We start from the raw sequence: 144,179 nt of genomic DNA on the forward strand, positions 1-144,179 counted from the left end.
AGCTCGTCATTCAAAAATTGTTGTACAAAACTATCTCCGAATGTCGAACTGAATGTCGAGCTGGAATGCCGAGCCATCTCGTCATTCAAAAATTATTGTACAACACTATATCCGAATGTCGAACTTAATGTCGAGCTGGAATGCCGAACCAGCTCGTCATTCAAAAAGAATTGTTCAACACTATCTCCGAATGTCGAAATAAATGTCGAGCTGGAATGCCGAGCCAGCTCGACATTCGAAAATAAGCATACAACACTGTATGCGAATGCCAAACTGAATGTCGAGCTGGAATGCCGAGCCAGCTCGACATTCGAAAATAAGCATACAACTCTATTTGCGAATGCCGAACTGAATGTCGAGCTGGAATGCCGAGCCAGCTCGACATTCAAAAATTATTGTACAACACTATATCCGAATGTCACACTGAATGTCGAGCTGGAATGCCGAACCAGCTCGACATTCAAAAATAAGCATACAACACTATTTGCGAATGCCGAACTGAATGTCGAGCTGAAATGCCGAGCCAGCTCGACATTCAAAAAAAAGTGTACAACACTTTCTCCGAATGTCGAACTGAATGTCGAGCTGGAATGCCGAGCCAGCGCCTCATTCAAAAATTATTGTACAACACTATATCCGAATGTCGAACTGAATGTCGAGCTGGAATGCCGAGCCAGCTCGTCATTCAAAAATTATTGTACAACACTATATCCGAATGTCGAGCTGAATGTCGAGCTGGAATGCCGAGCCAGCTCGTCATTCAAAAATTATTGTACAACACTTTCTCTGAATGTCGAACTGAATATCGAGCTGGAATGCCGAGTCAGCGCGTCATTCAAAAAGTATTGTACAACATTTTCTCCGAATGTCGAACTGAATGTCGAGCTGGAATGCCGAGCCAGCTCGACATTCGAAAATAAGCATACAACACTATTTGCGAATGCCGAACTGAATGTCGAGCTGGAATGCCGAGCCAGCTCGACATTCAAAAAATTTTGTACAACACTATATCCGAATGTCGAACTGAATGTCGAGCTGGAATGCCGAGCCAGCTCGACATTCGAAAATAAGCATACAACACTGTATGCGAATGCCGAACTGAATGTCGAGCTGGAATGCCGAGCCAGCTCGACATTCGAAAATAAGCATACAACACTATTTGCGAATGCCGAACTGAATGTCGAGCTGGAATGCCGAGCCAGCTCGACATTCGGTACTTTGAATGTTGAACTAATGTCGAACGTCGAACGGCGAGCCAACTTCAAGCTTGCTTCATAGTGTACGTGCGAAGATGTCAAACACATTTTAAAAGCCAGGCAGCTTCTACCGAAGTTTATAGAAACAGGAAACTATATCTTATATATCTTATTCTTTATAAAATGCAACCACAAATATAAGTGATTGTCAACAGCAAGATTGTACATGTTAAATTCCCCATTTGTCTAAATAATTTGGTTTATGATTTGTTCGCTTTTGCGTGTAAACAAGAATGCGTTATACAGTGCACGTATTTTTTATAAATCCAACGTTACCGCGCGCCTATTTATAGATTTTTTTGATAAATCCAAACCATCCGAGTCGTTTAGAACGTAAAGAAATAGTTTCACACAATTGCTTTACAACTTCATAGTCTGCATTAACGTTTCAAGCACTGTTGTGCATATTTATTAGTTATACACATAAAAAATACAAATGTTCAGTGTGTACTTGTGAAAAAACCAATAACAACAAGTTTATACCTGTCAGCATCATCACTGTTACTCGTGTCGCTTTATAAAGGCCGTATATAAAACATTCATTTCATTATATGAACTCGCATTACATTCTGATTATAGTATTAAATGAAGGCACATTGAGCAAACATATGTTCAGTTTCCTAGTGTAAGTTATTGCAAGTTGTACAGATTATTTATTTATTTTAAGCGCTTAATATGAACAATTTTGAATTTCCTACACTTATAAAAAATGCGCAATTTGATGCACGTTCAATATAGCCGCTGCAAAAATAATTGAAATAATGGTCAAATGTGAGCTCAGTCACCTGCACCGAAAAACACAAAAACGCATGTTCCTGCTTAAATTGCACGCATGCAAAAAGTGCGTTCATATTGTGCACAAGAAGACGAACATTCAAATGCGAATTCCAAATAAGGAATTTGACCTTTTTTCCTTGAAGAGATGTTTATTAGGTATTGTCGGTTTGTGCTATAGGTGTCGGAATCAGATTTATTGCGCTAATCATATTCTTCTTACCACTTCACTCTGTTCTTGGTATTAGAAAACAGGTTAAACTTCACTTTATCGGGATGTATACCCAGAATATAAGGTTCCCGGCTTTACGTGGAAAAGTTAAAACCCCTCCCCATCTTTTGTTAAAAGATATAATTCCTTTCATCTAAAATCACATGCATAACCATGTGCGCTTTAGACAAACAACAAACAATCACAAAAAGGACAAAAGCATTTTGTATACGCGTGTAGCATTTCTTAAAACGTGACATTCAATTGAGGTGGGTGAGAAATATTGCAGACTTATTTAAATGTGTTTACCATTCATAAAACGTCGCTGTTCTTCGAAAACCGTTTAAGTCAAATTTGGCGCAAAATGTTATTTGTTTTTATAAGAACGGCGGGTTCACGAGTCATTTTCTGCGAAAATACTGGATTTGATATCCAATTGGAAGGCATAGATATGAGCACGTGAGAAAATCCTGAACACTCATTGGTGCACTAATTGTTTCTGCAAAAACTGCGTAAGTCAATTTTTCCAACTTTTCAAAAAACATTTTTAAAATATTTTTTTAAGTTTTAAAAGATATTAATTTAGATAGTCTTAATTAAAATGGGCATCCTTTTTATTTATGAACATATAAAAGCCTGTAGTTGTCATTTTAACTCTAAAAATGGACTTACGCAGTTTTCTCTTTAATATTTGGTTCCTTTTTAGACTAACTAAATTATAGTATTTTAAAAATGTTTTTTTTTGCCTATTGAAAAGTTGTAAAAATTTACTTACGCGGTTTTCGAAGAACAGCGACGAAAAGCATCTATTTATGGTACCGGTATTATGCAATATGCGTTAAAAGGAGTTATTGATTTGACTGCGGTTGTGTTCATTCAGACGGTTACTCCGATATCAAACTATGTCGCCAAAGACAAACAGCAGAAACTTAAATGGAAATTAAAGGAAGACAAATTATTCATCGTGTTTCATCCTACTTTTATACGCTTCCTTGTGAAAGTCTTGAGAAAGATAGAATTTGCAAACACCGTGCACAGAGAGCAAACCGCATAGGCCTTTTAACACAGGACGGCCGTTGTGCTTGAATATAAAAATTCGGCTTTCTACTGTGCCTTTTTTCAAAATATTGGGTACCCGCATGATTGAATATCCGAACAATATCATTATTTGCTTGTTTTAGATCTGTCGTGTCGTAGACATTAGCATAAGACAAACTTAATAAAAAGAAACATAGAGTAACATAACGACTGCAAAAACCCAAAACAAATGAGTAGCGTTCTGAGAAAACGGGGCTAAATGCATGTGCGTAAAGTGTCGTCCCAGATTATCCTGTGCAGTCCGCACAGGCTAATCAGGGACGACACTTTCCGGCTAAATTGGATTTTTGCCAAGAAGAGAATTTATTCAAACGAAAAATGTCATAAAAACAGAAAGTGTCGTCCCTGATTAACCTGTGCGGACTGCACAGGCACATCTGGGACGAAACTTTAAGCACATGCATTATGCCCAGTTATCTCAGAACGCGACTCAAATGATACTTCACAGGTGTGATTTCAATAGTTTCTAATTAATTATTAAGCTTTTTTAAGCATTCATGACTTGTCAATGTATTTGTTAATTAACTTTGTTTTTGAAGATTTACTACGATAAACAGTCATGAAACGCAAAATAACTCTATTTCAAATTAATATGAAATATAAAAAAGTAGTCTCTCCGCAGGCTATTGAGAAAATCAAGATCTCTGTCTGACAGACACCGCTTCCGAGAATAAACTTGTCTCTACCAGACATCAGTGGCTAAAATGGTATTGTCAGTCGAATCGTCGTCGATCCGTCAGTAATTCTTCTTGGAACCAATAAAGGAACAAATACGGAATTTGTATACCAGCTTATTATCTCGCGTCTCATTGAATCCATTTGTTCGCATTGCAATTGATCGTTCGTTCCATGGACAATAGCACTCATGCGATTCATCTCGACAAATCAGCGACCAAAATTCTAGGAAACATGTTCGTTTTCTTTATCAGACATACACTAGCATGGAACTTACCGAGTTAACACTTAAACAAGAAATAAAATAGAAATACGGCGTTGATAGTTCAATGAATGAGATCAAGGAAAGCGAATGTCTTTTTCTGTGCAGTTCCTAGCTGCATCACACGCAATACGGGATGTTACGCGGAGTTTTCGCGGCATATTTCACATTATTACATATTGCTGGTCAAAAACCTATAGATACACAACAGAAAACCAAAAGAAGAATTGAAGTAAAATGAAAAGATGTGAGTCAAACGGCCACACGCGAAGTCTCCGTAGGCGCGTTTTTCGAACCAACCTGTTTTAGTGGTTTGTCGGGCATTGCTATTTGATTCGATTATTAACAGTATCGAGAATCATCGCGCTCATGCTTAATACATTAGTCAATATGGTGGAATAATTATTTTTAAATTAATCAAAAATAATATTTATAATTGTATTGTTGAAAACACATCAAGAATCTTTTATTGACATACCATAATTATATTGCTGAATATCTTCATTTAACATATTTCTGGTCTAAAGAAAATTCCAGGTCACCTTGTTCACGGATAGCGTCTTTATTATATAACGATTATTTTACTGGCCGCGAACTCCGGTGATTACTTGTATATAAACTCTGACATTCACACACTAACCGCGAATTGACACGATACCTCGCGGGGTGAAATGCAATGCATTAAAGTGAGGCCTCGCTTCCACTGCTCTTGATACTTTTACATGTTAACGTTGACAGGAATATGGAAGAAAGAACTAAATATGAGAACATAGCCTTAAAGTATGGTAATTCTCTGAAAATAAAAGGTGCACGCACAAACTGTATTGATGTCGAGAATTGAGTGTAAAACTGTTCTATCTATTAAGCCTTTTCATTAGAGATAAAATTGTTTCATGCAGTAAAACAGTGTTCCAAAGACGCGGATATGTTTCCAATTTTCTGTTTGTATACTCAAATCAGTCAGTGGAATAAATGAAGTGTATTCATTCGTACCTAGCCGCGGGAAATTTTATTTGAATTTTATTGGACACTTACAAAGTTCAGGTAAGGTGAAAAGCTGGATGATTCTCGATACTGTTGATAATCGAATCAAAAAGCAATGCCCGACAAACCATTAAAACAGGTTTGTTCGAAGAACGCGCGTATAAATATTTAAAATATGTACGGATACTTCGCGTGTGGCCGGTTGACTCATATGTTTTAATCTCACTTCCATTATTCTTTTGGTTTTCTGTTTTGTATATATAGGTTTATGACCAGCAATATGTAATAATGTAAAATAAGCCGCAAAAACTCCGCGTAACATCCCGTACTGCGTGTGATGCAGCTAAGAACTGCACAGAAATGCTAACCTTGATCTCATTCATTGAACTCTTTACCATTCATATACTCGAACCACAATCAACGCCGTATATCTTTTTAAAGGTATTTCTTGTTTATCATAATTATATGCTAGTAGATACCGTTTGTATTTGCATGCATAAATTGTGTACGTAATTCAAGAAAGGAATTCTTTGAAACTAGTTTTTTCCCTTTACGCTGTTTGCGATGTCTTGTTTACAGTCGACGCTGTATTGACCTTGGTTAAATGACCTTGATCGAACACCGTTTCTTGGTATCTGAATATCTTAATACGTCATAAAAGTATTTGTTTTCAAATCCCTGTATCTTGTTTAGCAGACAAGACACAAATAGTGAAAACGCACCAGGCATTTACTACTTGTATTGAAGCTTTAAAAAAATAAAGGGACTGATATTGCCTTATTGAATCGTTTTATTGTGATTCGATTCTTTAATCAGTTCAACTGGTTATGTACACCGTATACTTCATTAACGATTGACACTAAAATGCCTCACAGAATGTTTCTCTTATTGACGGATGTTATACCTTTTTTCCATCGATCTGTACTGCAATTTACCCAGGAAAATTATACTGAAATGCACCGTCAATACTCCGGGGTTCCTTTTAAGTAATTTGTCCGTACCCCGGGTACATTGTAGTATAAAAATAGTACCCGGTATATTTTTTAAGTAATACCCGAGCCAACAATGACGAATCGAGCTCAAGTTGGGGCATAAAAATATTTTATGTCGGATTAGTTGAATACAATAATTTTCAATTTTCCAATAAAAAAGCTTGAGCTTTTTTAAAACAGAATGTCAGAGTGTACTGAAGCGTCTTTAAATAACGAACTTGTTCGAGTATTAAGAAATAAAAATAAACGCACTTGAGCGTGTCGGCTTTGAATAATCCACACCTGTATGTGTTGATACATTCTTGTTGGGAAGTTGTCCTGGGTTACCATGGTGAAACATTAATGTATGTTCGTCAAATTTAGCGGGAAAAAACAATTTGGTAAGTTGCACATTTTGTTTCAAAATTAATGTTAATGAAAACGTAAACAGAATGAATGTTTACTCTATTTCACTGAAACGAATTCTGAAGCCGTCCACGAACGATGCCATTGTGTTCCGGTGCGGAAGCAACAAAAGTCCATTCAGGTGTCTAAGGGAAAAAGATGAAAACTGTATAGGTGTAAAGGATGATGTTTGCGTCATAACAATGCAGTGTTAATGAAAAACTATACAGGATTTCATCTGATTTTTTTTTTCTTTTCTAAAAATGCAATTGACGCCGAGCTAATGTGGCCATTAATTCAGACTGTCTTTAGATTGCATTTCGATAAAACATTAAACGGTGACGATTGCATCAATAGGGCCTTGTTAAGCGATACTATGAATAAATTGTGTTTTATTGTAAGTCCTTTCTCTGCACGACATGTTGATTATGCAGGTGTACCCGGATGTAACTCGACAGGTTCAGACGGGTGTCAAACAAACAGCTCATATGCGCCCATCGGGAGTGGGAATGCGGTGATCGTACCATACGGTCTCATCACACAACCCGAGGTGCATAAACATGTGCGTCGACCGCACAGGGAAATCCTCGGTGCGTCGTTTTGCATTTAATGTGTCGGAAATGCAATATAATTATGATTAAATCCGGGTGTGTCTACTAGCGCACTCTAAATTTACTGATAGAAAGATATACCGTTTACATGTTGGACAAAAACTGTCGCAAACGTGATTTCCGAGTAATCGCGGGGAGGATCACACAACTTTGGATCAGATTAGCTTTTGAAAAGCCAACGATGAAAAAGTGCTTGTCGACAGTGGTAAAAAGTATCAAATTATATATATATATATATATATATATATATATATATATATATATATATATATGCCTATATTCTAGGCACCTTAATTATATATATATATAATTAAGGTGCCTAGAATATAGGCATATATATATATATATATATATATATATATATATATATATATATATATATATATATATATATATATATATATATATATATATATATATATATATATATATATATATAACGTGATTTCCGAGTAATCGCGGGGAGGATCACACAACTTTGGATCAGATTAGCTTTCGAAAAGCCAACGATGAAAAAGTGCTTGTCGACAGTGGTAAAAAGTATCAAATTATATATATATATATATATATATATATATATATATATATATATATATATATATATATATAATTGAGGTGCCTAGAACGCGGGGTCTTAGGTATGATAACCATCAAAAATTTCTTCACAATGGCGACCTATGTAAAAGACCGAGCCAGTCCGATTGAGATACTGAGTAACTCGATTTTTGTAATCGAAATACCTCGACCTCGTTGATTTTCATTGATAACATTCTCCTAGCAGAGTTGTCGTTCGTGTTTGAACATTCAACAATTCTCAACTTTCCAATAGACCATAATGCCGTTGTAGACTGATGACTTCCGGTTTCAACGTAATTCGGATATTCCGTTACTGCCGTTGTAAAAGCAAATTGTCAATCCATCGTTTTAGGTAAGAAAATCAATTATCATTTAAAATAATATTGGAAATAATCGTTGGATGTGTTTGATAACTATTTTTTGTATATGTATAATATTGATTATGATGTGTTGTTAGCCGTATGAATAACTTATTTAAATACATAATAATCAATGTTTATGGTGGGTGGGGTAAAGTATATTAATGTTGATTTATTGAAAAAATAGAACTGTGTGGATAATTTAACCACTATAACCACAATAGCAATACGGCTGTAAAACAATACATTAATACGTATCTGATGATTATTTTATTATATTTAACATTCTTGGTTATAATATAGTGTATGGTAAACAACAGTTGACATAATAGCTACTGGAAATAAAATGTAATTGTCACTGTGCAGCTTAACATGTTATTTCTATTTACTTAAGGACACTTGTGTAGTAAAATTATAATTCCAAATATTAAAATTCATATGACTAAACTATAATACTCATTTTTATTTATATAATATATTGTCTATTTTAAAGGGATCTTTTCACGCTTTGGTAAATTGACAAAATTGAAAAAAGTTGTTTCAGATTCGCAAATTTTCGTTTTAGTTATGATATTTGTGAGGAAACAGTAATACTGAACATTTACCATGCTCTAATATAGCCATAATATGCATCTTTTGACGATTATAAAACCTAAAAATTATAAAGCGTTGCAACGCGAAACGATTGAATAATTTGGAGAGTTCTGTTTTTGTCGTTAAATTTTGTATAACTACGAAGATTGCTTATATAAGGTATAAAATACGTCAAACATGTGTACTCGGCGGAATAGCTCAGTAGGCTGAAGCGTTTTTACTTCAGGACTCTGGCAGGACTCCAGGGGTCACTGGTTCGAAACCTGATCCGGGCAATGTTCTTTTCCTTTTTTTAATTTCATTCTTGATTTTTTACTGGAGCTTTTACGATCCAATGTTTACATTTACCAATATAAAGCATTTAATGAATAAGTTAAAAAATGTCAAAATCTGTGAAAAGGCCCCTTTAAGATATCGAATGCCACATGGACCATGGATGTGTGCAAGCTACTATTACACCTAAGAAGATTCAACATATCAGACAGACATTCTCTTGCGCACCACAACATAGAACAGCGAATTTACATTTACTTCGAAGAGATGCGCAGCCTAGAAAACATCTTTTGCTGGACATACTTTTATATGATGTGATATGCAAGCTTAGAATGACTGTGCCTTTCCTTCCAAAGCTTAGTTCGCGAGGCTGCTCAGCATATTTTGTTTGAGGTACTTGCTCATATTCTCTCATAAACCATTTAAAACCAGACATAGTATTCAAGTCATTCAAATTCAAAATGAGTTTTTTTGCTCAATGTTTCATCAAATAATTTTATGGTTGTAACTATGTACATGAACTTTCAATTAAAAAGATGATTTACTTGGTTGTCAGTATTAATGTGGTGTGTGTTATGTGCATTTACTTATTAATATTATTTAAATGTTTTGCCTGCATATAATTTACTATCTATATTTTTTTCTTTTCAGGGAGGAGATGAAAGTGTCTGAAAGCAGACTTGCCCAATGCTTTGCATTGACCGTTCCAAGGCGGTGATCCCAGCTTTATTCATTTATGTGTTTTGTATGTTGTTTTGTATTGTGCTGTTTTGTACTGTTTTGGCAATAGGTCACTTGCCTTAAATAAAGGACCAACTAATTGTGTATAATGAGAAATCAATTCTGCTCCAGCAGCTGGAGTTTCACTTCTTTATATATTGAAGTGATATCTTGATATAAAATGAACAGTTTACAGAAATAGAAAATGTTAAAAAGTGTCAGAGTAATGTTCTTTTAACTCTTTTTAATGGACCAGCCTTGACAAACTACATAACTGTTCTGTGGAATTACATGATCTTTCAAGTATTGCAGTGAAAGAAAAAAAATCAAAGTAAAGATTGAATAAAAAATAAAAATATTATCAAACATTTTGACAATTCAACAAATCAAACAACATTTCATGTTTATTTCTTGGTGCAGTGATAATAAGATCTTGCTGCCCCCTTTTATGACTGAGGCTGTTGAGTATTTTCATTAAGCATCTTAAAGTATTTTCAGATATTCAGGTTTCATCTGAAATGTATTCATGTATTACCAGTAGTACAATTTAATATGTTTTTTGGTATAGTAAACCCCAAATTAAAGACATTTGTATGATAACTTGTTAAAGGGACGGTCAACCACGACGACGAAGAAAAGAAAAGTTGTAAAATACCGTATTTTTTACAAGTATATGTATTAATTTATATTGATTAAAATATCACGACTTGTATATTACATTAGTTGAAAAAAGTTGTTAAGTTATCATATTTTCAGTATATTCGGTAATAAATTTTACTGGGTATGTCTACCAGGTAACTACCAGTTAACTATAAATAACGCCAGTAGATTGATCATCATCGTCACGTGGTAAACCCAAGAATTCAAATTGTTCATGCGTAGTGAATTGTATTTATTTTAGATATAAAATGATCAATCTACTTTCGTTATTTAGAGTGTGTATATCGTTATGTCACCTATTTTCGCGATGCTTTTTCGATTTCATATCGCGAAATTTTATTACCGAATATACTGAAAATATTAACTTTTTTCAAGTAATGTAATATACCAGTCGTGATATTTTAATAAATTTAAACTAATAATTGTAAAAAATATGGTATTTTACAACTTTTCTTTTCTTCGTCGTCGTGGTTGACCGTCCCTTTAAGTGTTAATTGATGCTTTTATATTGTTTTGCAAGATTTGCAAATTCAAAAATTGACAAGTTAATTTTACTTTGTGAATACTGCTGTACTTCTTTATGAAGTTGATACTGAATTACTATTGTATTTAACATGTGAAATTTGTATGCTTAATATTACGTAATGAAATTATTTATTTAGTGTTTATTTTGATATATTAAAAAACCCAGGTGAGCATGTTATTGTAAACTAAAGAAACTTAAATTAAAAGACCACAAACAAGCATCATTGGGTTTATATTTCATCCTCCGCCATAGGAGGAGGGATATAGAATTGGCGTCGTCTGTCCATCCGTATGTCACAAACTTTTCAATGAGGAGAATTGTAGTGCACAAGAACCATAACCCTACACTTTCTTAAATCAGAGTTTTTGCCCGTTGTTGTTTGTTTATGATGTAACTTTTTAGGACTCTATCTCAGATACTTTAGAAGATTTCTACATGAGACTCCATGTTTTGTGAGGATTCTACCATACATCAAGGAATTTGCACCCATCCATATACAAAATTTTAATTGCTTAAATTCTTGTTTGTTATGAAACCACTGTTTTAATAACATGCATAATCAGATAGCATATGTATCTCGTCAATAACAGTAATAACAAAGAAGCAAAAAACATAAATACATGTTTACACTTATGTTAATAGATACACTTTGTTTTGATTATGCAAAAATATATATAAAACGGTTTGTTTATATAGTTATTTGAGATAAAAAGCTTTCCATTTACACCTGAGTCCCTGTCTGTCACTGCGGTTGTAATATTTGACTGGCTGCATAACGACACCTTCCGTGATGTTTGATGGTGTTCATGTACTTCTTACAAAGCTTCGAACCTTATAGCCAGTAACAAATCGTTCGACTTATCCTTGTCAAGTCTGAAAACAACAAAAGAATAGCACATTTTAACTGGAGTGCTTTTACTTTATTGTGGTTTATTACAAAAATTGTGTACAAATAACAAAGCAAAAATATGATTTATGATATTTAAAAATGTACAATACCGGGTAAGTGAATATGAAGTAAATATTATCTTTTAACATAAAATATATTTGTTAAAAAAGAAAATAGATAAAACTTCAACAGGTTGGTATATTTATACCTATGAACAGTCAGGGACATATACAACATAATTATGTCCCTGGTTCAGTTCAAAATAAATTATTTTGAACAGTGCACACTTAATTCAGTATTCCAACATGTCAGTACTGTAGTGCATGTATTTGGTTAATTTTATATATTATCAGTATAGAGGCATACATTCTAGAATCTTATAATAAGGTGTTCAGATTAATTGCTGGATTTAGTTTAAGTATATACATGTACTTGCCTTGGACATTTATAACTTTCAGGCACACACAAAGTCTTGGTTAACAGGACCATCATGCTATTCGTCCATGATAGTTAAGCATATTTGAATGATGCCAAAATGGAATCTGAAACAAAACATGTGTGCATCAATCGTTGTCCTGAAATTTTAAACGAATAATGAAAATGTGTTATTTCAACCCCACCCAGTACTGTACCACTAAAAAATCAAATTCGGCTGAAAACCCATCGAAAGACAATTACGTGAGTGCATATACACCAAATTCAATATAATTTAGGTAACATATCCTACATTATCTGACAAAAAAGACATTTTGATACATACTGTATTCACCGAAGTTGATTATTTTCGTTATTGCGCAAGAAGAATAAATCTTTACGTTTAACCGGAAGTCATCAGTTGGTTATGCCGAAATGAATTATGGGTTACCGGAATATAGCGAATGGCCGCCCCCATGAGAGTCTCGAGTCAAAACTTTCTTACTTCATAAATTGGCTTGTTTCGCTATTTAGAAGCTGTCATTTATGATATATGAATTATTTATTCACTAAATCTCCGCTAATGTAACAATGGATGGAATTCGAAGGATATATTCGATGTGAATGGATCACTGTCTATAACAATGGCTTCGCCCATGAGAGACTCAATAACATTCGTGTCAAAACTTTCTTACAGCTTAAATCGGCTTGTGTCGCTATTTAGTAATGCAACAATAAATGGAATTCGAAGGATATATTCAATGTGAATGAAGCACTTTCTGGATCTCGACAGCTTGACAAGGCAAAACTGGCATACTGATGGTACTGGTATTTTTAGTTATCAATTTAAGTCACTTTTTGCTTTATAAATTTTGTTCGAGCATTTTGCGACTTATTGAATGGCTATGATACCCGATATCAACATGTCATATAGGATTTGCATATCACCAAGCTGTCCTGAATTACAACATTGATTACAAACTCTTTACTCAAATTACTGGTTTGTATGAATTCTTTCTTCTTTCTATTCAAGTAGTTGATATCATTATAGTCCAAATAATTAGACGTAATTTACCGTTTAGTCTATGTATATCGACCTCATATTAATAGGAGTAGATATTATGTTTAAGGGGCCTTTTCACAGATTTTGACATGTTTTGAAGTTAGTCATTAAATGCTTTATATTGATCAATGTAAACATTGGATCTTAAAAGCTCCAGTTAAAATCCAGAATAAAATTCTTTAAAAAAAGTAGTCCGCAGCAGGGCTCGAACCAGTGACACCCTTAGTCCTGGAGTAAAAACACATTAGCCTGCTCGACTATTCTGCCAAGTATAAATGGTTGACGTATTTTATACCTAATATAAGCAATCTTCGTAGTTTCACAAAATTAAACAACAACAACATAACTCTCCAAATTATTCAATCGTTTCGCGTTGCAACGCTTTATAATTTTTAAATCGTTAAAAGATGCATATAATGGCTATATTAGACCATGGTAAATGTTCAGTAATACTGTTTCCTAAAAATAACATAACTAAAACGAAAATTTGCGAATCTGATACAACTTTTTTCATTTTTTTTTTTCAATTTACCAAAACGTTAAAAGATCCCTTTAAAGTTAAATGAACTGTATCCCAGTAAAAGAGACATTAAGGCGATTGTGGCCAGTTTAGATCCAGTTCAGCCTGCAGTTGCTTGAAAGCTGTTTGCTTAAGAGCGGTTTTCTGGCAATGACAAATAGTTTAATTGGATACTGATAAGACTGCCCTTTTCCTGTGACCTGGCTAATTAAATTCAGAAGCCTGGTAACAGTTTAACGTTAATGCTACCAATATGTCAGACCAGGGCCTGGATTTTGAAATCTAAGACATGCATGGTCAGAAGATGTCATTTAAGATTATACATTTTTTTCAAACACATACAAATGCATACAAATAAAAATAGTAAAATGCACTAAGTCAGAAGGCATTTGACTTCGGCTGGTGCCTTGGCACACCAGGTGTTTCGGTTGCAATAGTTTGATGGACTCACTACTTGGATGTGTAGTTACATTATTTACAGTATATCAAACAGTATAGTGTATTATTATGCCCCCCTTCGAAGAAGAGAGGGTATATTGTTTTGCACATGTCGGTCCGTATGTCCGTATGTCCGTCCACCAGATAGTTTCCGGATGATAACTCAAGAATGCTTATGCCTAGGATCATGATTTTGAGGTCACTAGGTCAAAGAGCAAGGTCACGGTGACCCGAAACAGTAAAATGGTTTCCTGATGATAACTCAAGACCGCTTATGCCTAGGATCATAAAACTTCATGTGTACATTGATCATGACTCGCAGATGACCACTATTGATTTTGAGGTCACTAGGTCAAAGGTCAAGGTAATGGTGACCCGAAATAGTAAAACGGTTTCCGGATTATACTCAAGAACGCTTATTCCTAGGATCATGAAACTTCATAAGTTCATTGATCATGACTCGCAGATGAACCCTATTGATTTCCAGGTCACTAGGTCAGAGGTCAAGGTCACAGTGACTCAACTTTGAAAACTGGTTTCCGGATGATAACTCAAGAATGCTTACGCCTATGATCATGAAACTTCTTAGGTACATTGATCATGACTCGCAGATGACCCCTATTGACTTTCAGGTCACTAGGTCAAAGGTCAAGGTCACGGTGACTTGACACAGTAAAATGGTTTCCGGATGATAACACAAGAAAGCTTACGCCTAGGATCATGAAACTTCATAGGTACATTGATCATAACTCGCAGATGACCCCTATTGATTTTCAGGTCACTAGGTCAAAGGTCAAGGTCTCAGTGCCAAAAAACGTATTCACACAATGGCTGCCACTACAACTGACAGCCCATATGGGGCGCATGCATGTTTTACAAACAGCCCTTGTTTCAAAAATGTTTTCATGTAGTATACTTATATTGATATTTACAAAATTGATGCATATGAATGATAGACTTTACTGAAATCATTTTAATGATACTGAAATCATGACAGTGAATTAATACTGATAATTATTTAATATATTTTGCTTGATACAATCATGTACATCTATATCAAATGAGATCATACTGTAACTTCAGTGATGAATTTCAGTGAATTAAATTAAATCCAAAACATAAGTAACTCCTATATCTCTCCCGCAGCGCGCACACCTAAACATCCTGCTGTGTACCTATCCAGATCCAGATAAAAAGATATGATACATAATTATGTATCATATTGTTCAGAGGGGATGATTTTACCTCTGTTGTATCATTGTATTGTTTTACTTCTTTAATCAGTGTGTTTAAAGATATATAAACATAGCTCAGGGGTTTTTGCTTCAGGCAATGAATATTTCATATCCTGATCTCTTTTTCTAATGGATATTTTAACTAGTTCCTACATTCAATACGGTCAAATATATGTTAAGTAGTATCTGTACACATTGGTAGATTAAATTTGCACATCAAATATTATTTTTTAATTGTTTTAAAAAGATATAGTTCAAATGTTCATACTAGATTAATTTAGAACCTTAGTCATGTCACGGAGATCTAGAGTCCGTGGTCATGTGGTAATTAAACATTTTTAAATATAACCACTTTTATATGGAGTCCTGACCAGATCTCAAATGCATATCCCTTTTCTCTGTCACCCTGGTCATCTCCTATGAAAATGGCAAATTATATATGCAGAACCGTTCTTTATACACACTGGTTGAATGAAAAAATTGACATCCTTTTCACATGGAAATTTCACTTTGACAGTCATGGAAAAAAAGCCTGCACAACACAGATCAAAAATACTTTTTATTTGTGGATAATCCCATATCTTGAAACTTGATGTGCATAAATATATCAAGTCTTCATGAAATCAGGACAACAAAAATGTTTTTTTAAGTCCTTAATTGACCTGGCAATAGTAATCAGATTATTGTAAGCTCAATTAGTCTAATTATGTCATATGCTTTGTGTATTGTAAACATACACACAATACTGCAGGAACATGATAGCAATAAATAATAACAAATCCATCCATACTATAAAGGTCAATGGCAAAGCCTGTGAGAAAAATTTGAACGCATTGAGCGTAATCACACAACATGCTCATGGTGAGCTTTTGTGATCGCTTTATGGCCGTCGTGAGCCGTCAACATTTGCAACATTAGATAAAAGGGTAAGGTCACAGTGACTAGAATGCTTAGGCCTAGGATCATGAAACTACATAGGTACATTGATCATGACTGGCATATGACCCCTATTGATGTTCAGGTCATTAGGTCAAAGGTCAAGGTCACAGTGAGTCAAAACAGTAAAATAGTATCCGGATGATAACTCAAAAATGCTTACGCCTAGGACCATTAAACTTCATAGGTACATTGATCACGACTGGTATATAACCCTTATTGATTTTCAGGTCACTTGGTCAAAGGTCAAGGTCACAGTGACTCATAACAGTAAAAGGTTTCCTGATGATAACTCAAGAATAGTAAGGCCTAGGATCATAAAACTTCATAGGTTAATTGATCATGACTGGCAGATGATCCCTATTGATTTTCAGGTCACTAGGTCAAAGGTCAAGGTCACAGTGACAAAAAAAATGTATTCACACAATGGCTACCACTACAACTGACAGCCCATATGGGGGGCATACATGTTTTACAAACAACCCTTGTTTGTCTTATGTTGGTACATGTTCATCTCGGTCAATTCTAGGTTAAGTTTGGAAGTAGGTCATATGTGGTCCAAACTAGGTCAACAAACCAAATCACAAAAAAGGTTAGTGAACACTCCAGAGGTCACATTTTCTTCCAGATCTTCATGGAAATTGGACAGAATGTTATCTCGATGAAATAATGTTTCAGTTTGAAAGTTGGTAATTTGTCAAAAACTAGGTCATTAGGTCAAAATATAGAAAACTTCCTTTACCTTTCTACAGGTCACATTATCTTCCTGATTTTCATGAAAATTGCTTACAATGACCATCTTTATCAAATCGAAAGCTGAATTTGCAAGTTGGTCATGTGCAGGCTAAAGCTAGGTTACAACTTAGTCAAATCATACACACGTTTTTGACACTATAGAAGGAGTTTTGGGTGAGCGATACAGGGCTATCTTGTTTTAGAACAGCCTGTAGTAAGAAAGGGAAGCCAAAGTATTGTATTTGTTTCAAAAGTAACATTTTATTGTTATTGGAAGTAACTGAGCAATTGTATGATGTCATAGTTTTGGTTATTTTGCTCACTTGTTTTGATGTGACAAGGTGAGCTTTTGTTATCACTCTTTGTCTGTTGTATGTTATCCAAAGTTTATTGTGAACACATAAGATATCATTTTACAATGTTTAAATTTGGGTGTCACCTCTTTGCCAGATTCTTATGAAACTAGTCACCTCAATGTTATTTTGGGTTTCATATTCTATCAAAAATTAGGGCACTAGGTCAAATATAAGAAAAGGTCTGTTAATACTTTAGTGGTCACATTCTGTCTCTGATCCACTTGTAAAATGGTAAGAACATTATTTTAAATGAGTTCAAAGTCAAGCTTGAAAGTAGCATATTCAACATTTAGGTCACAAGGTCTAGTCTCAGTGTTTAACAGGTCACGTTCCAAAGTGGGTCATGTGCTTCCAAGCATTTGATCAATAACTAAAATCATTAAAATCTATGTTAACACTTACATTTTTTACCTGATCTTCGTGGCAGTTGATCAGAATGTTCAAATAAATAAAAGTAGGAACTCGGTAACAAGGCTCAACTAGATCGGATAGACGCAAATAGTTTGTTCATACTCACAATGCCTTTTTTTCTAGATCTTCATGAAAAATTAGTTAACACCACTAGGAAACAATCAGTTTCAGATGAGCCACATTGTGCTGTTAAAGCTATCTATGTATAGTAAAGATTGTTACAAAACTTTGTTTATCAATAAAAATAAATGAAAAAAATGGCTTTCTAAAAGTTGTAGTCTTGGATGATATATTCCTCAACTTATAATCTACGACAATCTTTTGAGAAGAAAAACAAAATTTGACTATTATTATACCCCAACATACTGTGATTGGGGGCTAGCACAGGAATTCTCAATTATGTTCTTCGAAAAATAATGGGTTAGCATATTGTTGCTGTTTTATCCGGTTGTCTGGACCATTACTCCCAAAAGAATTGTAAGTTCAAATATGAGATATTTAGGTAAATAAATCTCATGGAAGGAAGTGCAGTGTCCAAGAACGAAAACGATTGCACCACCACCATTAACTATTGACCTGCGGATAAACGACAAGCAATACAAATTACACAATTGCGGTGATGTAGATTAACTTAAATGGATGCATATTTATTTTATGCTTTCCGGAGATTTATACAGAAATATCAGTGAAATAAACTGGTATTTCACTGTTTTAAACAGTGAAATATAACTATGAAAATATCGATATTTTTCGCTGTTTTTCTGGAAAAATCGATATTCCACCGAATCCAACAAATATCCTCTATATATCCATCCTCTTCAAAAGCATCGTCAAAACAGTACTTTCAGTACTTTGATTTATATTGACCTCGTAAGTATTGTCTGAAAACTACCGAGACCGTGTAACTGGCACTATGTATATATATATATGTGTGTGTGTGTGTGTGTGTGTGTGTGTGTGTGTGTGTGTGTGTGTGTGTGTGTGTGTGTGTGTGTGTAAAATATCGTGATGCGCATGGCGTTACAATGTAAGAGGTTGTGGTACGCTGTTGGCGTGATGTTTAAGTCCATCTTTTTTGGCCCGTTTGAAGCAGCGATGTCTCGTTTATGCGCCACGTTCATGCGATGTCATAAGTTCAACGCGACATTACAGTGCCTTTAGCAAATACGTTGAACGCGCTTAAAAAGGACCCTTTTGACGTTTTGGTAAAATGACAAAATTGAAAAAAAAAAATTTTTTCAGATTCGCACATTTTCGTTGAAGTTATGATATTTGCGAGGAAACAGTAATACTGAACATTAACCATGCTCTAAAATATCCATTATATGCATCTTGTTATGATTTAAAAACCTGAAAATTATAAAGCGTTGCAACGCGAAACGATTGATCAATTAAATGATTTCTGTTGCTGTTGTTGTTATAGTGTGTGACATTACGAGGATTGTTTATATAAAGTATAAAATCACTCACTGAATTAGCACGTATGACCGAGTGTTCTAAACATAAGACTTTTATTTAAGGGGTCATTGGTTCGAGCCCAGTTGAGGGTTACATTTTTATATTATATTCTTATTTTTTACTGGAGCTTTTTAGATCCAATGTTTATATGTTTCAATGTAAACCTTAAGTGACAAACTTCGACACATGCATAAATCTGTGTAAAGGTCCCTTTAAAAGACGATCATGTACTTTAAGCAAGTATTATATAAAATGCTGAGAATTAATGCACACAGAAACTAAAAGAAGTAAATAACATCAGAAGTATAGCAGCAGTTCAATTGTGAGCAGATGCAACACCAGCCGAAGAAACCACAATAGCAACATTTGAATAAAAAATGTACAAGATACGTGTACACATGTGATGTCTTTATGTACAAGATACGTGTACACATGTGATGTCTTTATGTACAAGATACGTGTACACATGTGATGTCCTTATGTACAAGATACGTGCACACATGTGATATTCTTCTGTACAAAATACGAGCACACATGTGATTTCTTCTGTACAAGATACGTGTACACATGTGATATTCTTGTGCACAAGATACGTGCCCGCATGGTTTATTCTTCTGTACAAGATGCGTGCACATATGTGATGTTCTTATGTACACGATGTGCACACATGTGATGCTTGTATGTACAGTACAATGCTCAAATGAAATTGCACCCAATGGGGCGTTTAAAAATCTTGCATTACTGCCGTGGCATCCGAATGAATTTACACAAGTGATCTTACATTGTTGTGCAACTTTAAAAAAGAACTATAATAGTTACTCTGCCATGTTTGGTCTGTGTATCTGTTCTGCTTTGTCAATTGTTTTTACAAATAAATTTCATATGTGTTGTTCCTATTCTCGCGGGAAATGTAAATTTACTTCCCGTTTTAAAAATGCCATTTTCCTCTTAAATGATAAACATCTCTATTTGGGTGGCATTGTTTTATTTCGGAGAATTTCTTACACTAGACACGTTAGTAAAACGGGAAAGAGTAGCGTCGTGCGAAAATGGGTTTTATGACATGCGGTAAGCATACAACCTGACTTGTCAGGAGCTACTCTGTCTTTTATAAAGTCACTGACAGTGTCCAGGTCTCATTGACAGACATCATGAGGTGCATGTCTGGAGCTACAATGTTCGGATATATTCTAAGGCCCATTTTTGCACGACACAGCTTTTAGCTTGAGCTGCACTATTCTGAATGTCTGAAGGCCCAATTTGTACTTCGCGTTTTATATCTGGGTCTGCACTGTTAGGATATGCCCTTATGCTAATTTTCCGCAAGACGCGGATCGATTATCAATAAATAAAAACAATGCATGCACACAACTAATTTTTGATACATGTTCCTATCAGAGCTCCAGATATTTTTTTCAGCCGATGGGTATTTCACTCATGAAATCTTTAATTGATGAGTAAAAATCAAAATCCGATAATTTTAAGGAGTATTTATGTTCAAAGGTTCAGAATTAATAATACATTGTACATGTACTGTTAACTTGCTATAACAAGCAGTCTTGTACACAATTAAGCAATCACTTTTGTTTTATTTAACAGTTTTTATGGGTTTTTTTGCCCCTGGCTTATAAGCAGCCATTAATATCTTTTTCCGTCTTGATTTAGCAAGCCACTGTTTAGCACACACTGGCTCAATTTTGAGCCACGGGAAACATTCTTTCCAGTTAGAAATAGTCTTGTCTGTGACTTTATTTCCGTCATGTTTCTTTCTCTGCACCGATTTTATAACATCTGTTAATATACTGTCAACATTAGGGCGTACTTTTTTTTCTGATGTTACTACTGACGATGTCGACTTGAAAGAATCTACCATTTTTAACTGGCTCGCCATTACTTTTTGTTTTATTTACATGACATTAAAACACGAACACATGCAGACGCTGCGGCATACGTCACAAAAAGTTAAGCGCTTTCGGGACAGAGACTGTCCGGTCAGGACAGCACAGATCGTGACGGTCATATGAAAAATAAGCAAGCAGCAAGTTTTCGCATTACATTATGATTCAAGTGGATTCATTGATTGCAAACCGGATTTCAATATATCTATCAGGTTAAACATGTGCTTAGTCTGAATGGTAAGCGGGTGGTATCCGTATAACTTGTTTATTATATGTGTATTTCGGCTGCCATTTTAAAATTGCTTGAAGGTAAAAGTTTTTCCATAGTACCACACAAGAGATGAACTGATAGCAAAAACTATATGTTTGAAGTTGGGTGATTCGGGTTTTATCGAATGTGATGTCAACAGTTTTCAACGTAAGCGTATATCGATTCTCAACAATGCAGCGGGTTTAGTCAACATCGGCCTTTATCGTGTGCCAAAATGAAATGATGCCGTTCTGACTGAGGAGTAAATTCAATCGGGAACCACATTCAATTCAAAGATGGTGATGTCACTAAGTTTTTACCGGTGTGGACACAATGACGGGAATTAGTCCAATCTCCACGCAGAGTTGTCGTTCCTTTCTCTCACATACATCTCTGCGAAAGGCTCAGCATGCCATGTTGCCCAGAAACTGGGCAAAACCGAACAAACGCATTCAAAGTATATTTGATTTGGATTTTTTAGGATCAGAGGCGTAAAATACTGAAAAAGGAATTTGAAATTTACGATACATAGTGCACACGCTTGCGAGTTTTTATTGAACTCTTTGGAACTATTTTATTGCCCAGTTACGCAGATGGAATCATTCCACGCACTTCACAAATGTACACAATTGAACATAATTTGTATTGGGTTACGTTAGGCATTGCTTCGACAAATGTATGTATATAGGTTTGTTAACATAAAAAAATCATATAAATTTTATAATAATGAATTAAGACTGATATAAGATATTATGCATGAGTTGGATTTCTTAAATGCCGTGAATTTAAAGTAACCGTCGTGCAAAAGATTGTTTAGAATACTGCAACCTCCTTGATGAACGATTGGAATGATCATGACTTTAATGAGACGCTTTCATAACAATAGTCCGCTCAATCTCCACGCAGAGCTGTCGTTCCTTTCTCTCACATACACCTCTGCAAAAGGCTCAGCATTGCCCAGAAACTGGGTAAAACCGAACAAACGCATTCAAAGTATCTTTGATTTGGATTTTTTAGGATCAGAGGCGCAAAATAATGAAATAGGAATTTTAAATTTACGATACATCGTGCAAAAACTTGCGAGTTTTAATGCAACTCTTTGGAACTATTTTATTGCCCTTTTACGCAGATGGAATCATTCCACGCACATTACAAATATAAACAATTTAACATAATTTTTATTGAGTGACGTTAGGCATTGCTTCGACGTATGTATGTATGTAGGTTTGTTTACATCAAGAAAACCGTATCAATTTTGTAATAATGAATTAAGACTGATATACGATATGGTATGAGATGGTTTTCTTCGATGCAGTGAATGTAATGTAACCGTCATGCAAGATATTGTTTAGTTTACTGTTACCTCAACGATGAACGCATGGAATGATGATAACATGAAAATAGTCTGTTTTAAGCCCATCACAGAGGTGAATGTAATGTAACCGTCGTGCAAGAGATTAGAATTAGTCATGTTTACATGAATTTATATTCATGTATACACGGCTAATACGCATTGAACTTGTACACGATGCGTTATCCAAATTTGGCCAGGAGTTTTCTCACTCCACAAAATTTTAAGTCGTGCGTATTTTCTTTCTGTGCATGCGTATTTTACGCAAATACGAATCTTATCTGGCCCTCTGGTTCCTATTACTACTGCTACCCCCACGTGTTAGAACTAAAACAACCTTTGATGAAAATACTACAAACTTTAAACTTCACTACTAAATAGATACCTTTAATAAAAGGTTCCATTCTCAATAGAAATTGATGGATTCGATTAATTTCAAAATTACCAAGAAGCTAATTATAAGAACAAAGGTTAATGAGTAGACATTTTAATATCAATATGACAGGCCCGTCTGACCCTGACTTGACTTGTTGACCTCAAATTAAACGGACTTGTCCTAACCTACCATGTGTACATCATATTAATATGAGCCGCCTTCTGGGAAAAAGGGGCTTAATGCAGGTGCTTAACGTCGTTTCAGATAAGCCTGTGTAGTACGCACCGGCTTATATTGGACACACTTTCCGCATAGAATGGATTTGCGCAATGGAGAGACTTCTTGTAAACGAAACATTCCATAACAAGCGATAAGTGTAAGCCAAAATAAGCCGGTGCGGACTGCACAGGCTAACCTGGCACGGCACTTTATGCACATGCAATACGAGCCGTTTTCTCAAAGCGGCTCACATTCATTATCGTCAGTCGATGTGTTCGCAAGATAGCGCATGAAAAAGAAATAGTTCACGGACTGACCATCCAACCGACGGTCAGGTGCATATATCCCAACTTCTTTAAAAAGGGTCATAACAAGTTATCGCTTATGTAAAGAATTAGTGACAAAGATGAAGACATTCACACTTTCCAATGAATATTTAATTGAAAAATCTTAAACGGTCGTGAATGGAAATCAGTTTTCCGTGCGCTTCGACTGTTACTGAATAAAGCTCGAGTCACAGGTACTCGCTCAAATAATAGTTTAAACATGAACACGTTTCCCTCTTGTGGCTTTTAAGGGCATTTAATATCCCCGTTGCCACTGACAAATGTGTCAATATCCCTTTCCGAGTAATGTCTCCTAAAGTTATGATCCCTTGCGACTTTTACTCTGTTTGAGCGAAAAATGTGTGCATGTATATTGTCTCATTTAGACTGACAGCCGTCTGTGTCAAATATCGGATTTATGGTACATATATTGTTACTTTGATCCTCGGAATATAAAGATATGCTGTGACAATCTTTACTTGTGAGTTGGTAAAATAGTAGCCGTGAGGAAAGATACTGCTAATAAAGGCGAACAACCCACCTTATCAAACAAATAAACTTGTCATTCAATATCCAAGGTTAGTTTTCAGACATAAAAAATAGATCATTACTCGTGTACAATCAAGATAATGCAATCTGATAACCTGGTGTAACAAGCGCGATTGTTATATATCGAATACCAAGAAACATAAAACAATCCGATATAAGCGATTACCTTAAATAGTTTAAGTACCGCAGTCAAACATAAAACTAAAACACGCGTTGTTTTTATTTATAGAAAAACCAAAGCCAACTTCTACTTGGAAACAAAGCTTGTGGTTTTAGATGCATTTCGTGGAAGCAATTGTTCGAAAAGAAACCACCTGGTCTTGTAACCCAAAAAGCACGTGCCTTCAAATTAAAGCCGCAAAATCACCGGTAATCTCACGGGACAAATATGCGTTTTGAGTGATACAATGTTCAAAATTACGCAATTCAATATTTCAACCAGATAATTCTGGTAATGAGCGTGTGTATCAATGACACTTGTTTATAGATGTGAATGTATGACTCACTTTGTTTTGATTGCGTACACGAATTCAATTAATAACCTATTTCTATTGGTATTGCTCGCCGAAAATTCATACTAATTTGTTTAAAAAAAGTTGTTTAAAAGGCCATCTTCGTTGATAAATAGGTAAACTGGGAAACTTGAGTTATTTATAACTCGCAATTGGTTCGTCTACCAAAATTGATCTCCCTCATATAAAGATGTAATCAATAGCGCAGTTGTTTGCTGACGTCAACTTTAAGAAATGAAATCCACTATACCACGCACAGTAATTTTTTACTTTGTAGTTTTTATGTTTTTCCCCATTTCTTACTTGTATTTATATTTAACTAAATAGACTGAATCATACTCTTATTTGTTTAACGATGACATAAAACAATGAGAACAACCACTCGAAAATTGCGACGCATCGATCTTACGACCATTTTTTAGTTGCGACTTAATCGTGTAGCTTGTAATATGTTATAATAATCATCGTATGATGTTGCTTAAATAATTTGTATGCATCGAAAGCCTAAGGCTTATTTAAACGCTTCAATGTAGGAAAAACTGAAATACTCCAGGACAATAATACAATTAAATTGCTGCGAGGCTCGTTAAACGCACATACCTTCAGTTATTGTCTGCAAAAACAAATCAAAAGGGCGCCGACGACGCAGTGTAACACTGACACTACATTATTGGTTCGTGTAATAGTCATCATTATAATTCTTCTTAATAAATAATTGGAAATGCATGGAATGGTACTGACAGGAAAACGCTATTTAAAACAACAGTTACAATGATTTATTTTAGGCGGAAAACTCGTTTTCCTTTAAGTGTTAACAGTTAACATAAAAGCGCATCGAACGAACTTACTAACTGTATGAGATGCACGTAATGGCGCCTAGATGTTCGGCGAAATTGGTCACAAGAATTGCTTGATAATGATTTCGCGGAAATCGTCAGGTCAGCGGTCAACGGTGATCGTGTCTTCACAGAGGCAATTTTCCGGTTCTCGGAAATAACTTGCATACATGATGAATAAACATATGAACTGCACAGCGATTTCAACAAAACACCATTAGCGCCGAAAGGCCAATAAACGGACAGGCGGTGTAATTGAATAATATAGCTGTCCGCGATAGTAAACACGATGACACCTGATAACAAAGTTTCGCGTGTCGCATTTTATATCATTTAAACGGCTGCATGCACAATTATTATTTTCTTTACATGTAGTTCAAATGCTCTGACTGATCAGCATCATAAATAAACGAATCATTAACAAATAAGACTTAAAAATACTATTCAGCGATGGGATTTAAAAAGTATAATTAACAAAAAGTTATATACCAAATTTACGCTTATAACTTCTTGTTTGCATTTGACACATGTAAAATCATTAAAACACACTGTGTTCTATGTAGGTTCATTTCAGAATATATGTTTAACAAAACGAGGATGCCTCCACTTTCGACTTTATCTCAAAACTAGACTTGTTGAAAAAATAAACCAAAATAGCCAGCTAAGAATAATAACATGTTCTTTTAATATGTATTTAGTTGCAACCCTTTTAAAGCAATACTTGATGTGTGAATTCCGCGCGAAACAAAATCCCACGGCGAAAGGAAGGACAGATGGATGGCCAAGGACAAATCAATATGTTCCCACTTCACTTCAAAGTGGGAGCCTAACATCTGGGGAAAATATACAAAAACATTTAAGTAATATGTTAACTTAAATTGACTTAACAATAAACGATAACCCTGAGTAATTTTTATCTCAATTTGGTAATGAAACTTTGATCTTAAAACCTCTGCATTGGTTTCTAATATGTCACGTACCAAGTCTGATATTATTTAATGTCAGTTTGATAAAAGAGTATCAATATACAAGTTCCGAGTACGGTCACTTCGATGTATTGTGTCTTGTTCCTCACAGGCTAATCAGGGACGACACTTTCCGCCAAAACTTGATTTTCGGTAAGGAGGGACTTCCTTGAAACTAAAAATACCATTAAAGCGGAAAGTGTCGTCCCTGATTAGCCTGTGCGGACTGCACAGGCTAATCTTGGACGACACTTTACGCAAATGAATTAAGCCCAGTTTTCTCAGAACAAGACACTATTGATTCAGTAAAGCTATCGTCCGACAAAACACCGATCATCTGGTCTTATGCTGAGGTACGATTTCAAACGTTGACTACATGTACAATCAGTGATGGAGTCCATGTTTGTTAGGTCGTGGGACATCACTCTTTGATAAGTATCAAAACATTTATTGCGCACAATTCGCAATATCAAGTTCAACTGTTGGCTTTCAATTTATCATCTTTAAAAAATCAAGATTTTAAATTTTATATTGCTTGTTGTGCTATGTCACCAGGCTCTTGCATAAATTACTCAGCTGATGTTCTAAATCAATCCTCTGTAACATGAATCTATTGAATTTATGACCAAGCGTTTTCCCCATTCATCACTCAAACACACATGTACATGTAATAATGTTTGATTGCTTTTACTTGTACTTGCCCTATGATTAAAAGTACACAGTACTGTATCAACGAGATCAATTTATTCTCCAATAATATACAATATTTTCAAGTCTTCTAAAGTTTCTTCACTCGTCATGTCTTAAAACTGACATCACACAACTGGAAATCAGCTGAATGACAATGTATATGTATAATTCTTGTATATATCACACATGATCCAATCAGTGCTCTAGGCAACAGATGTCTTGTGGACCTCCATGACATCAGAAAGGGCCACTAGTAAGTATGGCAGTACACTGTCAAGGACCAGAATCCCACTGGGGGTGGCCCTCAGCCCCCTGAAAACAGCACAGTATCACTTCACATTTTCATTATTACCATCTTTATGATGGTTAAAATCATCATCACTAACACAGAAACATCAACAATATGAGCATTAGCACCAGCATTATAAACAACAGCACACTGATCATGGTACATAACTATCAACAACCACAACAACAACAGCACAACCATCATTAGACCATCACAAAACCAAGCAATATAAAAGTGGATGGTTTGCGCTAAAAATATAATTTTTTACCACGTTGAAGAGAGAAGCGACGATTGGTAAAAAAACAATAGCAAGGATTCTAAAACATCAACTGAATCACAACACTTTGTATACAATTCACTCTTAACCCTTTGCATGCTTGGAAATTTGTTGTCTGCTAAAATGTCGTCTGCTGAATTTCTAAAATAAGAATTTTCTTCGATTTTTTTCAAAGAATACTATCAGAATAGCAACCAGTTTGGATCCCGATGAGACACCACGTTCTGTGGCGTCTCATCTGGATCCAAACTGTTTGCAAAGGCCTTTAAAATCCAGTTCAAGCGCTAAAAGGGTTAAACGCCACACTTACAATTCTACAGATTAAAAGGCCTTTAAACAGCCAAGTTTCTGAAAAAAATAACCCTTTTATTTGCACTTCATTTCTTAGTATTGAAAGCCTCTTAAGATGTTGGCCAATATTCATGTTGGATAAATTTGTCCAATTTTTATACACGATCACCAAATATGACCAAACATGGTCAGTCATAAAGTATTGTTAGTAATATGAAGGATCATGTACATTTCCCAAACCCATAGATTTACTATCAAGTTCAACACAGTTAACTCATAAACAGAGAAAATATCATAAGCAATCTTTAAAGCACATCTTTTTACAATAAAAAACCACTCAAGACCTTTGTGATAACCAAGCATTCATGTCATGTGACATTTTGTAGTTTAAGTGCTCTTGCACTAAATATGTATATGTACTTTAGATAAATTTAAGATAAGTTCATAGAAGTTAAGTTAAATTATCGACTTACTGTTGGTCAATAACCAGATAGCCCATGTCCAGTATGTTGGTCAGTCTTTTGTTTGATTGAAACAGGTTCACTAGGTCAAGGGGTGGACTCAATAACAACCAGTCCTTAAAGATAAAGACTGGTTATTTGACCTACAAACACTAATTTCATTTAAAAGTCATATTAAATTTATCTTTTGAACTACATGTCAAACCGTTTTATTTATGATACATGAAAGGAATAAAGGTCAGTGTCCAATTCATATTTGCGAGCCATTTAAACAATTGTTTTTTTGTGGATCATTTTTTATTATTTCGATATTTATGGCAAATGTTCTTTAACTATTTGGGCATCTCTTTGAGGCAGCAAATATTTGACACACAAAATCCAACAAATATTTTCTTTTTGTAATATTTTTAAGCAATTTACTTTTAAACCATTGAGTTTGATCTATGAATTTAAAAAGGTACCAAGAAAAGCTGGATATAGCTTATTATTTTTTTCTATCAAAAACTGCAAAAAATTATTAATAGTTAAAACTCAAACTATGATTTAAATGTTAAATGGTGTTATTCAAGGCAACAGTAATTTCAGTAACTGATTGAGTCGCGTTCTGACAAAACTGGGCTTAATGCATGTGCGTAAAGTGTCGTCCCAAATTAGCCTGTGCAATCTGCACAAGCTTATCAGGGACAACACTTTCCGCTTTTATGGTATTTTTAGTTTCAAGGAAGTCCCTGCCTACAGAAAATCAAGTTTAGGCGGAAAGTGTCGTCCCTGATTAGCCTGTGCAGACTGCACAGGCTAATCTGGGATGACACTTTACGCACATGCCATTAAGCCCAGTTTTCTAAGAACACGACTCGATTGATGATACCTGCCTTGTGTGTGATACCCTCTCTGGTTCGAAGACCCTGGCACAGGAACTCCTCTAGTCTGAAAACAGGGAAATGTGTTGTTAATTTTGAAATACATACTAAACCATGAAAACAGGGCAATGTGTTGTGTATTTGGAAATAAATACTTTATGGGGAAAACAGTGCATTTTAATGTCTATTTTGAAATACATACCGGTTATCATGATTTATTGTGATTAGAGCCTTGTCTAACATGACTTATACCATCACACTGCTATGTCACAATCATGGCTGCCATACCCATGGCTTAGTTAACCTTTTACCACTTTAATAGATACGTATTTTGAAACATTTGCAGTCCTTCGAAAATACAATTTGATTAAAGACCTTTCTAACTAGATTCAATTTAATATTAAAGGCTTCATTTCCAATTTTTAGATGCTGATGAGCAGCCAACAGCATAAAACCTTAACCTACAGTGAGCTACTCGCAGGCTGTTATGGTTTTATGATGTTTGCACATCGCCATTTTCACTTTGCTTCTGAGAGGGAAAGGGTAAAAGGTCACATGACTCAAAATTGAATTGATCACTGCACATGAATATTGTGTCATGCCCATCTAAACCTCATGGTGATGATGTATGTCAAGTTTCAATTCAATCACTTGAGTAATGTTAACCCTTTGCATGCTGGGAAATTTGTCGTCTGCTTAAATGTTGTCTGCTGAATTTGTAAAATTAACATTTTCTTCGATTTTTTTCAAAGAATACTATCAGAATAGCAAACAGTTTGGATCCTGATGAGACGCCACATTCTGTGGCGTCTCATCAGGATCCAAACTGTTTGCAAAGGCCTTCAAAATTCGGTTCCAGCACTGAAAGGGTTAACCAAGCAACTATGTCCATGGATATTTCAGGGCACATAATTCACAAACAAAATGATCAATGCACTTGAACATTGTCTTCCACATCTTCACTTCAAATAATCATGGTAATGACATATTTCACATTGTCTTCCACATCTTCACTTCAAATAATCATGGTAATGACATATTTCAAGTTTCAGATCAATTGTTTAAGAAATGTGGATGTAGTTTGCTCCACAAACATTTTCCAACAGACCACCCGACAAACCAATAAACCAACAAACGGATTATTCCTATATCTCTCCTCTCTCTAACATTGCTTGCAGGGGTATAAAAATAACTTATTGTTACCAATACCTGAAGTTAAATGCGTTTATGTTACGTTTTATTATATCAATCTCTTATTCTTGTTATTTTCATACACTGAAAAAATTCTAATAGCTAAATGAAACCGTGCAGACGTGCTATAAAGTATGGTCTCATTGTTTCTGACTTTTGAAAGCTTCATTTGAAACTGTTAATATCTGCGTTCTTGAAACTAGACAAATTTTATTAGACAGATAAATGGTCATACAAGTCCAAATGGGAGAGCTTGTAACAGCTAAAACCTCACAACATTATTTCTCAGAAGGGCAGTGGGTCAAACACTATTTCTAGACATGACAATCCATTTCTTTTGCATGCTTAAAGTGCACTGGTATATCTTAACAATCAAAGGGAAACAATTCATTTTTCTTGAATCTCATTATATGATTTATAAATCATTTTAATTTGAGTATAAAATATAATATTGAATAATATTATGTAAATGCGAAAAAACTGCAGAAATTGTAGCTCAGTAAATATAGTACAAACTTGTTACAAACTGTTAAATCATACAGGAAAATTACAATTTTAATATGGAATCTTTGTGCTTTTTATCAACAAAGAACTTAAAATGACTTGTTTAACAACCGAAACAAGCAGATCTTATCTTGAATGCAGCTTAATAAAAGTTAATTTTTATTTCTATATTGTTATCAATGTAACCCTAACCCTGTTTGACATGGTAAAAATGAACAAATTATCATTTAATTATATTTTAAAACAATAAAATGCTTGTTATCATTCTGATCAATCAATCCATGTGGGTTAATTTATATTTGTCCAAAAGACAAAGAGTTGTTTATTGCCCAATAAATAATTATTTTTCCTTAACAATTTAAATGTTTACAAACAAGCTAACAGCGAGGGAAAAAGGAGGGAAATAGGCTTGGACACTGAAATATTCAGCAGTAACTCTACAGTAAACTTGGATAACTTTTCATGTTTAATATTTGTAATCTACTTTTATCCATGACTCTTTCCTTTCATGACCAGCAAGTAAATAGCCATAATTTCGCTACCACACACACCTCTTTTTACTGCTGAACATTATCACTCTAGCACAAACCTGTCTTTAGTGCTGAGCTAGGTAATAACCGCTGAACATTATCTCTCTAGCACACACCTGTCTCTAGTGCTGAGCTAGGTAATAACCGCTGAACATTGTCACTCTAGCACAAACCTGTCTCTAGTGATGAGCTAGGTAATAACCACTGAACATTATCACTCTAGCACTCACCTGTCTTTAGTGCTGAGCTAGGTAATAACCCCTGAACATTATCACTCTAGCACAAGCCTGTCTCTAGTGCTGGGCTAGGTAATAACCGCTGAACATTATCACTCTAGCACAAACCTGTCTCTAGTGCTGAGCTTGGCAATAAAAACTGAACATTATCACTCTAGCACACACCTGTCTTTAGTGCTGAGCAAGGTAATAACCCCTGAACATTATCATACTAGCACACACCTGTCTCAAGTGCTGAGCTAGGTAATAACCGCTGAACATTATCACTCTAGCACAAACTTGTCTTTAGTGCTGAGCTAGGTAATAACCACTGAACATTATCACTCTAGCACACACCTGTCTTTAGTGCTGAGCTAGGATATAAATGCTGAACATTATCACTCTAGCACAAACCTGTCTTTAGTGCTGAGCTAGGTAATAGCCGCTGAACATTATCACTCTAGCACAAACCTGTCTTTAGTGCTGAGCTAGGTAATAGCCGCTGAACATTTTCACTCTAGCAAAATCCTGTCTTTTTTTTTTTAGTGCTGAGCTAGGTAATAGTCGCTGAACATTGTCACTCTAGCACAAACCTGTCTTTAGTGCTGAGCTAGGTAATAACCACTGAACATTATCACTCTAGCACGCACCTATCTTTAGTGCTGGGCTAGGTAATAACCGCTGAACATTATCACTCAAGCACACACCTGTCTCTAGTGCTAAGCTAGGTTATGACCACTGAACATTATCACTAAAGCACACACCTGTCTTTAGTGCTGAGCAAGGTAATAACCCCTGAACATTATCACTCTAGCACAAACCTGTCTTAAGTGCTGAGCAAGGTAATAACCACTGAACATTATCAATCTAACACAAACCTGTCTTTAGTGCTGACCAAGGTAATAACCACTGAACATTATCACTCTAGCACAAACCTGTTTTTAGTACTGAGCTAGGTAATAACCCCTGAACATTATCACTCTAGCACAAACCTGTCTAAAGTGCTGAACAAGGTAATAACCATTGAACATTATCACTCTAGCACAAACCTGTCTTTAGTGCTGAGCTAGGTAATAACCACTAAACATTATCACTCTAGCACAAACATGTATCTAGTGATGAGCTAGGTAATAACCGCTGAATATTATCACTCTATCACACACTTGTCTTTAGTGCTGAGCAAGGTAATAACAACTGAACATTATCACTCTAGCACAAACCTGTCTTTAGTGCTGAGCTAGGTAATAACCGCTAAACATTATCACTCTAGCACAAACCTGTCTTTAGTGCTGAGCAAGGTAATAACCACTGAACATTATCACTCTAGCACTCACCTGTCTTTAGTGCTGAGCTAGGTAATAACCCCTGAACATTATCACTCTAGCACAAACCTGTCTTAAGTGCTGAGCAAGGTAATAACCGCTAAACATTATCACTCTAGCACAAACCTGTCTTTAGTGCTGAGCTAGGTAATAACCCCTGAACATTATCACTCTAGCACAAACCTGTCTTTAGTGCTGAGCTAGGTAATAACCGCTGAACATTATCACTCAAGCACACACCTGTCCTTAGGGCTGGGCTAGGTAATAACCGCTTAACATTATCACTCTAGCACAAACCTGTCTTTAGTGCTGGGCTAGGTAACAACCCCTGAAAATTATCACTTTAGCACAAACCTGTCTTTAGTGCTGGGCTAGGTAATAACCCCTGAAAATTATTACTCTAGCACAAACCTGTCTCTAGTGCTGAGCTAGGTAATAACCACTGAACATTCTCACTCTAGCACAAGCCTGTCTCTAGTGCTGGGCTAGGTAATAACCACTGAACATTATCACTCTAGCACAAACCTGTCTTTAGTGCTGAGCTGGGTGACCTTCCGGGTAGCATGCCCATATTTCTCCACCTCGAACATCCAGTTATCTGGCTCCAGGGTCTGTATTCGGGCCTCACGGACACTGGAGTCTGTCTCCCGAGAGAAACGCCCATTGGCTCCTGAAAATATGACTCAAACATGATGGCCACACTTTTACTTTCGGCAAGGAACAGAACAGAGTCTTAAAAATGGAATATTTTAACATTTCTACCATATCAAGGTATATTATATTCAAACCATGCGAAAGACAAAAAAATCTTATCGCACCAAAATCTTACCGGACATGAGGTCCGATAACCTTAAAAATTTACTGGACCTCACCAGATTTTACCAGACCTTGTTCTTCTTTGACCAATTATTAGATAAGACCTTTGGTAGAATTTACTTTTATTATTGATGTTCACAATGTTTAACAATGTCAAATACAATAAAATAACAACTTAATTTAAACCCGTTCCATCAAAAAAAAGGTAAAACTTTCATTTAAAGTGAAGACAACTTTGTGATTTTTTTATACATTTAATACAAGTAACTGTAAACATCAACATGAAATATTAGTACTCTCAGAGAGGGTAATCACGTGACAATCAAGATGGCGACATGTAAGTGCCGAAACAGGTATTTTTTGTGACTGTATCATCTTTATTACTTTTGGTAAATCTAACTTTCAAATCATATCAGTAAGAAAGTTATACGTGTTCACTCGCTACAAATTTTCTTTGAGGGGGCTGTAATTTTGTGATTCCTCTAATACTTTCCTAGATGTGAAGTTGAGATATAGAGCGGATATTAATACAAAATCAATGATAATCACTCTTCGACTGGTTGTTAAAATCTGTTTTATTTGTAATTTAAATAAAATATTGCAATAAGTAAATATAAACCAACCCATAATTTTCTTACTTTTTCCTAGTTTTTTTTTCATTTTTAACCGTTTTAAATAGTTTTTTTGGTCGGACACGAGGTCCGACAATTTCGAAAATATTATTGACCTCAGCACATTTTATCTGATATGTCGAGTTTCGACGACTTTTGCATGGGATGTTTTATATTCCGAAACGTCATATGCAAATTATACAGGAATGGGTATATGGGATTTTATAACAGGAATTCAAAGTGAGGTATAACAAGAGGTGTTTGTAAAACTAGTATGCCTCTCCACTTGCAGCAAAATTGTCCCAATGACCTTGACCTTAGATGTCTTGATTTGAAAATCATTAGGGGTCATCTTTCATCAAGACTAGCCAGCATACTAATTGATATGATTATAAGAAATCTCTTGACCTTGTGCAGAAACCTATATGATAAAACAAGAGCACCGCCTAGCAGGTGCAGACCGCTCATCTATTTTTCTTTTAAAAGGTGAAGGGACCTATCTCAATACTTCAATCAAAAAGGAAGAGGATAGAAGGGGGAGAGGGGTGTATAGTGTGGGTGTGTGGTCATTTATTACATTATCTTTCAAAAATGAAAAAAAAAATGGGGGGGGGATTATTGGGTGGGATGGTTGGGGAGGGTAAAGTATGGTCATTTATTAGATGATCTTTAAAAAATAAGATAAAATTTGAAAACAAAATTGGGAGGGATTCTGGGGTGGGGCGATAGTCAAGGTCTTTCAAAGGTCAAGGTCAAATTCAACTTGCCAGATACAGTACCCTCATAGAAGTAAGAGAGTATTTGAAGTTATAAAGCAATAGCCTTGATACTTTAGAAGTAAAGTGAATCTAAACAAAAAATTTAACCAAATATTCAAAGTTACTAAGTAAAAAAAGGGCCATAATTCTGTCAAAATGCCATTCAGAGTTACATAACTTTGCCTGCAAATTCCCCTTATGATATTAAGTAAGTGTTGAAAGTATGAAAGCAATAGCTTTGATACTTTAGGAACAAGAAAACATCGGAGACGGGTTATGCTCCCCAAAGGTTTTGTTTGCCACAATATTGCACTATATATTCAGATAAAAGGAAACGTCTTGAGGGGCATAACTTTGGACAAAATAATATGATGGAGGGTTAAGCAACTTAAAAATTTCAAAGGGCCATAACTCTCTAAATGAATCATCTAACCAGAACCCACAAATAACATGCGCATCTCCTAAAGGTAGTTAAGCTTCCCATAAAGCTTCATTGAATTCCAGTCAGTAGTTGGGGAGAAATAGCCTGGACAAGAAAATTGCAACATATGTACAGTTTATAGAAAATTTCAAAGGGCCATAACTCTGTGAAAAACCATCCGACAAGAACTGGCTGATAATATGCACATCTCCTTTTGGTAGTGAAGCTTCCCATAAAGTTTCATTGAATTCCAGTTATTAATTGCTGAGAAATAGCCCGGACAAAAATTGTACACGGACGGACAGACACACGCACGGACAGACGAAGCGGCGACTATATGCTCCCCCCAAAAATTTTGGGGGAGCATAATAAAGTTGACCTAAACACAAAACTTAACCAAATTTTCAATTTTTTAAGTATATAAGGGCCATAATTCTGTAAAAATGCCAGTCAGAGTTACATAACTTTGCCTGCACAGTCCCCTTATGATTGTTAGTAAATGTTGCAAGTATTAAAGCAATAGTTTTGATACTTTAGGAATAAAGTGGACCTAAACACAAAACTTAACCAAATCTTCAATTTTCTAAGTATAACAAGAGATTTGTTTGTCAGAAACACGATGCCCCTATTGCGCTGCTTTGAAGCCATAAATATGACCTTTGACCTTGAAGGATGACCTTGACCTTTCACCATTCAAAATTTGCAGCTCCATGAGATACACATGCATGCCAAATCTCCTCTTACAAGCCATTGTGACCCTTAACCTCAAAATCAATATGAGTCATTATTATCTCCCAAGTAACTAGTTAATCTAATGAGATGATTGGAGGTCAAACCATTCTCTAGATATATTGACCTAAAAATCAAACACACTATTTTTTTCTCCCATGTATTCACTTGATCAAATTGCATTATCACAGGTCAAAGCTTTCTACAAAAAAAAAATAGTGCCAGAACTAAATTTTCCTGTTACAAGATGAAGTAACTTTGAACTTTGACCTTTATAAAAAGTAACCAATATACCAATATTTTGGATCTTTACACTAATGCATTTTAAAGATATCTCATGGAAACACATTTCACTGTTAAAACCTTGATATTTGACATGTTGACCTCAAATTGATAGGTGTCACAATACATCAATAATTTTAGTTGATTGTCAAAGCATTCTTTATATATTGCTTGGATTTTTTTCCCTAAAAAACAACAGCCCAACAGACAATGGCAAAGCAAAATACCCCTCTTGCCTTCAAAGGGGGCTATAATAATAAGGAATACAGTTCAAGTGATGATAACATGTATACCTGGTCCAATGCCGATGTATTGTTTACACTGCCAGTACGCTTGGTTGTGTTGACTCTCGTAGCCCTGTGCAATAAAGCAACTTGGGCATTAACACTTTTGAAGCCACGTCATGTGAAAATGAGTCTTAAGCCACGTGCTGCCAGCATAGCTGCAGACCATTATAATGCTCCTACATTATTCTACAAATGACATAACTATTGTTCTTTTTGTAAAATAAAGGTTACACAAATGTAACTGGACTTATTCACAGATTTGGGCATCTTTTAAATCAGACAATCATTTAATGTAGGTATTAACATGACAGACTTAAGAATAAAACAAGATGTGTTTGTGAAACACAATGTCCCCCTATATGATGTTTGACATTGTAGGATGACCTTGACCTTGTGAAGGATGACCTTGACCTTGACCTTTCACCACTCAAAATGTGCAGCTCCATGAGATACACATGATTGCCAAATATCAAGTTGCTATCTTCAATATTGCAAAAGTATTCATAAAATAAGCGATTTGGGCCACATATATTTGACCTCTGACCTTGAAGGATGACCTTGACCTTGACCTTTCACCACTCAAAATGAGCAGCTCCATGAGATGCACATGCATGTCAAATATCAAGTTGCTATCTTCAATATTGCAAACGTATTCATAAAATGAGCGATTTTGGCCACATATCATTGACCTCTGACCTTGAAGGATGACCTTGACCTTGACCTTTCACCACTCAAAATGTGCAGCTCCATGAGATACACATGCATGCCAAATATCAAGTTGCTATCTTCAATATTGCAAAAGTATTCATAGAATGAGCGATTTTGGCCACATATATTTGACCTCTGACCTTGAAGGATGACCTTGACCTTTCACCACTCAAAATGTGCAGCTTCATGAGATACACATGCATACCAAATATGAAGTTGCTATCTTCAATATAGCAAAAGTTATTGCAAAATGTTAAAGTTGGCGCAAACAGACAGACCAACAGACCAACAGACAGACCAAAACAATATGTTCCCCACTACTATAGAGGGGGACATAAAAACATAAAGTATAAGTAGAAGTGTATCACTGACACCGATGCCCCCACAACAAAGCTGGATACAGAAAACCACACTATATACATGTATTCTATACTCTAAAAACAGACAAAAGGCTAGAATTCTGCCAAAACTGGTAAAAGCAAAAACTTCTTCAGTAACGATAATCTACACATTAAGGGAGTTTAACGGTCAAAGTTTGAGCAAGATTTGCCCTGTAATAAAAGCTAAGTCCAAAACAGGAGTTTCGGAATGTAAGTTTGAACGATTTTAAAGATGAACGGATAAAAGGACAAGTGCAATTCATAATTCCAATGTAAAAATCACAGAAGATGACAAGTTTCACCCAAACATATTTAAACGCAGGTTGTCTCGATTTATCATCTTGCATTGTATACATGAGGCTGCATTATATTTTCTTCATGAAATCATCACAAAAACATTAAAAACATTCCATGTTATTTATCCTTTTAAGTTATAAATGGTTGATAATGCTATCAAATTTAACTGATCATTTCTCATAAACTAAATGGTAGTTTTACAATTAGACTTTTCTGCATTGTTATTTTGCCCCCTAATATTATGTTTTATTTAAATGTGTTGCATAAATTTGATAAACTGTCAAATGGTTGATCTGTAAACAGGTTTGTAAGAAAAAAACTTGCAAAAAAGAAAATTTACCATTTGGGCAAAGTTTGAGACTTCATATCTTTGTAAACCATAAGATTCCAAAACCTGAAAATGCAACAAGCCATATATATTCATTAAAATAATAATTATTGCCTTAATACAACAATTAAACAGAGATTAAACTGTATCATTTGGAGTTAATAATAAGTGTTCCGCGGTCGGAGACATATGCCCCCCAAACGTGGCCTTGACCATGACCATGACCTTTGACCTTGTGACCTGAAAATCAATAGGGGTCATCTGCCAGTCATGATCAATGTACCTATGAAGTTTCATTATTCTAGGCCTAAGCGTTCTTGAGTTATCATCCGGAAACCATTTGGTGGACGGACAGACAGACCTACCGACCGACCGACATGTGCAAAACAATATACCCCCTCTTCATCGAAGGGGGTATAATAACTGATAAGTCTGAAAATTGAGCTCAGCACTGAATCTTTTATATATAATTTTTAACAAATGACAGTTACTGTGAATTAACTGAAACCTAAACAAAAGTAACCCGATAGAGAAACCTTGAAAATATGCACTTTAGAATGATGCCAACAGTTTCTATATCACTATGCCTTGGTAGACTTTGGTAAAAATATACCTGATTGGATAAAAAAATTGTGCAGCCAGTTAATGTCACAAACTTAGGGAGATTTCCCACCAGAATGAGCTACATGGCAGCTACACCATTTCCCATTATTAAAAACATTGAATGGATTGGCATTATCTAATGTTTCAATTTAACAAGACAATTTTATAAATAGAGTAGTATAATACTTAAGAAGATTTGATATCAGAACTTAAGGGTCTTGAAGTTTGATAAAAAAAAATGTTAATGTTATCACTCTCTGACTTTTGTGCAAGAAATTTGATACTGTTGCTGTTTTGTGTATTTCTTTTCTTGTATTGTTTTGTTTATTACTTTGATGTTGTGTTTATAATTTTGCTGTTTTGTTTATTATTTTGCTCATATGTATACATTTGCTGATGTTGTATATAATTTTGCTGATGTGTAAATTCTGCTGATGTGTATAATTGCCAAGTTATGTATTATTTTCCTGATGTGTATACATTGACTGATATTATGTGTAATTTTGCTGTTGTGTATAATATTTCTGCTGTGTTTGACAACCTCCAAAGCTGCTAGATACATGTCCGCCAATGTATCGCCATCAGGGGTGGAGATCATACCCTGCTCCACAAGTTTGTGAAGCCTGGTTCCCCGTTCCAGGGTCAGCTGATACAGGGACACGTGATTAACACACAGATCTGCAATCTGTAGAAAAAAACATGAACATCAATAACCATTGCCATAAATGCCTCAAAATGTTTACAGAAACAAGTTTCAGTCCTGCAAATTTGAAATTGTTTAATTAGTTTTATTATAACTACATGTAATAGCAATTACTTAAACTGAGGCAAAATACATACACTATTTGAGTCAGTTTAGGACAATTGTAAGTAATTAAAGCAACTTAAAACACCAACCTGTTTTATTTCTGTCTGCCAGTCCTTTAGTTTCTGTGAAGGTCTACCAAACATCACATCCACAGACACTTGGCCTGGGAACAGCTGCTTTGCCTCCTCCACACATCTATGAATAAAAGCAAAAATACTCCAAAATACTCCAGATTGAAGGCCTCAGTGACTGGCCCAACATGGCAATAACAGTCTAGGTCTGTTTATAAGAAACCAATGCACACAATTTCAGAATACTTCTCCAATAAAAAGTCCATTTATTAAGTGGAAACAGTTGTTCTTTTTATAGAAATAGTTACCTTGACCCCACTGGCTCCAAATGCAAATACAAGCAAGGTATGCATGTCTACCAAAACACAGAATTTCAAAGCAATAAGGTTAATGAGTAGAAACTTTTTTCTTATTACAATGACCTTGACCTTAAATTAATTGGCTTTAAATGCAATCAACAAGCTAGGTGTGCATATAAATAAACCCATAAAAAATTTCTGGCACGTGGCAAAAACCCTTGGCCCTAAAGCCACTAGTAAAACAAGGGATGTGTTTGTCAGAAACACAATGCCCCCTAATGCGCCGCTTTTTTTATACCTTTTACCTTGAAGGATGACCTTGACCTTTCACCACTCAAAATGTGCAGCTCCATGAGATACACATGCATGCCAAATATGAAGTTGCTATGTTGAATATTTAAAAAGTTATTGCAAAACTTTACTGTAAAGTTAAGTTTTGGGACAGAATTGTTTGACCTTTGACCTTGAAGGATGACCCTAACCTTTCACCACTCAAAATGTGCAGCTCCATGAGATACACATGCATGCCAAATATCAAGTTGCTATGTTCAATATTTCAAAAGTTATTGCAAAACTTTACTGTACAGTAAACTTTTGGGACAGAATGACAGACAGAAAGAAAGACAGACAAACCAAAAACAATATACCCCCGATCTTTCGATCCGGGGGCATAAATAAACTCAATTAGCCTAAGTGAGCTCATCTTTGATGCCACAAGACCTGTTGAATAACATGTCAGAGATACTAATTAAACAAATGTTTGTGGAAAGTTTTATTATGAGATGACTACAGGGAATTCACAAGATAAATGTTCTAATGGCAAACAACAACCACTAATGGACAAAAGGCAATCTCATTACATCTGCATGCTGTCTATAAAGAAATTAAAGCACAAGCATAAATAAGAATTATTTCTTTTAAGTTTGATTTTGATATTTAAACAGCAGTTTTCAATTAAGTGCTTCAACATGACTCATTTCTATTTGTTGATGCAAAATACATAATTTTCATCAAATAAAACAATTAATGATAAAATGTTCATACAAAACATGTATTATGTTGTTTACCTCAATGATTCTGCAACAGTATGGTCTCGACCCAGAGTTTTCAAATCTGTGTCACACAGGGTCTGAAAGCACACAAACACTGCACAAGCACAGCATTCTGTCAAATGATGTCTGGTAGTTTTCAAAAGCTTTTTTTAAGAATGTTTGATCTTTTTTCATTTACAATCATAAACTGTTTTGTATGAGTAAAACACAGAAGTCAGAGATCACTCACAGACTGTTCCTGGGAAAGTTTAGCCAATCTAAGTGGTAAACCACGCCTTAATGAACATACTATAACTAGTACCATGCTCTCTAAATGTCAAACATAACCAAAAGGGTGCTGTGGCCTAGTAAATATAGAGTCCGCCTAGCGACCAGGAGGTCACAGGTTCGATCCCCAATGTGGGATCGTTACTTAGACCTCCCCTAAAGACACAAAGTACTGGTTCTAGTCTAAGGAAACGATCTCTAGAGAGTTTCAAATAAGCCTTAAGCTTTCTATGCAATCTAACTTAAATAATATGGTTAAACAAAACATAACCAACTGGTATCAACAGTAATTCTTGTCAATAAGCCCTCTTTCAAACAAGTAGATGTCCGTCCTTTGACCATTTCATCTCGGCATCATGTCTAATGCAAGTTGTTTCTTGCATTCTCTTGGGTGGTTTAAAAGGTAATAGTAGTGATTGAAATTGGCAATTTACTGTTTTAAACAGTAAAAAACAATGAAATTATTGATAATGATCAGTTTTAATGTAACAAACATTTCCTGGTTCACCAAAATTTGTTATATGTTATTATTATATTTATGTCAAAATTTTAAAATACTGTGGAAGAATCTAGTTAAACAATTCTTAAAATTAAATAAATGGTGGGAAAGCAGACAATAAAAAGATAGTTTTGATATAATATTAATTTTGTATCCAATCATAATCTAGGAAATATATATTTTCACTCAACAAAATATGTTAACATGTTTCAAATTTAAATCAATATCAACCAAAACTTCAACACATCAATATAAATGTACCTGAACTCCAATAGACAATCTGTTTACTCCAGCATCTCTAAACCCCCTGGAATGCATGATGTTCTTGCATGATGTATTGAACAGTAAACAATAATAGTAAATCAATAAGTTTAGAAGTACCCATACACTGACATTATTTTGCTTGTTTTTCTTGCTGATATTGTTTACTGAGATTAAGTTTTCAGTAAAATAATGATGTTGACTAAGTGTACTCAATTCAATCCAGGTGATTGCAAAACCTGTGTTTTTATTACACCCTTGAGCAGAGTATTTTATGATGCTTCATATTACATGGTGTGTTTATATTATGACATTTTAGAGTTTGTTGTGTATCACGAGTCAATTGGGCCCATATTTACAAACCAATTCTAAGACCTAAGTCTAAGAATAAAGAATATTCTTAAAACTTTAACATTCTAAATAGTCTTTATTGTAGAGTCTATTTTGTCATTTCACACCGTGGTACATCATTCTTCATATTTAATACTGAGCTTATGAAAAGAAATCTTAAAACTATGCTTATATTTTGACTAACCATTGAAACAAATTTATGACAAGCCACATTGTTTCTTTCTCTCTTGGACTAGTCCCACATATCTTACCGTAGCCTTGAAGTCTCCAGGTGAGTGGGGTTGGCTTCCAGACTCACTTCTGCTGCAGGGATCAGCAAGTCTCCAGCCTTCAATGTGTCCAGTATAGTCTGGATGGAGCTAGGGGGAGCCAGACTAGGTGTGCCTACACAGGAGAGAATGGACAGATTTCAATGTGTCCAGTACAGTCTGGATGGAGCTAGGGGGAGCGAAACTAGGTGTGCCTACACAGGAGAGAATGGACAGATTTCAATGTGTCCAGTATAGTCTGGGTGAAGCTAGGGGAGCCAGACTAGGTGTGCCTACACAGGAGAGAATGGACAGACTTCAATGTGTCCAGTATAGTCTGGATGGTGCATGGGGGAGCCAGACTAGGTGTGCCTATACAAGAGAATGAACAGAACTAAATGTATCCAGTATCCTCTGAATGGTGCCAGGGGAGAGCCAGACTAGGTGTGCCTGTATGAGAGAATGAACAGATTTCAATGAGTCCAGTATAGTCTGGATGGTGCAAGGGGGAGCCAGACTAGGTGTGCCTATATGAGAGAATGAACAGACTTCAATGAGTCCAGTATAGTCTGAATGGTGCAAGGGGGAGCCAGACTAGGTGTGCCTATATGAGAGAATGAACAGACTTCAATGAGTCCAGTATAGTCTGGATGGTGCTAGGGGGAGCCAGACTAGGTGTGCCTACAGGAGAGAATGAACAGATTTCAATGTGTCCAGTGTCCTCTGGATGGTGCTAGGTGGAGCCAGAATAGGTGTGCCTACACTGGAAAATGAACAGACTTCAATGTGCCCAGTATAGTCTGGATGGTGCAAGAGAGGGGGGGGGGCAGACTAAGTGTACCTACACTGGAGATAATGAACAGACTTCACTGTGTCCAGTAGTCCAGTATAGTCTAGATGGTGCACAGGGGAGCCAGACTAGATGAACATACACAGGAGAAAATGAACAGACTTCAATATGTCCAGTATAGACTTATGGTGCACAGGGGAGCCAGACTAGGTGTGCCTACACAGGAGAGAATGAATAGACTTCAATTATGTCCAGTATCCTCTGGATTGTGCAAGGGGGGGGGGGCAGACTAGGTGTGCCTACACAGCTGGAAGAACAGATTTCAATGTGTCCAGTATAGTCTGGATGGTGCAAGAAGGGGGGGGGGGCAGACTAGGTGTGGCTATACAGGAGATTGAACAGACCTCAATGTGTCCAGTATAGTTTGGATGGTGCTAGGTGGAGCCAGACTAGGTGTGCAAACGAGAGAATGAAAAGATTTTGATGAGTCCAGTATAGTCGTGATGGTGCTAGAGGGAGCCAGACTAGGTGTGCCTATAGGAGAGGATGAACAGATTTCAATGAGTCCAATATAGTCTGGATGGTGCTAGAGGGAGCCAGACTAGGTGTGCCTGTATGAGAGAATGAACAGATTTCAATATGTCCAGTATCCTCTGGATGGTGGCAGGGGGAGCCAGACTAGGTGTGCCTAGAGAATGAACAGATTTCAATGTGTCCAGTATAGTCTGGATGGTGCGCACGGGAGCCAGACTAGGTAATCCTACACTGGAGAAAATGAACAGACTTCAATGTGTCCAGTATAGTCTGGATGGTGCATGGGGGAGCCAGACTAGGTGTGCCTATACTAGAGAATAGTGTTGCTAATCGGTCAGAATTTTTTTAGTCGATTAATCAGCTACCACAACTGACTAAATAACCGATTAATCAGGATTTTCGTAAGTGAAGGAAAACTAAGCTTAAAGTAACTTATTTTAATGATTTGAGCTGATTTATTATACAACAATTGCAAAAACATTTATATTGAATATAAATATACTGAAGAAACTTAAACTCTCGCACACACACACACAAGTAGCACTTTTCCTCTAGAGTACAGTGACCATTAGTTCAAAAATTATTCAAGCTTATAGTTATTTTTTTATTCAGAAACACCTTAATGAATGTACTTAAAAAAACAATAAAAACAACATTAACAGCATAAAATTAAGATGTTAGAATACCTCAGCATAAAAACCATTTGCCCAAATAGAGACAACTTTTGCTATTGAATAAACTTTTGCAAAGCCATGCAGTGCTTGGGAAATTCAAGATGTACATAGTCCTTGTCGATGTTTTCGTCTGTCGCCGCCAGTGAATAGTTGCTCATGAAACAAGCGTATTCATTGGTAATTAAAAAAAAAGATTACGAATGAGATCATTTGTTACAAAAAAGAACGAATCTTCTGGAATTTAAAAAGAAAGACAACTCGGGTTGAAAAGTATAATTCGTTGACGAATTGAAAATCTTTGTCGACTAATTAATCAGCGTGCTATTGTCGTTAATTTACTGACGAAGTGATTAATCAGCCCATCACTACTAGAGAATAAACAGATTTCAATGTGTCCAGTTTAGTCTGGATGGTGCTAGGGGGAGCCAGACTAGGTGTGCCTACACTGGAGAGAATGGACAGATTTCAATGTGTCCAGTATAGTCTGGATGGTGCTAGGGGGAGCCAGACTAGGTGTGCCTACACTGAAGAGAATGAACAGACTTCAATGTGTCCAGTATCCTCTGGATGGTGCATGGGGGAGCCAGACTAGGTGTGCCTTCACTGGAGAGAATGGACATACTTCAATGTGTCCAGTATAGTCTAGATGGTGCTAGGGGGAGCCAGACTAAGTGTGCCTACACAGCAGGGAATGAATGAGTCAATAAAATTCATATTAGAGGTACTAAATTGCTGTTATAATTTAAATGCATTTTTGGAATTGTTAAAAGAAAACTAAGTATGTAACACAGGCACATGAACATTAGTCTGTTGTTTTTTCTAGTTTAAGTCAATACCTAGTCAGCACCGCGCATGCTGTGTCACACATTCCGCAGCAGGGAATGAATGAGTCAATAAAATTCATATTAGAGGTACTAAATTGCTGTTATAATTTAAATGCATTTTTGGAATTGTTAAAAGAAAACTAAGTATGTAACACAGGCACATGAACATTAGTCTGTTGTTTTTTCTTGTTTAAGTCAATACCTAGTCAGCACCGCGCGTGCGGTGTCACACATTCCGCTCACGCAATTATCGATAATCGGATTAAACATACCATAAAGGTGTCAAGTCGTTACCGCGCTATTGAAGTCCGATTAAATAATGTTAAACAAACTGTGCATGTCTATTATAGACGGTAACACCAAAAAGTGATTGACGCGATCGTGTTATTAAGCTTATGATAAACAATTTAACTACAAAAATAATGCATGCCGTTGTGACGATCACTGTCTTGTAATCTTCTTCAGAAATGTGCACTGAAGCAGAGAGTGATCTCGGCCTTTTTCAAGAAATCGTGAACTTCGTGCATGTGTAGGTTTTGACAAGACTTGGTGAGATTATGAATGTCTTAAAAATATAACGCTGTTTTTTTTTGCGTGTGTGTGTGTGTCTGTTTTGTGAAATGTGTTATGTCTTGAATAATAAATCGTGTGTCCACAACAATCGTATTTGTGTCGTAATTCTTCAAAATTGTCTATGACGTTTGGCACTTCCTATTTGTAACAAATAAAACTTAATTAATTCAGAGCTATTTAAAGCGAACTCGAATAAGACTCACTCGCCTATATGACAAATGTCACGTACGCATGTAAATGTACATACGTGTATAAAGCACCACGCTCACTTTGGGATTAATCAAAACAAGTCGGTATGGAATGTTTCGGGGAATGTTTATTGCTTTTAATCAAATAAAACACATTTTTTGAAGAATACTTTAAACATGAACATTACATGAGTACAGTTATCACATGGTACATGTACATGTATATGGTTTGTTCATATTTCAGCAATATGTCTACTCTTGGTTAACTGAAACTCTCTGAAAACCGGACGATCAGGCTGGTCCCCAGACCGTCCAGTTTACAGAGAGTCTACTGTAGTATTTACTTTTAGTACTTATTTAATGGTAATTGTGGCTATTTTATATTCATTGTACAATTTAAAATGGAAAAAAAGAACCTCTTATGTACAAATAGTTGCATAATTGGAACCAATATTTGCTTAAAAACACAACTAACCTCTTACATGCAAATAGTTGCATAATTGGAACCAATATTTATGATATACACAACAGTAAATATTGTTTGATCTAGATGATGTAATGGTATAAAATAAAAGCCATTTGGTTAAGACAATGGCAGAGCAAATGGTTACAACTTTAGATTACAAATAACAGCAAAAACATAAGTTTAAATCTACTTCCCAAGAATATTCCATACACATTTTTGTTAAGACGATTGTGGGATGTGCTATGTCCTACCTCCACCAAAGAAGACTGTTTTTATCTTCGAAACTCCACTCAACTCGATCAACGTCTTCAACTCCCTAGTTAGACAGGCAGTCATTCTCTCAGTGTCTTCTTTACGTCTAGGAGTGTATAACAGAAACTATAATAATTACATCGACTTTTTGTCTTACTTAATGATTTTATCGATATATTGCGGTTACTTTATGTACTTCTTTAAACAGAAAATATCTTAGAAGTGGAAAGTGTTGTCATTGATTAGCCTGTGCTGACTGCACAGGCTAATCTGGGACAACACTTTACGTACATGCATTAAACCCCCTTTTAACAGAGGACGGCCCATAAACTGTTTTCCATTGGAAATGAGTTTTTCTACAGGCCCTAAATTTGAACAAAAAAACACTGTAATTGGTGTAAATAGTCTTACTTTTTAGTGATTTTACCTGTGAACCTACCGGAAACAAGATTTCTATACATAGAATGTTTTATAATTTGATAAATATTTCAGCCCCATCAGTGATATTAGGCATTTATTGCAGAATGTTCTTAACATTTCATGGTTTCAACAATAAAACGTTAAATATATGGTCATTTACTACCTGATATATTTGTTAAAATTGCAGTAAGTACATCTTCTTGCACAATATGGCCACTGAAAATAAAGAGATGTTTGTAAAACCTGTAAAACATTAATGACTCACAGTAATCTTATTCATCTTTGTTCAGATAATGGATGATAAATCAAGGGCCATAAGTACATGTATTCACTTCTGAGAAAATTTGGTGAATTATTGAATCATTACACTTTACAATATTGTTATAATTTTTTTAAATAGATAATTATATTGTAGTTTAATTGAATAATAAGTGTATTTTACTAGAAGAAGTAAAAAAAGTCAATTTAAGTTAGATTCGGAATAATACTTGCTTATAAAATTGTTCATCATGTTAATTCATTCTGAAGGTCATAATCACAATATATCGTATGATTTTTTATGGAAGAACTTAAATTTGATGTTCATTGACTGATGATCAACTCAAAATTTAACAAGAGCTCAACAGGGCCTACACACAGTTACCTTGACCTTTGAACTAGTGACCCCAATTTCAATAGGGGTCATCTACTGTCCAAGGCCAAAGCACAAGTGAAGTATCAAGCCAATCGGTCGATTTGTTGACAAGTTATTGATTGGAAACGATTTTCACAATTATTATGACCTTGACCTTTGAACTAGTGACCTAAATTTCAATATAGGTCATCTACTGTCCAAGGCCAATGCATGATCAGAAACAAACTGGTCTACCGACAGACACCGACCAACAGACTGACTGACATCCAGCAAAACAATATACCCCCTCTTCATCAAAGTGGGGCATACAAATACTTTCTTAACACAAATTTAGAGAACTAATTACAAAATAAACAATAAACAAAATACTGACATGTACATATAGGGATGCTTCATTCACATTGGACTGTTGTGTTGGCTCTGCTGAAGTTGACAATTTACACACTTGTAACGCTTGCCGAGCTGAGATTCGTAGCCATGATGGACCAATACCACCACCAATGGAGATGTGTTTCCTTATCAATCGCAACATGCATTATGTCCGAGCTTGCCCCTGCTAATATAGGCAAAGGAGCCCCAAAATTGGTCACATTGATTCAAAATCACATGTCTCATTTTATAATGACAATCCTGCATTTTGATTAATCAATCATTGATTCGTGTACTCTGCGCAGCCTCTCCAAGTACTTTACAACATTATAATAAGAGTTATGCTGATTTACTTAAAACAACTTCAATACTAACGTAGTAATGCTCTAGTCAGAACATGAACCAAAGGGCAAGAATTTTTTGTATAGCCCATTCAATAAAAGCATGTTAATAATAATGTTCACATTCTCCAAATGCCCTCTATCATTACACAGTATTTTATTTGAAAACCTAAAATCTACATACAAACATTACATTATGATGCTTGTTAAATGATCATGATTCAAAAAATAAATAAATTAAATGGCAATAACTCTTTTAGTACAGAAATTATGGTTAACACACTCCGCACTTACCCTCAAAATCCTACATATATTTGTGATGATTTTAATTTATGGTAGGTTATTGTTGAGTTGTGGGTTCTATTTGAGTAGTGGGTAAAGAGATCACCTAAAATTCCTTGACAGAAAGTTCGAACATGATGCAGTCATTACGGAAAAGTTTTGACACAGTCACCATTGTTTTTCTGACCAAAAATGCCAAAAAACAGGTAACAATTGTCATTCATCATAACTCTATACGTTCTTATCAAATATTTCCTTTTTTATGTATTGTTCATTGTGTTCATAAGTAACACAAAATAGTTTATTTATGAGTATTTTCCATACTACATCATCTGTTGACATCGTTTTCACAAAAAAATTAACCTCCCCCAGGGCTTGACACTAACTTTTTTTACCTACTGACCCAAAGGACCACCAGCTTTCAGAAATTATTGGTCCTCCAGGATTTCAAGTGGTGACAATTTCTCTGTTTTTTTACCTAAATTTCAACTTACTTTCCGGACTATCCACAATGTATTGTGCATTTATAAAAAGAAAACTATACTATCTACTAAACTATCTCAATATCCCTTTCATATTTTCGCTGTACTTCAAGCTTCTCTTCATTAGTTTTAGGTTTTTTGGCGTAGGTTCAACCACCCCCGGAATGAAATTACACATCTTGAAAACTTGTAATCTTGAAAATATGCATGTTTACTCTCCCGCAATATCAAAACATTATTCGGCGCCCTCCAGTATAAATTCTTACGGTAAACAAAGTATATTCTGATGGTATTAAGATCGATCAAATGCTGATTATTGCTGCTTTTTCAAAATAATAAATACCTTTTTGTTCATTTCCCAATCTGAATGATTAGAAATTTATGTTAATTTGTGCGAAGTCGGGATACATTTTCTGGAGACATTTGCCGATCGCAAATCGATTTTTTGATGCGACAACAGGTTTTTGTCATCCGGGCATCTAGAAAAATTAAAATTTCCAATATGTTGCTATTTTTATCCCGGTCGTGAGTCGGCCCATAAAATAATGATGAAATTATCGGTTTATTATGAACATATAAAGTTGTTTTATTGATGAAAACGGCTTTCCACCAGTATTTCACAATAAGCTGGCCAGGATTTTTAACTGGTCCGACGGATCAACCAAATTTCTAGTTTCACTGGTCCTCCCTATTATTTACTGACCACTAGTAAACGGACCACTGTTAGTGTCGAGCCCCGCTCCCCTGCAATGTCAGTTTTAGGGCTGTTTATAGCATGCAAATCTTGATTTTTTTTTTTTAATAGAAAGATGTGTCTCATGATTATATTATCTCATCAATTCTATTTCAATTTAATCTTGCCAAACGTAATAAATTATGAAAAAAACAATGAATATGGTTCAAACATGTACAAATGTATTGTAATAATGAGAAAGTAAACAAATCCCCCAAAAAGGGAAACGCCACGAAAATTCCCACGCGCACATTTTTTCCCCCAAAGTGGAAAATCACGCGTAAAATTTACCCCACATAAGGGCTAAAGGCCCCTTCCCCCACAACCCAAAAAAAACCCTGGTTTATAATGATTCATGGTAATATATTGTAAGAATATTTGTGATCTAACTTCTTTTATGAAATATACAAACTCAAAAGGAATATAACATCAATAATTTCAATATAAATGAATGTAGTTATGGTCCAGATAGAAAATGACAATAAGAACAGTTATTTTAATATGCATGACCATTCAGTATTTATATTTTATTATTATTTGAAGAAAATCCTTGTGGTAATTTACTTGAATACTTGTCACAATTTATACTCAACATTGTCACAAAAAGAAAAATTGACACCTACATTTTTGTGTGCTCCCAAAGAAATTGTATAATCTGTCAATAAGTTGAGGTCTGTTGAAGATACTTTCGCTGATTTAAAATTGCAAGACTATGGAATTCAATAGCACATAAGTAAATTTGCCTCCAATCATTTGGACTCTCAAGACATTGTGACATGTGATACGGTAATTCGGTTCAAGATTTAACTAGACAAATTATGCTTTGATAAGCCTGTTGACTAGTTGCAATAAAAGCTCAGGGCATTCAAGAAGATCTAGGCTCTAGCCTTTTGACATATCAAAAGTGTATAAATAAGAGAAAATTTAATACCCAGTGACATTTACAACAAATAACATTCAGACCAGGTTGGGCATATTAAAACTGAGGATGTTTTTCCCCTTGTCGGGTACTACATCAACGTTAGATTCTCTAAACTCTTCAACACCATTTAGCCCGTTACATACAAGCAGCCCCCGAAACAGAGACAGTTCACGTAAATCATCGGCGAAATCAGTGTCAACGGACAAATCTCGTATAAACAGTAAATCCAGTGTTAGAAATGACTTCTTGCCCAGGAAAACTAACCTAAGACTTTTGAACGTAAATTGTTGCAGCATACGAGAGCACAAACAAGAATTCACGGCCGCCTTAGACTATGTGAAACCTGATATAATTTGCGGCACAGAGTCGTGGTTGAAAGGTGTTAGACCAGGCAAACCGATCGAAAGTAACGCTATCAAGAACTGCGAAATTTTTCCAGATAACTACATTTTCCATAGAAATGATAGAGCGTCACGCGGTGGCGGAGTGTTTACTGGTGTAAGCAAGAGCCTCATTGGAATTGAACAACCTCAGTTAGTCACCAACTGTGAAATTGTTTGGACAAAGGTGAAACTTAAAAATGAGAAGGACTTATACCTAGCATCCTTTTACATGCCACATCGAAATATTAATGATTTAAATAACTTAGACCAATCTTTGAAAAAACTTTCCGAGTGTAAGAAGAGTAAACATATTATCCTCTCTGGAGACTTCAACTGTCCAGATATTGATTGGGAAAATTTGAATGTAAATGCAAATGCACAGGATAAAAACGTACAACAAGCATTAATTGATCTATCCATAGAGCACGGCCTAACGCAAGTACACTCCCAGCCCACACGTGAAGGAAACATATTGGACTTAGTTTTCACAAACAATCCCTCACTTGTAAAATCCTCAGCCAGCATACCAGGCATAAGCGACCACGCAATGGTAGTGACAGACTCGGATGTTAAACCGATTTATAACATTCAGAAACCAAGAAAAGTGTACCTATTTTCAAAAGCAAACTGGGAAAACATCTTCTCGTTGTGTGAAAACCTGTCTAGTAACATAGTTAAGATGGCGGACCAATCACCTGACATCCAGTCAATGTGGGATAAATTCAAAAATGACCTAAACACCATCATTGAGAAAAATGTTCCATCAAAAACTTTTAAGAAGAAAAACACAGTACCGTGGTTTAATAGATCGTTAAAGAGGATGACTAAACGTAAAGCAAGGCTCTATCGGGCGGCCAAAAAATCAAAACAGTGGAATGAATTCAAACAATACCAAAGACTTTGTAAAAAGGAATTCAAAAAGGCAGAAATATCCTATGTAAATGAGACTATACAAAATGGCTTTAAAGAAAACAACTGTAAACCTTTCTGGAATCCAAAAAACAAGATAACATTGGTGTAGCACCACTAAAGTCAAAAGGAAACTTGTTCTGTGAGGGAAAAGACAAAGCACAAATTCTCTTGGATCAATTCAGTTCCGTATTCACAAGGAGAGACAAACGTGTATTACCGCCATCAGAAAAACAGTATAAATCCAAGTTACCTCCCTTAGACATAACAACACCCGGAATAGAGAAATTATTAACATCACTGAAAGTCGCAAAAGCCATCGGTCCAGACAACATTCCAAACATAATATTGAAAACCTGTGCTAAACAACTTGCACCTGGAATACGCCAAATCTTCCAAACATCAGTAGACAGTGGCGAACTACCATCCGATTGGGTTAATGCTAATGTCACACCGGTATTCAAATCAGGGGACGTACACCTCGCCGAAAACTACAGGCCAGTATCATTAACATCCGTACTGTGCAAAAATCTTGAACATATCATTTGTAAGCACTTACTGAACCATCTCGAGAGAAATAATATCCTTACAAACCTAAATCATGGATTTCGATCAGGCTTTTCGTGCGAAACTCAACTACTAGTTACTATGAATGACTTATTATCTTTCTACGATGAAGGCATACAAACAGACGTCATTATACTAGATTTTTCCAAGGCTTTTGATACCGTGCCACACGACGAACTTTTATATAAGCTGGAATGCTTTGGCATAACTGGAACAATCCATACATGGCTCAAAACTTTTCTCACAAAACGATTTATGCAAGTTGTAGTAGACGGCGAAGTCTCCCAGAAGTCCACAGTGGACTCCGGCGTCCCTCAAGGCACTGTACTCGGACCCCTTATGTTTCTATGTCACATTAACGACCTGCCACTTTCAGTCAAATCACAAGTGCGCCTTTTTGCGGACGATTGCCTGTTATACCGGAAAATAAAAACTCAGAAAGACTTTGATATCCTTCAGAATGACTTGAAAGAACTTGAAAAATGGGCTGATAAATGGGGCATGCGTTTTAACGCGAAGAAATGTTACGTAATGTCAATTCAGAACAAGACTCCACACTTTTATTCCCTATGTGACCATATTCTCAAACAAGTGCCCGATAATCCATACTTGGGACTAACCCTTTCTGAAGATCTAACTTGGTCAACTCACATAAGTAAATTGACAAAGGAAGCAAACTCGACAATGGCTCTTCTACGTAGAAATTTAAAGAACTGCCCTATAGATTGTAGGAAAACAGCGTACCTAGCGCTAGTGAGATCCTGTCTGGACTACGGCTCTTCAATTTGGGATCCCTACTTAAGTCGTGACATTGACAAAATTGAACAAGTGCAAAAACAAGCTGCCCGCTTCATAACGGGAGACTACAAATCAAGAACGGCAGGCAGCGTTACCAACATGTTAAAACATCTAGAATTACCACCTCTAGAAGAACGGCGTAAAATCAACCGTCTAGTGATGCTCTACAAAGTGGCCGAGGGGCTGGTGCCAGCTATACCAGCATCCGATTACTTGAAACCAGCAAGGGTCAAAAGGCAAATTAAGGCGAAACAATATAGTGACTGTGTTACATCCAATATAATAGATAAACAAGTAATAAATAATGACAGAGGCTTTGTAGTGAAAAACTCAAATAGTAGTCAATTTAAAAACTCATTCTTTGTGAAAACCGTGTTAGAGTGGAACCACCTGGACAGTAGAGTGGTCCACGCAGAGACAGTTGAGGGCTTTAAAGCTGCCCTCCATTTTGACTAGGCGCACTCCCCGGTGTACTACGCCGTAACTGGCCCTTCACCGTATTAAGCAGAAGCAGAAGCAGAAGGAAGTTTAAAGGGATTAAGTAGCTGTAAGAGCTAATGAAATTCCCAAAGAGACACAAGGTAGGTAGGTAGAGTGTAACCTTCATCCGAATTATTACATCCGGTTCTATGCCAAAAATAACATTTACTTAGTTTTCGAATTATTACTTGAATAACAAAACGTTGAACATTGCACATGAAATATTCTTATGAAAATTATATCTTGGCATGTTTCTTCATTCCGATCATGTTTTAATACCTTTAACTATAGCCAAAGTCTGCAAAACGTTTCTTTAGGGTAATTCGATCAGCCGTACATAAATAGGTTACAATTCACATTAAAAATCTAGTTTAGCTAGTCGCTACAACCGAGAGCAGAGATTTACCATGCGAAGGGAATAGCTGGGATAAAATCCCTACCGCACAAAAATACTACGTAATGATTTGTTTAATGATTTATGATTGGAATTCGTGATTTTTTATATTCATTTATCATTCTTGTTGAAAAATGCACGGGTTTGTATTGTTGCTGCAATTCCAGAATACGTGATTGCGCAAACGATGTGACGCTGCTATTGACTGCTGTGAAACACATGCAGACTCCCAAAACATCAAAAATATGTATTATTCATTATGATTAATGTTTAACTTATTTATTATTCATAAAGATTAATGTTTAACTCGTGAACGCAAAGACACGATATCACAAACATAAATGTAATATAATTTGATCAATGAGTCATGGAAGAGAAATGAATATATATGAAGAAATCACATGTAAGTGGTAGCCTACACTGCGTAGTTTGTATGTGTATTTTTATAGTTATTTAAGTTTTGTTGTATGAATTTCATGAGGGGGGTCTTTTTTATTTTAATCTCTGATAAATGATGTTAATTATATTACTATAATTGAATTTTGCGAAAAGAAAATGTGACTTAAAAGGATATCGCTAATTATGTGTCCCAAAATGTACCTTACTGTTTTGTATAATTAATATTTTATTGGTCACACTGCTAATATTTTATTTGCCATTCTATTAAAGTCTTAAATCTTATTTAACCAAAGATATTCGTTTTTCCAATAGTATTAATTGTGTCCCATTACTTTTGTGTATGGTTTAATAAGTGGTAGAATGACTTAGTGCTTTGAAGAAACGCTTTTACATTGGTCAACTTATTTTTGTTATAGAATACAATTTGTTGCCATCATTTGCATTGATGATATTTTATTATTACATCAGTCACACGATTACAAGTTTAGATAAAGCATTCATAAACTGTATACTTATTTGATGTATACCTCTTCAATAATTAATCCTTAAAAATCTACCCAATTAGTAACACTAAAAGGGGTCACGCTTCTGAACACAATTACACAAGTATTTGTCAGATCGTGTCAGAATACAAAAATAGAAGGAGGAGGTGCAAGGAGCACTTATACTGCCTTGCTATATGAGCTTGCTTTTGTAGCGACGGGGTAGAGTTTTTGCCTCGGAGCGGAGAGGGCCTGGGTTCAATCCCCATTGTAGTATGTGATTTTTTCCAGCTGGGTCACGTTGACGCCCTCTGTAAATAACCAACATGGTTGTTTGTCTGTACGACATCCCACAATGCAGAAGATTTTGTCAATGTCATTGTCAATGCAGAAGACTTTTTGTGGAAGATTATTACTAATGGAGGGATGTATGTAGAAGGGTGAGGTATAGCACTTTTATTACCTTGCTATACTTCTATGGAGTGTCGGGATTTTTTTTCCTTCTGGGTTTCACCAATAATAAAGTATCGTTGTCATCAGCCAAGTAAAATTGTTAGTTGTAATTCATAAAAAAACGGAAAGGGATTAAGCAACAAATCATTCTTTTTTTTTCAATAAATGCTTATTACTCATTAGGTTATACATAAATAATATCTTGTTTGGTTCTAGTAAGAAAGGAAATTATGTCTTTTGTTTGTAATGCAGTATTGCTGAAACAGTGTTTATGCTTGTTTGTATGAATATGCATTATGCAGTCTTTTTGAAGATGTTATCACACAAATATATGTTAGGTCAACTCCACTAGATAAACAGTATTTTAAACATGTTATTGTATATTTTTTACCTCAATTTTATGCATTTCAGGGTAAATTATTTTTTGTGCTCGCTCAACACTTATAAAGGCTCATAATCGTGGTGTATGGTTAAACTTGTTTTATTGTGAATGAATTGCTCTGACTGGTTGTTTTTGTTTGAAGGTTGTTTTTGGTTGCATTTATATCAAGCTTGATTTTTGTCGTTCATGTTTGAATGTCGATCTCTATACTTGCCAACTAAACTTAATCCGAATTGTTAAAGCATATTTTTACATTTAAAAGCAGTGTAAATGCACATGCCAAGTATCATAATTGTTAATCAAATATCACAAATTAAATCCCAATCAAGATGGGTTCAGCCTCCTCACTTCATATACTTGAGAGCCGGATACAGCATGCCCTTGTAGCGATGGACTCAGGCGCACGACTCGCGACACGACCGAAAGCTCCCGATTGCTTAACAGGTTCTAATAAGTCAGTATAAAACACGTGTTGATTATTGCAATAATATCATTGGTCTTATCGGTCACTTCATAAAATCCAGCGATAAGTGATTGGAAAGGCTATATATTTAATTCAGAACATCGAAAATCACGGGTTTTACTCGGGCGAAAAAGTTTGATTTGTTTTCGGGAATAATGAGTGTTCTTTATTATTTACTGCGAAGAATTCAGGATGACATACATACATTTTCAACATGCGGACATAGTTGAATTTCTGCGCACGAAATCTCGCAACAAATGTATTGATCACAGACGTAAAATTTTGAAACAAGTTTCTTTAGACGCTAACAATACTTAAGAAATTGGCTTTCATTCACTGGGGTAAATCCGACCCTTTCTTGAATGTCAGAAAAAATCTTAGTAACGCTGAAAACCAATATCAAGAACAACATCTTGTTTCTTAAAAGGTTGGGGTCAAACGAACGAACTTGGCATCTACCAAATATTCATAGCATTTATACACTTTAAAGTAAAATAAAGTAATTTATAGTGATACTTTAATTTAAATATAAAAACTGATGTCAGTTTATTTTTAATTGCACACTTGTTTAGGTGAATTTCAATTGAGGAATATTGCGTAAACCGTTGTCAGGTGCATTCTTTTAATTATGCTATACTTAATGAACGGGCTGATATGGTGATGGAATCAAGGACCTCTACTGGAAAACAAGACTTAAAACGAAGACTGTCATGAAATTGTCAAATTGTTGCACAAGTGTTATTTGTTCCGATCTAGGAAATACTACTTTTTTTTCTTATTTGACATTTAAATAACTAGCCTAATATAAGAATAACTTTCTTCTTTCTTTCGAATCCACAGTCTGATACTGCATACTGAATTCTATACACATTCAGGGACAGTTTTAAACTCCGCCACTATTATACCGAGGTATTAAGACAATCCGCCATCAACGTTTTGTAATTGTACTCATGTAACAGAAAATATAAACAATACACTGTTAAAGGACAGCATATACAAAATCTCAACAAAGTTATTGCAATCAGTTGTAGAGTAAAAGATCGTCTCTGCATAGCAGCATAATAGAAAAACTAAACATATTGTCTGGTACAATTTTAACAGAAACATAACATCGAAAAGGGTATTATGAAATAGGATAGCAAAATGTTGCAAAGTTAGTGACTTGTGTTCAGTATTTTCGTTGAAAATATATTTTATTCAGAACTTACACTTTTATGCTCCATATTTATAATTTAGACAGTTATTAACAATACCAACTATACGTATATATGCAAATCAAACAATGAGCAGTTGTTTTGATTGGTTTATATGAAACTATTGGATATTTGTTTATTTATTGTTTCAAAAAGTGCAAAATAACACGGAGCATGACCGCTAATGTAGACTGATTAAATTGTGTTTGATTTTAATAACATTAAAAACCAGGATTTATTCTTAGTAAACACCCTAATTTTTACGTATCGTTATTAAATTTTAAACAACGAGTATTCAAATCTGCTCGTATTCGTGGAAATAAATATTTGTGCACGTTTGATGTCGACATAATTAACTGAAACGAGCAATTTTTATACAAAATTGGAGAAATGAAAGAAAACGATTTTTAGTTGGATCAATCCTAAGTTCCTTAAAGCTGGATTGACCACTTTAAATGTAGCATATAGTCATTAACATAGCTGGATTGACCACTTTAAATGTAGCATATAGTCATTAACATAGCTGGATTGACCACTTTAAATGTAGCATATAGTCATTAACATAGCTGGATTGACCACTTTAAATGTAGCATATAGTCATTAACATAGCTGGATTGACCACTTTAAATGTAGCATATAGTCATTAACATAGCTGGATTGACCACTTTAAATGTAGCATATAGTCATTAACATAGCTGGATTGACCACTTTAAATGTAGCACATAGTCATTAACATATTAATGTTAATGTTCCATCTTTAAATTCTTTACTTATCCTGTTGTTAATACGATTTTAATATATCAAATCATTATTAAACCTGACTTATTCAGATATATCATTTAATTAGTCAAGACAATAATTTCGATTAAAAATAATGACCTAATAAGGCACTCTAAACTACTGGAAAACGAACAACATTAATTCATATAATCGTTAACAACGACAAAGTCAACGATTAAATATATGCGAAAGAGAATGAACGAATAAATATAGCATGAACATTATGCTGAGAAGATATCACAGACTTTGAAGTTTGAAAGACAGAAGGGCCGAAGCAAAGTCTATTCGTGTATACGTAAGAGACATACATACGAAATGTAAAAAAACCTTAATAAAACGGTGCAACATTCACAAATAAGCACATAATCTGCTCATGCTAGACACCATGGAAACAAAGAGAACAGATTAACTGAACCGGTCAAAAATGATGCAATCGGGTCTTTAGACACATACATTTCATCAAAATTACGAAGCAAGCTAGTACTTCCTGTACATCGCGTACTTCCTATACGTCTGCGCTGAAATTCACGCAAATACACTGGTAGAAACGATTTTCTGTATTGACGTTAATGAAGAAGGATTATAAATCCACAAAGATTCTCCCTCACATAAGTGTTCTTAACACATTTCAAAATGTTTATATGTGTCTTGTTCTGAGAAAACTGCGCTTAATTCATGTGCGTAAAGTGTCGTCCCAGATTTGCCTGTGCAGTCCGCACAGGCTAATCAGGGACGACACTTTCCGCTTGTATGGTTATTTTAGTTTCAAGGAAGTCCCTCCTTACCGAAAATCTAGTTAAGGCGGAAAGTGTCGTTTCTGATTAGCCTGTGCGGACTGCACAGGCTAATCTGGGACAACACTTTACGCACATGTATTATGCCCAGTTTTATCAGAACAAGACACATATTTTGAAAATCACGCGAATAGTGGTAAAACATTTTTCACAAGAACTAGTTATGTACAATATCAAATAAAGTCTATCGCGGGTTTACATATTGTAAAGTTCTTATATCCTACGTAAAACCGATGGTCCACGAATTTGTGAAGCAAATGCTTTACATATTTCATTTTACAATTGCAAAATGAAATAATGATCATTTTTAATGATAATTATGGGAATAATTTCCGAACACTAAACACAACTCCTTCCGATTTCTTGATCCTAAGACTCGAAGAAAATGTTACATATAAAGTTTCTACTTCAATTGAGTCGGTCTTACGATTGGACGTTGGTGTTGACAAATGTTTTCATAGAAAAAACTCTCACTTTTGGGTCTGCGTCAAGAAACGCTCGTAGCCGTTTCCATGTTCCCAAGTTCTGAACTAGCACTTTCGGTCGCTTGAGATTGTGTGGCTTGAGCAAAGTGCATAGAAACCAATGCTTTAGAAATGACGCTCAGATTGGACTGCTCCAGGCAGCGGCACACATGAGCAAGATCGGCTATTTCCGTCCCTGTATTCTGCACTAGCCACGCCCGCAGAACAATGTATATACAATCAGCATAGTTGTGTTTTTCCCTCAGCCACTTTTCCTCTTCCGGCTCATAAACCGCCGGTTTAATGTTCAGCGCGCGGAACAGGTCGCGTCGGTTCGCTTCCCCTCCGATGTTCGTCGCGATGTGGGTGATACACTGCTTGGTGAAGGGATCATCAGGGGTGAGCGTATGACTGGGATAGGTTGGACTGTAAGCTGATTGAAGGAGGGCTGAAATATGAACTCATGACTTAAATTATGATCATTTGACTAAATGAATAATGGTTTGATTTTACAGTTCATATTGCACAAGGTCCATTTCACATAAGTACATTTCATTAAAAGTACCTTCTAACTGACTCGCAGTCACCAATTCCGGTATCTCGCTGCGCACATCCGGAACTGCGTCCATCTCCACCCGGCTACTCAATGAGGTACCGCTAGTGTTCATTGTCGTCTTGCTGGCTGGGGCTGTTCTGATAAAGGCTGTGTTCTCGCTAGCAGAGGTTCCGGTCATTGGCCCTCGTTCTTCAACATTACGGATAGTTACAATAACGGATTTAACTAAGAATCCTGATTTAAAGAAACACCGTGTACTTTAACACCATAATCATAACTGTATAAATAATACATGCTAGAATAATGTTTCGCAAAACGGTAAACATAAAGAATATTACAAGTTCTATCACTAAACGAAAGACATTTACCGTTAAGAAACCATAGCACATGCATTATTTTAAAATCATTATCACTGTATACTGAAAAGGATCAATTAAATGGTTTCAAATGGGTATGCCCAATAATGCATTATTAATTATTGAAAACGGATAGCTAAAACCAACTCACCTGATTGCGATCTTTTGCGGATATATTTCACGCTCACAACAACAATCAAAACGCCCACAAAAATGATCGCAACAAGACTCCCGACTACAGTTCCCCCATCAATGTTGACACTGGCCTCGGCTCTAGCGTGGATCTCTACGGCCGCTTTGTCTATGGAATTCAAGTGAGACGTCCCGTCTTTAGACGGTACAGGAAGGGATTTGTATATCGCGGCCTCTGGTGGGGATTTCTCTGTAGACCGTTGTGCAGTCTCAGGTGTTTGTATGCATTTACCCTCTGCAGCGTAGGTTAATGCAGCGTATCTAAAACAGCGAAGTCAAACATATTGTGAATAAAACACATGAACCACATAATTGCACAAACGTGGATCTTTCAAATTGTTCAAGTACATCTTATTTAAACGCGCCATCAACACCATCGCTTGCAGTAGCAAAAGAAGCAGCACCAATGTACTCATTAGCAACAACGCCATGCACACTTACCAGTGAAGGTCATCATCGTCCTGATCATCATCAACAACAAAGCATTAATAACAGCAACAACAACACCAATTACCAGTAACGAAAACGTCATTTTCAGCATTACAACCACGAACACATTTACGTTTTTATATTAATTCAAATCGCGAAACCAATTATGCCAACAAGAATGAGACAATCGAGACGTCATCCGCGTACAGAGCACCGTTCACAGATACCTACCCATCAAAACACTCCCCGCAATGGCCAGGCGAGGATCCGCCACAGGGTCGGGACTCGAACCTGTTTACTGCGGCACATGATTTCACGCATTGGTTACACACGGGGAACGACCCGGCCTCTCGGTATTGCCCAATCGGACAGGGAACGCATGGGTAACAGGAAGTGAATCCGTAATAAGTATTGTCCTTACGCGGTAGCTTTAAAAGAAACAAGGGACAAATTTTCACAAACCCAGGTTTTCAATTGGACAACAAAGTCTGATAAAGGGAGATTATTCAAAATGTGCATTGTTACTGATTGTTCCTAGTTGCCAACCTTGTGTCAAATTCAATCTTTTTTTAGTCGTGGCGACCTTGATTTCAATTTGAAAAAAAGTCGGATAAAGGAGAAAATTCAAAATGTGCATTGCTACTGATTGTTCCTAGTTACCCCCCTTGTGTCAAATTCAATCTATTTTTAGTCATGGCGACCTTGACCTTGGAGATATTGACGTAATTCTTTCGCATGACACACCGACCAATGATTGTGAACAAATGTACCGAGTAATTTTAAAATCTCACAATAAATGACATAGTTATGGCGCGGACAAGATCATTTATTGCCATTTTTGACCTGTGAACTCAAAGTGTGACCTTAACGTTGCAGATATCGACGTAATTCTTTCGCATGACACACCGTCTAATGATGGTGAACAAATGTGCCAAATGATTTTGAAATCTCACAATTAACGACATAGTAATGGCCCGGACAAGCTTTTCCGGCCGCCCGCCCTCCCGCACGCCAACCACCCCGCCCGCCCGCCAACCGCCGACATTCGCAAATCTAATAACCAGTTTTTTCCTTCGGAATACCTGGTTAAAAACCAACATATTTTCATTTCCTGAATAAAACCTTTTAAAATTTTTGCAAGCATGTTCCGTTCTATTAAAAATTGCGGTATACACTTTTAATTCATCTGATAAAATAATAGATACGTTCTTATACATGGTGAACAAATAATAAATGTGAAAGATTAAGTTGTTTCGATCATTTGATATCTCCAGACGTAAATCCATCAACGCGTTTATCTCGTGCTGACGGAAAAACACATCAAAATCGACATTTGTATAAGTGTAATATACCTTTAAACTTATTTTTCTTAATTTTAGTTTAAATGCCCGTTGTATTGGTGCATTGTTGACAACATTTTTTAAATGATACCCACAATCCTCAAAAATGCTAAACCTTTTTTTTCTTCAAAATTGGAAGAGAGCCATGGTATCATGCGAAGTAATCAGCTTAATTTTGAAATGATATGATGTTCGGTAAACTTTCATAAACATAATTGTGATCGTTAATATATATTTCTGTATTGCGCTTGACTTACTAAGGTATTACCCAAGATGAATTATCTGTTTAAATTGTGTTCCTGCAAATAATGTATAATGCGTAAACATAGTATGTAATATACTTACAGTCAGATCATACATGAACCCGCCTCCGTCACAATGCGGACACACTTCACATTTCCCCTTGTCCGATTCCCCGACCCCAGAGGCCGGTACATAGCGCGTGTTCCCTGTGCATCTCATTGGCATCCCCTGGATCAAGTGGAAAAATGCTGCCACATTGATTATAAACGCTGTTGTTTTGAACATCTGGAAATAAATGGATAAATCTCGATAAATATTGCTAATTCGAATTTTAGACAGAAAACTTAGACAGAAAATCATGTACTCTCCAGCTTACATGAATTCAATCGCAATCAAGTTTTTCCCAAAAAGGTTCAACATGTAAGGTTCGCAATTATTTACAGTATTTGACAAAATGCATATTAGATGATAACAGAATGCGGCTACGCAAGCTGTATTGTCAGTCCAGTTGACTGTTTGAAAACGTTAATTCACATTTACTTTTTCATTATAAAAGAGCACACTGAAAAAACATTTTTGTCATACACATACTAAATATACTAAATTAATAAAAATCTTCCGACAAAACGTCTTCTTAAAAAAAGATAGTTCGACTATATACATAGAGTCAATATCTATGTACATAGTCGAACTATCTTTTTTTTAAAGACGTTTTGTCGAAAAGATTTTTATTAATTAAGTATATTTAGTATGTGTATGCATTATAATAAACAACGGGTAACTAAAAAAATAATAAAAACATTGCCATCGAGCGCCTATGTGAATCAAAGCGCTGAAGGCACTGAAGATGTTCGCTATTGCATAATTTAGCACGCAATTCATTTTTGAAAATCAATCGCAAGTTTGAAATGAACACACGCCATTCAACTTTATAAAGTGTGTGTCGTAGCGCACGGGCCGAGTTTTGTGTGCACTTTTTATCATCCTTATTATTTCATATAAATAAAAACAACATGCTTTTTGGAAGTTCTGAAAGCATAGAAAGTATGATGAAAATGGTAATGATAACTTAATATAAAGAAAATGTGCAGTCACCATCATATTAAATGAATATTTTTTTCTAATATCAAATGACTATCACACCCAGAATATAAATTCATAATGAAAGTTCCGTGTACAAAACTTTTGATTTTTGACACCATATACAAATTCAAAATATACAACAATCTTCGTATCTTGTATATGGAGGAATAAAAGTATATAAACATTGCTGTTTATGCTTAACTTATTACCCGAGCAGTTCACACGGTGTCAACAACGCTAACATAAACATAGGTATAGAGCACTAATGCGCTTTTAGGCATAGCTGTTTCAGTTTTCATCTTAGTGACTTTTACATAACGCCAACAGACACGCATGAATATTTTCGAATATTTAATAAGCTGATTCGAGATACAACCTCTGAATTTTTGCTACATCACTGCGTATGTGCTCAATTCAAAGGATGTAGCACTGTTCAGTGTAAGGAATTCCGGACTACTCTCTGTATGCTCAAACGACACAAATTGTGGCCCTGTTACAATTACGCGTTACAATCCATCTCGCAGAATTTCACTTTCGCCTCCAAGATGAGTAAACAATCATTAGCGAAATAGTATAGTGTCACGATAAGAGAAAATCGTTTAATTATCATACCACAATGTTTGCCGTACTTGGTCAGCACGTCTGGAAATCATTCCTTAATGTGTGGATAGGCTGCCATTATTAACAAGTTTGCTATTTTCAATTCAATTTTGTATCAAAAAGCATTGTTCTTAAATGTGGCATTTTCAATTCTCAATGAGATTTGTAATGACCCTCGTCATGCGAAAATGGGTCTTATTCCATATGCGCCCATCATATAAATAGCCCACTCAGCTATCCCTCCTTCTGGTAAGGAGAAACATAACATATTGAGTAATTTTAAAGCGAACAGTATCCCCTATGGCCTGACTGCGCAAAAGCACATGTTGGGTTTAACAAACGCTTGCCGAAACGCATAAGACCCATTTTCGCATGACGGCGCTATTGACGTGTGATTTAAATGTGTCGAAAGAAAACTGCGTTTAAATAAAATATAAACATACGATATATTTCGATCGTGAAGAAAGATACTCATAACAAGGCATATCAGGACACATATGAAGTGCTCTCCCGTAGTATATTTTTTATTTACTCACACTAATGTGTGGTTTGACAATGCTAACCCACATTTCATGCGGTGAATATGCAGCTTACAAGTGAAAAACACAACACAATAGTTTAACTTTTGTTTAATTGTATTTAATTATTTAGAAAAGTAAATTGCTAACTTTATTTCAAAGTCAGCGTATACGCCGACTACATTTTTAAAAGACATTTATTGTTATAAATCTATTTAATATAATATATTAAGTTGTTTTCGGTTTTAGCGATTAAAAAGCATTTTCGAGGTTGCCTATAGTATGCCTGTAGTAATTGATGAACTCATATCCAACTGTCTATGTATTGAAAACTGTGAATATAAACAATCTTAACCTTCTACTAACCTTCTACTATTGCATTCGTATTATTATTATAAATTGTTTGTTATATTCGGGTTTAGCAATTATGAAACGTTTTTTTTGTCTATCGTATATAAATTGAGAATATAAATAAGCGTCAACTTTTTCCCGAATCTCTCAATTTACTACCTGTACTACGTCATTGAGTTGTATGCGAGAGCGTAACCTATTGCGTTGTTATAACCCGTAAACTTTCCTTTGTTTATCGACAGGCGCATCTATAAATAGCCTCATATCATGAATGCCAAAACAACCGGGAAAAAGAACCACGTGACCAAATAGGACGCAAAACGCAAATACCATGCGACTACGACTTTTATTATGTAAGAACGCTCCGCAAATCCTTTGAAGTCGGAGCCTTGTGATTGCTATTACGTAAATAATTGACCTCTAACTGAAGTAAGCAAAGGAAACGCAGCACCTAATTGACCCATTCCTTCTATGTGCGAAGGAGATTGAATTTTACTAATGTATGGTTTGCCTATTATAACACACATTATAATGCGGTAAATATGCGACTAACAAGTAAAAAACACTATAATTAAACTTTTGTTTTGAATTAAGTTATTTAGAAAACAAAATTCCAAACCTTATTTCAAAACAGCAAGACTACATTTTTTAGAGAATATTATTGTTATATTTAAATGTTTTTTAACAGTTTCATCGATAATGAAACATTTTTGTATGTTGTCTATCGTATCCCTGTAATAATTGTTGAACTCGTGGTCAAATTATTATTAATTGAGACCTGTGAATATAAACAAGCGTAACCTTATACTACTGCGTTATTCTCACACGGACTCCCCTTTGTTTATCGCCAGCCTCAGATTTATGAATGAGCTGAGCGAAAATACTACGTCACGCACACGCAGCAGAAAGTGAACTATTTTAATCATTCATAAACAATCTCCTCCGCGACACGTACAATACGATCATTGTTTATTGATTCTTTTCTATAAAACACCGTTCGAAAATATTGAATGTAACACTATATTAATATAATGTTTCCATTTGTGGATACACATAATTGGAGAACTCAAACCTCTTGCATAAATTTTACAACTCTTTCTTGCGCGGATACGCAAGTTGGTATTGGGTTAATCATACCTAGGCCGTATCGATCTGAATTTCACACTAAGCACTTTAGACGGGCGCTAAAGCGCCCATCTAAAAACCAAGGCTGAACTTATTGCCCGCTCCTCGTAAAGATGACTCACAAATTACTGGGATCCCATTTTGCGATCAGGGCGCAATCCAGCGACAGTTGACATTAAAGCAGTTGTAGTGCAGAAAGTAGTCCACTAACAGACTCCAGTTGTAGTATTGACAGTATGGTTTGTAACATTAATCTTATAACAAATATAAACTTGAGAACCTAACAAACAAACTAATGAAAATTACTGTGATGAAAATGCAAGGTGAAACATGAAGGTGACCTTCAACGCTCCAACCAATCAAATCCTTTGTTTTGAGGCAAGTCAACCAATGCGGGTAAATTTCACACCGGAACCAGACCAAACGTAATGATGAATGAACGTAAATGATGAAACAACGAACTTTTAAACAACGTACTGTTTAAACTGTGGGTTTACTATGCTCATGTTGAAAGGCGCTAATTTACTGTCAAGTGCAAGGACAAAATAATTGACCAATCATTATGAAACTGACAGAGCCCCTACCCTTTCCCCGCTTTATAACGTGAATCATAGGCTTATTTAACGAACTATAAATTAATAGTCTTCTTAATAAAAGTCAGTTTAAACTTACCGATAGTTTTTATCGTACGTTCTATAAATTGTCATCAAAATGCTTTTATTAGACCATAAACCATATCAAGATTATTCGACTTAACCTTTAATATAGAAGTGCTTGAACCCACAGATCAATACATGAACATGTTAGATAATAGATCTCGTGTTGACACGAACGGATGAGCGAAACAGATATTTAAAAACATACAGTGCCTTTTAATAAGCATGTTGAAAACATTAAAAACATGTATAACAAATCGAAGACTTACTTTGAATAGTAAATAAATGTCTCAGCTAATTACTTTTAAGCTTCACACATACTCCGTCTAAGGTCACTGGAATACTACAATGTTTGTAAACATTTCACGCAGTATACCGGTAGTTATCGGAATTCCTTTTGCGCATGTCGTCGGGACATAGCCTAGACTTATGATAAAGCAGACGACATCTGATCCACCCATGAACACATGAATGAACCGTGATAATCGGATAAAGTAGGATATCGAGACCGTGTTAGATCATGTGCACATCACGTGCGGATTTCTCATTTCATAACCCATTTATGCCTAGTGGACTCTCCCATCCTTCTAAATTGGATCAATTTATTTCCAATATATATAGGTATGTCTAGTATATTTATTTCTATAATTACAATATTTCTTACAGAAATTCCTTTAAGCAAACAGCGCAGACCCAAATGAGACGCCGCATCATGCGGCGTCTCATCTGGGTCTACGCTGTTTGCCAAGGCCTTTTTTCTAGACGCTAGGCATACATGGGTTAATGTTAAGACATTCTAGTATGTATAGTATTACATTATGTCCATAATATCTGCAGAACCTGTATAAGGATATTATGCTACTGTTTATGTGTGAGTTTAGAAATAGTTAAGCCAGGTTAGTGGTATACAAATTAATACTCAGCTGTAAAACCAGTAGAGATAATACTTAATTTTAAAAAGAAATTATTTCACTCTGTTCTGATGTATTTCGCCTTATTATGGACGAATATGTTGAACTGCCATTGCTATGACTACACGTCAGAAGTGTCTGTAGTAGAAGCGAGATTAATCACTATTAAAGTTTACTCTACCGACCTCATTACACTCGTATACGAAACGTGCACGATCAACGAACATTTAGGAAACAATCCAAAAGAAAAATAGATGATTATATAGATCACGATTGCCAGGTTCGAGCTACAGATGCGCCGTTTACTCATTTGACCGAAACTTTTTCTTGGAACAAGATTTTGCTCTTTATTTCACAATATACTAAAATAATTTCTTAACAAATTCTACGCAAAAGCAATAGTTTCAACAACAAATAGTCAAACTTTTGCGCATAAACACCATCATAACCATGCCTTTTCTTAAAGAGCATTCAAAACCGAATTGATTTTAACAATAACAAGGATAAGTCGTGTGGTATGTAAGAAAGAACTCGATGCCAATCAATGATCACTGTTTAACGGCTATCTATTTACTGACTTCTCTTCAGTTCAACGGGGTTTCCCGCCAACTATCAAAGTCTCATGTAGTCTTCAACCTCAAAGCAAAATAGTGAATTTGAAGTACAATGTTTTTCCTACCATATGCACACATTAATATTCAAAAATATATTTATGGCAAGTGACTATACAAAGAAGTGAGTCTTCGAATAAATTATGTTCTTTCTTTTAGAGAGTACAGCATTGAACTCCAAAGATATTTAATATAATTGAACTCCTAACATATATAGTATACTGTAATCTATAAAGTATATTTCGTTTCTGCGTCATTTAGATTTTCCCGACATGCAGGAATGGGTCGGAAAGATACCAGTGCATGGAAGCCATCTTCTTAATAATTGATCGCGAATAAGGAAACTTATTTCACAAAAATTATGATGTTTAGGTTCAAATATATTGAATGCATTTGTTGTGGGATCTCGTGCAGAGGACGTCAACTGTGTCCTTATGATGAACATTTATTTATGACATATTTTATTTTTCCGCATTAAATAACATTGGACACACCCGTGTTTGCCTAAATTAAGATTATTTTGCCAAATAAAATTCAAATAATTCTAGAAGCGATTTCAATATGTTCGCACACTATTTTTTTAGTTCATCAAACTCTTATTGATTCTTGACCAGTTGATGAACATACATACATACCCACACATGTAATGATTACTTTTATAAGTAATAACTCATAGCATGAATTCCAATACTAAAAGTGCCTTGTGTGTATAGGCTTATGTGTTCTAGTATATGTCATTATTGTTCGATTGGAAAGAGGCCCATCAAACTCTTTGTGATTCTTGACCAGTTGATGAACGTCTATTAGTGTACTATATAGGTCGCCAACATAAACCTGACACTAGTAAACTTCATTAGCATACATTATTCACTTGAATTTGGTCCTATTTTTTGCGTTCGATTTTGTGTGTGCACGTGTTGCACGAGTTTAATATAGACATTAACGTACTGTGAGTGAGGTTTTCGTTTGAATCGATTCAAATCGCTTTCGGTACGTAAAATAATTTGCTTATAAATCATTAAAAAAAATTCTTGCATGAGATCAGGTTAACAGTGGCAAAATATATTTTCAAATATTTAATTTAAAGCATGAGCAGTCCTTGTTTACATTCTACAAAAATGGATATTTGGACGTGTGCCAACAAAATAAAGCGTAAGAATATTACTACAATAAGTTGTAGCTCTAATTACAACATTGGTAATTTATTCCGTTATTGTTATTAAAGAGCAATTTACGAGTGTACACACAATCAACCCAAAATATGTCGTGTGCATTTGGGTGAGAATGGGTAAGAATGACCTCGGGACTATTTGTACACGCGTATTTATATCATAATGAACGACAACACCGCATCACGCGTTTGTAGAATGCTCAATACAACGTAGTAAATAATTGTGTGGGTCACATAATCGAACAAGCTTTTTTCAGTCACATGAGTAATTACTATTGCATCACCCACTTTAACATGTTTTTTGACGGAAGGTTTGCACAGATACATTATTTAAATAGAATGGGAATTTCTTAAACTTTCACTTTATAATTGTGTGCAAACAATTATGTATTTGTGTATTGGACTGATCCAAAAGGAGTACACTTCTCTCATAAAAACCGACACGCTTGCGGATAATTTTTCTTACATGCGATAAAAAAATAGTTTGCCTTAAGTTTAATTTTTTGTTCCGAAATATTCACTTTATAGTGATAAATACGATTAACAATGCGTCGAAAAAGCATCTTTCTTAAAACAAATTAAAATATGCTCCTGTTTGCTTCGTTATTTAATTGTTACACTTTAGGCAACTTCTACCGATATAACGCGATGTTGAGTCACAACATCATTGGATTTTCAATTTCTTTGCAAAATCTGTTTTAATAAAATATTTCATATCTACTTCGGAAATTTTCTTATCTTCTCGCATCTACATAAAGCGGGTTTCTATTTTTAAATACTCTTATTATTTTCATAGACGTTGTAAAAGTAATAAAACTTTTCGTTGAACAAGTCGCTATAAACATCAGAAATTACACTTCAAATATTGGCTAACGTTTTATACCATAACGCGAATAGGGTTCGTGTTGTTTTTTGCTCAACGTTTGTTGACATTTTTTTGTAAAATGTGTGTACTTCGACTTTCTGGGTCCGTGTATATACCGTCTTTTCGTTTTTCGTTTTGCATTCGACAACACGAAACACGAAAATAAACGCATATTAGTTCATATTCCGATTTTGTTATAACCGAAGCAAATACAAAAAAACAAAGAACAAATCGACTTATTTGTATCGTTTTTTTGTTTTACTAATTACAAAACAAAACACGAAACGTGTATGTCTATAAAATCGACTTATTTATATCGCTTTTTTTGTTTTACTAATTACAAAACAAAACACGAAACGTGTATGTCTATTCCTATTTCGTTTCAATTTAAATTACAAAAAAATTAATATTTGAAAATTGAAACAAAGCGCCTGCTCTCATTTATCGTTCTTGATTTGATAAAACGATACACGGAAAACGGAAAACGAGGGGCGCTGCGCAGCTTTATTTGGATGATAACTCATGATTAATCTTAGTGCGCAGTTTCCTCCTTTGAAACTATTATTTAGAATAATAAAATGTTCACTATTACATTTATTATAGAAGAAGAATAGACGAGTCTTGGCACAGCTCTTTTTGGCTAGTCTACTGGAATAATGAATAGATCAACAGTTAAGTTATATAACGATACCAATATAAATGCCTGCTTTTGTGTCAAGTCATTGGATTTGATTTAAAGTATAAAATACATTACAATAAGCATTGCACATTAAAATATCTTTGTTCGGCGTAGCCTTTCTCTTCAAGTAATAAACAACAATCGATTTATTTACTACACTGTATTCATATCTGTTTAAGAAATGAAATAAAAATCCACATTATTGCTAAACATATACACATGTATATTCAATAAGTATGGTGAATTATTCCTAAGAGCATGCACGGCCCCATAAAGCCCTGTCATGGCACGTCGTGTGCCGTCCTGGCTCATACAATTCGGGTAACTGGCTGGCGGTGGCCTCTCATACCAGGTGTCCATGCAGTTCTAGCATCGAACCAGTGATTTGCAACAAGTTGCAAATGTAGGGTGCGACGCTGGTCCTGAATGTAACAATTTATGTTGTTATAAAGCTATCGGTTCACGCACTGAGTTCTTTTTAAATTTTATCAGCATGATTATATTTGGTGCTCCCTTTATAGAATAAAGAAAATTCGCTTATAACAATTATAAAATTATTTAAAACTCTTTGCGAGAACACATCATTCAATTAACAGAAAAATCAACGCTAAGTTTAGAACATTATGTCAATGGATTTTATTTTATAAGTTACAACTCTGACGTTGCTACAAATTTATTTATTTATTTTTAATAACGTTTTTGTTTGGTGTACAGATTTTGTCCAATTTGTGAAGGAAACTGCTAAAATGAACTGAATGTGTATAAAACGAATAAAATAATACATTTTTCGACTGATAAATGTATTTTAACAGATCATGCAAGCGAACGCTTGATGGCGCGCTCCTCATATATATCATTGACTCAGCAAATCATACACGTATTGTTACAAATGTAAACAATTTTCTATAATGGCATTCGAGTTTCATTTTAGGAGACAACCGAGGTCATAAACGGAACATTTCAACGAGTGCAAGTAGATTCTATAGGCGTGACGCATGATATTCGCCTTCTTTAAGTAACGTAACGTTTAAAGGAAAAAAGATTAAGCGGCGTTATAATATCATTGGAATGTACATATCTTTTTCGGCGTAAGCTGCATAAGCCAGCTTTTCACCTTAGCCTGACCTTTGTAAGTGTCCAATAAAATTCCAATAAAATTTCCCGCGGCTAGGTACGAATGAATACACTTCATTTATTCCATTGGCTGATTTGAGTATACCACCAGAACATTGGAAACATATCCGCGTCTTTGTAACACTGTTTTACTGTATGAAACAATTTTATCTCGAATGAAAAGGCTTAATAGATAGAACAGTTTTACACTCAATTCTCGACATCAATACAGTTTGTGCGTACACCTTTTATTTTCAGAGTATTACCAGCGCAAGAGCGTTTATACTTAAAAGGCTATGTTCTCATATTTAGTACTTACTTCCTTATTCCTGTCAACATGTTAACATGTAAAAGTATAAAGAGCAATGGAAGCGAGGCCTCACTTTAAAGCATTGCATTTCAACCCGCGAGGTATATCGGGTCAATTCGCGGACATTCAGAGTTTATATACAGGTCATCACCGGAGTTGGCGGTCAGTAAAATAATCGTTATATAATAAAGACGCTATCCGTGAACTAGGTGACCTGGAATTTTCTTTAGACCAGAAATATGTTAAATGAAGATATTCAGCAATATAATTATGGTATGTAAATAATAGATTCTTAATGTGTTTTCAACAATACAATGATAAATATTATTGTTGATAAATTTAACAATAATTATTCGTCCATATTGCCTAATGTACTAAAGTGATATTATGAGCATGTAACAGTTTATAGGTGTCTATCGCAACCGTTGATTATTTTTGATGTTTCTACTTCATATACACTTATATTAATTAATGCAGCATCATCATACTAAAACAATATACCAGAAAGAGAAAAATAATGCATTTGAATATCAACCGTACTTTCGTTTGACAACTGATCATGCGTTTACGAGTTGAACCTAAATTTAGTTTTAGTGCAGATTTGTTCAAACGACACAAAGACACGAAATTGTTTTACGGATCATTTCAGCTTACAGGACTGGGTGGGTCACGTAAGAATATCGAATATAAAATATATTTTTATAAACAACTGGTAGCAAGGTGAGTTGCAGATAATTAATCAGTAGCCACATTTTAACTAACTATTTTGACCTGTTAATTCTTTTCAGCTCAATTCAACAGTGCAAAATGCCCATAATATCACTTTAAGCATTAGCACGATGATAATTGATACTGTTAATAATCGAATCAAATAGCAATGCCCGACAAACCACTAAAACAGGTTTGTTCGAAGAACGCGCCTATAAATACGGATACTTCTCGTGTGGCCGGTTGACTCATATGTTTAAATTTCACTTCCATTCTTCTTTTGGTTTTCTGTTTTGTATCTATAGGTTTATGACCAGCAATATGTTATAATGTAAAATAAGCCGCGAAAACTCCCCGTAACATCCCGTACTGCGTGTGATGCAGCTAAGAACTGCACAGAAAAAGACATTCGCTATACTTGATCTCATTCATTAAACTATTTACGCCGTATATCTTTTTTAAAGATATTTCTTGTTAGCAATAACTTAATCTTGGGCGCTCTTTCATGAACATTAAATATGTTGTTTAATAAGTTATTAAATTGGTACATTTATTAATTATATTTAAGTTAATTTCATTTTCTTCAAGCGCAAAGCGGTTTCATATAAGGTGTTTGGTTATAACTCTTGTTTTAGAGCTACAATCACTAGACATATCACAATGCAGTTGTTAAATGCAACATGTATTTGTTATTAATCGAACGAATTGGAAATTATTTATAAGACACCTTGCACTTTACCGTTCCATAAGATTAAAACATTTTTTATTTATTTATTCTCCTTTCGTCCTGTTCTTTCTTTCAATAGTGGCTGTACTAATACAACTTTGACATTCTATTATGTAAGGTGACGTTAAAAGTAAAACATAGGGACATTTTAGCAGCCGCCGCCGATTATTGTGTATTTAAAATGTCATGCGGGTCTAACGGGTAATAACAATAGGAATACGGGACTCAGGGGACGGGGTATTGCAGCTCTTAAAATGTAAGGAACTCCCCCCCCCCCCCCCATGATAATAGTATTAAAACGAGTTGTTTTTTTGTAAAATAAGTACTGAATTTACATAGCATAGGGGCAAAGAACAAGAAGTGTCATAAGAGGCTAATTATAGCCCTATCTAATCGGCTGGATCGGCATGAAATTCCCTGTACGTTGGAAAACCTTTCGATGTCAAGATTATGATCATTTCAAATTGGAAAAAAAACAATACCTGGAAAAACAACTTAAAATATCCACGTCTCTGTCCCTTACGGGCGTGTCTTTACCTCCACGAAAAAAGCACGTAGGAAGCCATGCTGATGGAAATAAGTGATTAAGTCTTATGTAAGGGAGAAAAATACGCGCAAAAAGCCACTAATGAGTTACCTCCCCAAGACAGCAGCACATCCCGCAAACGCCACTCGTTTTTCGTTTTTCGTATACCGTTCTTTTAAACTAAGAACGGTAAACGGTATCAAACAATCCGTTCCAATTTCCAAACATTTATTTTTGTTATATGATTTGAAACGAAATATGAACAGGGGAATCAATTTCGTTTTTTTTGTTTTATAATAAGTACAACGAAAAACGATATAAAGAAATTAATTTTGTTTTCGTATTTTGTTTAAGTTTCGGTTATTAGAAAATCGGAATATGAACTTATATGCGTCGATTTTCGTGTTTCGTTGTTTCGAATGTTAAACGAAAAAGGAAAAGACGGTATATACACGGACCTTTCTGAGCAGTATGGTTGGTTCATCGTTGCAGACATATTTGTCCCGATCGGTATCAATACTGTTCTCCGCTTTTTTGCTGTTATTGATTTAAGGCAATGTAATATCATACTCTCTGTTCTTATACCGTTTATCAATTTGATCAATTTCTGGGATTGTCTATATGTGTAAGCTATTTGTAGACAGGTGATTAAGGTTTGAATGTTTAAAAAACGACGTTAATAAAGAATTGATCTGAAAAGTATCTTATGAAGAAGCGTGTATTACCTTATAACAGTAAACGTTAAAGTAATAAAACAACGGTCAGCAGAAACATATACATGTAAACTTAACAAAGTCATCTCGAGATTGCTGCATTTGTATTAGCACTGTATGTTCCTCAATAACCTTTATTTAAGTGCTTTAATCTTAGGTCTTAAAAACATATTTTCTTACACTGCTTTGTGTAAAAAACAACACTTCAAGCAGACGCATTGTTGAGGAGATATTTATAACAAATGAACCTTAATTAACGAATGTTTTAATTTTCAATTGGGCTGTTTTAAATTGCAATTTGAAGTGTCATAAATGAAGTGCCATGATCACGACTTCCCCAAGTTATAGTTCTATTATACGTGGGTTTAAATACGAAGTATTTAACAATCCCTGTCAAGTTCTGTTTTCATGTGTTTGCATAGCTAAAAAACATACATAAATCAATATGGACGTTTAATGATAGAACGATTAAATGTTTGGACAAAATACTGTGGCTTCACGTACAGTCCAAACAATTAAAGAATTAAATATTAAAGAATTAAAGAAAAAGAATTAAAGAAAAAGTACGTTGTTTTTTTTCTTAAATAAATATAATCGTCTTAAAAATGTATATATTCAAACATTTCATGCATACATGTATCTACATTAAACAGTATATTTAACGGAGTCATATGAAACTTTGCATCATTGTTTTCCCTTGTTTTCAAAAAGAGAGTCTAACAATTGATTGAAGAAGAAAGGAACACGAATAATATACCGGGTTATAATTCAATTCACAATATCACAGTTTGTTAACAATTTCTTTAAAATACATCGTTACCTGTGTTTGTTTCGGTTATAATTAAATTTATAATTATAATTGAATAAAATAATGTTATCACAAATTCTCTCCGTGATTAAGACGTTCAAAACGTCACGCACATGTGTTGTTTTTGTTTCAATATTCTTGGGTATAGTAAGATTTCAAGGAGTGGCCGATTGAGTTTTGATCTTATCTTATGTTACCACCATTTAAAAACTGATTTGCAAGGACTTCAACTATAATTTAATATACAAAAATAATGTTACTAATAATACTATGTTAAGCAATATTTACTGCACAAATAACACGTGTAAGAAGATCTTCACGGTCAGTCGCGAATGGTTCAACGAATAATGTTCTAGAAAGTAACACATTACTACCATAAATGGGTATTCCCCTACATTCCCCGTTCGAGCGAAATATGCGACCGAGATCAACATGAACTTCAATCTTCAAACAGAGTTGTCGTTCCTTGCTCTCACATACAATCTCTGCCATCACAAGAAAATCCTACCAGAAACCTTATTCAAGAATCGGTTATAAATAAAAAAAATTAAGTTGCATAAACTGCACGTTCTTTAACGAAATGGGAAATGGTTCGATTAACAGTAAAGACACACATTTCAATGTTCAATTTAGTGGGCGTTAAAATGCTTTTTCCAGCGCCATGTCAACGCGGGAATCAAAGGCTATCTGTGACGGGTACAGTTAACATACGTTTTCATGATGCGTTATCATTTATTTTTTGAAAAGCGTTGTAATCATGCAGCCGTAATATGCTGCCCTTATAAAAAAATAATCAAACACGATACAATTTTGTTTTAATATACAAAATGATATAGAGAATATATTTCTTTAAATAGATCATTCCTTTTTCCTAAGATAATATTCAAAATATCTTCCCTAAAAATCATTTAACAGATAGTGTGTATCATGTACCGATGCTGCAATCATTAACTGGCATTTTCATGTTATATAAAGCGTAAACCTTACTTAAAAATGAAGTATCTAAGAAAACGAGCTTGTTGTTATTTAGATATTGGAAATGTCCCTTCCCTGGTAATAATTATAAAAGTCATTCTAATGAAATGTATATTTCAGTTTGATACGCTAGTGCTTGTTCCTTAGTTTAAGATTTTCATGACTTTTATCTTCTGCTGACTATCAACATGTTAAAATAGAAAAAAGCTCTCTCTCTCTCTCTCTCTCTCTCTCTCTCTCTCTCTCTCTCTCTCTCTCTCTCTCTCTCTCTCCTCTCTCTCTCTCTCTCTCTCTCTCCCTCTCTCTCTCTCTCTCTCTCTCTCTCTCTCTCTCTCTCTCTCTCTGACTCTCTCTTTTGAATAAATCATTACATTCTTGTTGTAATTGGCTGTAAGAATTTCATTTATTAGAAAAATTTAAACTTGTCATATTTTATATACAACTGCTAAAGAATGACATACATAACCACACTTCGTAATGTGGCCTTTTACAACCTAAACGAAGTTTCTTTTTTAATTGCACGGCGTTGATCTGAATTTAATACTATATTAGGCTATGTTTCTTAATGTTTCTTTATTCAAGATGTGATTTAGTTGATATACGTATTGCTGTCATTTCATCGTTACTAAGAAAGTTACGGTCTAGGTGCTCTACTTTGTATACAAACATGGAGTCGATAAATGGTAATTTAATTCAAGAGTATTGTCTTGTATAGCTATTTTATTTACATCGTGATGTAAGAGGTTAATTTTTATTTACCCTTAAATTTTGCGTGACTAATTCTTGGCAACGAAGGTATCTTCATTAAATTCTTTTAAACCTCAAATTCGTTGCACGATTGGCCCGTCCCAAGGTGTTGACCTCATTTTTATTCATCATTGAATGTTTGTGACTTGTGTATCTTGCCTAGCACATTCTTTTAGGTCTCAATGTTTAGCATTTAGTTCCTTTCCGTAGTTAACGGACAGCTTGGTTTGTTAAGGTTTTCTCCTGCTTGTGCAGCTAAAGGTTCACTTTGAGTATATTTTACCCATTGTAAATACATTAACACTATTTCTTTGTTGAATTCGTTATCAATGGTAGCCTAAATATCTTTGCTATTAATGACATGTGCATATTGGCCTGTTGCCAACTATACCACTAGGCTAAGGCCGTTCATGTAATTATCTGGTTTGACATATTATACTACAACACAACTATCATGAGAAAGATTTGAACGTACGAACTGACCTGTTTTCACGCATGCATGCTATTTTAAGGGATTGGTCTGCTTTGGAAATTTACCAACGAAGATTTATCTTAGCCATGCACTTGTTGCGAAACAATTAATAGAAATGCGATATTTCATTATCATTCGTGAACTATATGTCAGGGTTTTAACCATTTTATGACAACACCAAAGCGGTTTCACCGTAAAATAGGTTACTGATTCATATGCCATGTGCGCACATACCCGTAGCCAGGGGGGGGGGGGGTGCGTTGGGTGCGTTCACACCCAATGTTTTTTGACGAGTAATAAAACTATTTGAACTATAAGATGCACCCAACTTTATTCGACGCAAAAATTATTATTTATCTTTTCCCGGAATCCTGTGAGTCTTCGTATTTAAGCGTTACAATAATGTTGAATTCAATATGCTACCGACAGGAAAGAGAGAACATTTTAGATTATTATTAACGGAATGTTATGCCAGCTTCCGACAATGACGGAAATCAAAAGACACCCGTCGACTATTGCCGAAGACTAATGAGTCACTGGTTAATAATTTTGCATTATACCACGATTTATAACAATTAACGATTGTACACAGCATTTTCGACAGACTGCATTGTCTTTTTGTTATATCCCCGTACAACCACTTTCGGATCACCTTAAGGGTTTTCAGACAAAAAATATCAGCTATGCTCAAGACAGGATAATGTTTTGTTGTTGTATGGCAAGAAAACAAATAATTTCTACAAAGCAAGGTAGCTTTTTTTGTAGTTTACTAACACAACTTGTATAATTTAAAAAATACAAGTTACCAGTTACAACATTTTTATTTCTGTTTAGTATTGATGCAGATTAGAGAAGACCCAGTTTGGTTAATCAGTGTTTGTTGTACAAAACACTATAAGCACGTTGAGAGCAATTCTAGGCCTCGGTAACTATCCATAGTAGAAGACAAACAGTTGTTTTGAAAAAAAGTCGATTTTTTCCTTTTTAATTTAGTTGATTTAGGAATGGTAGAATTTTGGAATGGTAAATACACCAATGTTATCAAGATTCCAATAAATACTTTTATTTTATACCGTTCTTATTGTTGATTTTATATCATATCAATGTGTTGTTGCATATGTAAACAAAGTGTGTGCGCGCATACTAGCTTCGGGTATAAAATAATGTATTTCCGTGACTGATCAAACGAGGTGGTTATTGAAAGACGGCAGTGGGGAATACATGTATTTTATATCATATTCATGTCGATCAGTCACTTAGTATAGTCAATGAATGTGAATTTTCATATAAAATGCTCTATAACTTCAGTCTCTGAAGTCAGATCAAAAGCCACCAAAATGCAGGATTTTACTTTTCATTTTCAAAATTTTATAGATGGAGGACCTCCAAAACCCCGATTGCAGGAAGGGGACAACCAGTCCCCCACCTACCGCTTGTCACTTCGTTGCTAAATAACAATCGTTTATGGGAAAATTCGCACCCCCCCCCCTTTTCAAAACTCTGGCTACGGGCATGGCGCATTCATGATTTTCATGGCTTAAGGTCGTTTTAAGAAATGTGCATTTCATAACACAAATCAATAACCACAATATATCCGAAGAAAACACTTCAAGTTATCTCGTTTCTCAATAAACGTCATTACGAGATTATATCATAAACAACAAATCCATTATTATTTTATTGTTTATTGTAAGGGATGGTTGGCTGAGTCAATTAAAATGAGCATTGCTTACACGTAACTTTCGACAATATACCAGTTACAACTTGTCAATAAAGGATGGAGTTGACCTTCCATGGGTTATATTTCGTTGTAAATAATAACCGAAAAGAAAGTTTATTTATGACTACGGCATATACAGCTCATCGTCAATTACATAAACGCAATAAGACAAAACTTAAATACGCATGCTTCAGAATAACAATAAAAACAGAAAATTAATAATAGTTGGTTGCATAATCAAATCATGTTCATTGTAATGTCATGATTTAGACAGTTAAAATGTTCGGTGATTTTTTGTTACCAATTGCGACAATAGAGTTATTTTGTGTCGACATATTTTTTACAAGCTTCTTAAGCAAATGTATCAAGTGTTTTGTTTTGACTTATGATAGTGTTTTTTTTTTATAAAATGCATCTTCAAATTTGTGTGATGCAGAGCCAAAATCGAAAGTGTTGCGCAGAGTTTTATTTAAACAGATACAAGATAAATATGACACAATTTATTAAACTGTTTCCGACACATTCAATACATCTGTTTCCAATCCCGCGATCTACGGTTTTACGTAAAGAGTAAGTAAGTTAATAAATTATTGAAAATTAAGTCATATTCACCCGTGTCCAGAAGCCGTTGTAGATGCAGCGTCACGGATTCCTGTCCAATTCGTTATCAATAGTACCCGAAAGGTATTTCGTTATTGTGCCTGGTTGGCCTGTTGCCAACTAAGGTAATGCCGTTCATTCAATGATCTGTTTTCACATATGATATACCACAACGCAACTTGAAATGCAAGTGTACATGTCGGTTCTATTTAATTAATATTTAGATTCGCCGTGTTCCTGGTGGTAGTTTTAGGAGTAATCTTGTACCTGAAGTGTCGACATCACGCTCCTACAGTTGTACTACAAATTATACCCTTTGCCAAGACAAAGATAATTTATGTTAAAACCAGCAAATTCGTTGAATTGATATCCTCCGCCAATATGCTTCTGGACACGACAGTGTTATATTTGACACTTAAAAAAGCATTTTTTCGAGATACAAAGGGCCATAACTCCGTTATTAACAGATGGTGTACAATGCCATTCAGCGTGCACCATCCTCTTTTCCATATGTATACTCATACCAAGTTTCAATGAAATCCGCAGAAGCACTTCCAAGATATGGCTCCGGACACAAAAAAGCATTTTTTTCAAGATACAAAGGGCCATAACTCCGTCATTAACAGATGGTGTACAATGCCACTTGGCGTGCATTATCCTCTTATCTATATATATACTCGTACCAAGTTTCAATGAAATCCGCCAAAGCACTTCAAAGATATGGCTCCGGGCACAAAAGTATGCGAAGTGAAACAAAAAACACTGTGGGATATTTGGATAACAATATATGGTAAAAACTTTTCGTCATTAGATATACTTATTTTCACTTGAAATAACATGAAAACAACGATGAAATAAACATTCATAATTGATATGGGCGACGCCATTTTGTTTTTAAAATGAGATTACAAGGATTCAAGCTCTAGCGCGCACGTTGAAATTAAACTTCTATACTGCAGCAAAAAGAAAAGCAAACAAGCAAAGATAACACATTTTTAATTTGAAACTGTTTTTTTAACTGTTACTTTTAAACAAAACAACGTGAAAAGTAAAAACTATATAATAATATTTACGTGATGGATAAAGAAAACAGTACGATAAAGGCAGGTGACAAACGCACGCGTAGTGTAATCAGTAGCATAAGTGATGCCGATACAAGCGTATCTGAGCAGCAAAACATCAAACGAAAGAAGAAAAAGCAAAAAAATAAAGGGGGTGACACACAAGATGATTCGCAAGATGAACACGAGATCAATATCGCATCCGAACAACATAGCATAAACCAAAAACTTAGCAATATGCTAACCAAAGACAGCAGTGATCTCAAAGAACTGATCAAAGATGTTGTTCTACAATTAAAAGAAGAAATGCTAGGTTCACTTGTCCTCAGAATTGAAAAGGTGAAAAGCGAGTTGTTTGAAAAGGAGCTAGAAAACGGCAAACTAGCATAAGAAATTGAAAAGTTAGGAAAAACCGTTAATGAACAAAAGAACGAAAATGAACGTCTCCAGAAACAAATAAAATCGCAAGGTGAAACCAATGAAACAAAAATGAATGATTTAGAACAATACAGTCGGCGCAGTAATATTAAATTAGAAGGCATTACAGACAAAGAAAACGAAACTATAAATGAAACGGCAGAAAAAGTCATACAAACACTGAATAAAAACATACCCGATTTAAACGTTACAACGAACGACATTACACATAGAATCGTCATTTTTAAGAAAAATAATGACAGGCCCATTGTTCTAAAAATGGTTTCGAGAATGAAAAGGAGCTACATAATGCGTCACGCAAAACATCTTCGAAAACAGAGTGCCCCAATCTACGTCAACGACCATCTAACTAAATTAAACGCTCATGTATTCGCATGCGTGCGAAAAAAACAGACGGACATAGTGACATCCGCATGGTCCCGTGATGGTATAATCTACTATTCGGACGTAAACGAACATATACACAAAGTGTCACCAGAGCAGTTCCACTACTGGATAGATCTACCCTGGCAAACTTCGCGCTAAAACTCGTATACAGAACTTTGACGAACAGTATACAAAAATGATCTAGACAGCAAGGACATTTATATAGTATAAACCACGAGAAACTCGAGAAGTTTGCACACTAGATTTAAAAGCAATTACCATGAACACTTTGGTCACGGATAGTAAATGCTTTAAAATGCACAGGTGAATGAATACAAAATAGCACTTGAACCAATATGTGAACTAAAAGTGTGTATGTAAACAAATGAAGTGTAATAATGTATGAGCAATATATATTAATGTAAAAGTGTCGAGTAGTACAAACAAGTTATAACAGGCAAACATTCTCATATTTTTTATTTCTAGTTATATACCTTTTTACACACTATTTATTAAAGGAAAGTCATGTAGACAAAATCAGTTATAGTTGTATTGACAATATTTAACTTAATATGCACACGTGAAATGCACACGTATATGAATATGTGTATATCACTTTTATCCATGCTTTAATTTGAACAGTATATGTGAATAAATGTATAAGTAACACTAAAACTAATATGTATACTAGAAGATAGCATGTTTTTTTTACAATGCACAACATTGTGTATGCATTTACTTATTGCAGTAAGTAATTAATGTGTCCATTTCATTTATGCATTCAACTCAAAATATATATATTAAAAGTTAACTTTTAAATCAATACAAAAATAATAATAAGCTTAAACCAGCACGTGCTTTATAAGTGCACACGTCAATTAAGGACTAGTTACAAAGCATAAAAAACAAACATGTACATTTAGAGTGTGAATCGAAATATAATTATTGTAATAGTGTAACAATAATCAATATTTGTGAATGTAAATAACTGTATTGTTACAATATATCAACAATCAAAATTGGTCAAGAACCTAACTAATAGAATAAGTGATAACGTACACATTTATATTTTTGTCTAATCACTAGTTATATGTCTTGAACGCACTATGTATGTTCGAAATGTACTTGTCAATAAATATAGTGATAGAAATAGACCTAATATGTATATGTGAAATATGCATATAAATACATGTATTAATGTCACTTGAATGAATATGTGTATCAGACATGTGCACGAAAACAATTGTATTGCTAAACTATATAAACAATCAATAATGTTTAAGGGTTTAAGTAGTAAAATTACTAATAGTGTGTGTTTTGTTTTTCCTTATAAATATGTTGAAAAGTTATTTATTTACACTGCTTACATTATTTATTACATAGATGATTGAACAATACTTAATATTGAACGAGTTATGAACTAATTTTTCAAACATAGAATAATTTGTGTAATCGTGCATTTCCTTTATATCACATTACTTCAAATTATGTTATTTAAAATGTAATACACCTATGATGCCTAACCTATATATTTTTTGCCTTTCGATAACAGGTAGGCGACACATCAGAAATCAGTGTATTAATATTTTTATTATATTAATCAACTGAATCAACATCTTTGTTAAGTTATTAAAGACCGATCCTTTAACGACTGTCGCATATTTTCGTATTGTTTAAAGCAAATACTTAAAGGAGAGGCATACTTTGACAACTATTGTGTAATGACTGATGTATACTTATATGTTTTATTTAAAAAAAAACTATGTTTATATTAAGTATGTATGGAAAGACTTATTATTATATTAAGCATACTTGCACGTACAACATGTTTAATATTATCGTCAGCAACTCACCAATTATGTGCAGATAAAGTACCATATTGTCTTGTACACTATAGATTTAACATGTTAGCCCATATTCATATTTAATAGCATGGATATGTTTATTCATCTTTCTGAGATAGTATCTAAATAGACAAGGATGTACTTGCATATCATTTATTATAACCCCATTCTTTAAGAGTATTAAAATATGTACAATTAATGTAAAAGGGCTTAACAACATAGAAAAACGTATAAAAATGTTCAAATGGTTAGAAGAAAAGAAATATAATATATGTCTACTACAAGAAAGTCATTTGACGGACACTGTTATTGAAGCATTAAAGCACGAATCGTTTATTGCAACACGATTATAGCAACTTGATATTTGGCATGCATGTGTATCTCATGAAGCTGCACATTTTGGGTGGTGGAAGTTCAAGGTCAAGGTCATCCTTCAAGATCAAAGGTCCAAAAAAAAATATTTTTTTTTTCAAAGCGGCTTTCTCATAAAGCTGCACATTTTGAGTGGTGGACTTTCAAGGTTAAGGTCATCCTTCAATGTCAAGGTCATCCTGCAAGGTCAAAGGTCAAAAAAATAATTCAAAGCGGCGTTATCACGAGGCTGCACATTTTGAGTGGTGGACGTTCAAGGTCAAGGTCATCATTCAAGGTCAATGACATCCTTCAAGGTCAAAGGTAAAAAAATATAAAAATTCAAAGCGGCGTTCTCATGAAGCTACTCATTTTCAGTGGTGGAAGTTTAAGGTCAAGGTCATCCTTCAAGGTCAAAGGTAAAAAACATTTTTTTAAAGCGGCACAATAGGGGGCATTGTGTTTCTGACGAACACATCTGTTGTATATATCTCAGATGAGTTCGTAAATGGTCCCAATCGATAAAATAACATTGCCGCCAGGGGGGGGGGGCAGTGTTACTAGAGAAAAACCTTGTTGTGATCGAACACTTTAGAAGTCACATTTTTTTATGCCCCCGAAGGAGGGCATATAGTGATCGGACTGTCCGTCTGTCTGTCCGTCCGTCCGTCTGTCTGTCTGTCTGTCTGTCTATCTATCTGTCTGTCTGTCTGTTCGTCTGTCCGTCTTTCCGTCACACTTTGTGTTTGGGTTTCAAAAAATGCTCATAACTTCTTTGTCCCTTGAGATGTAACCTTGATATTTGGTATGCATGTGTATATAGACAAGGCCTTTCTATACCCACAAAAGTTTTGACCCCTGTGACCTTGACGTTGAACTTAGGGTCCGCGTTTAGGTTTGGAAATCTGCGTATAGGTTTCGAAAAATGCTCATGACTTCTATGTCCCTTGAGATATAACCTTCATATTTGGTATGCATGTGTATATGGACAAGGCCTTTCCATACACACAAAAATTTTGACCCCTGTGACCTTGACATTGAACTTAGGGTCCGCGTTTTGGTTGCAAAATCTGCGTTTAAGTTAAAAAAAATGCTCATAACTTCTATTTCCCATGAGATAAAACCTTCATATTTGGTATGCCTGTGTATATGGAAAGGCCTTTCCATACGCACAAAAATTTTGACCCCTGTGACATTGACCTTTAACTTAGGGTCCGCGTTTAGGTTTTAAAATCTGCGTTAAGGTTTCAAAAAATGCTCATAACTTCTATGTCCCTTGACATATAACCTTCATATTTGGTATGCATGTGTATATGGACAAGGCCTTTCCTGGGCACAACAATTTTGACCCCTGTGACCTTGACGTTGAACTTAGGGTCCGCGTTTAGGTTTCGAAATTTGCGTTTAGGTTTCGAAAAATGCTCGTAACTTCTATCAAAGCGTTTATAGGGGGCATATGTCATCCTATGGTGACAGCTCTTGTTTGTCTAATCATCGTGAAACTTAGTCAATACATTGGTTTTATTGATTTCTCGGACAATTTGGAAAATGGCTCAGATCGGTGAAACACACTTTTTATCTCATCTGATTGCTCAGGTGAGGTTTTAGGATTGGTCTTTGTCCGCCGTCCGTAAGCACTCTAGCATTCACATTTCTCAAGCATTCTTGATCAGAGTTGCTGAAAGATCTCCGTCAAGTTTGCTAATGAGCAAAATCAATTAATTAATGCCATAATTATTGCCCTAAGATTGTTCAAATTTTTATTATATTATACAAAATCCTTGTAAACACTTTAGAGGTCACAATTTTGTTTCAGATTTTATGAATATTGGTCATAATATTTATTTTTGTAAGCAAATTTTGATGTTTGGTAAAGGGGGTCAACTCAAAATATAGGTAACCAGATCAAATCTTACAAAAACAAAAACACTCCATATGCCAGTGTTTTGGTTCAATAATGATGAAACTTGACCAGCATGTTTGTCTGGACAATATCTAGGTAAAGTTTGACATTTGGTAAAGATTGAATAAACCGACTCCTCTCAGGTGAGCGAAATAGCGCCATCTTTGCCCTCTTGTTTATTTACAAGTATGAATTTGTATGATGTTAATTTTGAGTAACTATTTCTTAAATTGTTGCTTAATTGCATATGGTATAAGATACAAAATATGTATACAGACAAATTTATAAGAATGAAGAATATAAATTTGTCTGTTCACACATTTTGTATCTTATACCATATGCAATTAAGCAAAGTTTAAAAAAATAGTTATTCAAAATTAATTTTCTTCAAAATCAATTACAATGTACTTGTTAACCATGCGAATTAAGGGAATTTTTGCATCCACGTAGTAGTTAACAATAACTGTTGTAAATCTAATGCAATAGCATGCTTTTGCATTTCTGTAAATAATAATTGCTGCATTCCAAAAGCTGCAATTAATGCCAAAAATTGCCTCACATATTCTCTTGGTAACTTATAAATACCAATTATAAATAAACACTCATGAATTGGTTGGTAAAAAGCTTCTAGTGTAAAATTTCTGGTCTCCCAAAGTTCTATTTAAGAAAAAAGACAGAGGCAATTCCAAATTGACATAATTGTATCATTTTTAGCTCACCTGAGCACAACGTGCTCATGGTGAGCTTTTGTGATCGCCTTTTGTCCGTTGTCTGTTGTGCGTTGTCTGTTGTGCGTTGTTAGGCGTCAACATTTGAGTTGTTAACTCTCTAGAGGGCACATTTATTGTCCAATCTTCATGAAATTTCGTAGGAAGATTGGTCTCAATGATATCTTGGATGGGTTTGAAAATGGTTACGTTTGCTTGAAAAACATGGCTGCCAAGGGGCAGGGCATTTTTCCTTATATGGCTATATACATGTATGGCTATAGTAAAATCTTGTTAACACTCTAGAGGCCACATTTATTGTCTGATCTTCATGAAACTTGGTCTGAAGATTCATCCCAATAATATCTTGGATGAGTTCGAAAGTTAAGCTGGTTGGTTTCAAAACATGGCCGCCAGGGGGCGGGGCATTTTTCCTTATATGTCTATAGTAAAACCTTGTTAACACTCTAGAGGCCACATTTATTTTCCGATCTTCATGAAACTTGCTCAGAAGTTTGTCCTAATGATATCTTGCATGAGTTCAAAAATGGTAACCTTTGCTTGAAAATCATGGCTGCCAAGGGGCGGAGCATTTTTCCTAAAATGGCTATATATGGCTATAGTAAAATCTTGTTAACACTCTAGATGCCACATTTATTGTCCAATCTTCATGAAACTTGGTCAGAAGATTCATCCCAATAATATCTTGGACGAGTTAAAAAAATGATGCCGGTTGGTTGAAAAACATGGCCGTCAGGGGGCGGGGCATTTTTCCTTATATGGCTATAGTAAAACCTTGTTAACACTCTTAGAGGCCGCATTTATTTTCCGATCTTCGTGAAACTTGGTCAGATGATTTGTCCCAATGATATCTTGGATGAGTTTGAAAATGGTTTCGGTTGTTTTAAAAACATAGCCACCGGGGGGCGGGTCATTTTTCCTAATAATGGTTTCGGTTGTTTTAAAAACATGGCCACCAGGCGGCGGGGCATTTTTTCTAATATGGCTATGTATTGCTTTAGTAAAACCTTATTAACACTCCACATTTATTGTCCGATCATCATGAAACTTGGTCAGAGGATTTGTCTCAATCATATCTTGGATGGCCGCCAAGGGGGTGTGGCATTTTTCCTTATATAGCCATAGTTAAACCTTGTTTACGCTCTTGAAGCCATAATTATTGTGTGTGTCCGATCATCATGAAACATTGTCAGAAGATTTGTCCCAATGATATCTTGGACAAGTTCGAAAATGGTTCCAGTTACTTGAAAAATATAGCCACCAGGGGGCTGGGAATTTATCCTCATATGGCTTCATGAAACTTCATGAAACTTTGTCAGAATATTTGTTTGAATGATATCTTGGATGTGTATGAAAATGGTTCTGGTCTGTAGAAAAACGTGGCTGCCAGGGTGTTCACTAGTCATGAAAGTTGGTAAGAACATTTGTGGATGAAGATAATTTACCTCACTATAATTTCTGTCACCCATGAAGTTGTGGTGATAACTTCGACTTTATGTGTTTGAAATGGGTGAAAACAGTAAGGAATTTAGTGGTAGTATTTATAGGATGTACTTGCTTTAAATGTTTGATCTAATTATTGATCCACATGCAACAGACAAACTATGCAAGCAGTACGAGCCCGGGAATTGTGGGGCCTGGAGACAATTTCTGATCAGCATGAAATTATTGGCATTGATGAAGGTAAATTCGTAAGTATGCATATATTTCACATTCAGAGGATAAACTTGATAATTGGCTTGTGTTTTACCACACCCATTCAGTTCTGTCTTAAATATACTTGGTAAGACGATGTTCTTACAAAACCTCCATCTAGCAGTGTACTCCATTGCTATTGCAATCTTGGCTTTCAAATTTGATCTAGCTAATCGAATATTGTTAATCCTTCTATGATATTGAATTAATTTTTATGCCCCCGGTAGGGTGGCATATAGCATTTGAACTGTCTGTCTGCCGTCAGTCCGTCCGAAAACTTTAACATTGGCCATAACTTTTGCAATATTGAAGATAGCAACTCGATATTTGGCATGCATGTGTATCTTATGGAGCCACACATTTTGAGTGGTGAAAGGTCAAGGTTTAGGTCATCCTTCAAGGTCAAAGGTCATAAAAACAAATCCAAGGAAAGCAACAAGCTTTAAAGGGAGAAAATTTCTATTTTATATAATTTGGCAGGTACAGATAATTTTTACAAGGGCAGTAATGTTTTTTAAGGGATATAATCAAAAACAAAAATAAATCAAAGCGGCACAGTAGTGGGCATTGTGTTTCTGACAAACACATCTCTTGTTATATTATAAATAAACATGTTTTTAATGGGAGCTGCAAGGTAACCCGATTTTAAGACTGCTTTTGAGTAAAACAGCATGTTAAATAGTTTAATGTGTTTCCAGTTTCCAGATGTGGTTTCATTTTGTGATGAGATGGCAAACCGAGGGAAGATTGTGATCGTTGCTGCTCTTGATGGCGATTTCAAAAGAGAGGTTCACTTAACTTTGAATATATTATTAAGGTATTGTGAAAATGAACTTTGCTCTGGAAAAATGGGGTTTAATGTATGTTAAGTGTCGTCCCAGATAAGCCTGTGCATTGCACACGGCAAATCAGGCACAGCACTTTCAGCCTAGACTGGATTTTCACTAAGAAGAGACTTCCTTTTAAACAAAAAAATGCTGTAAGTGCTTAAAGTGTAGTCCCTAAAAAGAAATCACTTTTTACTGTTGGAATTTCTCACACTGGTATTCAGAATTGAACAATTATTCTCATGCATATTTCGTGTTGGACATCCAAAACTTGTAACACTCAGTAAAAATATATATACATTTACTAAGTAACCTTATTTTCATGAGAAACATGCTAGTATTACCTTGTTTATTCATTAGATTATATTGTTGAGGAAAATTCCATTCTTATTGGCTAAATTTGAAACTTTGTCGAACTGAATGTCTGACACTTTTCTGGAGTTACGTGTGTTTGTATGTTGGGATATTATTGTTTTAAATCATTGTCGCACATTCTGAACTGAATTTTTCTTTGCATGGGTCTAATAATATACTTAACTTGGTTCCCAAGGCTGAAGATGTGATAAAGTTCTCTTGCAGATGTATGATATGCGACTCAGATGGTCAATTCACAAATAGAATCACAGCTGATCAGTCGGTGAGTTAAACCAGGGTTTACATCAGACGTTTTGGGTCAAATGTTGGGTAAAGATTGATGTTGCAAACTTGTTGTTATCTTCCATTTACACTTTAATTTAACAACAGCGAGTTCCGACATTCTTCATGTTGTCAAATAACTAAAATATAAAATAATGCATGTATTTATAGAAGTGAATTTTGCATGTGGAATAAAAACAGCAAAAATTGAGATGTACATAAAGAGACCATTTGGACACACAAAATATATTTTTTTATGCCCCCGAACCAGCGGTTCTGGGGGCATATTAAAATCGCACTGTCCGTTTGTTAGTTAGTCCGTCCGTCCGGATTAGTTTCCGCTCAATAAGTCAAGCAATTGTCATCATATCTTCACCAAACTTCACGAAAATGTGTAAGACAATAAAATCTAAGTCAAGTTTGATAATCGGCAAAATTGACCCAGACACTCCTGAGTAACGGCCCTTTAATCATCGTAAAATTGTTTTTCTTTAGTTCCGCTCAATAACTCGGGCAATTGTCATAGGATCTTCGCCACACTTCATGAAAATGTGTAAGGCAATAACATCTAGGTCAAGTTTGATAATCTGCCAAATTAACCAAGACACTCCTGAGTTACCACCCTTGAATCAACAAAAAATGCATTTGTTTCTCATTTCCGCTCAATAACTCTAGCAATTGTCATTGTATCTTCACAATACTTCATGAAAATGTGAAAGGCAATAACGTCTAGGTCAGGCTTGATAATCAGCCGAATTGACCCAGACACTTCTGAGTTACAGCCCTTGAATCATCGAAAAATTGAGTTTTTTCTCGTTTCCGCTCAATAACTCGAGCAAATGTCACAGGATCTTAGCCACACTTCATGAAAATGTGTAAGGTCATAAGATCTAGGTCAAGTTCGATAATCAGCAGTGGTATATTTCGTAAATTGTAAAACTGTGATGAATTCTTACTTCATATCTGACGTCAATCAAAAATAATGTTCACCAATTAACGATTATGGCGATTTTGTTGATCGGAAACGCTAACATAGCCTGTAGGGAGTAATGCATCTGGTACCTCGCTGGGATTTACAACTGGTGGAACTCTTATGTAATGACCACATGACACACGGCTGGTTCTAGCCCACTCAAACTTCAAACCCCATCCAATAAACGTTGGAGTTTATAACAAGTATTCCTGATGATCATACACTTGAGACATCCAAGTGTACTTGCAAGCTTGACAATATAAGCTAACCAAGTGCACTTTCAAGCTTAAGAATTTTTAGCTAACCAGTTCAGAAGTGATTTCTCATACCAAAAAAAAAGGTTGCAGCTAATGACCTTGTCGTTTTGGGGATTTTTATGCCCCCGGTAGGGTGGCATAAAGCAGTTGAACTGTCCGTCAGTATGTCAGTGTGTCAGTATGTCAGTCAGTCTGTCCGTCCGTCCGAAAAAAACTTTAACATTGGCCATAACTTTTTCACTATTGAAGATAGCAACTTGATATTTGGCATGCATGTGTATCTCATGGAGCTGCACATTTTGAGTGGTGAAAGGTCAAGGTCAATGTCATCCTTCAAGGTAAAATGTCAAATATATGGCGTCTGTCCGTCCGAAAACTTTAACATTGGCCATTACTTTTCCAATATTGAAGAAGGCAACTTGATATTTGGCATGCATGTGCATCTCACGGAGCTGCACATTTTCAGTGGTGAAAGGTGATGGTCAAGGTCATCCTTCAAGGTCAAATGTCTAATACATGGCGTCTGTCCGTCCGTCCAAAAACTTTAACATTGGCCATTACTTTTTCACTATTGAAGATAGCAACTTGATATTTGGCATTCATGTGCATCTCATGGAGCTGAACATTTTGAGTGGTAAAAGGTGAAGGTCAAGGTCATCCTTTAAGGTCAAATGTCAAATATATGGCGTCTGTCCGTCCGAAAAATTTAACATTGGCAATAACTTTTTCAATATTGAAGATAGCAACTTGATATTTTGCATACATGTGAATCTCATGAAGCTGCACATTTTGAGTGGTGGAAATTCAAGGTCAAGGTCATCCTTCAAGGTCAAAGGTCAAAAAAAAATAATTCAAAGCGGCGTTATCATGTAGCTTCACATTTTGAGTGATGGAAGTTCAAGGTCAAGGTTATCCTTCAAGGTCAAGGTCATCCTTCAAGGTCAAAGGTCAAGCAAATAAAATCAAAGCGGCGTTCTCATGAAGCTGCACATTTTGAGTGGTTGAAGTTCAAGGTCAAGGTCATCCTTCAAGGTCAAAGGTCAAAAAAATAAAATGAAATATTTTCAAAGCGGCGCAATAGGGGGCATTGTGTTTCTGACGAACACATCTCTTGTTTTAATCAATTATGGTGGAACGTTTTTGTTTAAGATAACCTAAAACTAAAACGTTCCACCATAATTGGTTAAAATTGCACATTTATTTATTAGATTTTCTTATTAAGAAATAATTGCATTAAGGATTTCAATAAAAGTAATAATTGACTCATAAATTGATCGATAGCAAACATGGACAGGCCTTTTCCTGTTCCTGGCGTATCTATGGGTCCGTCAAATGGATCCATTCCCAAACAAAAAATTTAAATTCTAAGTAAGTCTCAATTTTATTTAATTTATATCTTACCCATTATATAACTATAATTTAATTGATCTTGTTATTATAATTTGAATAATATAAAGAGTTATATATAATTAGTTTTCCCAAAATCAAATAACTTATGGTGAAAAAAGGTCTCCAGAAGTACTGGTATCAGGAAAAGGCCTGATGGAGTAACATGTAAGTTGTATTTAATTAAATTATATAAATCAATATGCAGAAAAAGGATCGAAAAAAGAAAAATGATGATGACGACTGGAATGACGAAGAGGCTGAAAAGAAACTGGAAGAAAAAAAAAAATTTGGCCGCAGATGACGAGCCAGAGAAGAACTTGAACAAGAGGGCCACGATGGCCCTAGTTCGCTCACCTGAGAGGAGTCGGTTCATTAAATCTTTACCAAACGTCAAACTTGACCTAGATATTGTCCAGACAAACACCCTTGTCAAGTTTCATCATAATTGAACCAAAACTCTGGCATATGGAGTGTTTTTGTTTTTGTAAGATTTAACCTGGTGACCTATCTTTTGAGTTGACCCCCCCCCCTTACCAAACTTCAAACTTTGCTTACAAAAATAAATATTGTGACCAAGAATCATACAATCTGAAACAAAATTGTGACCTCTAGAGTGTTTACAAGGATTTTGTATAATATAATGAAAATTCGGACAATCTAAGGGCAATAATTATGGCATTTATTATGTGATATATTTAAAACCAATCTTTGTACCAAGTTTCATTAATGATTGGGCAAAAATGGCTCAGGTGAGCTTTTGTGACCGGTCTTCGTCCGTCGTACGTCCGTCCGTCCGTCCGTTAACATTTGCTCGTAAACACTCTAGAGACCACATTTCTTGTCCCATCTTCATGAAACTTGGTCAGAAGCTTTGTCCCAATGATATCTCGGCCGAGTTCGAAACTGGGTTGTGCCGGTGTCGCGTGAGAATTGCAAGACCGTGAGAAAGTTAACATTTGCAGGAAAACAACAGGTTTTGCGCATGGGCAGTACGATGTAAACATCCTCGTGAGGAATGCAAGACCGTATCCTTGTATTATATCAACGATGTTTACCCTATTTTAATGATTATTGCAAATGGCAAATGATTTAGATGCTGAAAGTCTACTCAAAAACCCTGAACAATATTGTCATGATTTTTTCTTGTTAGTTTTCTTATTGCGTGAACACAAAAATAATATTGTTATTGTTATTGTTATAATAGCAGATTTATTCGGCCCCAAGCAATTTCGGCTATTTAGTTGGGGATATAATCTGGGTCGTTTATTATAAAAGCGTCGTTTAACTTGGTGTTCCAAGATGTTCACATGCAGGCGTGCTGTTTATTTTGCAAATGTTCAGACAGAATTTGTTCAAAGAATGTGTCAACATTCACTACTAGGGATGCTTAAAAACATACAGTACACATATTTTTTTTAAATCAATGTGAGACAGACTCCCAGTATAGTCGCAGTGTGCCAATGCTCCAGAGGAGCTTTGCAATAATTGGGAAAAAAGAAAGCTTCAAATATTTTATGCATAGACAGACATATGATCATGGGAACAGTATGTTCAACGCACTGACATATGTAATCCAGTGTGGTCAGTTTCCAACAAATGCGAGCCAGAAAAACTGGGCCTACCCAAAGTAAGTAGTTTTCCATTGCGTATTTGTCAGTGAAAAAATCATAACTAATTTATGAATGTATTTAAGAAATTTAAAACAAATTATGCTGCAGTAAAGGACTAGGTATATGCAAATCTTTCATAAAAGATGAAAATGTTTTGCCCAATCATTCTAAAAAATTAAAACCTTATAATATTTTTTTGTTGCAGTTGTTTTGTTTTTTTTAAATAAATGGTTATCCAAGGAATGGTAGAAAGTATGTTAAAATTCTTCCATCAGAGATAAAACTTTCTTAGTACTGATAATAATAATTATTATGATAAATGATTGTTAGTATGGTTATGATATTATGCATAAGCCATAATCTGTTAATATCAGTATATTTGACATATTAATGTTATTCTAGTGCTATATGTTAAGGAGAGTGTATCAATCTCCACGCAGAGTTGTTCCTTGCTCTCACATACACCTCGGCAACGGGCTCCGCAGCTATTAGAACAAGAACCTTGTTCAAACCGAACACACAATCATATTCAAAGCATATTTAATTTGAAATAGGATAGAAAAACATTTAACAAGGAAACACCACCACCCATGATTGTAGGGAACCTTTGACCCCTTCATTTATGTCCAATCATTATCTGATCTACATGTAACAGGAAATTCCTTTCTTGAATTATTACCCCCAAGTTTTTGAAAAGCGTGGGGATATTGTGGTAATCTACGGCGTCTTTCCGTCTGTCTGTCTGTCCGTCCGTCCTGGCCACTATCTCCTCCTACACTATTAGCAATAGAACCTTGAACTTACACACATGGTAGCCATGAGCATATGTGCGACCCTGCACTATTTGGAATTTTGATCTGACCCCTGGGTCAAATGTTATGGGGTTGGGGTGGTTCCGGGGCAGAGATTTTTACTCATTTTATTTAGGTAATTGTACTATAATTTCTTCATTTCTACACCGATTGTCTTCAAATTGATACTGAACCTCTCTTATGACAATACGGTCAATCTCAACTATGCATGGCCCCATTACCAACCCTGGGGCGCCCCGCCCACGTAGGCCACGCCCACCTAAAATTGCCTTTTACTACATTTATACACCGATTCACTTCAAATTGATACTGAACCTCTCTTATGTCAACACAGTTTATCTCAATTATGCATGGCCCCGTTACCAACTCTGGGGTGCCCCGCCCACATAGGCCATGCCCACCCAAAATTGCCTTTTACTATAATTTCTTCATTTCTACACCGATGCACTTAAAATTGATACTGAACCTCTTTTTAGACAATACAGTCAACCTCAACTATGCATGCTCCCATTACCAACCCTGGGGCAACCCGCCCACATAGGCTGCGGCCATTCAAATTTGCTTTTTACTATAATTTCTTTATTTCTACAACGTTTTACTTCAAATTGATACTGAACCTCTCTTATGACAATAAGGTCAATCTCAACTATGTATGGCCCCATTACCAACCCTGGGGCGCCCCGCCCACATAGGCCTAGCCCACCCAAAATTGCCTTTTACTATAATTTCTTCATTTCTACACCGATTCAATTCTAATTGATACTGAACTTCTCTTATGACAATACGGTCAATCTAACCTATGCATGGCCCCATTACCAACCCCGGGGCGCCCCTGGGTCAAACATGCGGCGGGGGATACGCGTTGGCCTCTGCCGGGCCATTTCTAGTTTATTATGTTGTACTTGTACTGAACAAGTTTGATACTAGCCAATGTATATTTTTAATCCGAATTGTTCACAGACTGAAATCTTATAACAATTTCTTTTCTTCTTATAATATTCATATTATTATATTGGTGTTTTAGTATATTGATCATTTATTTTTTGGATTCGAACAAAAATGACATTTTTCAAATACAAAAACAAATTAAATGAAAACATGCCCGTTAAAACGGTATCATTTTTCTGGGGATATTAAAAGAGGAAAACCAAACCATATACTGTACTATATTGTTAGATTTTAATACCAGTATTTTACGCATGTTTTTAGGCATAATAATCCATAACCATTTAATTAGGATAATTTCAAAAAATTGAAAATACATGAACCATGCAAATTCATAAAAAAGGAACTTAAGCTGTAATGTGTTGGAGATTCACAGATGTGTGTTATCTGATGTTGTGTAAGATAGATCCTGTGAAAAAAATTCTTCATGAAATTTGTAAATAATACCACAGATGAAATATTGTTGTAGGTTAATAGTCTTCAAATTGCTCATTTTTCTCAGACATGCCCTTGTATTTCAAGAAAGAATACTTTCCAGGCCAGAGGAAAGAGGTTTGGGTTCAAATTCCAGCAAGGGCTTCAGAGGAGATGCATTTTGGGACAAATGATTTTATTTGCTTTACTTTATCCTTAAACTCAACCAAAGCATCATGCAAATACATTGAAAATAATCTTTGATTATGCATAAATGAAAGACATAAAACTTATGAATTGAAATCATTTTTCTTTTTTGAGTCACTCCATCTATCATGCAACATTTTAATGCAAAAGTATAACATTTTTAGTGTCATTAGTCCTAATACAATACAATAACATGGAAAATCGAGAGGACAGAATAAACTAATTATATACGGTCACAATCTCAAAAATTATAAAATTTTAAATAAATGAATAATAAGTGTAGGACATTAGCCCCTTAGGACGTTAGCCACCTAAGACATTTGCCCCTTCGGACGTTAGCCCCTACCTATTTGTAAATTCATTTGTTAGGTATTTAATTTGATCTTTTTTTTAAATTAAATGCAATTAAAGGGTAGAAAATGATATAACTATCCAGATGACATATCTTTTATAAGATTTTTAGTAACAAACAGAGCACTAAGTATATGTATACAACCATGTTTTACTTTAAATTTGTGTTTATTTTAAGAGTGAATAAAACTTAAGAAAAAGTTATTTAAGTTTTTAATAACTGAATAAACCACAAGAGTATTGAATCTACTGTGCTATATGTTTGACTTCCACTAATTCAAGTAGTTAATTGGTATTACAGTTTACCAATTAATTAATTAATTATTGGTGTTTGTTGAAAAATGATTATGAATTTAACATCATTATGCATTCACACCTTTATTAATGGCTGTATGTGTAAGCACATGTAATTACTTTAAATTTATTTAAAGAAAAGACATCGAAGAGTTTTTTTTATTTTTTTCCGCACGAATATCGAAATGGGTTGACAAATTTGCTTAGATTTGCCATTCATATAAAATAGTAAAGAAATTGTAAAAAACCACTAATTTTTGCGTGTGTGGAACCAGCTATATATTGAAAAGAAAATATATAAGACTTCAACATATTAATATTTGTATGTTTTTACATATGAAATGAAAAAAAATGGAATAAAAATACTTACTTAAAAAAAGTTATGAACGTTTTAAAACCCCTGGGGGCTAATATCCTAGAGTGCACTTTTTGAAGGGGCTAATGTCCCAGATGGCTAATGTCCGTACCCCTTAATACCATATTAATAACTGGTGACAGTCATGTACCAGTATTTAAATACATATTATTAACAGAAACCTGACAAATTTTATACTATCACTCATACAACCATTAAACCATTGAACCTTGTGCATGTGATATGGACAAGACCTTTCCATGCGCATAAATAAGTTTTGACCCCTGTTAACTTGACCTTGAACGTAGGGTCAGTGTTTAGATTTCGAAATCTGCGACTGTGACACAAAAAAGGTTCATAACTACTATGTATTGAGCTTTACTCTAAACATTAAATTGTTTGATAGATTTTTAGCTCGACTATTATATATGAGATATATATAGTGGAGCTATCTCACTCACCCCAGCGTTGGCTTTAACGTTCTCGTTCCCGTGAGCGTGCAAATGTTAAAGTTTGCGTACTACCCCAAATATTTCCTATGTCCTTTGAGATATTGCTTTTATATTTTGCAAACACTCTTTACCAATATATGACCCCAATCTATAAACAAGAGCAGACAACTGTATCGAGCATGTTGTCAGAATTATGGCCTCTTTTATACTTAATAAATAAAGAAGTTATAGCAATTTAAGCAAAATGTTCAATTATCTAAGTTATGGCAATTTAAGCAAAATGTTCAATTATCTATCACATTTGATTCATACTTTGACAAAACAACACTTACCTGACATACCACAATGCACTCCACCCAAACCATCCCCCATGCCCCACCCCAGAATCCCCCCCCCCAAAAAAAATAAGTTTTTTTCCCTTATTTTTGAAAGATCATCTATTAAATAACCACACACCCACATTATACCCCCGCCCCCCCTCTCCATGATGGCTTACGTTATACTGTCAAGCACTCGAATTGTCGAGCGTGCTGTCCTCTGCCAGCTCTTGTTGTTAATGCCCCCGGCATAGTAAAATATAAACGCAGGTATGCTTCCATCAGGCGACACATCCAACTTGTGGAGTTCTTGTTTGGATGTAGCATGAGGTGTGAGATGTTTGTGGAGAATGAGGGTGGGGTATCTGAATGGAGCATAAGGGTATATTAGCGAAGTAGGATGGTATCCCCAATATGGAGCATAAGGGTATGTTAGCGAAGTAGGATGGTATCCCCAATATATGTATGGTTTAAGTGTTATATCTGGGTGGAGTTGTCAGTATTAATTTGTTTAAGTACTCATGATCAGCTGGTAAGTCCTGAATTGTGATCCATGTCTTGTTTGTTTTTAAAATTGTCTGTTTACAGGTACCTGGATGTTTCTCCTTTTATGGACATGAAGGGATGCCGGTGTTGTGTTTGTGTGAGGACCTTCAATAGGATATGTTGAAGTGGGAGCTGCACATATCGATAGTGTGTTTTGAGGGGAATGCTGTTCGTTAAATGAGACACTACAGAGAACAGGTTGGAACATAGTGAACTTGTCATTTGTTGGGAGATTCGTGATCAGCGCGTGCCTCACATGATAGTGGCCAGATTGTTGGCGGTGTGCCTTTTGAGGTGCGCTCTCCACTCCGCCCAGTTTGCGAATATGGCTGCTTTTTATAGATGGATGCATTTAGCAAAGAAATTTTCCTTATCATATTATATTTTTTGAAAAAAAAGAACGGATATTGGCTGAAAGACAATCGAGTATAGAGGAGAGAGTGTGCCAATAAAATTTAAGCAAAAAGTTGGGACAGGTGTTGATGTGGTTTCAGAAGATGTGTGTTGAGTACAAATACTATCTTTCTGCAACTTTAAATGGTTTAATGTACTGTCCTATTTCAATTTGCTTACTGTTCTTAATGTAGTTAAGAGCTCTACCCATATATCACCTAACTACTGACCCTTCTGATGCCATCTTTACACAAGTCAAAGATTCCACTTCCTGCTTCTTGTGAAACTTGTTAACAGACTCTTCTTCCTGACCACTATATGGAAACTGTGTACCGGTATGTGTTAACACTTAAAGGATAGCATCCCTGAACCCTATCACATGATGTGTTTAATATAAACATTGACATATCAAAATAGTGGTTGATATCCAGTTTCTGTCTGCTGCACTTTATTGCAAAATATGTTATTGCCTTACAAAAAAAAAACAACTACACCTTCTTCAATTATTATTTGTTTTGTCTGTGATATCTTAGATTTTATCCAAACAATTATCTTAACAAAAACCAGTATGGCTTACATTTCATATACACATCAATTTTAAGATACATAAATAATTGTTGGTTGTATACCGTTATATTGTTAAAAGTGATTTTTGCAATGAATAAAATTAAAAAAAGTAATGTTTATAATAATAATGTTTATATGAGCTTTATTATGTTGAAATTACTTACAACTTTTTTATATGAGGTTCATTATGTTTCAATTGCTTAAAACTGTTTCTTTTTTACTTGATTTGTTTTCCTAAATAAAACAAGGACTGTTGTAAAACAAGCATGCCCCCCAAATGGGCTGTCAGCTGTAGTGGCAGCCATTGTGTGAATACGTTATGTATGTGACCTTGACCTATGACCTAGAGACCTAAAAATCAATAGGGGTCATCTGTCAGACATGACCAATGTCCCTATGAACTTTCCTGATCCCAGGCTTAAGCGTTTTTGAGTTATCATCCGGAAACCATTTTACTGCTTCGAGTCACTGTCACCTTGAACTTTGACCTAGTGACATGAAAATCAATTGGGGTCATCTGCAAGTCATGACCAATGTCCCTATGAACTTTCCTGACCCCAGGCTTAAGCGTTCTTGAGTTATCATCCAGAAACCATTTTACTGTTTCGAGTCACTGTCACCTTGAACTTTGACCTAGTGACATGAAAATCAATAGGGGTCATCTACCAGTCATGACCAATGTACCTATGAAGTTTCATAATCCTACGCCTAAGCGTTCTTGAGTTTTCATCCAGAAACCTTTTGGTGGACGGACCAACAGAGGGACGGACCGACATGTGCAAAACTATATACCCCCTCTTCTTGGAAGGGGGCACAATAAATACCACAGTATTATTGATTGTTAAAAAAAGATAAATGTATATGGGTATGTTGCTCTAGTTCCGTCCGTCCGTGCACAATTTTTGTCTGGGCTCTTTCTCAGCAACTAATGACCGGAATTCAATGAAACTTTATGGGAAGCTTCACTACCAAGAGGAGATGTGCATATTATCAGTGGGTTCTGGTCGGATGATTTTTCACAGAGTTATGGCCCTTTGAAATTTTCCATTAACTGTACATATAGTGCAATTCTTGTCCGAGCTATTTCTCAGCAACTAATGACCGAAATTCAATGAAACTTTATGAAACTTTATGGGAAGCTTCTCTACCAAGAGAAGATGTGCATATTATCAGCGGGTTCTGATCGGATGATTTTTCACAGAGTTATGGCCCTTTGAAGTTTTCCATTAACTGTGCATATAGTGCAATTCTTGTCCGAGCTATTTCTCAGCAACTAATGACCGGAATTCAATGAAACTGTATGGGAAGCTTCACTACTATGAGGTGCCCTGGAGTACAGTCTTGTACAGAGAGTCGTGCATGGTGACGTGTCCAAACCAAGCCAGCTGTACCTTAACACAAATATTTGTGGTCATGGTAGTGCAGTTATTAAATTGACCTAACTGAAGCTTGTTTCATTTGGTTCACTGTTGTTTATTTCTTTATATGAAACAATATTAAGCAATCCAGTGTAATTTGTCCACTTCATATAGAGGGCTTCATTTGTCCATCGATATGTAGAGAGTACATCACCAGAATCGATTTGGGTTGGCATGTATGGTAAAGTTTCTTGGACCTTGCGTAGTACAATCTGATCTCAATTCTGAAACTTAAAGATATAATAGCATATACTGGACAATATAACAGCAAAGATTTTTCACACATTGAATAAACACACATTCAAGCATAAGCATAAAGGATTTCTTTGTCTGTTAATTTGTGTAGTAAAAGTAAAAGAATGCTATCATTATAAATATTATTTTGTTTATAAAGCTTAACTTCTATAAGTGTAAAATGAACAAGCATAACAGATGCCAAGAAATACATTAAGTATGAATATGATTATGACAAAATATCTCTTACACAAGAGATGTGTTTGTCAGAAACACAATGCTCCCTACTGCAACGATTTGAATTTTTTTTACATTGATGGTTGACTGTGACCTTTCGCCACTTACAATGTGCAGCTCCATGAGATACACATGCATGCCAAATATCAAGTTGCTATCTTCAATATTGCAAAAATTATTGCCAATGTTAAAGTTTTCTGATGTACGCACAGACAGACAGACAGGCAGACAGACAGACAGACAGACAGACAGACAGACAGACAGACAGACAGACAGACAGACAGACAGACAGACAGACAGACAGACAGACAGACAGACAGACAGACAGACAGACAGACAGACAGACAGACAGACAGACAGACAGACAGACAGACAGACAGACAGACAGACAGACAGACAGACAGACAGACAGACAGACAGACAGACAGACAGACAGACAGACAGACAGACAGACAGACAGACAGACAGACAGACAGACAGACAGACAGACAGACAGACAGACAGACAGACAGACAGACAGTTCAACTGCTATATGCCACCCTACCAGGGGCATAAAAAACACCCAAGAATCCTTTGAAAGCAAATGGGAATTGTTCAGTGCTATTGTCTCGCAACTTAATATTTAAATTTGATGATTGTTGTTCTGTTGCACCCTCTTACATTGCCATTGAATTGTATTGTATAGATAACTTTATATGGTTTGAATATTTTTTTTATCTTTTTCATCTCTAATTGTTGTAGTCTTCACAACTTGTTACAAATACTATTTATACTCTACTAAAATAAAAATGTATTTATATGCCTTTTTCATCTGTTAGTGCAATTAATACATACTTTTATTGTGTTTACATACTAGAAATGTCTTCTTTTTATTTTATTTTTTAACTGTAATATTTTTTGTATAATTGTTTTTCAAACTCAGAATTCCAAGCACCTGAAGTTATACTTTAAATTTACTTTCATTATTTAAATAATTTATATATGTAGCTTATGCACCTATTGTTCATCTCAGATTGCATTATATCATTAAATCCTGTTGAAAAATCTATAGATGTTCAAAAAAGCCTTTTTTAGAGAAAATGATGCTCAAATTAACCCATACATGCATGCCAAGTGTCTGATCAAAATTTTATCTGATAACAACCATATCTCACCATTGAATGTGCTTTATGGCAGAACCGAATGGGGTTTAGAAACCATATATCACTAGGGGCAGTTGATAACAACAGAAAATAATTTATGATGCCCCATGACAGGCGATTTTTGGTACTAGAAGAATACATTGCAGAAATGTGAACCTTGTCATAATTTATATCTGTTAATTAATCTTAGGGATACAACTGCGAAATGAATTTGATTAACTTAATACGATATAATAATACATATGCCCAATTCATAACTAAAAATGAATGGAATTTCCAATGAAAAATGTCATGTTATTACTGCAAGTGGTAGTTAGTTAGTCATTACAGAATTATAACTGTTTAAAACTTTCATTTATATTAATTATTTCATAAATTAAAGGTTATAAATATCAGTTATATTTCAGAATGGTAATTTGTGCACATCAATTCCCATATAGATGTTCAATAAAAACAAAACAGAATTTGCATAAAGCTTTTTTTACAGGTATTCAAAAGAATATGGTAAAATTAGCTCATGTAGTTCATATGTATCAAAATAAATAATATTGCTTTGGTGAATCCCACCAGTAGAATGATTGTAAACTAGTAAGCATACATAAAATCACAAATGTACATTTGAATGCTATCCTGGGCAGGTAAAATGAAACATTAAATGAAGTGTTGTTATTAATTGGTTTTCCAACATGTTTTAATTATATACTTATGTACACAAATACAGAGTTGGTTGTGCTGTGTAAATATTTAGGCAGCATATAGAAAATCAATCTTCACAAATTAAACTAAAATCATCTTAGTCATTTAAGTATAATTGTCCACATGTTACTACTTTATGTTTTCTCATTTGAGTTTGTGAATGAGACAATTATTGTATATTTTAATTGTAGCTATTAATATTCATGGCTTATAAAAAGGGGATACACACTCCTTAAGACTTTTCTCCAGACTTCTCCAAGTTCAAATACAAAATGCCTTCATAAAAACAAGAGCTCACAGATTGTGGCAATGTCGTTTTTCCAAAAGGTTGGCTCAGACTTAAAAAGAAAAGAAGTATACCGGTATACCCTAATGACTAAACCAAAAGAATAGATTCGTTAATGAGTAATCATCCTTTGTCATTAGTAAAATTATAAGCATTAGAAACACAAAACCCCTGATTTTTCAATGTGTTTTTGTTTTTTCAATAGTATTTCAGTACTTGTATGGCATATGTATAAAATGTGACATGCATGATGCAATTAAACAATTAGCTGATAGCTTTTCAATCCTAAGGATGCTTGTTCAAGCCTTGTTATTGTTCATGTACATTTGAATAGGTTTTCAAAAAAATGATTTATACAAATCAGCTGTTCAAGCCAAATATAAGACACCACCGCCACCAACATCATTATTTCAAACAAATACTTGGTCTTGCACTTCTCATGGGCAATAGGTATCAGCTGTTAAAGCCAATAACATGTATATAAGACACAACCACCACCAACATCATTATTTCTAACAAATACTTGGTCTTGCACTTCTCACAGGCAATAGATATCAACTGGTCAAGCCAAAGATAAGACACCACCGCCACCAACATCATTATTTCTAATAAATACTTGGTTTTGCACTTCTCACAGGCCATACATATCAGCTGTACAAGACAAAGAGAAGACAACACCAACATCATTATTTCAAACTAATACTTGGTCTTGCACTTCTCACGGGCAAAACATATCAGCTGTTCAAGGCAATTATATAAGACACAACCACCACCAACATCATTATTTCAAACTTATACTTGGTCTTGCACTTCTCACGGGCAATAGGTATCAGCTGTTCAAGCCAATTATATAAGACACAACCACCACCAACATCATTATTTCTAACAAATACTTGGTCTTGCACTTCTCACGGGCCGTAAATATTAACTGGTCAAACCAAATATAAGACTCAACCACAACCTATTTCATGATTTTAGACAATTACTTGGTCTTGTTCTTCTCATGGGCAATAGGTATAAGCTGGTCAAGCCAAAAATAAGACACCACCACCACAAACATATTATTTCAAACAAATACTTGGTCTTGCACTTTTCACGGGCAATACATATCAGCTAGTCAGCCCAAAATAAGACACCAACACCGCCAACATCATTATTTCAAACAAATACTTGGTCTTGCAAAACATATACTTGGTCTTGCACGATTCACATGCCATACATATCAGCTGGTCAAGCCTCACATAAGACACAATCTCAATCAACATCATGATTTTATTAATTACTTGGTTTTGCACTTCTCACGGGTAATACATATCAGCTGGTCAAGCCAATTATATAAGACACAACCACCACCAATTTCATGATTTTAGACAATTACTTGGTCTTGCACTTCTCACGGGCAAAACATAACAGCTGTTCAAGCCAATTATATAAGACACAACCACCACCAACATCATTATTTCTAACAAATACTTGGTCTTGCACGTCTCACGGGCAATACATATCAGCTAGTCAAGCCAAAAATAAGACACCAACGCCACCAACATCATTATTTAAAACACATACTTGGTCTTGCACTTCTCACGGGCAATACATATCAGCTGGTCAAGCCAAAAATAAGACACAATCACCACCAACATCTTTATTTCAAACAAATACTTGGTCTTGCACTTCACACGGCCATACATATCAGCTGGTCAAGCCTAAGATAAGACACCATCACCACCAACATCATTATTTCTAACAAATACTTGGTCTTGCACTTCTCACAGGCCATACATGTAAGCTGGTCAAGCCAAATATAAGACACAACCACAACAAATTTCATGATTTTAGACAATTACTTGGTCTTGCACTTCTTATGGGCAAAACATATCAGCTGTTCGAGCCAATAATATAATATAAAGAAGTGAAACTCCAGCTGCTGGAGCAGTATTGAATTTTCATTAAAAACAATTAGTTGGACCTTTATTTAAGGCAAGTGACCGATTGCCCAAACAGTACAAAACAGCACAATACAGCACAATACAAACCAACATAAACACAAAATATGAATAAAGCTGGGGTCACCGCCTTGGAACGGTCAATGCAAAGCATTGGGGGTTTAAACCTGGTTATAGAGCGCTCAACCTCACACTTGGCCCAGCAATATTCATAATACATTAAAGTGTAAATAAAATTTAACGCCATAGCATTGTAACTCAAATTAAACAATAATAAAAGGGAATTAAAACGCATTCATTTTAATTACTATTTAATTACTCAATTGCATTGAAGATACAAGAGTAACAGAATTACAACTTTTTGACGAACGATCAAATAAAACTATTAACAATTGTCAACTACATTCCTTCTTTATAGAAAAGATTTGAGAATATAGAATCATAGAGTTAATATCTCAGATAATCATCGCGCAAATACAGGAAGAAGCAGCAATAATGGGTGTAAAAATTCCATATTACATAGCTTGGTTGTTTATGTGACTGCTAAACAAATTAAAAATAATTAAATCAAACAAGAAACGCCTATAAAAGAGAAAATATAAATAAAATGGAACGTTATAAACCCAATGACCTATGCATGTAGATTACAACTGTGAAAGTCGGTCGTATGACGTCACAAAAAAAATCCATAATGACATAATGACGTGAACAAATTCCAAGGGCAGTACTAAATAAAAATATTAATGGGGCTGTGCTACTAATAAAACAAGTTTAGGTGATCAACCACCACCGACATCTTTATTTCCAACAAATACTTGATCTTGCACTTCTCACGGGCAATACATACCAGCTGATCAAGCCAAAAATAAGACACCAACACCACCAACATCATTATTTCAAACAAATACTTGGTCTTGCTTCTCATGGGTCATACCTATCAGCTGGTCAAGCCAAATATAAGAAATAACCATAACTACCAAGTTACCAACATCATTGTTTCAGTCATTATTAAAGTGAGTCTTACATGAATCAAATGTAATTATATATTATAATAAATGTATTACTAGCTATAGGCAATACGTACAGGACATCACCACATTTATAATTTGAAACAATATTTTGGGAATATAAAAAATGGGAAAAAGCTAGAAATAGCCATTAGAAATATAAAATATTTCCAACACCAGCACGATTATTTTGGTTAATAATTTAACGAATGATGAAATAACTGTAAATGTATTACACAACAAAACAATATTCACTTTTTGGTTCCCATATCTTAAGTAATTTTGGCAGGATTTTTTTAAAAACTAATTTTCCAAGATTACAAATCATTATAATTCAATCTTAACACTTACAGATACTTACTACCTTAAGAATTAACCATATTTCCACTTATAAGCGTTCACAGAATGTGTGATATCTAAACGTTTTAAGTATACTTGTGAGAACACTTTAGTATAAACATATTCATAAAAATTTGGATCCGGTTGTAAGCACATTGATTTTAAACAGTGACCGTTTTAACCTGTGAGGCCGTTTTACCTCGGGACCGTTTTCATTTTTACCAGTATTAATTTTCACCATTAATGTCCGGAAATAACAACAATCCGAACAGTAGTTTTTTGCATTCTTGATGTAAAGTCATTTTGTACTTTTAATATAAACAAAACTATTAAAAAATCAAATTAAATAAGTGCTTCTTTTATCGGACATCGGTCTTAATGTTTTCACGGTCAGCGGGTTTGTAATTCTCACGAGGGTAACGTGAGAAATGCAAGACTTCCGGTTTATCTTAAGAAATTCACGGTCTTGCAATTCTCACGCTACACCGGAAATACCCGGGTCCGAAATACCCGGATTCTTTCCGCTTCGTTCAAGCGCTTTCAGTATAACCTTCAGCACAATAATATGTAGGAAGAAAGCGTCTATGTAACTACGTGTAATTGTTGTGAAAATTTCAAGGTTACGCATGCGCAATAATTTCCTTCTATATTACATATAAAATAGTTGAAATTCGATATCAATTTTTACCATGACCAAGCGTTTCAGCACTAAATCATCATACATCATTGGAAAGATAAATGCATAATCTTTTGAAAAGAATGCATGTCATCAAATTCTATGTGTTGTAACTCAAAATATTTACCTTAGAATAGGCACACCAGTTTATGACACATGTGGAGGCGACCATTTTGAGCTCAAATAGTATGACCTACTTTCAAACCCGGGAACTATCAACAGAAAAAGTAGAGCACAAAAATGGCTATTTTTCTTATTGCTTACACATATACCTTCAAATTGATACCAAAACGTACCATTTACAATGTATTTTACCAATCCTAGGCAGCATGCACTGAACAATGTGTGCTAAGTATCAAGTTGATTGCATGTAACCCTGCACACAGGAGTTCCGGTTTGGGGTTATGTGACCTCAAAACCGCGAGGCCGTAAAAAGGGAAATGTCGTATCTCAGGAACAATAAACTCAATTTTAAGTTATTTAACCGCGAGCAACACACAATCAGAAGCGGAAAATATAGTGAAACTAATTTTTGACGATATTGTGTTGGTGGCAAGCGCTGACAGTGCTTACATTGTAAGAAAACTGGTGGAAAAAATCGTCAAACTTTTTTATCAAGACTGTATATTATGAATACATCTACATCAACCAGTTCATTCAGGTAAGGATTTGAGAATTTAAGACAATGAAAATACCCAATTTTAATACAAAAATACCCAATTGTCAATTACAGTAGTGGGTACCGACTTTTTGTGTACCCAATTGAAAATGAAAATACCTAATTGAACTCAAAGTAGTGGGTATTTACCCAATTACTCAGAAAAGTTATCTGGAGCTCTGTATCAAGGGAGTCAATACTTATCATTGACTAAGAGTTAATTTTCTTTGATTTAAGACATGATAGCAGGTTTTGGCACACACTATTGCTATGTCTGCATCAGATAATGTAAATCCAACTTTATCAACATCAGATAAATTATTAAAATCATTATTAATTCTAGTTGCAGATTGCAGAAGTTCTACTCTTAATGAGTTATAACTAATGATAATTATACGTGAACCTTATCCTCAACAGTATTCTTACAGTGGAAACAGAGTCTTCGCTCTAATTGTAAACCAATATATCTTCCAAGTTCAATACCTATTTGGTGCTGTTCCACTTTTAAATTTTGCAAGGGCACCTCTTTAAGATCTATCATAAACGATTCTAACATACTGTTCTGTTTAAAAATTAGTTTTTAAAGTTTTGTATGTGCGGAGTTTATTACCACCAGTGCCAGTTCGAGAAGAATATCGATTTACATAACTTTTCCAGTTTTCAACACAGTCATCATACATTTTTGGCAGTATATTTCTAAGTACAAATTATTTCGCATAAGGTGTATCAATACTACAAAATGTGTCTAAATTATACTGTCTGAACTTCTTACATATCTTTAAATTCCAATGTTTGCATCAAGTGTTTGACAATCTATTAGCCAATTAAAAAATTGTCTTATTAAGTCTATTGGTATCCATTAAAGTATATCTACACCAACTAGAAAATACAGTTTTCCCTAATGAATTAGAAACCGGTTTCCAACCAATATCACCAGAAACGGCTGCATTTGGAGTGTATCTTCCAACATTCAGAAAGTACCGAGCAGCCCTATTTTGCACTGTATTTATACATGAATAGTTATCTTGACCACAAATGACTGAAGCATATGTAATAACAGGTAAAACAGTAACCTCGTACAATTTTATAAAAGCCTCATACGGGATATCTCCAAATGCTTTCGTTTTTGCAATCAACATTCCAAAGGCTCTATGAGCAGTTTGTGATACCGTTTTAGCAGTTATTGAATAGTCTAGATGCTAGGTTAAAACTAGTCCCAGGCACTTGCACTGTGTAACATACTAATTAGTTCAATGGTACATCACCAATCTTAAACACATATTTTGATTGAATGACAGATTGATTTCTGAAGTGTACAATATTTGATTTGAGAGGATTTACACTCGGCTATCAATACAATATCATCTGCATAAAGCAAGATTGGGACATTTTCACTGTCAATATCCACCACTCTACACGTTTCTTTCAATTTCAGTGCCAGGTCATTGATTTAAATGGTACATAACCAATCTTTAACACATATTTTGATTGAATGACAGATTGATTTCTGAAGTGTACAATATTTGATTTGAGAGGATTTACACTCGGCTATCAATACAATATCATCTGCATAAAGCAAGATTGGGACATTTTCACTGTCAATATCCACCACTCTACACGTTTCTTTCAATTTCAGTGCCAGGTCATTGATTTAAAGGTTAAAAAGTAACGGTGACAATGAACAACCCTGTTTCAAGCCCATATTTATAGTGAACCAACCAGTATTAAAGTTGTTAAGTTTCACCGAGTACAAAGCATTATGGTCTATTGACTTGACAGCATTTGCATATTAAGTGGTTTAGCACATTAAAATTAAAGCGCGACCTTGAATATCTGTCACTTGATCTTTATGAGTGCGCTTATTCCCACTCATATGATTTTATTTTAATAAACCAAACACGCATGCTTCAGAGAAAAAATACACTTTAATTACTACGTTAATTTCGCGAACAAATATATTTACTGTTGTTAATTTGAATGCAACCATTTGAACATTGGAATAACGTATAATGTATATTTTGCACTTTTTTGCATGGAGGATTCCGGAGTGTCTCACGATTTTAAACTTAAACGAATCGTTACGTGGCGAATCGTTACGATTTCAGACCATTTTAATACACACGTTTCGCATTAAGTGTTCAGTATTAAGTAAAGAATGTACTTTTAATCAAGCATTTTGTGATGGTGTTTCGTGTGTGGTGCTATGCAAAGTGGTGAGTTGATTTAAACGTTATGGCTACCATAACATTTAAATCAACTCAACACTCTGGATCAATCTGGATCAGGAGGAGTCCGGAGATAGTCGATGTATCACGATTGCACTCTGGATCAGCAGACGATTTATTCCATAAATCGGAGGTTCCGAAGATAGTCGATGTATCACGATTGTCAACTCACTTCCTCTTTTGAAATCGAAAGTGCACAGGAAAATAACGAAACAAAAATCGTCAAAATGATGGTTTTTATTAATCGATATACAGCATTAATAGAGTATAAATTGCGTGATTGTTGATCGGCAATACATATATGGAATCAAATAGATGTAGTCAGGTATCTGCACTTACGTTTGCATAAATTGTAGGCGTTTTCATTTTATATATTTCATGTCGTTTAAACTTGTTTGTAGCTCAATTTGTTGCACGCTGATAAAGCATTAAATTACTTGTAATTATGGGCTTTTTAGGATAACAGAATAGCAAATTATCAATCTTTACACCACCAAAAACGGAATGGATTGGAATACTTTATGAAGATGTTGATTTATTTTTAATTAAATGTCGACCGTTTTAAATTATTATTAAGCTTTATGCGTATCGTTCAGCATAACAGGCTTTTACTAAGAAACTGAATGCAGTGCTTTAAAAATTATGCATTCAGGTTTTTGCTGCGTTTAAACCATGGTGAGAGTACGGGGATTGAGTAGAAGTAAAAAAATGAAATAACAGGAAAATAATGTACTGAAGTATCTACGTACTTCACACAGTTTTTTAAAGATTTAAAATGTAGATCAATTAGACATGCTACTACGTTTGTGTTTACCACTGTTAGCTCACTTACTGGTTTACGCACATTGGTAAGATAATAGCACTCTGGGTATTGACGAAACAATGCAACGATTTATGGCAAGGTCAATAGTTTCTTATTGCACCAGTAAATATACCATTTAATTTGGATTGACTTTAGAAAGACAAGAACATTTATTAATAATACAATAATTAAATTGTGGCATATATGTATTGTTAAACTTATCAGCGAAAGAGATGTTTGTAAATGTGAAAACACTAAACTGCTATCTAATTCACAACTTAGGAGATCTTCGATTAAATGACAATAGACCACATTTTTATCAATTGCTGCTTAAAGATAACTTGCTTTAACTACATACGGTCCATACAAAATAGTAACAACGGGTATAAAGCTGACCTGAGCAAGAAGTGCTCATTGCGATCTGTTGTGGTCCGTCATTATCCGACGTCGCGCATCGCTAGTCGTGCATCTTCAACTGTTAGCTCGTCATCAAATTCCAGACCACATTTGGTCTGACAGGGCTTTTTTTCTTCTTTGAGAGGCGCCGAATATCGGCCCTTTCCCCTAGACGTATGTTTTCCCCTATTACAGAGATTTTCCCCAAAACATACTGCTATCTAAAAAAAACACATTTTTTTCGGAAACCTTTAATTATATAAGTTAACCTGATCCAGTGTAGAAAATAGAAAAATATTGCATAATTAAATTATATATTGCCTTGAATTTGTTTTAAAAACAGTAAACTATGTTAAATTGATTATTAAAGACTTTACTATTTTTCCCCTAAATCCCGCGTTTCGCGCGATTTTTTCCCCTCAAAAAAGGCCAGGCCCTTTCCCCAAAATCAGATAATAAACCTGGGTCACCCAATCTTGATGAGACCTGGTCAAAATGTTTATCTTGTCAATATCTAGGTCGGTTCAAATCTTGGTCAGTGCGTCACAATATAAGATCATCAGGTAAAAAAAGTTACCACTGTTGAGGCAATATTTATGACTCGATCTTGATAAAACTTGGTAAGAATGTTTCTCTTGACAACATATATACCTAGTTCGAATCTGGGTCACATCGGCCCAAATACTAGGTCGCCAGGTCAAATCTTAGACAAACCGTGTAACCACTCCTGAGGAAACATGTATGATTCAGTCTTACTGAAACTTGGTCAGAGTGTTAATGTTCAATATATATATACCTCCGAGTTCATGCCTAAAACTATGTCACTTTGTCAAATCTTTAAAAGAGAATGATGCCACTATACAGGCAACATGTATGTTCAAATAGTGTTGAAACTGTGTCGGAATGTTTATGTTGAACATTTAAGGCCGGGTTCGCATCTGGGTTACATGTTTTTAAGAAATATGTTGCCATTTTAAATCCTATAAAAACCGTACAACCACTCTTACTCAATCTAAATGAAACTTGGTTAGATTAGTTATCTTGACAATATCTTAGTAAGATTTTCATCTTGGTCATGTGCGTCTCATTGTAGATAACTAGGTAAAAACTTAAAATTACTTATTACCACCCTAGAGGCCACATTTATTACTCAATTGTGATAAATTTTGGATACAATCTTTATCTTTATATCGAGGCACATTTCCAATCAGAATCTTGACTATATTAAGATATAACGGCAAAAAACGGACCTAAAATTGCATACAACAAACAAAATTACGTGAATGATGTAACTTTTATTGTGAATGAATATAATTAGTGTATTTCTTAATAAGTTATGCATGTGTTTGTGATACATATTGTATAAAATAAAAATAATTAAACTGAAAAAAAATACTATTTTTAACGTTCCAATGACCTATTTTCCACCCCAAAGCTGGAAAGGCCTGCATGATATGGTCATCGAACGTAATTTGTGGAGCTCTATTCACGCGAAAGTAATAAAATGCAAAAATGTTAATGGTATCAAGACAGTTGAATGGAAGCCAAAACGACGCCAATTTCGCGAAACAATTAATTCACATCATCATGATTTACTTCAAATGACGCACAATGTCAAGTGCGATTTTTTACCAAAATTCTCAGGGAATATTCTTGGGCGATCCTCTACAAATGTTATACAAATTGTGGCAGTCAGCTTTTATCTAGATAAAAACTTACAGATTTAAAAAGTGAATAAGGCCAAAATAATAAAATTCATATTGAAATCGAATTATGGTCATCTACACAATTTGTTTAAATCGCGTCCATTTAATAAAACGGTCATATCTCTGAATACATGATATATACAGAATGCACGAGCGAACTTAGGTCGTAAAATACTTAACTATAGAACCACAAGGCACAAGGTTTTAATATTTCTGTCATTGCCATCACAAGTGGTCCTATACAAAGTTCTTTAAATATTTCATGCTACATTATTGAGAAAATGGGCGACCAAGAAGAAATTTCAACCGAGGGCATTGATCCTGAAGCACTTGAATATGCTCGCGAGGTACAGTCAGTTGCAAAGGAGATAGCAGATAATAAAGATATAGCTAAACAGTTGAAATCAATACTTGAGACAATAGCAAATGAATCAGTTCGCGAAGAAAGGGATTATCTGCTTTTGACAGGCCAGACAAGAGATTTTGTTAAAAGTCTAGGGTTTACATCACCATTTTCAGTCAGCAGAACTAAAGCCATTATTAACATACTGCTTTTAATGTGGAATCACACAAATGTTGCTAGGTATGTTATGAAGAGTGTTTACAATGTGGATATCGCTACAACAGTTGATGAAATGCTTGAACAATTTCCAAGTGATCTTAAACAGCTGGATGAAAGGTCTGCTGAGATCTTTGCCAAAGCTTTAAAAGATGGCTCCGAACAAGTTAAGAACATTCGTTTAATGGTCGTTGGAATGTTTGGCGTGGGAAAAACGTCCCTTGTAAACAATTTGATCAAAGACTTGAGGGATGAAAACATAATTCCTAATAGCACCGAAGGTATTGACTTGCGCAGGTGCCAGCTGATGACTAATGGAGACTGGCATTTGGATAAAGAACAAAAAGCAGCTAAATATCATTCGAGGATTACAATTGCTATAAGGGATGTCATGAAGCCTTCGAACACTGATGTGCATCACGATCTTCCTAATATACAACTGATCCCAGATGAAGAAGTACATGAAGAAAGCGATATACCGATAAACAAGTAGTAGATATTAAAGCGATAGATGACGCCAATCAATCAAATATACAGCCACTTGCTAAAACAGAACTGGAATTGTTTTTAGAGATTCAGCACAGACATGGTAATATCCTTTATTTCAACACAGAGCAACTCAAACATACGGTTGTTCTTGCTCCAGAATGGATAATTGAAGTATTCAAGCGCTTTATAACGCATTTACGAGATAAAGACCCTAAATTGACGGATCACTGGATACTTTATGAGGAAAGTGCTATTCTCAGACCAGAGGTTTTCAAAGAAATTATGGACAATAGTCAAGAAGATATTAAAGAAAATAGAGAAATCGTTCTGAATTACATGGAGTACCTCGATGTTATGGCAAAGCCCTTAATACGTGAGGAAGCTGACGAAGCAAATGAGCATATTGACACACATGAAACGGTTGAAGTTCCACAATTGAATTTCAAACTTCTTGATTTCCATATTGTGCCATGTCGGCTGAAGAACCCACCACCTCCCATATCCCGCTTTACTTCTCCGGAAAATTGCGAGAAAACACCTGTATTATGCTTTGCGTTTGTTGAAAACTTTATGCCACCATCATTTTTTCACAGACTTGTTGCCGTCTGTATAAGCACTTGGCCTATCAGCAAATCAGGACCACACGACCAGTTGTACAATGGCCTTGCTGTGTTTGACATTCATAAAACCGAATGTTTGACAATTTGGTACAAAGATCACATAATTTATGCAAGAATATCTTGCTTTAGGAAGGACCGCATAACTGATTTTAATGTCGGACTTTGTCAAGAAGTTAGACTCATACTTCTTAAAAGTTTGAGAAAGTTTGTTAGTCAGTCACTGGAAAACCCCAGAACTCCGATAGCATTCGAAGAGTATATTCAATGCCCAGAAATGGAAGAGTCTGTGCACAATGAAGGCATGTTTAGATTGGATGAATTCATGTATGATCGTGAATTAAAGTGTAGAGCAGCCTCCTGTAAGAAAACTCATACGGTAGAAAGGAAAGATGCAATGAGCCACTGGTATAAAACAACATTAGATTTACTAGATAATGAAGATGATTTGAATACACCAGTTTCAGAAAGCGATCTATCTAAGGTTGCCAAGGAGATCGGTTATGAATACTGGATGTTGGGAATTGTACTTGGGTGCAGCAATCAGCAATTGAACACTTTGAGTGCTACCCATGACTTAAGGAAGGAGCGTTGTACATTTGTTTTCCAGTACATGGTAATCTGGATGAAAAGAGAGGGAGAAAGGGCAACTAAGCAGCGGCTTAGTAGAGCTATACACGCTGCTCGCCTTTGTTTGTCAAGGGGTGATAAAATAACCCCAGTAATCTTTTAAAGCAACGTCTTTTTCACAATATGTATGCACTCAGAAAAGAATGATTAAAAGAAAACAGTAGGAACTGTTAATGTGTCACAGGCACGTAACACATTTGGTACTAGAAATTCTGCAGACAATGAAGCCCCTTCCCACAAAACATGTTTGGACACAGAGAAATCAACTATAAATTATACAGAAGACTAGACAAACGGGCATCATACGAAAATTGTCGCAGTAAATATTCTTTTTTTGCAATCATCTACACATTAAGGTCATTCGGTCGTGAAAGTTTGAGCAACATTCACCAGTTGTAACGTGTTTCTTTTCAATCATGTACATATTAATGTTCTTCACCCGAGAAAAAGTGAGAGAGATACACTCAGTATTTAAACATGAGTTTAAATAACAAAGTTGTGGGACGATGTATTCTAAAGTGGAAAAACATACAAAGGGTCGTTATTCTGCCAAAAATTGTCGCAGCAAAAACTCATTTTTAAGCCATCTACACGTTAAGGTGTTTCCAATGGTAATAAATTGTGCGAGATCCACCTATAAGTAAATGGGGAGTTGAAAACATAAGCTTTACACAATTTTGGGACTATAGGATCTGAAGTAGAAAACGAACAGAGGGCTCTAATTCTGGCAAAAATCGTTGCAGCTAAATTTTCATTATCATTTACAAATTAAGCTCATTTATGAACGTTTCAACAAGATCTACCTATTTATTAAAGAGGAATTGAAAACACAATCTTCGTTTATTATATAGTCTCTTGTGGACAAAACAGACAAAGGGCCATAATTCAGAAAAAGATCGTCGCAGCCCCAGTTCCTGGCATGGCAATCATCTGCAATCATTCACTGTGAAAGTTTAAGCACCATCAAACCAGTTGTTTAGGAGGAGTTAAAAACACGAGCTTGGATGGATACATACGGAGCGACATACGGACGGAAAAGTGCAATGCCTTATTCCCCTTATTAAAAACAACATTTTCGTACAATTGTGTTTTATATGAAATACGTGAGCTATTAAAAGATGGTTTTGCTTACGGTCTGCAGAATCACACTTGGGTACATAAGTGGCTCACTGAAGATTTTTCTTGGATTAACTGTGGTACTGGACGCTTGTGATAAGTACACAATCAATAGTATAAATAACCAGGTGCTTGTGAGTCATTGAACCATTTTATTTTCGATCGCCCCTAGCATTTGTGAGACACTTTTTACAGTATTGAAAACAAAGTGTGGGCATCTGTACTCAGAAAGTAAGTTATTGTCTCTGGAACATTGTTTCGTGTGTTTCTATTATAGTTTAATACACATATATGGCCATAAACGATTTGTATGGGAGATCGCAGGAACGGCAGATTGATAACTTGTTGACTTTGGTTCGGGTCGTCCCGTTCATTCTCCAAAGTTATCACTAAGCGAGTTGAATGTAGATGATTTTTCTCGTTTTTTAAAGGACGTGTGAATTTGTGATAAAATATGGAAATTATTAATGAAAAGATCGTTAAAATAACGTTTTATTTTAAAGGGGCCTTTTCACAGATTTTGGCATGTTTTGAAGTTTGTCATTAAATGCTTTATATTGATAAATGTAAACATTGGATCTAAAAAGCTCCAGTAAAAATTCAAAAATAAAATTAAGAAAAGAAAAAAAGTAACCCTCAGCAGTGCTCGAACCACTGACGCCTGGAGTCCTGGAGTAAAACGTCTACCACACGGCCATTCTTCCTGATACAAGGCTATGTGTATTTTATACTTTATATAAGCAATCCTCGTAGTTTCACAAAATATAACAACAACAACAGAACTATCCAAAGTATTCATTCGTTTCGCTTTATAATTTTCAGGTTTTTAAATCGTCAAAAGATGCATAAAATAGCTATTTTAGAGCATGTTCAGTATTACTGTTAACTCACAAATATCATAACTAAAACGAAAATTTGCGAATCTGAAACAACTTTTTTCAATTTTGTCAATTTACCCAAACGTGAAAAGGCCCATTTAGTGAATAAAATATTTTGACATATTTCCCTTTAATAAGTTTTTTGCAGTGTTGAGCTGTTTTGATATATATCGTTTTGTCTATAAACAAATGCATACATTAACTGTCGCAAACTTTGCGATTTAATTGATTGTTTTTTCTAATATGGTTTTTGGCGCTAAATTAAATAACCACGTGATATGAATTTTGTTTATGTAAACTTAACGTATTAATAGAATGCAATGTATTTCATGATTCACGTGCTTTTTGTTAAGAAGATGTATTTCATGATTCACGTGCTTTTCGTTTAGAAGATGTATATCATGATTCACGTGCTTTTCGTTGATAAAATGTATATCATGATTCACTTGCTTTTTGTTTAGAAATTTTGATTACGTAAATGTAGATTGTTTAATCTAATACTCCTCTTTGCTCCAAATTATACTTTTGGCGGGAAATATGCTCATTATTTAGCGTAATCAGGATTATCTTGCTTTTCATGTATTTGTTAAGTATTTTCGCGCCATTCTTTTCACTTTATATTTCGATGTTATCCTGAACGTGTGGGAGTGTAAGTGGAATGTACGGGATGTAAAAAAGTTGAAGTAAAAGTAATTGTTAAGTGCTGTTTAAAAGTTTGAAACGAATACATATTGTTATAGGATAATAAAAGTGGTCTAAAAGGATTTAAAGAGTTGTTCTTAGTGTTAAAAAATTCAGTGTAGTTACAAACGGAAAGGAAATTCCGCTACATTAACCACATTCATTTAGTAACACATTAGGTACTAGTATATAAATTGTATATAAAGCATTTTATAGTAGTTCCATATTAATCACTTTCAGTTAATAATACGTTGTTTTCCATACTTTGCCATAGAAAGACGTATTTCATTTTCAGCACATAATTTTTATCAAATTGCTAATTATTCATGTGTGTATTTATTGTCAGTGGGACTACACAAATGCGTGACAACAATAAAAAAAGTTGTATTGTTTTACTGAAAAGAAAATCTTTAAAGCTAAACATTTTATTTGTGATATTACCACTGGGGGTATTAAAAAATACTAGTGGTGTCTAAGACGTACTTACCTGGTATATAAACTGTTGTGCATCGTGAAATATTTTACTGATATTCACTGCTTTCTGTAAGATTTTTGTATTTGTGTTATGTTATAAAACCTGTTTGAATGAGTAATTGTGTAAATTTGTAATAATATTATATTTGTGTTGTTTTGAGAAGCTTTAAAAATATAGCATTTTATTGCAGATAGCAATATGTTAAATGAGGCGTAAATCCCCAATGGATATTTGTATTCTGATGTAAAGAGTTTTTAAATTGTGTGTTCTTGTTCAAGGTATCAAATATTTTATCAGAGCGAATGTACTAAATTTATAGAAAAACTGGCAAATACCATTAACCATTTGTATGAGTTAACGTGAAACTTTGATTTGAGATATAACCACTGGAGGTATTTCAAAATACTAATGGTTATTAATACCTACTAATAGAAACTGTATTATATCATACAATGCGTTATAGATATTCAATGTTTTCTGCAACATTGTTTAAATTTAATTTTGATATGAACCCTTTATGCATGAGTTATTTTGAAAATGTGTAATGAAATAATGTTTTGTTTTGTGCTTAAATGCTTTTAATATTACCATTTATTGCAGTTAGCAATATGTTAATGGAAGCTTAAGTCCAAAATGGCTGTTTTTATTCTGATATTTAAGAATATTTTGTATCTAAGTGGAGTTTCTAAATTATGTGTTATTGTTCAGTGTATGAACATTTTATCAGAGCGAATGTGCTTAATATATAGTAAAACTGGCCAATACCATTAACCATTTGTATGAGTTACGTGAAAATACTTGAAAGCCATGCATAATGAACGGACACAACCTTTTACAAGTTTGATTTATGTTTTGATAATTACATTTGATTAAGTCAAGATCCTGCTCTATATCTGTATTTATGAACGGTTTGATTATTTTCTCCCTAGTTTGTGTTGGAATTATTGATATGCTTAAGTGGTGAATTTCAAAGAGATAGTGTCTGATTTTGGATTAGTTTATATAAAGGTAAAACGATTTAAAAATCTGGTCCATTGCGGTATTAGAAAAAATGCGATTGACAATTTCGAATTATAAATGTTTAAAAAGAATACTCTGATTTAAGTCTAATATTTCTTAAGTAACTAGATGTAAATAGATAGGTAATGTTGGTTAAGATAAGTGATTTAGTGATTGGTTTAAATATAACTTTTCAAACTGTATTTGTTTGCAAACAGACATATTGATCCAGAAGAATTGAAACATAGGTTCTCTACGTGGAAATTTGTTAAATGTTTCATTAATTAATTATTTTTTCGCACTATCAAAACTTAATTATCCTAGATGTGGTACAATAGTGAATATGGATATCTTAATTTTGATTACAAAACTGAGTAAAAGGTTTTCTTTTGACATGCTTTAGAAAGGCACATTTTCTTACAATTATCAATATTCTTTTCAGTAAGCCATTGCAATATAACAGTTCAAAGTTATTAAGGCTTAATTAGATAAAGCTGTCAAATTCTTTGTGAATTAAATTGCTTTTGTTATACCAATACATTTTATTACTAATTCATGTCCAATATTTACAATGTCAATGTCTGCATGGTAAAAAGTTGTGGGACATACATGCATTCTAAAAATAAATAGGTGTATGAGCATACGTGTTTTAAGTAGATGCTAGAAATTGATGTTTTGTGTGCACCTATGCACGTATTATTCAAGAAATGCAAATAAACGATCACTATTTTTACTATAAATATCATGTGTATTTGTGTGTAACAAAATGGAGCTGTCTTTGATTAAGTTACATACTCATCATATGTAGTTATTTTAATGATTTGTGTGTAGTCCAATGATGATATGGGATTAAATGTATATGTTCACATTCAGGAGTGGACCATTTTATTCATGAGCTAGATCCTGTAGGTTATTGCATAATACAATATTATATTAACATTACGCATGTGTAGATACTTACATGAATAAAGTATGCATTATAATACTGGTAAGCATATAATGCATATGGTAGACAATGAACTTGTTAATGTTGCCATGTTGATAACAGTGTGTGTGTGATCATTAATGTTTATACAATCTATATGTTTGTGTTGATTTTTGTTTCCGTTTATTACTAGGTTATTATACTGAGGAGTGTGAGTGTTCTTTCAGAAAAAAAGAGTTTAATTTTGAGTGTGAATTAGTTTACAAAAATGGCAACATTGGATTACAAAAGAAATACGATGTACAGTTTCAGATTGTTTTTAATCAGTAACTCATCGCTTGTGTTTTCTATGAATTGGTTCACATGTAATAATAATGGCCTCTAAACGTTGAATTTTATTAATTTCATGTGCTTGTTAACATCAAATTGTGTTTGATTTATCTCCCATTAATATAATATACGATTTGTATTTCTGGGAATGGACAATGTTTTTAAATCATGTGTATGAGTCAATTGGGAAGATATTGTTCTTTATTATATTCACAATATTAAAGTATTTATCTACTGTACGTAAAAATAATTGTATTGCGATTATATGTGCTTTATGGATATTTAATATGAATTTGCAGTAATTAAGTTTATCTTAGAGTGGTAACAGAACTTATAATTAAGAAACGTAAAATTAATTAACATACACACCTCTCGCTCAGTTACATTCCTAGGTAAATGTTGATAATTTAATGATACCCCCACTAAACATAGTTTAGGGGGGTATATAGGAGTGACCTTGTCTGTCGGTCGGTCCGTGTCCGCTTTCTAATTCAAGTAGTTTTCATCCGATCTCACCAAACTTGGTCAGAAGTTGTATCTCGATGATGTAAAGGTCAAGTTCGAACATGGGTCTTGCCGGGTCAAAAACTAGGTCACGGGGTCACTTAGTACGTTTTAAACATTCAGCATGTTGTACGCTCTCTAATTCAAGTAGTTTTCATCAGAGCTTCACTAAACTTGGTAAGAAGTTGAATCTAGATGATGTCTAGGCCAAGTTCGAACATTGGTCATGGCAGGTCAAAAAATTAGGTCAAGGGGTCACTTAGTGCGTTTTAACCATTGAGGATGGTGTCCGCTCTCTAATTCAAGTAATTTTCATCGGATCCTCACGAAACTTGGTATGAAGTTGTATCTAGATGATGTTTAGGTCAAGTTCGAATATGGGTTATGCCGGGTAAAACAAGGTCACTGGGTCACTTAGTACGTTTTACACATTCATCATGGTGTCTGCTCCCTAATTCAATTAGTTTTCATTGGATCTTCACCACATTTGGTCAGAAGTTGTATCTAGATGATGTGTAGGTCAAGTTCGAACACGGGCCATGCATGGTCAAGAACCAGGTCACGGGGTCACTTAGTGAGTTTTAGATATTGAGCATGTTGTCTGCTGTTTTTTTGCGAAGACAACATGCAAAATATTCTGTGTCAATGCGGCATGTGGGGGTATTCGTCACGTCTGTGACAAAAATCTAGTTTATAGGGTGTATGTTTCTTTAAATATCTTTATAACTACTGAAAACTTAAACAAATAGGTAACATAGTTATAAGCATTTGCCAGAATACATTTATCTGTTGATTGAATATTCCTTAACATTAACCATCAATATCAATTGTGATAATTATAACTATGTCAAATATATACCATCCAATATTTGTGTTTAATGACCATTTTTTAGCTCATCTATTTTTTGAAAAAATCACCTTGGCGTCGGCGTTCGGTTAAGTTTTGCGTTTAGGTCCACTTTTCTCATAAAGTATCAATGCTATTGATTTCATACTTGCAACACTTACTAACTATCATGAGGGGACTGTGCAGGCAAAGTTATGTAACTCTGAGTGGCATTTTGACAGAATTATGTGCCCTTTTTCATACTTAGAAAATTGAAAATTTGGTTAAGTTTTGTGTTTAGGTCCACTTTTTTCCTAAAGTATCAAAGCTATTGCTTTCATACTTGCAACACTTGCTAACTATCGTAAGGGGACTGTGCAGGCAAAGTTATGTAACTCTGACTGGCATTTTGACGGAATTATGGGCCCTGTATACTTGAACATTTGGTTAAGTTTTGTGTTTTGGTCCACTTTACCCCTAAAGTATCATAGATATTGCTTTCATACTTGGAACACTCGCAAACTATCATAAGGGGACAGTAAAGGACACGTTGCATAACTCTGGTTGTCATTTTTACGGAATTATGGCCCTTTTTTGACTTAGTAACTTTGAATATATGGTTACCTTTTGTGTTTAGATCCACTTTACTTCTACAGTATCAAGGCTATTGCTTTTAAACTTCAAATACTTTCATGCTATCATGAGGGTACTGTACCTGTAAAGTTGAATTTTACCTTGACCTTTGAATGACCTTGACTCTCAAGGTCAAATTATTAAATTTTGCTAAAATTGCCATAACTTTTTTTATTTATGATTAGATTCGATTGATACTTTGACAAAACAACTCTTACCTAACATACCACCATAGACTCCACCCAAACCAGTGGTGAAAGGTCAAGGTCATCATTCAAGGTCAAATCTCAAATTTATGTTGTCTGTCCGTCCGAAAACTTTAACATTGGCCATAACTTTTTCAATATTGAAGATAGCAACTTGATATTTGGCATGCATGTGTATCTCATGGAGCTGAACATTTTGAGTGGTGAAAGGTGAAGGTCAAGGTTATCCTTCAAGGTCAAATGTCAAATATATGGCGTTTGTCCGTCCGAAAACTTTAACATTGGCCATAACTTTTTTAATATTGAAGATAGCAACTTGATATTTGGCATGCATGTGTATCTCATGAAGCTGCACATTTTGAGTGGTGGAAGTTCAAGGTCAAGATGATCCTTCAAGGTAAAAAAAAACTTCAAAGCGGCGTTATCACGAAGCTGCACATTATGAGTGGTGGAAGTTCAAGGTCAAGGTCATCCTTCAAGGTAGAGGTCATCCTTCAAGGTCAAAGGTAAAAAAAAAAATAATTTCAAAGCGGCGTTCTTATGAAGCTGCAAATTTTGAGGAAGTTCAAGGTCATTCTTCAAGGTCAAATCATCCTTAAAGGTCAAAGGTGAAACAAATCAAAGCAGCGTTATCATGAAGCTGCACATTTTGAGTGGTGGAAGTTCAAGGTCAAGGTCATCCTTCAAGGTCAAAGGTAAAAAAAAGTATTAATAAAATTCAAGGCAACATTATCATGAAGCTTCACATTTTGAGTGGTGGAAGTTCAAGGTCAGGGTCATCTTTCAAAGTCAAAAAAATAAAAATAATTCAAAGCGGCGTTCTCATGAAGCTGCACATTATGAGTGGTGGAAGTTCATGGTCAAGGTCATTCTTCAAGGTCAAGGTTATCCTTCAATGTCAAAGGTCATTTTTGTTTATTTCAAGCGGCGTTCTCATGAAGCTGCACATTTTGAGTGATGGAAGTTCAAGGTCAAGGTCATTCTTCAAGGTCAAGTTCATTCTTCAGGGTCAAAGGTCAAAAAAATAATTTCAAAGCGGCGTTATCATGAACCTGCGCATTTTGAGTGGTGGAAGTTCATGGTCAAGGTCATCCTTCAAGGTCATCCTTCAAGGTCAAAGGTCCAAAAAATATTTCAAAGGGGCGTTCTCATAAAGCTGCACATTTTGAGTGGTGGGAGTTCAAGGTCAAGGTAATCCTTCAAGGTCAAAGGTAAAAAAATAATATTCAAAGTAGCGCAATAGGGGGCATTGTGTTTCTGACAAACACATCACTTGTTTTTTTTCAAACATGGTTGAAAACACAAATATCTATTTTTATTATTTTACTTTTGAAATACCACCCAACCATCCCACCCAAGAATCCCCCCCACCAAAAAAATGAATATTTTTTTTGCCTTTTTTTCATTTTTGGAAGATAATGTAATAAATGACCACACCCCCACACTATACACCCCTCTCTACTCCACCCCTACCTCCTTTGTGATTGAAATTGAGATAGGTCCCTACACCTTTAAAAAGAAAAATAGATGAGCGGTCTGCACCCGCAAGGCGGTGCTCTTGTTTATATTTATTGTTACCAAAGTTGTTTTATTTGATTTGGAAATGCATATTGTTTAGAGGGAATGAATATTAATTAAATTCATTAAACACATTGAAATGAGTTCATGACTGAAATAAATAATTGCTTTGTTTTATAACTGAATAAGTTTTATCCTTGAACTTTTAAAGTGATTTGCCCCTTGTTACAGTTATCATTTACGATTTAATATCAATATGTGTATAAAATTTCGCTTCTGAAGACAATAAGGTAATACCACTACATGTTTCTTTAAACAGATGTCCATATGCAATAACACTTTTAAATTCTGGTTTAAGAAAACTTTTCACACACATGGCATTCAATACGCTTTTACTTATATATGTGCACATATAGTAGATTGTCAATTTGAAACATTTGTATCCTTAAAATGAAGTGGGGATTCCAAACATATATAAATTAAAACTATGTGGCTTTCTTGTTCTTAATGTTTATTTCATTGTAAAAAAACACATGGTATTAATGACATCGTCAAAACATTAACATTATATATTTAAGAAGTTGTTGATGCTGTGTTCGAAACAATTAGAAACTTAACAATACGATTCGCGTAGTATTGACTAATTGAAAAATAGTATATATTTTTATAAAAATTTAGTGTCAAGTTTGAGAAACTACATAAATGAAGTGTTAAGAAACATTTCTGAAACAGACAAAAAGAAGTTGCACTGTAACTGCTCCCTCATGCTGCATAGCGTTATTAATATTGCACATTTGAGTAAATTTTAGTTAAAGAACATCATGCATATTTAGTGTCCATGGAGTATTTGGAGTATTACTTTTCCTCTTCCGGCGCCCGTTGACTCGCGTCAATGATATTGTGACTATATGCATATGTCAAATTTCTATATAGACATTCACTTGTTTAACATGTTGCAGATCTTGACGTGTTTTAACTGCCTAACAAGTAGTTAGTGTTTGCTAATATACTATTTACCAATTACATTAAATTGAATTCACATGTTTTATTGTATACAATTATTAAATCCATTTAATAAGAATATCTCATGTTTTAATAGTTTACATTTATTATAATACCTTTGGGAAAAAGGAAGTAAAAACCTTGGCCTTACTCAGGACCTCTTGAAGCTGAAGCTAACTCACTACAAGTGCACCACGTAGGCTTGTGGAATACTAGATACCCGTATTTTGAATGCCGTTTGTTATACACGCATTTGCCAAATTATATTTTTCATATTTTATTTATAATCGATGTTAAACTCTCAAAAAACGTTATTTTTCTATTTCGATCAATGTTAAAAAACGAGCCTTTGTCTTTTCTGAATAAGTGTGTAGTGCAATCTATATGTTTGTTTCGATGTCACATTACGCAGTAGAAGCAAATTAAAGATAAAATATTCAACAGTCTATTTACCGTTTTAGATTTAGAACATGTATATGCGCGTTTAATATAATTTTTGTATCAACGGCTGAATGAGACAATAAACCATATGTTATTAATACCATTAGTTTTGTTACTATTATGTATGCATACAAGTCTATTGTTGAGTCTAATTAGTATCTTATAAAACAAGAGATGTGTTTGTCAGAAACACAATGCCCCCTATTGCGCCGCTTTGAAGCAATAAATTTGACCTTTGACCTTGAAGGATGACCTTGACCTTTCACCACTCAAAATGTGCAGCTCCATGACATACACGTGCATGCCAAATATCAAGTTGCTATCTTCAATATTCAAAAAGTTATGACTAAACCTTAATGAAGGTTAAAGTTTTATGAAAGAAAAATACAATGATATTTGACCTTTGACCTTGACTTTTCACCACTCAAAATGTGCAGCTCCGTGAGATACACATGTATGCCAGATATGAAGTTGCTATCTTCAATATTGCAAAAGTTATCAAACTTAAACCAAGGTTAAAGTTTTGGGACACACAATGAATGAAATTGAATGAATGAATGACAGACAGACAGGCCAAAAACAATATTCCCCCGATCTTTCGGTCCGGGGGCATAAAAACGCCAAACAAGTAAATTACTATAAAATTGCAACAAAAAGCATCGCAAACAGAATTAAAAAAATATTACCTTCTATTATTTCAACTTCACAATCCGGATTTATAAAAGGACGCTATATCGGCAAAAATATACGATTGATACAAGAATGCATTAATTACTTCAATAGCACAAATAAATCAGGTCTTATATTCTTTGCAGACTTTGAAAAAGCATTTGACTCCCTCGACCATTCCTTTATGTTCACATATTTAGAGAAAATGAACTTCGGAGAAAATATGATAAAATGGGTGAAACTTTTTGATAGTGACATAAGTAGTATAATTATAAATAATGGGTTCTTCTCTGACAGTTTTATTATCGAAAAAGGTGTTAGACAGGGATGTCCACTCTCATCGTCGTTATTTATTATATGTATAGAATTCCTATCTCATTATATACAATCTAACCCAAACATAAACGGTAAAGTCGTTAAACCAGGCGAAGAAATCAAACAGTCATTATTCGCCGATGACGCAAGTTATTTTTGCACTAACAATCCTTGCTCCTTTAACAACTTAATAGAATCACTGACCCTGTTTGGAAACGTATCAGGACTAAAATTAAACACATGTAAATGCACTGTGCTAAAAGTAGATAATAACAGGCATTCAAACATTCATCTTAAAACGGAAATGAACTTCAATTGGACAGCAAACGAGACATCAACGTTAGGCATAACATTCACAAACAATGAGAATGAAACAATATTAAAAAACATATTACCCAAACTACAAAAATTCAAAAACTGTCTTTAATCATGGCAACATAGAAAACTAACTTTAATTGGGAAAAAAACTGTATTAAAAACTTTCGCACTACCGAAATTAATATAATTTATGTACTTACCGTTCTTCCAAACCCAGATAATAAAATCATTGAAGATATAAAAACATCTATATTTGATCTTTTATGGGATGGCAAACACGACAAAATAAAACGAATACAATTAATACAACCTGTAGAGCTTGGAGGTCTACAACTGACTGACATTTATTCGTTCATAAATTCAATCAAATGCAGTTGGATCAAACGTATATTAGAGACCACAAACAAGAGTAAATGGACGTTGTTTTGTCAACAAACACTAGCCAAATATGGTGGCTCTTTAATTTTTGAATGTAACATTAGTGAGTCTCTAATACTTGATATAGCAAAAAAGAATATATTTGTATCTAATATACTATCAGCTTGGAGTAATGTCACAGATATGTTAGAAGAAAAAAGTAACAGCAAAATAATTTTATGGAATAATAAAAACATAAACGCAAATGATAGCACATTCTTTTATAAAAACTGGTTTGAAAAGAGCATAAAGTATGTCGATCAACTGTTTGATAACCGAATAAACGACTTTTATTCCTTTCATAATATATGCTACTTGTATGCAATCCCAACAACATACTTCCTTATGTATTACACGCTGATCAAAAGTATTCCATTTCAATATAAAATCTATTATATAACAAAACAACACGCAAAACATTTGAACTCAATTTCTAGAAAAACTCACAACAAAACAAAAACCGAACAAACTATTATACAGAATACAAATAAACAACAAGATTAACGAACTACCCAAATTCCAAATAAAATGGCAGAGTATATTCCAAGAGCATGAGTTAAACTGGAAAGAAATATTTATTATGTCTTAAAAAACAACAATCGACATCACACTAAGAAACTTTCAGTTCAAATACCTACATCGAATTATCGCCACCAATAAATATCTTTTTAAATGCAAATTATCTAACTCTAATTTATGTGACTTCTGCGGTGAAAATATCGAAACTATAGAACATCTATTTTGGGAGTGCAAATACATCCAACCTATCTGGAATCAGTTGACATCCTTTCTGCCAACAGCAACTAAACATTAAACTATCCCTCTTAAATGTTAGTTTTGGAATTTACTCGTTAAAATCCATTGATGGTAATAATATTGTGAATTTTATTATCATATTGATGAAACTTTTTATCTTTAACATGAAATACAAGAAACAATTACCAAATTTTAATTGTTTTATACATAGCCTGAAATTAAAAATCCAGATTGAGAAAGAAATAGCCCTAAGTAATGATACATTGCATATTTTTGAACAAAAATGGAATCGAATAAAATTTTCATAATGCTTGTCCACTTAAATATACTACTATCTTTATGTTAGTTTATCATTTCATATATATTCATTTTAGTTTTTTTTTCTTTTTTAATCTTATAACATCATTGATTATTATATATATATTGGAACACATCCCGTTCTCACTGATTGTAATGTTACAAACCAAGGTCTAAAAAACATTATAAGGCATATTTCTGAATAATTTGTTAAAACCATTGATTGCAAATGAAGGACATGTATGTATACAATATATGCTTTAAAATGAATATAAAAAAGACACGATGTTTACGCAAAATCTTTCATGAAAAAGACTTCATGCATAATCAACATGCATACATACGATACCAAATAGTTTTAACAAGGGTTAGTTTCTCGTTACAGCTCCTTGTAAGTATAAAATATGACAAGGGAAAAACAAAATTATTGAATTATGACCTTTGTGTGTGACGAACGGAATGGCGGACAGGCGGAATGATAGACAGACTTTTAAATCAGCGACTACATGTATATCGTCTCCTTTCGGTGAGCTTAAAAATTTAATATAATGATTACTTACACGGATGGAATACTTGGTATTTTCCCCTCGGCGTTACCAGGTTTTACATTGGACTGCATCTGTGGTTGCTTAAGTTCCCGTGGCTCTACAGCAACAGCCTTCCTCGCTATAGATCCGCTTCCTCTCCCTCTTCCCATAAGCGGCATACTTTTGACTAACAGAATCAGTAGTCACAGCAATTCTGTCGAGTTGGAAAAACGTTAGTCCATATCAAAACGCCCGGACGCAGAAACACCGTTTCAGAAATATTCGGCGGTATGCGCATGTATGCGCAAAGTTGCGCTTACATTCGTATCTTTACGCTCTTAATAGCTCCTAATCGCTAACCGAAAGAACGAATACTATTTGCGCGACCTAACGCTTTCTATCGAATTGCAGTAACTGATCGTCACACTTCTTAAATCATTCGCACCAAATAGTTCCTCTACGTTCACCTTTCGTTATAATATTACACAATGCAACAAATTTTCAAACAATTTCGGCAAGAATTCGCTAGAATTCACGAATTTACCCTTTTCGCCGGGCTTCGTTATATGGATTCGTCTATGTGTGAGGAGGCTTTTAGGATCTCAAAATCAATACTCAAAACTACTTACCGGTATATAGTTACGTCACAAATTACCGTTATCATGATGTCAATACACACTTCAAAAGAACAGAAGTTTTCTAAAGTAGACGAAAAGACTGCTTTCTGCTATTGTAACGTAATAGCACCGTAGAGATAAATAAATTAATTAATTATGTATCCATATATAACATAAACATTATGTTATATAATATAACAAATAATAGAAATTTAAAGATCAAAGATAGTATATTTAAATAGAAAAATATAGAGCCTGTATGTTTAACAATGAACTTATTTGATCGAGCAGTCGACGCTGTTGACACAGGGCTGGTGCTTTGTTTGCATCGGTCATACAAAGTATTTGTACATTAAAACTTTATATCACCATGTTCGATAAGCGTTTAATACTTGAATAGTGGTTTCTCCATTCCCAGGGTGTCATTGATTTAGTATATTTAGCAATTCAACCATAATAATAAAATAAGCACGTGAAGAAACGAACACTATTGACCAATCGAAAGTATAATTGAGTCTTATGCAAATTAAGCATTAAACAAAATGTAGATGTTTTGTTCGAATAGAACAGACTTGGTTTAGATTTTGAGGTGAACGGTTCGGGAAAGATCCAATCATGTAGTTATCGGACTGTATTTGTATGACTGAAAATATGAGATATTAAATTAGACTGGAATTCATATATGGCGTTGTTGTTGAGTATTTCATTCCACGTTATACGGAGAAATTGACATTAATAGAAAGGGAGGACTTGCCCTATTCGCTATGCAGCAAAATGTAGTTAACGCGAATCACGTCATTATGGCAATACGCGCATGACGTGAAATCGAACGATAGGTTACACACTATTAAATTAAGAGAAATGAACTTTGTTTGTTACCGTGTGTAATCCATGAACAATGAACGATTACGTGACACTATATATAGAGAGAGACTCTCTCTCTCTATATATATCATTGTGAATTAAACCCGTTGGGCAGAGGCCCATCAAACTCTTTGTGATTCTTTACTAGTTAATGAACATTTGTTAGTGTACTATAACATGAGCCTGAAGCTAGTGTAACGTGTTCGTCGTTTCTTCGGGATATATACGGTGGCTCCAAACACCAGTGGTATGTTTCAAAACACAGCTTTTCCTGGGGCTTTCCTTAGCCGTTTGATAAGATTATCAACTGCCTCAAGTAAGACTGGAATCGCTGAATATTTAGACTATAAATGATTTGTAATTTTTGTATGATGAACGTTTAATCACTTTACAAGCCGGTTTCATATGCCATGTGTGACTTGGGTTGACTTGGGTCAACTTGGGTTGACTTGGGTCAACTTGGGTTGACTTAGGTGTCTTGCGTTGGCTTGGGTCGACTTGGGTCAACTTGGGTTGGCTCGGGTCGACTTGGGTCGTCTAGAGTTGACTTGGGGTGTCTTGGGTTGACTTGGGTCGACTTGGGGTGTCTTGGGTTGACTTGGGTCAACTTGGGATGCCTAGGGTCAACTTGGGATGACTTGAGTCACCTAGGGTGTCTTGAAATGACTTGGGTCACCTCGGGTGTCTTTGGTGACTTGGGTCACCTCGGGTGTCTTACACCTATAGCAACGAGTCTGCAGTGTCTCCCCTCTGCGTTACGCAAGGAAGACAATCGGTCAGTGTAGTACAAGCGACAATAAGTAGCTTGACAGACTCAGGCTGACCTACGAGACCTGACACGTGCACTAACTGGAATGGAAACCTTTGAACCGGACTTTTTTGCGAGTCTCAAGGCTACCCAGCAAGCTATGGTATATTGTGCGCAAAGTTGTCAGGGTCACATCCACTCGAAAGTATCCAAAGTCACAGAGATGTCCCTTGCTCAGGCTGACCGGAGAGACCAGAAACGTGAACTGACTTATATTACCAAAGGAGACCTGTGCCCGGACTAGTATGAGTCTCAAGCTTACCCAGCAAGCTATGGTATGTTATGCGCAAAGTTGCTTGGGTCACCCCTACTCAATAGGCATCCAAAGTCACAGATACTTCCAATGGTATATGGTCTCTAATTACTGTACGTATTAAACGTTGTGTTCTGTTCGACGATCGAAGGCAGACTGCTCGCTCCCGTGTGAATGTCAGAGTTTATTTACAGGTCTCGCTGCGTCTTCACGACAGCCTTATGTGCGGACCTGAGCTCGCTCCCCATAAGATCAGCTCTTTATATACTGATATATATACCACGTGACCCGCTTGCTAAAGACATCACCCTACTATTTCATGTAAACACAACCCTACCGTTTCAAACAGTAATTATAATACTGTGGCTATATTATGAAATAAATATTGTGCATCTTAATAACCGATTTGTATTATTAAATCATCAAATTATGTACATAAAAGTACAATGATCAATAAAAAATACACACGCTATTTGCGTGGAACTTACCGAATAGTCGAATGCTTGCCCGCGGGAAATGTACTTTCGTTTTGGTGTAAATAATAGGAAAGAACTTAAAGAATAATGAACCTAAAGGATAAAGTACTGGCAAAAATCGTCACACTAGTAAACTTCATTAGCATACATTTTGTTTGTGCATGTGCTGCGCGAGTTTAATAAAGACATGAACCCATTTATGCCTAGCGTCTAGAAAAAAGGCATTGGCAAACAGCGTAGACCCAGATGAGACGCCGCATGATGCGTCCCATCAGAGTCTGCGCTGTTTGCTCAAAGGAATATGTCTAAGAAATATTCTTAATATAGAAATAAGTATACTAGACATCCCTAATTTTGGAAATAAATTGATCCAATTTGGAAGGACGGGAGAGTCCACTAGGCATAAATGGGTTAATATAGACAAAAGCGTTGAGTGAGGTGCGTTACAATCGATTCAAATCGCTTTCGATACGGAAAATAATTTGCTAATAAATCATTTAAAATATATTCTTCCATGAAATCGGGTTAACAGTGGCAAAATATATTTTCAAATATTCAGTTTGAAACACGAGCAGTCGTTGTTTACATTCCACAAAAGTAGTTCATTGGACAGTGCCAACACAATCCAGCGTAAGAATACTACTACAATTAATGTTAGTTCTAATTTAAACATTGGGTAATTTATTCCGTTATTGTTATACAATCAACCCAAAATATGTCGTGTGCATTTGGTTAAGATGAACCTCGGGACTATTTGTATACGCGTACTAATATCATAATGAACAGCAACACAGCATCACGAGTTTGTAGAATGGTCAATACAAACATGCTCCCATGTTACCTGGCAGGGTCTTATCGTCGAACAAGCATATTTCAATCACATGAGTTGCAACTATTACATCATCAACTATAACGTTTTGTTTTTTTGACGGAAGGATTGTGCAAACAGGTTTGCAAAGATACATTCTTTAAATAGAATGGGAATTTCTGTATCTTTCTTATTATAACTGTTTGCAAACAATTATGGATTTTTGTATTTGGCTGATTCAGAAATAGTACACTTCTCTCATAAATATAAACGCTTGTGGACTATTTTTCTTTCATGCGGTTAAAAAGCAATCAATATGTTTCTCAATAACCTATATTTAAGTGCTTTAATCTTAGGCCTTGAATACATGTTTTCTGCCATGTGTAAGAAACAACACATCAAACAGATGCATTGTTAAGGGCATATTTAGGACAAATGAACCTTAATTTATGAATGTGTTAATTTTCACATGGACTGTTGTAAATTGCAGTTTTAAGTGGCCAAGATGAAGTGCCATCATCATGGATTCCTCAATCTATAGTTCTGCTATAAATGGGTGTAAATACTAAGTATTGCACAATCCCTGTCCAGTTCTGTTTTCTGTTCTCTTATCTTTTGATATAGCTAAACCTACATAAAATGCGTATGAACTTTAATGATGGAATCATTAAATGTTGAAACAAAATACTGTTGCTCCACGTGCAGTAAAAAATAATTAAATAAATAAAATCGGTATTTCTTAAATAAATATATAAGCGTTTTAAAATGTATATATCCAAACGTTTCATGCAAACATTTATCTATACTAAACAGTTAATATAACGCAATCCCATGCAACTTTGCATCAATAGTTTCCCTTGTTTTGAAAACGAGAGTTTACAAAATGTTTGAAGAAGAAACACGAATAATTTCCCGGGTTATAAATCAGTTCATAATGTCATAATATGTAACGAAGTATTCTATATATCTAACAGGTGTGCACCTAGAATACTTTATTTGACCAAGATCCAAAACCTAGCACACATCAGTAATTGATAATTAAATGTTTTTACGGGTATGGTTTGTTTAATATTTCTTTACAATACATGAATACAGGTATTTGCTTCGGTTATTATTAAATTTATAATTATGATTGAATAAAATAATGTTATCACGCTTTCTCTCCGTGGTTAAGACGAACATTCCAAAAGTCAGTCACATGTTTTGTCTTCGTTTCAATATCATGGGGTATAATAAGATTTCAAGGAGTGACCCGATTTGGGTTTTGATCTTTTCTTATAAATTTAATTTAAATACTGACTTGCAAGGACTGCGACTATAATTTTAGTTATGTTTTATATTCCATTACATTTTATGACAAACATAAATTATTTATCATCTAACCATTTAGAATAAAAACAAACACATTTGTTTAGGTGTCATGACAAGCAGGGTATTTTATCGACAGAAAAAGAACGGGGCAAAAAAACAACGCACAAATAACAACATACAACACCAAGTACCATATATATTTACAAATCCAAACGAGAAGAAACAATTGTTTGTGTTTCATCCGAATCTCTCACGCAGCGATCCTAAGCGCCAACAGTCTTCCACTGCCCATGCTTTTTTAACACTATCAGATACACCGCTATTTGCAACAGCAGTTGCTTCCCCTGACCGAAATGAATGCAACCCGTGAACATTAGGTTTAAGTCAATTTTCACGAAAGATGAGGTGCAAAATATCTTATTGTCTACTGTAACTCATCTGCTTTGAGCCAACTAAAATGTATTTATTCATTTTCTTACAATTTGTTATGTTTCTAAACGAAACATATATTGCAATATCTAGAATAGTTTCTACCAAGCTGCATTTTTTCAAGTAGAAGACAGGGCATAAAACTGCATTTGTTTTACAAAATGTCAAAACCTGTTCGCACAATTGAACCATTTTACTATTAAAAATAATAATTATAGCACAATCCTAAAAAAATCTTGTATCGCATCCTTTCAATTCAAAGTCCCCAAACCACCAAGCCCCCCCAAAAACGCACCAAACACACCGTTACAAATCTCAAATCAAAGAATCAAAGCCTCTACACATCCGCTTTAGTCATTAAGCACCTCCGAACCAGCGGCCCAGAATTGGCCCTTTTCAATCCGTCATCAGAAAACACAACCAGACCAGAATTACAACGACCACACGATCCCATAACCCCATGAGCCCACAAAATGCCACACACAATTGCGTCTACCCCAGAGGCAGACAGACACGAAACACACACACCAACATTTTAAATTGACTTTCTGTAACAAAACCGTTTCCCTTGCTTTCTTTTTTGCAAGTATTTTCCAATATGAAATAAATATTACCATTGCTTTCTTTTTTGCAAGTACTGTTTTTGCTTTCTTTTTTGCAAATATTCCATTCCTCGTGTACTGTACACGACTTCGTAAGCACCAGGTGCAAACGGACATACACCAACATGGTTTCTATACATACTTAATGGCTATACAAAACAACATCCATTGAATCATTTCTACACATATAAACACGTGAAAAATCCCAACTATACCATAAGTATAGCAAAACAGTCAAACCATTCATATCACCGATTCACATATAAACGACATATAGTATAGTTAAATTCGAAAAGCAAGAACATTTCTTGAATAAGTCTTGAACTGAAACAGAGTGGTTATTACTCATACAAATAGTTTGCCCTTTGTCAAACACAAAAATATCATTCTCAAAGTGCATTTGTACATTACCAGCCTCAAATAAGAATGACCAAAATGCTGCACTAGGCCATCTGTGTACCACCAAAACGCCATATGCGTTGCATTCCAGAAAGTGCAAAATTGTTTTTCCTACGACATAAATAGGGGCATCAACCAACTCAAATCGGCACCCCAAAACTGTGTAAAGCAATCTGCTTCTGTTTCAAAATCAAAGAATTTTGAATTATATCTTAAAGTATTTCCATTTTTAAAATTAGCAAAGCGATCAATCAAAATCGGACCCGACCTACCATTTAAATACTCAAAGAAATCTCGTGAGATTTACCATTCATCTGTATTGCTTATTTTACTTATACTGACAATGGAGTTTAATTCTCTTGGAACCCATTGTATTTCTAGTCCTATATTCACCTTCAAACACATACTAAAAATGCTTAGTGCTAGATCATGTTACTCAATTTTAGAACTTCCTACCTTTACCAACTTAACACGTGATTCAGAGTCAGAAAACCTCTTAACAGCCCCCACCCCCTTAAAAAATTCCCATATGCACGTAAAACTAGAACTACTCCATTAATTATTCTATAAGTAGAACATGTATTGCAATCGTCATTTGGCCATATATCGTGAAAAATAAAACCTGACATATCAACAATATAAGCCCCACCGGCAAACCCACTTGCATCACTGTAAACTTTTAAAACTTCGACAAATGTAGATTTACTAAAATGCCTTGATTGTATGCCATCTATGCGACCTAACCAAAATCTAAATTCGGAAATAAATAAGCTAACACGTCATACATTTCAAATCACACATACATTAATAATGACTTTTCACAAATCTAAATTTAGCGACACCGATAGTCTGTCTTTCAAAGAATCGTTAACATATCCGTCCTTAGTGGAAACACTTTTTCATCAACCATGCCTTTGCCAAAGTCTATCCACAGTCTTATTATTGGCACTTATAGATGCTCCACCAGCACGAAAAGAATGAAGTCCATATTTAGAAGAAACATAACCCAATAGACTTAACTTCTTCTTAAAACTATCATTTATAGTAGAATAACTTATATGCTTATTATTAGAAATCAATTTGAAACAGTGTTTAACATTACACAAATAAACTGGTCTAAACACATAATCAGTAGATGAACATGCAATATCTGCAACACACAAATACTTTTCAAACAATTTCACAGGTCATGTGTCTGTATAAGTTTTTGAAATCAGAACAGTATTACCCTCTCTTAAAATGTCCGTTTTTGACTTTTCAACTTTAATATCACAATGCGTATCTAAAAATACAACATCTGATCTTTTAACAGACAAAATTTCACTTATCCTAAAAAACCAGCATAAAATAAGAAAAAGATTGTAACGCCTCTTAAATACCCCAAAGAACAATCGCTCTCAGAAACAAAAGTGTGATACAATTTCTTTAATATATCTGATGTAATAGGCTCTTTTTTAACTACCGGCTTTGCAATTCTCCGAATGCACCCAAATAAAATACATCATAATAATCCTAGTAATAATAATAACATACTACATAAACAATACCTTTATGTTCTTCAATACTTAATATACTATTCGAACTGTCCAATTACTGCATTGCAAACAATAATCTTGCAAATATTGTAAATTCTATGAGACTTTCGTTCCAAGAAAGTTCGGTAACCTGACAACACAATCGGGAATTTCAAAAGAAAACATTTGGCTATCCCAGATTAATCCTACCCATTCTAGCCTCTGAACTGGTACTTATATTGACTTGTCCTCATTGATCACAAATCCAGCTTCCGGCTTCATTCACGGCTACACTTGATTGACTAACAACATGAGGGATGTCGTTTAATTCTTCAATACAGCCATTATTTTACATATCCTGCACCGACTCGTGAATATCTGCTTATCTATCTGCTTTAAAGCTGATTGGTTACTTCCAGATACACATTTTTCAGGTAATTATAAGAATGATAATGCGTAAGCGCCGACAATACAGTCAATTATATCAGGATTGGCACCAATGATTTTCCGAAAAAAAAACAACATGCCTCTTTAAACTTCATTTTACAAGAGAAAAACGTGAGAAATGATACTTTTCTTCACAATATGCGTATTATATGTAAACCAAGCACGTCAAACAATTCTCCTCTATCCCCGAGGGCCTACCTTCTCGACCGCTATCACGTGGTCGCTACGTGTGTCCATTTACTGTGCCAGCCCTGTCCCCGCCGGCGAAGCGATCTCTCCTCTCATCCTGACTGTCCATATTAATAAATTACCACCGCCAATACGACACAAAAATAAATCAAATTTCACAATTAAATGTGGTTGAGAAAATAAATAAAACGATTTAAATCAAGTCTTCGCTCTACCCTGCTTGCCTGTCGAATGACTAAACCTACAAATCTGTGCACGAGGAAATCTTGATTTCCGCACCATTGGACATATATCACCTTCAAAAACCTGTATAACCAGTTTATTCATTCACACAACGATAATAAATACATATACAAAAATAATGTTGCTAATAATATTCTGTCAATCAAGATTTAATGTACGAATAACACGTGTAATAAGATCTTTACGGTAAGTCTTGAATGGTTCAACGAATCATGTTCTAGAAAGTAACCCATTACAACTATCAATTACAACTATCAATGGGTATTCCCCTAAATTCCCCGTTCGATCGAGCTCAAGACCGAGATCAACCTGAACTTATTTATACAGAGAATACAAGAATAATTGAATTGTAAAATCTGAGGAAGGATTGTATAATAATTTCCGTTTTAATCGCTTACGTTAAATTAAAAATTTTGTGGAACGTTTGATTTGTTTTACGTATTTTCTTCCCATGTACATAACAAAGTAAAAACCACTAATTATGATGATCAAGTACGTTAGACTAGGTTCATTCATACCTTTATATGACAAAAGGGGTGAGTCGATAACCTCTATTACAGCTTGATTTTTCAAAAACTTTTGTGTTTTTTTCCCCATTAAATAGTTGTTACGTGCGCAATGTTTCTATGTAATATATATTGATTGATAAGCGTTAGTTAGTACATCGGGTATCTATCATAATAATTAGTTATATTTCAAAAGGAAGACCATTCTTTATAAAAATTGTACGTAATTTTTAACCACCTAATGTTTTCTTGTTTCATGCAACGGACGCGAAGAAGACCTTTTGAGTAGAATGCTTTATACTACGCTGAATACTTTATTCACGACCTGGTTATACATTGAATAATACTTTTGAATTTCAGTGCAATTCTATGACGAAATGGGAAATTATTCGCTTAACAGTAACTTACAATAACAACACGTTCAATATTGTGAGTGTTAAAATGCTTGTTTCAGCGCGGGAACATGTCTTCATTATACTTCATCATTTATGATTAATCGAACGTTGGAATCATGCCAACGTGATGCTGATTTTATCCAAAAATAATCAAACATATTCAAATTAGTGTTTTAATATGATCGATTAAGAGATTATCCTTTTAAATAGATAATCATTTCTATGTCTTTGAAGAGAATATCCAAGATATCATCCCTTAGGATTTTTCATTAAATAGAAAGTGTTTATTGTTTACCTATGATGCCTTCATTAAATGACATCTTACTGTAAATGAAAGTGTAAATTATACTATAAAGTGAAGTATCTAAGACAAACGAGATTGTTTTTATTTCGATGTTGTTAAAGGTTCCTTTTTACAGATTTTGGCATGTATTGAAGCTTGTCATTAAATGCTTTATATTGATAAATTTAAACATTCGCCCTAAAAATCTCCTGTAAATAAACAAGAATACAATTTAAAAAGGGAAAAAAAAGTAACAATCAACTGGGCTCGAACCACCGAACCCTTGGAGTCATGAAGTAAAAAGCCTCCCGCTTAGACCACTCGACCATCCGTTCTCATGGTATGAACGGATGCATTTTTACTTATATAAGCAATCCTCGTATTTTCCCAAAATATAAAGGAAACAACAGAACTTTCCAAATTATTCAATCGTTTCGCGTTGCAACGCTTTATAATTTTCAGGTTTTCAAATCGTCAAAAGATGCATATAGTGACTATTTTAGAGCATAGTAAATATTCAGTAGTACTATAGTCTCACAAATATCATAACAGAAACGAAAATTTGCGAATCTGAAACAACTTTTTTTAATTTTGTCAATTTACCAAAACGTGAAAAGGCCCCTTTAATGTCCCTATCCAGATTATAATTATAAAAATCCTTTTCCTGGAATTTATGTTTTCGTTTGATACGTCAGGACTTGTTTCTGAGTTAAAGATATAAAACATTTTAATGACTGATTTTGTTAAACCAGAGATTAAAAAATGTTTTGGGTAAATCATGAAATACTAATTGAAATTAACGGTAAGAATTTCATTTATTTACAGCCTTCAGGCAGTTTCTCTCTCAAGCGCTAGACGTTAAACTATATAAGGCTATGTTTCTAAATGTTTCTTTATTCAAGATGTGATTTAGTTGATTCCGTATTGATTTCATTTCATCGTTACTCAAAAAGTTACGGTCAAGGTGCTCTACTTCGTATACAAGCTTTTGTTAAATGTTTATTTAATTCAATAGTATTTCCATGTATAGTTATTTTATTTACATCGTGTTGTCAAGAAGTTAATTATTATGTACACTTGAATGTTGCGTGAATAATTCTTGTCTATGTTTGAAGTAGAAAGCTTCATAAAATAGGTTTAAACTCCCAATGTTTTGAATCATTCGACCGTCCCAAGGCGTTGACCTCAGCTTTATTCTTAATTAAATGTTTGTTGCGCTCTTTTGTGTCTTGCCTACCACATTTGTTTTAGGTCCCACTGATAAGCAATCCTTTCTATTATTAACGGACCGCATGGTTTTATAAGGTTTCACTCCTTCTGGTGAAGCTGAAGATTCACTTTGTGTATATTTTACCAGATTATAATACATTAACACGGCTTCTGTGTTGATTTCGTTGTCAATAGTAGCCTTAACAATCTTTGTTATTAATTACACGTGCATAAAAGTAGCTTTTCCAACTAAACCACCAGGCTAAGACCATTCATGTAATAATCTGGTTTGATGTATACTACAATACAACTATCATGAGAAAGATCGGAAAGTACGAACGGACCTGTTTTCACGCATGCAGCGCTATTGTAAGGGATTGTTCTGCTATGGACATTTGTCAAACAAGGTTTAACTTAGCCATGCACTGGTTACGAAACAATTTATAGAAATGCGATATGTTATTATCATTTGTGAACTATATGTAAGGTTTTAAACCATTTTATGACAACACCAAAGCTTTGTCACCGTAACATAGGTGACTGCTTCATATGACATGCGCGCTATCATGTTTGTCATGGCTTAAGGTCATTTTAAGAAGTGTGCATTTCATAACACAAATAAATAACCACAATTTATACGCAGAAAACAATTTAAGTTATCTCGTTTCTCAATAAACAGTATCACGAGATTATATCATAAACAACAAATCCATTATTATATTATTGTTTCTTGTTGAGGATAGTTGGCTGAGATAATATTTGGTTGCATAATCAAATCATGTTCATTTTAATGTCATGATTTAGACAATTCAAACGTTCGGTGATTTTTTTGTTACTGATTGCGACACTAGAGTTATTTCGTGTCGAACTATTGTTTATAAGCTACTGGAGCATCAAGCGTTCTTTCTTTGTGATAGTGTTTTTGTCTTTTTGATAGTGTTATTAATAAAATGCCTCATCAAATTTGTGTGATGCAGAGCCTTAATCGGAAGTGTTGCGCAGTTTTATTCAAACAGATAAAAGATAAATATGCCACAATTAATAAAACTGTTTCCGATCCCGTGATCTACGGCTATACGTAAAGAGTAAGTTAGTTAATTAATTATTGAAAATTATTAAGTCATATGCACTACGTAAAAGCATGTCTTGTCCAGAAGCCGTTATAGATGCAACGTCACGGACTCGCTGTCCAATTCGTTATCAATAGTACCCGAAACGTATTTCGTTTTAGTGCCTGGTCGGCTTGTTGCCTCTATATGTAATAAATGGCCGTC

The 144,179-nt window shown here is 34.9% G+C and overlaps 3 protein-coding genes across 9 annotated transcripts in view; 1 reads left to right on the forward strand and 2 right to left on the reverse strand.

Annotated features, from left to right (window-relative positions):
• Positions 1-27,417: 27,417 nt before the first annotated feature.
• Positions 27,418-55,384, reverse strand: LOC127850776 (radical S-adenosyl methionine domain-containing protein 1, mitochondrial-like). 5 transcript variants are annotated; one of them, XM_052384073.1, is made up of 15 exons: positions 55,299-55,384; positions 49,127-49,309; positions 48,283-48,335; positions 47,699-47,805; positions 43,402-43,534; positions 42,800-42,845; positions 41,788-41,849; positions 40,440-40,545; positions 40,084-40,227; positions 38,952-39,005; positions 37,233-37,296; positions 33,848-33,992; positions 29,573-29,627; positions 28,713-28,816; positions 27,418-27,694 (listed from the first exon to the last, which is right to left on the reverse strand). In XM_052384073.1, the coding sequence occupies exons 2-15, from the start codon at positions 49,283-49,285 to the stop codon at positions 27,586-27,588; spliced, it is 1,341 nt and encodes a 446-aa protein (XP_052240033.1). In that variant the 5' UTR covers positions 49,286-49,309; positions 55,299-55,384; the 3' UTR covers positions 27,418-27,585. The 5 variants fall into 5 exon arrangements, with proteins under 5 accessions (XP_052240033.1, XP_052240037.1, XP_052240038.1 ...); XM_052384077.1 differs by having other exon boundaries at positions 49,127-49,176; positions 55,299-55,379; XM_052384078.1 differs by having other exon boundaries at positions 49,127-49,173; positions 55,299-55,350.
• A 3,145-nt stretch (positions 55,385-58,529) lies between these two features.
• Positions 58,530-82,158, reverse strand: LOC127851461 (uncharacterized). 3 transcript variants are annotated; one of them, XM_052385250.1, is made up of 6 exons: positions 81,941-82,158; positions 64,042-64,224; positions 62,588-62,784; positions 61,887-62,188; positions 61,389-61,568; positions 58,530-61,271 (listed from the first exon to the last, which is right to left on the reverse strand). In XM_052385250.1, exons 2-6 carry the CDS (start codon positions 64,222-64,224, stop codon positions 60,847-60,849), a joined length of 1,287 nt encoding a protein of 428 aa, XP_052241210.1. In that variant the 5' UTR covers positions 81,941-82,158; the 3' UTR covers positions 58,530-60,846. The 3 variants fall into 3 exon arrangements, with proteins under 3 accessions (XP_052241210.1, XP_052241211.1, XP_052241208.1); XM_052385251.1 differs by lacking the exon at positions 81,941-82,158 and adding an exon at positions 68,542-68,691 and having other exon boundaries at positions 64,042-64,167; XM_052385248.1 differs by lacking the exon at positions 81,941-82,158 and adding an exon at positions 68,542-68,691 and having other exon boundaries at positions 58,531-61,271.
• A 30,523-nt stretch (positions 82,159-112,681) lies between these two features.
• LOC127851887 (uncharacterized) overlaps positions 112,682-144,179 on the forward strand; it is a 116,881-nt gene continuing 85,383 nt past the window's right edge. The window contains exon 1 of the mRNA XM_052385840.1: positions 112,682-125,502. Coding sequence (XP_052241800.1) covers positions 116,755-117,822 — 1,068 coding nt within the window. The 5' untranslated portion in view covers positions 112,682-116,754 and the 3' untranslated portion in view covers positions 117,823-125,502. The remainder of the gene's footprint in view (positions 125,503-144,179) is intronic.

Source organism: Dreissena polymorpha, chromosome 11 (genome assembly GCF_020536995.1).
Source record: "Dreissena polymorpha isolate Duluth1 chromosome 11, UMN_Dpol_1.0, whole genome shotgun sequence".
NCBI lineage: Eukaryota > Metazoa > Mollusca > Bivalvia > Myida > Dreissenidae > Dreissena > Dreissena polymorpha.

Bases quoted from the DNA above. Each gene is read 5' to 3' on its own strand.
- LOC127851461 (XM_052385250.1), bottom strand. From the start codon at position 64,224: ATGTTCAAAACAACAGCGTTTATAATCAATGTGGCAGCATTTTTCCAC. The intron at 62,785-64,041 runs GTAAGTATATTA...TTTCTTTTAAAG, and splicing joins GGTTCATGTATGATCTGACT to CTACCGCGTAAGGACAATAC. The intron at 61,272-61,388 runs GTACTTTTAATG...TTCATATTTCAG, and splicing joins GACTGCGAGTCAGTTAGAAG to CCCTCCTTCAATCAGCTTAC.
- LOC127850776 (XM_052384073.1), bottom strand. From the start codon at position 49,285: ATGTTGCGATTGATAAGGAAACACATCTCCATTGGTGGTGGTATTGGT. The intron at 40,228-40,439 runs GTTGGTGTTTTA...TTTTTTCTACAG, and splicing joins GGCAGACAGAAATAAAACAG to ATTGCAGATCTGTGTGTTAA. The intron at 33,993-37,232 runs GTATACATGTTA...TCATATTTTCAG, and splicing joins ATACATCGGCATTGGACCAG to GAGCCAATGGGCGTTTCTCT.